This window comes from Ranitomeya imitator, chromosome 10 (genome assembly GCF_032444005.1).
Source record: "Ranitomeya imitator isolate aRanImi1 chromosome 10, aRanImi1.pri, whole genome shotgun sequence".
NCBI classification, from domain to species: Eukaryota; Metazoa; Chordata; class Amphibia; order Anura; family Dendrobatidae; genus Ranitomeya; species Ranitomeya imitator.
Window position 1 is genome coordinate 125,680,349 of NC_091291.1, and position 144,179 is coordinate 125,824,527.

The window sequence follows — 144,179 nt, forward strand, 5'->3', positions numbered from 1 at the left end:
TTATAAACAAGGATTGTCGTAGAGCAGAGGACGGGCGACGCTGGTGCTGCGCAACATTCAACAAGGACGCAATGCTCGTTATGTTATTTTATAACATTAAAAGTGTTGGCCTCAATTTTTTTTTATAAAAAGGCAAACATAAATCACCAGGAAGACCAGAATAATAACTTTTGAACCACGTAGCTCAGTGCATATATTTTTGTGTTATGGATTTGCCTTCAGTGGAGACAGCAAACCAGTTTATCTTGGTCTGACAAATCTAAAATGAAATTTAATGGAAGAGTACAGCTTTTAGCGCGCTCCTTCAGCAACGCCGGCTGTCCAGCACCTGAAATGACTTTGTGAGTGGAAGAAGAATTTGCATTGTGTTAGTACTCGCTGTTAGTGCATGCAGGGAAACTATATCAGAGAACTATAAATATGGATTAGATGAATCGTTTTGACATACTGCGTAAGCCATTGCAGCAGAAAGATATATTTTGCTCACATACCTTGAATTCTGTGTGAGATGGAATCCACATGCTTGTAATACATCACTTTTGACTAAATTAAATGCACACAAAATGAAAGGATCACGGTGGAAGATTTTTTTTCCCCTATTTTAATCCTATATTCTTTATTCAAGTTTACGTAACTTAATTTACTCCAAAATAATAATTAGAGAACAGTGAATCGATTGCGAGTACGTTGGAAATCAAATTTGTGTAGGATTTCTAGAAATACTATGAGTTAGGTGAACTCCAATAATTGGCAATTTGATTTGCGCAAACAACCAAAACATTGCAGAAAATTATACCATTTTTTGGACCATATTACGCACCTTTCAATAAGACGACTCCACTTTGTCATATTAAAAAAAATAGGAAAAACCTTTCATTTGAAACCCCGCCCTCTAGTATCCAATTCCCTTCACCACAACCCTGGGCTTGAAAGTCCCAAATCTATATAAGCTGTAGAGTATCAGCTCACTGAGAGATCAGATTACAGCTGACTATCAAAGTCTATGGAATGGATAGGAGCAGAGTGAGTGAATGAGTGAAAGAGACATTGGGTGCTTCTGTCTAGTAAGTGTTTTAATGTATGTCACCGCAGTGTTGGAATCACAGCTTCACTGCTCAGTACTGCTGTATGCTGCCTCCATGCATCTGCTACATACAGACAGGAGAGCCGGATTCCATCATTTACCTATGTGTTGTGTATGGAATATATCATAACCAGCTAGTCTATACCAATAAGCTCAACTGAACATTTGAGTTAAAGTCTGCAAAAAAGGGAACTAGTGGAAAAATGAAGGATAAAAGTCATGTAATGGCCAGTAATAGAGTTATTCCTTAAGATTTTTATCTGAACAGTCACTTTTCGTCTGCAATGCATTGCGAATAGGTGAAAAGTTGTAATTTAAAACTTAAACTCTCGATGCACTTTCCAAAATATGATATTTATCCCGTTTTGTGTTAGTCACATAGAGCAATAGCGAATAACTTTTCATATTTTCATTTTCATGCAGAGTTACATTTATACGCGTGAAAATTTCAATATATCGCGTTGATATTTGAGCCACTTTTCACAGGTTTTTTTTTCCCATAGAATTAAACATTTACTTACAAAAGCTTCTGCCTTCCAACATTTGCCATCTTATTATGGCCCAAATGTCATATACAGGGGAGTTATATAAATACATAGTAGAGCCTTGATTAGAAATGCTGCAGATTGAAGTTCCTATATTAGTCTCTCCGAGTCCTAAGTGTTGCTGGCTGAGTATTGATCCGCCAAGATTAGTTTGGTATTGGGTCAGTCTTAGAGGGAAGCAAATCATTGGTTTTATTTGTTCAGACACGCAGAAAGTCACTCGGAAATATTGGAATCGATCCATGATAATTTCATTTTATGGTCTAAAAAGGCGTAAATGTCACTTATTGGCCCGAAGCAGCTTCAAATAGTAAAAGCCGCCTGGGCTGGGTTATGAATATCCGTCAGGTCCCTTATAGTCGCCTTTTACTACATTGAAAATTAAAATAGTAAAAATTGAGAAATTATCTTCAAATGCAATTAGGGATAAGAGATACTTTTAAATAATACATGAATGAATGCCGAGAAGGACGAGAGAACTGGAACAATAAGTTCATCTGCATTCATTTTAGTCTGTAGGGCGCGCAGTAAATTATGCATTGGTTCATTAGAAATGGCTCTAATACCTTCGGAAACACAACAATTACGGATCTGGTGTTCATCGTACGCTAATGAACCCTCTAGATATTAGTGAAAAAGGAATAAAATGGATTCTATTAAATTTCCCCGTAATGTCTTTTTATGTTACAATTATTATATTTTATTAGAAATAAACACTTAACAGACAATGGCTTATTTTTTTTTATGCGAATTCTTGTTCATCATATAAAGCAAATAGAATCTAATTACTATAACTTAGAATTACTGGGACTTTTTTTTAAAACTTTTATGAATCTGCTGATGGGTCGTAATAATTCTTTGTTTAGAGCTTTAAAGATTAAAAAAATGGCAAAAAGGGCAAAAAATAGTCACAGGTTGTAAGTGAGATTGCAACTCGTCTCGATTAAAGCGAATGGGGATGGGTTTCAATTTCTAAAAACTGCAATGTGATTCGTTAGCTTGCAGAAAAAGTCATATTTTTACATGGGGGTACAAGAACGGTGGACTGAGTTTCATCAGTGATTTTCATCAAAATGTCACCAGATTTTCATCGGCGTCATCCAAATTTCAACAGAAATTTGTGCGGTTTTCATCAGTTTTCCTCGTATGGAAAAATCGAAGTTCTGTACTGCCTATAGACTTGAATTAAAAAGTTTGATCCAACACTCTGATCAAGATTGGACGTGTCTTCACGATTCTACGTGGACCACTTGGTCAGCAAAAAAATCACGGACATGTGAACAGTCCCATAGACTATCGTAGGTCCGAGTTCTATCCGTGAAAAATATCAATAGCACTCAAACGCAAAAAAACTGACATATGAATGAATCTTTATTGTGTGTAACATTCAATTACTGGGTAGCCAGGAAAATTTGTCTCTATGACGTGTAAAAGAAAAGTTAAAATTTAAGAAAATGCAGATTTCTTTGCAATTCACTTCCACGCGGATTCATCAAAATTACACAACTATTTAAAGAGTTATTCCCATCTCCAAAAACCTATCCTAATATTTAACAGTCAAATTAGCAAATACCCCCCAATTAAAAATGTAGTATAGTTTTTCTGATTTGTTATGTCGCTTACCAATGTACAGAGCATTATATAGTATAAGAATGCCACTTTAAATCAAATTAAAGTAGATCTTTGTAAGAAAACTGGACCAGAAGGTAAAATGAATCAAGACACCGTGACCAAGGAATGCCTTATGCTTTTCTTAATGCTGATTTCACTAGCAAGTCTTCGAGAGACTTCACTATATCCCAAAAATACAGGTCCAGTGTGAGAATAAACTCCGGTCTTGATGTACTAAATCACTCTCCACTGGCTGCTTATTCTTAAATGTGAAATGAAATGACAAGTATCTATTAATGTCATTTTGATCCATCTACCTGGACTATCCTCAATTTTATGGCACATTGCAACTAGTGTTGGACTGGGTGGTAAAGGCCCACCAAAGCATTGACTCTTCAATAGCACTACTTATTAGCAGTACTTCTTAGGGGCCTACCCGAGAATTCTGCTGTTCCCCTGTGGGCCAATCCAAGCTTGACGAATAACCAGACACTAAATACCATATTTTTTGAGTATAAGACACACTTTCTTCCCAAAAATTTTTTTGAGAAAATGGGGTTGCATCCCATTGAGTGAATGTTGCTACCGGGGGACGGTGGCAGCAATAGTCAGGTGATGCTGTGGGCCTTGGTCTGGTAGGAGGGGTTGTTTGGAAGTAAGATGCTACTGGGCTATGCTGCGAGTCCCATTCTGGTAGGAGAGAGTACTCAGCGGTCTTCAGCAGTACTCGCCAGTGTGGAAACTCTGTCAACATTTTGTTAAAGGCCAGAGCCACCACACTTGTATGGTTTCAATGCATTGGAACCTGGTAAAATGGCTGTCGGGGTGGCAGCTGTGCAGATTTTGATCTCGGGACACAGATCTCGGAAGACGAGATCTCGGTCCTGACATTAAAATCACCCTGCAGCGTTGCACCTTTGAACATCTCCTGTAATCCGGCTACACCACCGCTGCCGCCCCCCGCCGGTAAGCTGAATTCTGGCTGTAAGACAGACCCCCCATTTCATGCATTACATTTTTTTCCCCATTTTCCTCCTGAAAATTTGGGGTACATCTTATGGTCCGGTGCATCATATAGTCCAAAAAATACGGTATTCTGTGTTCACGTAGATGGATGTTGTGAATTCTAAACATACCAAAAGAACTGGCACAGAGCTATAAACTATACACATAAAAGGGGGGTGCAAGTAGCAGCATAGTGAATGACAAAAAGGGAGAAGAAAGACGCTGCTACAAAAATTGCACACCACCCGGTATACGAACATGCAAAAAACACTTTATTGGCATAGACAATAAAAACAATTAAAAACATAGAACCACTGTAAACCACCTGGACATAAATACATGTGTATATACATAGCAATAATTATACAGCCTATCAATATGTCCATAGGGAATATACACCCTATATGGACATGTATGCTGGTAAACACCTACCTAATGGCTCATGAGGACTCTGAATACAAGCCTATTATAAAAGGGATATATATCCCGCAGAACCCACAGGCAAGTGTGCCAAATAATGACCACCCACCTGCCCATATGAAGGGGAAAAAAAAAAAAAAAGAGCCTAAGCAGTGAGGGCAAGATATCCCCAACCCAAACCTGTACCAACCTATGTCCGATAAGCTGAGGTGTCCAGGGGGAGAGACAGTGGACCCTAACCCCACGCGTATCGCCTCTTTAATGAGGCTTCATCAGGGTGGTTGTAAGTGACACTTTTGTGAGTTCTGCTCTTGGGCTCCCTCTTGTAGTTTCAAGTGGTATGGCTGCTCCTTGGAGTTAGCTGTCAGCAGCTGCTTTCACTGACCGTCTCTTCTGCTCGGCTATTTAGGTCTGGCTCTTTCCTTCAGCCAGTGCCACTTGTAAATGGTTCCTGGTTGGATTCACATCTCTTTTGGTTTTCCCTGTTATCCTGACCAGTTCAGCAAAGCTAAGTTTTTGCTTGCTCTTTTCTGTTCACAGATTGTGGACTTATCCGTTCTGTGCTTTCTTTGTTTATCCAGCGTTATCAGTATGAATTAATTCTGTGTAGCTGGAAGCTCTGGGAAGCAGATTTGCCCTCCACACCTTTAGTCAGGTGTGGAGATTTTTAGTAAACTCTGCGTGGATTTTTTGTAGTGTGTTATACTGACCGCACAGTATTCCATCCTGTCCTATCTATCAAGCTAGACTGGCCTCCTGTGCTCATCCTGGTTTCATTCTGTGTATGTCTTTTCCCTCTCCACTCACAGTCATTATTTGTGGGGGGCTAATCTATCCTTTGGGGATTTTCTCTGAGGCAAGATAGTTTTCCTGCTTCTATCTTTAGGGGTAGTTAGCTCTAAGGCGGTGACGAGGTGCCTAGGGAGAGTTAGGAGCATCCCACGGCTACTTCTAGTGTTGTGTTGAGCTTAGGGACTGCGGTCAGTACAGTTACCACTTCCTTCAGAGCTCATTCCATGTTGCTACTAAACCACCGTGTCATAACAGATGGAGCAATGTAAACTTTGCAAAAGTGTCGTACAAGGTTCATATGGCTGTCTGGTGGAAGACCCCAATTTATCTAATATTGAAGATTAATCCTAATAACAGACTATCAATATTCTGACTCCATGAAACCCTTTTAACTTTTACTCTGTACACATTTCAAATATGAAAAAGGCTATTTCTTTAACCAAAGAGCAAGCTCAAATATGCTACTGCCTTTCCAATAATAATATGCATACACATTATAAAGATCTTCGGGATGGTAAATATAAAGATGTGAAAAGAACACAGGTTGTGATCAAAGTTTATAATTTATATCTTCATCAAATTCAGTCCAAAAAACAGATCTAAAAGACCAGAGGTTAATGCACCAAAGTCTTTTTCACAATGAAAATATCTCAGAATTATGAAATCCCGCAAATAATGCAGGAGACTATACAGCAATGGAAATCAACATTAAGAATGAGACTGAGAATTCAGCAGGGGTTGGATATTGTCATGATCCAGTCCGGGGTTTGTTTCTGATTATTCTCTCCCTGGGATGGTCATGCGGGGTTAATCTTCCTTGCCTCGTTTTGGGATCTGTCTGGCTATTTCAGTCAGCTATTACCTGCTAGCAGAGTCAGTTATAGTTCCTGTGTCTGACTTGAGCAGCTGACCCCGTTATACCCTGATTTGTCCTCTGCCCGTTTACTTAAGTCTCATTCCTGTGTTCCCCTGTGAATTCGCCCGTTGCAGTACTCGCTCCCCATGTTGTGACCCCTTGGTATTTGCCTCAGCTTGTCCTCTGACCTGTTTGACTGTCTTGCGTCTCTGGCTTTCCTGCTCCTGATCGGCTCTGACTTCTTTGGCCTGTTACTGACCACATGTATTGCTGTGACCTCTGGTACTTTGTTCCCTCTCTGTTGCTGACCTGGTTTTGTCTGACTATACTTTCGTCACCTAGTGGCTCCTTCCTGCTGCTCTGTGATTTCACTGTGAGTGTACCTATTTTCCTTCATACGCACCTCTCTGGTGGAGGTTGCATTCTACTGCGTCAGTCATTACAGATATATTATCTGCAACATTCAGAGATACAAAGTGAGTCAGACTTGTCTGGAAGAAATGGCTATAAAGTGATATTCATAGAATCATAGGATATTAGCATTGGAAGGGACCTCCAGGGTCATCGTGTCCAAGTCCCTGCTCAATGCAGGAGTCACTAAACCATCTCAGACAGAAGTCTGTCCAGTCTCTGATTGAAGACTTCCATTGAAGGAGAACTCACCATCTCTAATGGCTGCCTGTTCCACTCATTCAATAAAGTAACAAAATTCACCGCACTCTCTGTAGATCAATTATGCAAGGGTTCTATAAATTTATTGATATAAACTAGGAGCGTAACAGAATATTGCAGTATATGCGATTAACAACGTTTCGGCTCAACCAGAGCCTTTATCACGTATCGCTGTGGAAAAAGAAATACGCAAAGAAACAAAAAATAAAATAAATAACATAAATAAAAGAACATGATAAAATAAAATAACAAAACAATAACAGGTCGTCCTAGAGATCAAGAGACACATGTCCACCAACAGACATATAAGGACGTCTGAGGAAGTGACGAATCAGGGATCGAGTGTCAGGGTAGGGTGCAAAAGAGTCCTGCGTATCCTGCGGGTAGGGATAGTATAGTGAGTATAATTCGATATAGAAATTTGCCGGAGAGAGAGGAGATAATCCAGATAAATTGCAGATAACATATGTAAATCCCATAACAATAGTATTAACCAGATGGTTCCAAGCCCATGATCTGAGACCGTAGCATAGGTAGTTACCTTGTTCCAGTAATGGAATAGAGTGCAGAGAGGAAAAAATCCCAGCAGTAAAGTGTAAGCTCTGTAGAAGATAGTAGATAAGGATTAGCTTGGATAAGCTAGGAGAAACGTGCCCATAGAATCTGACAAAGTACCTTAAGCAATGCCCTGAGTACGCTTATAGAGGCTCCCTTCAGGAAATGTGGACCTGTTTAAGGTAAATGGTATGTTTGTAATGCCCCTGAAGAGTTTAGTGGTATAGTGCACAAGGGTTAATAGGATGGTAAAGAAAGACGTGCCCATAGGAACTGACTAAATACCTTAAAGCAATGTAATGGCTACGCTTGCAGAGGTTCACTTATGGAAGGTATGGACCTGTTTAGGGTAAACGGTATGCATGTATCACTATTAAATTAGTTCAGTATGTGCCAAGGGAGAAGCTAGTGACATACGCTGTTTACCTGTGATAGAGCGGCGCTCCCGCGCTTTGTTCTGGTGCCGCGTGTGTCTGGTCTGCAGCAGGGACGGCGTGTGTGTGTGACATGACCTCCAAATTCCGAGCACGACACTATCCTCCAAAACTCCTCACAGAAGAAAAAACACGTATCCTTTCACCCCCATCACCCCGACCTCCGAGAAATACACAAGAAAGGATTCCATTTGTACATGTATTCCACCCATTGGTACCAAAAGTTCATTCCATCATCAGGAGGCACTGGCCTCTTTTAGCCAAATCATATCCTTCCATCCCTCCTTTCAAAGAACCAGTCCTGGTGTGCAATAAAAGACCCCCCAACATTAGGGACAAGCTCGTGAGGGCGGATATTGGCAGCAAGCGGCCCACTACTACGCAGAGATTATTGGGCACCCGACGTAATGGCACTTTTCCTTGCCTAAACTGTGCAGCCTGCTCGAACGTCATTAAATCTGACACTATAACCCACCCAAGAACCAGAAAGTCCTATCCAGTACGTGGATTCCATACATGTGACTCTAATTTTGTTGTATACCTAATAAAATGCCCATGTGGCCTCCTATACATAGGAGAAACCACGCAACATATAAGGGACAGAATTGCCAGCCACAAGTCTACGTTCAGATGCGGTAAAAACTGGCTACCTCTACCGGATCATTTCACAAAATCCAGGCACACTGTGGCCCAGCTTAAATTTCAAGTCATCGAACATGTCCCTCGCCCTAGAAGAGGGGGCGACCACATTAAACTTCTTAGAGCACGTGAGACCTACTGGATCTATAAATTAGATACCCTGACCCCTAAAGGACTCAATAGAGAGATTGATTGGTCAGTATGAGCCTTGTTACTTTATTTCATTGTATAACTATATCCCCTTTCTTTCAGACCCGCTAATATATGACTACAAAAGATCTACTATTACTATACTGGGTGAGTTGCCCCCAGCCCCCTAACTTGTAACTCTTCCCCCTATTATTTTCATTATTTAACTTTTAGGTGTTTTGATTTCACGTTTCATCCCATTGACCTTACTATCCTGCAGCGGTAATTCACATTTACATCTGTTGCGGCCATTACATAGTCCCCATACCATACAGTATCCCTGCCAGAGCCTTTTAGTGCTTTATTCTCAGCCACAGACAGCGCATAGTTACAAGGTTGCCATAACGGAGGCTGCGCATGCGTATTGAGGCCCCACTGAGTAGCGGCATGTCATTTCCGGTCCGCACCTTCCATTTCCGGTGCGGCGGTCATTTAACGCACACACGCCGTCCCTGCTGCAGACCAGACACACGCGGCACCAGAGCAAAGCGCGGTAGCGCCGCTCTATCACAGGTAAACAGCGTATGTCACTAGCTTCTCCCTTGGCACATACTGAACTAATTTAATAGTGATACATGCATACCGTTTACCCTAAACAGGTCCATACCGTCCATAAGTGAGCCTCTGCAAGCGTAGCCATTACATTGCTTTAAGGTATTTAGTCAGTTCCTATGGGCACGTCTTTCTTTACCATCCTATTAACCCTTGTGCACTATTCCACTAAACTCTTCAGGGGCATTACAAACATACCATTTACCTTAAACAGGTCCACATTTCCTGAAGGGAGCCTCTATATGCGTACTCAGGGCATTGCTTAAGGTACTTTGTCAGATTCTATGGGCACGTTTCTCCTAGCTTATCCAAGCTAATCCTTATCTACTATCTTCTACAGAGCTTACTGCTGGGATTTTTTCCTCTCTGCACTCTATTCCATTACTGGAACAAGGTAACTACCTATGCTACGGTCTCAGATCATGGGCTTGGAACCATCTGGTTAATACTATTGTTATGGGATTTACATATGTTATCTGCAATTTATCTGGATTATCTCCTCTCTCTCCGGCAAATTTCTATATCGAATTATACTCACTATACTATCCCTACCCGCAGGATACGCAGGACTCTTTTGCACCCTACCCTGACACTCGATCCCTGATTCGTCACTTCCTCAGACGTCCTTATATGTCTGTTGGTGGACATGTGTCTCTTGATCTCTAGGACGACCTGTTATTGTTTTGTTATTTTATTTTATCATGTTCTTTTATTTATGTTATTTATTTTATTTTTTGTTTCTTTGCGTATTTCTTTTTCCACAGCGATACGTGATAAAGGCTCTGGTTGAGCCGAAACGTTGTTAATCGCATATACTGCAATATTCTGTTACGCTCCTAGTTTATATCAATAAATTTATAGAACCCTTGCATAATTGATCTACGGAGAGTGCGGTGAATTTTGTTACTTTATAGTATTTGGGCCATTGGTCCATTACACCAGCACCTTGCCTTTTACAGGCTGAGTGCACGCCAAATAACCCTTATATGTTCCACTCATTCATCACCCTCATCGTCAAAAAGTTTTTTTTAGAATTTGAAGACTTCCATTTGAAGACTTCAAACGTTAACAATTTGGGATTTAATGTTCTCCAGGTTTACCGCCTTCTCACTTTTTTGCTTGTCGGGTAGCTAATCCCATCTTCTAAAGTCACAATTGTTTTTTGACAATTTATAGTCCAGCAGAATGTGCCAGATTTAATGAAAGTTTGCTTTTAATGCCATACTAGATTCTGCCCATATACTTCTTTTTTTTTGCTTCTGCACTTTGCTAAATTATTATCTTAAAATCAGTGATGCTAGTATTCGGCTTTCCTCCTTCTTAAGGTTTATTCTGCCTATTAACTTCATTTTGTTTATTTGCCACATTACAGAAATGCTTAATACTTATAAGAAAGTATGATGTTTCTGAGAATCTCAGTTTATTATTCGAGTCAGAAACGCAGTTAATTCTTGAAGACTAGACAGGAGGGGTTAGCAGACTGCATTACCGAAGAAAAAAGAAAAATACAACAGCCGTGGAAAGTAGAGGAAGCTTGCACATTCAGAATTTTACAGTAAAGATTAGCTGGAATAAGAAAGAGAAGGAAGCGAATGCTTCTCATTCTTTCCTCTTTGGATTCTCTATCATGCAAATTGACACAAGTCAACCTGGAAAATAGATATCTATCATGGACCTCCAGCACTGATCCTATCACCTGGATCCAACAAGAATGCACATGGCACAGATCAAACCGATAAAACCTATCTGCACATTAGTGAATAACTCAATTTATATTTTTTTTTATCATTTTATACAGCATAGAAAATGATTAAACTTGCGAATCACTTCATTTTTCTTGAATGTATGTGCTATGTGAGCCATTTTTTTATTTAGTGTCAGTACTCATAAGTATGAGGACCCTTCATGTGGCTTGCGAGCTTGCATATTTTGACAAAATTTTGATCAATGCCCCATGTATTTTGTACATAATATTTCATCATTTTATTGCACATTTTTCCATTTTTCTGTAGGATGCAGCCAAGCCCTTCAGTGTTATTTGGTTGACTTGGGGTGCCTGTTCTTGTGGGGGGGGGGGGGGGGGGGGCGCTTATATGATATTAGGCAGCCCAAATGATCTAATAATATGGGCGTCATCAATAGGTTGACAGGTACGTGTGATCCAAAGTGTATGTGCAGTATATGTATCTGTGTGACTGACACCCTATGTAAGCCTCATCTGAGTGAATTTTTAATACTAGGCGGATGGTAGGTTTGTGTCCCATTGCTTCATCAGTATTTTGCACCTGTGCTGCCCACGCCTTCATCCTGGGGATCTGCTACATCATTCTAGTGCATTGATAATCTGGTCTTGGCAAGGCTGTTTATTTTTCTGTTAAATTTTTCTTGAAATTATGTCCTATTTATGCCATTTTTGAAGATCTTTATTAAAAGATTTGTCTGTATTCCTTTAAAAAATGTATGTAAGTGGCTTTGAAACCTCAGCTCTTACCCTATCTATTTGCCTGTCTTAAGGTACCATTACACTAAACGACTTACCAATGATCACGACCAGCGATATGACCTGGCCGTGATCGTTGGTAAGTCATTGTGTGGTCGCTGGGGAGCTGTCACACAGACAGCTCTCTCCAGCGATCAACGACTTCAGCATCATTGAAACTGTCTTCAACGATGCCGAAGTCCCTGGGTAACCAGGGTAAATATCGGGTTACTAAGCGCAAGGCTGCGCTTAGTGTTAGGACTGGCGGAACGCACCAAGAAAGGTGATATAGATGCGTTCGCAGTCCGGGGTCCACCGTGCAGGTGAAAACCTGCTGCTAGTAAATACAGACTATATGGCGGTACACTAAAGTATATACACGTGGGTTCAACCTCACCCAGCGTGAAGGGAGCAATCCTGTTGCGTCACAGGATCGCGGTACCGCACCTAAAGCGCGAGCGAGTAGTCAGCGTACTTAACCCCAACTGGGATTGAAGTCCGATTAGACCCTCGCTGGCACTACACCGCAACTGGGTGTGTAAGGAAACTAAGTATAAATATATAAATGCACAGGAGTGTGAGCAATGCCGCACTGACGGACGCCACCAACCACACTGGCTTGAGTATGGAAAGCGCAAGGCAAGCGCACGGCGCCGTACAGGCGGACACAGCAAGAGGACGCTGTAATGTGTGTATCGTGCAGATGATTAGTCGGGCGCTAGATAGCTACCAACATCCGCGAGCAGACAACAACTATAGGGAGGGATATTTAGGAGCTTTCATCCATCGACATACATTCATCTACACACACACATATAACATTATGAGACAATACTAGCGCATGGCCGTGCGGTCATGCGCAGTTTATATAGTTGCAGCACAGGAAGTGGCTACAGCACTTTTGCCCTTCCAAGACCTGCCAAGAGGACCAATGGGATGCGCTGCAGAGCCTGAGCACATGACCCTCGATCTCCAACGGGAGATCTTATCCTGGGCATGCTCAGTACGTGCAGACAAGGACTTAGTCCCAGAGAAGTCCGCTCGCTGCTGACCAGCACTGACTTTAATGGCAGAGACTGGAGAAGCAGCAGTAACTCTTCGCACAGAGTCAGACTGAGCGAGATGCTGGGATCGACGTCCCTGCTGAGCAGACTCCACTCTGGCTGGAGGAGAATGGGAGACCGCAGCGGAGATGGCTCGAGATTCCCCCTGTGCAGCAGAGGAAACTCGACTCCTAACACTTAGTAACCCGATATTTACCCTGGTTACCATTGTAAAAGTAAAAAAAAAAAAAAACAGTACATACTCACATTCCGATGTCTGTCACGTCCCCCGGCGTCAGCTTCCCTGCACTGACTGTCAGCGTCGGCCGTAAAGCAGAGCACAGCAGTGACGTCTCCGTTGTGCTCTGCTTTATGGCTGGCCGGCCCTGACACAGTCAGTGCGGGAAGCTGACGCCAGGGGGCGTGACAGACATCGGAATGTGAGTATGTACTGTTTTTTTTTTACTTTTACAATGGTAACCAGGGTAAATATCGGGTTACTAAGTGCGGCCCTGCGCTTAGTAACCCGATATTTACCCTGGTTACCAGTGAACACATCGCTGGATCGGCATCACACACGCCGATTCAGCGATGACAGCGGGTGATCAGCGACCAAAAAAAAGGTCCTGATCATTCCCCTGCGACCAACGATCTCCCAGCAGGGGCCTGATCGTTGGTCGCTGTCACGCATAACGTTTTCGTTAATGATATCGTTGCTACGTCACAAAAAGCAACGATATCGTTAACAAAATCGTTATGTGTGAAGGGACCTTTAGTTTCATTAGTATCAGAAAGTACTCATTTGGAGCATAGCTGATTGCAGTGAAATGGTCAGCAACTATGTATTGTCTTGTTCTAAATGTTGTGCCTATCAAAACAATCTCTTGCAACTAACTTTTGTTACTCTTTAACTTAGCCAAACTTCCCATTGTGTTATTGAGTCCAACATACAAGAAAAAAAATCCATATCAGCCACATATTTAGCTATTAGGCAATTTTGGGTGCAGGTACATAAAAAGGACACAGCTGAATTAGAGAAGGGTGATGATCATAGTTATTAACAAAGTGGGTGAATTGCCTTACGAAGACCTTGGTACGACAACCCAACCATTTCATAAATAACCATGATTACCCTTCTCTAATCGAGAAAACCCTTTGAATAACCCCAAAGTTTCATGACCTGTCTTGGTACGGCAATCCACCCAAGATTTATTAATTAAAATGTTGATCAAAATTAACTTTGTTTGTGGGAAAACCCCATCAAGTTTGGAAAAAAATACGTCTTAACAATTTAATTGCTATTTTCAAATATACAAAAGGACAATACAGGTTTTTTTTCTGTTACACCTAGACCTGCCAAAATGATAAGGGGACATCTTCTATGTCTAGAGGAAGGAAGGTTTCGCCATCGTCACAGAAGATAATCCTTTAGTGTAAGACCAGTAAGACTATTGAATTCTATGCTTCAACATGTTGTGATGGTAAAACTATCGGACAAATTCAAGGATGCCTTTCTTGTACAACACAATCTGATCTTGTCTTTGGAACTAGAAATGGGGATCTTGAGAAGAGTTATTATATAGCCATGTCCATGAGTTGTATATTAACTCAGAGTTATTTTGCTAAAGTAATATAACTTTTGGAAACAAATTAAGAAGAAGAATACCAAGCTTCCATGTTCAATCACCTTAGTGCATACAATGAAATCCTAATATAAAAACTATAACTAGTAAGGGTTTCTGTGTACAGAATTTGACATGAACACCAAAACCTTCATCTATGATAAAAAATAAACTTACTAAATTCACTCCTTTATTACATAAATATCAAAATTTGTAAAACAGCTTTTCATCGTGATACTCACTAGGAGGAATCCATTCTCCAGAAAATGTAATTATTCCACTGTGTAGACTGATGGCTCCTTGACTTTCAACAACTCTTTGGAAAGTTCAACTCCAGTGGTGCCTAACCAATCTGTAGTTGTCATGGCATGGTTGAAATTTTAAGTACACAGCAGCGTTAAGAGCCACAAATTTAAGATCTTGTCATAGATCATAATTTCTTTCTCCAACTTCACCAATGTATTAATTATCCAACAATGTACATTCCTTCACACTGGCTTATTGTTGACCTCACTTCATATGTGAACCATGTGTACATTTTGTATCTTGCCTCTTAATCTTAAGCAGGAATGAACTTTATTCGAGCATATTTTGCTAAATAATTTTTCATTCATTGTTATACTTTGATTTTGTTAATGCTAAATTATAGACGGCAGCAGATTTCTCCTGACTGAGACGGATTTGCAATGAATTCAACTCTTCCCTGGGGAGATTTCTGACATTTGTTTTAATTGTACCAATTATTCACTTACTGCATTATGGATATCTTGAGGGAAGCCAGCTTAGAAGTAATTATGAGACAGTCTGCAGAAGACTACAATGTTTTTGAATCAATTTAATATGTTTTCTTTTTACAAGGCATCTTTGGTCTGCCACACAAACGGATTAAATTGGAAACTAAGGTTGTAACGTCTGTGGAACAGAGATTTTACACAAACACAATCATTTACGCAGTTGTCTGCGTTCCTGTAGTGCTATAAAATAGGCAAGTGACAATTGTCCAAGAGACTGCATCACTTGTAGCTCCTCATCTCTTAAAACCATTCTGAACTTCTCAAGCAAAACATAAAAGTTTGAAATAGTTAAAGTTGATCTCCAGCTTTTCGGCCAGATATTCCAAGGTAGTTGTGTACATCGCCACTAGAATGCTTTGCGTAGCCACACGCTTTTCCAGACCAATAACTTTAAATATCTCTTTACCACCTGTTCCATAGCAGTAACCGTTTGAAAGTTCTACTCTTCAGGAGGAATTCTTGAGAGCCCAAGAGTTTTTCCTACTCTTTTGGATGCTCTGGGAGAGATGGTACATATAGTTTGGATATGTGCCCAAAGAGATATGTACTCAACTTTCAATTATGTATTTTGTTAGTAGTTGTGTTATACATCTGTCCCATCTCCAACACTAGGAACTCATCAAAACTCTCTGATGGCCATATTCCTCTGTTCCGGTGCACACTTTTGATGTCAAATTCCTAGAACTTTTTATGCCTAGTAGGCAGCGGCACACCACCACAAAATTCAATAGGTTTTTTGTAGTCACTTTCACACCATTGGAGTCAGATATATGTTTTGTCTCCTGACTTAGTCAACTATACTTTATCAATGGGCTCTTTTACATCTAACCTCGAGTGTATCTCTATTCTCGACTCTGCTGCTCCAAAGTTTGGAGTACATTTTTCCATCCTCTGTGCATGGCTGTGAAAAGCTAGAACTGAGTATGCAGGCTGGTACCTTGGAACAGCAGAGCCAACTATACAGTAGCTTTGAGCAGTAGATTCAAGTATGAAGACACACTTGAGGTTAGACGTAAAAGAGCCTAGTGGTGAGATGCAGTTGGGTTAGCCATCATGCCTCTTTTACATCTAACCTCAAGCGTATCTCCATACTCGGCTCCAAGGTATCTTTATGCATTCATATCTCTGCTGTTTCAAGGTGCCACTCTGCATACTCAGTTCTATCTTTTCATATCCATGGCACCATCCTGCATATTAAGTTCTGTCATTCCTCATCCGAGATGGCATCAATTCCCAATCTAAGCAGTGATGGCTAGTTGACTGGTTCAGAGCACCTCCAAAATGTGAGGATTGCTTTTGGGATGTTCCCATTATACTGTAGATAGCATATACCAGCATTTACCAAGGAAGGACAACAGTTGGGTAAGCAAAGAAGAGTCACGGGGGTTAAGGTTACCAAAAAGTCAATGTTGGCGGTGATAGAAAGTGTCAGACCGCACAGTACATCACAGCTTGCTATGTCTGGGTCTTTATAGTTGGTCACGTAATAGACAAAACTAAGCAGGCGGTTTCACTGGTATGGCCAGTTGTTGGGTTTGGTAACTTTGACCAACTGTATATTTCAGCTCTAATTTGGATGGCTTACAGAATTTAAAGCAACTTATTCATCATACTGTGATGAAAAGGGGACATTATACAATAAATACACAACACAAAAAACGGAAACCCATTAAAGACCAGATTTCATTATTCTATGCTTATATTTATCGGTTCCAGCAGAAGGATTTGTAAATTGTAACTCTGAAAAGGTGAAATTGGCTGAGCAGGTGAATGGACTAGATGAAACTACATAGCATTATTTGTGAAATATGCAAAACTATACAAAGTTATGTCCACACAGACCATGCCTATATATTGGATGACTAGTACCAATATATAGATTAAAAATAAATTGACTTTTCGCTGCTTCTACATTTTATCAACTTGCCTAAAAGTGACATAGACTAAAGTGGCAATTGTTAGTAGGACTAAAATATGTAATGAATCTGTCAAGTCTTGCCAGAATTAACAATCACCCTGTGTACACTTGGAGGGAATGTTTAACACTTGTCAAATTCCTTAAAGCAAATGATGACAAAGATCGGTATCCTCATAATCGGGTTTACAACGCCCTGAAATTTTTATCACTTTCTATGACTTGTGTGGCATTTAGTGTCACATATTTTGAAACTAAGAAGTAGATATTCAGCTAGAAATACCAAAGATAAACAATTGTAAATAACAAGTCAATTAAATTACCTAGGGTTTAAATTACTTCTTTATTTCTATGGAAATAAATCCAGGGAGCGTTACCAAATAGCACGATAACTTTCTACTGAAAGACACAACCTGTAATGTGACCATCTCCCCATATATGTAATCCCAGGAATCTTCATATTGCTCAGAAGACAATTCTAAAATATTCTCTTGCATGTTCCTATCAAGAGGAATAGTATTGTTACAGTAATTCAAGCTTACCCATTAGAGGTCAAGTAGAGATGAGCGAATATAATCCTGGTATTAAAATAGTAATTGAATTTTACCAATTTCGGCATTCACCAAAATGCAGAATTTTTTTGTAATTTTTGTCTGAGCAGATGCAGCGAAATGGTCCTTTTCATGGACCATTAATGTCCATTGAAAACTAAAATATCCCAAAAAAACCTTATTCTCATCCTGTCAGTCATCTTTCCAGCTCCTCATTATCACCCATTTGGTCCTCCTCCAGTCTTCTTATTCCTGCCATGAATGCTGAAATCTCCAGGCCTCTCACACTGAGCTGGGACTTTTGATGAGGCCTGGGATGGTTCTGCGTATGTGTTGTGATAGTGAGATCATAGACGTCCATGAAAGCATTGTGAGATGCACGTTGCACAAGTCTGAAAGGGTGGCTCGAAAAAAGGTGAAGAAGCCTTGAGTTCATAAGAAGCGTTGGCTCAAGTTTGCAAAGAAGTACAACAAAGTGGACAGTAGAGGGTTGGAGAAGGGTGATTTGGAGCGATGACATGAAAATAAATAGGTGGGTGCAAAAGCTTCTGGAAGTAACAAGAGAAAAAGGGACTAAAAGATCAAGAAATTGAAGGAACTGTCAAGTTTGGTTGAGGAAGGATGGTATGAGATTGTTTTACAGCCAAAGGCATTGAATAGTTGACTAGGATCGATGTTGGTCTCAAAGCTGAGTATCCTACAAGATGAGTTACTTCATACACTCCAGTACTATGGGTATGAAAAGGACGACATAGTGTTCCAGCAGGACATCGACCTGAAGAATACATCAAGATTGTAGAAGAAGTTGTTTAATGACAATGAAGCAGAGGTGCTGGATTGTCCCCCACTGTCCCGAGACCTCAACCCAATAAAACACTTGTTAGTAGAGTTGAAGAAAAAACTATATACAAGCCAAGTGAGTCAACTTGTATGTACCAACTTTGGGAACGTGTAGAAGAGACCTGGGATCAAATTTCGGTTGAGACATGTTTGAATCTGTTTTGCGAGAATGCCCAGAAAGATATAGGCAGTGTTGAAAGCCTAAGGTGTATTTTACAAAACACTAACAAAATAATAAAAATTAAAGATTAGGTTTTTAGGAGCAAAACAGTAATAAGGCCGTGACATGAGAAAAATTTGCATAACTAATCATATGCTAAATAGTTACAGGTCAATTTTACATGTGAGATATCCAAGATGATTGTCTATAAAATGATGGTAGTCACGTTCGAAGCAATAGTGGATGGTGAGATACGGAGCCTGAAAGTCAAAAGTTCAAAACATTGTTACCCTTTTGCTCATCACTAGTGTTGAGCAATACCTTCCGCTATTGGGAAATATCAGATCGGATTGGATCGGATCGATACCCAAAAAAATATCAGATATCGCCGATTCCGATACCGGAAAACAATGCAAGTCAATGGGATACAAATATCGGAATGAAAATAAACCCTTTCTTTCCTTGTAGGTTAATTCTACATGAAGGAAAACAACTAAGAATAATGTAGAATGTATTGGGGAGGTGGCGGAGACATTAAAGGCATAGAGGTTTAGCCCAATCAAATAGAATAGCAGGAATTAAATTTTTTTTTAAGACGTTCGGAGTTACAGAGATATTGGCTATGTTAAGCTTTTTTATATTTTGTCAGATATTTATGTTTTACTACTTCCATGCTCTGCACCTTCTTTTTTACTTCTCCCACACTTTCTCCTTCATCATCCTCTTCAGGGTCATCTTCTTGGTCTTCTTTGGGGTGGTCTTCAGGGTTGTCATCTTCGGGGTCGTCATCTTCTTCGCAGTGGTCTTCAGTGTCGTCGTCTTCAGGGTCATCATCAGGGAGATCCAGAGTGATTACCAAAAACCATTTCAAAAAGCTTGAACTTGGAAATGTAGCAGAAGGTACAAGAAGGCTGAGGAACTGCCGAGAACCAGCTAACGGTACTGGAACCCGGATGGGTAGCAGAAGGTATAAGAGCCAATGGAACCACCAAGGACCAGCTGATGGTACTGGAACCCGGTTACTAAGCAGGAGGTACCCAGGCCCGAAAGCACTACCAAGGACCAGCAGACATTGGTGGAACTCAGACACCGAGAAGGAGGCACCTAAGCCAAAGGCACTCCCTGGAATCAGCTGATGTTACTGGAACCCAGGGGGACATATTCAAGATTTATGGCTAGAAGGTTGGAGGAGTGTTTAAACTAGGGATTGGGGGGTGGGTATTCATTTTATAGGAGGGAAAGATAGTGCAGATAGAGACCTGGGCACAAATAAGGAAGATGGGGGTGGCGGTGGCATGGGGGGTGGAATTAGAACAGTTAATCATTTAAGAAAGAATAGAGGTACAGAGAGATACATAAAGTGCATGTATACTAATGCCAGAAGCCTTGCCAACAAAATGGACGAATTAGAATTAATGTTGTTGGAGCATAATTATGACATGGTGGGGATATCTGAAATGTGGCTGGATGAGAACCATGACTGGGCTGTTAACGTGCAGGGTTATAGTCTGTTCAGAAATAACCGAATGGATAGGCGAGGGGGAGGGGTGTGCCTATATGTAAAATCATCCTTAAAACGAATCTGGCGTGATAATATAGGTGAATCTAATGAAAATGTAGAGTCCCTGTGGGTGGAGATAAGGGGAGGGGGAAAAATAATAAATTACTGATAGGGGTTTGTTATAAATCTCCAAAAATAATGGGAGCAATGGAAAATATCCTAGTAAAGCAAATAGATGAAGCTGCGACTCAAGGGGAAGTCATTATTATGGGGGACTTCAACTACCCTGAAATAGATTGGGGAACAGAAACCTGCAGTTCCAGCAAGGGTAATCGGTTTTTGACAACTATGAGAGACAATTACCTTTCACAACTGGTTCAGGACCCAACAAGAAGGGGGGCACTGCTAGACCTAATATTAACCAACAGGCCAGACCGCATAGCAAATATAAGGGTTGGGGGTCACTTGGGGAATAGTGATCATCACAAAATAATAAGTTTTCATGTATCATTTAATAAGATGTGTAGTAGAGGGGTTACAAGGACACTAAACTTTAGGAGGGCAAATGTGCAACGGATGAGAAAGGATCTTGGTGCAATTAACTGGGACGATATCCTGAGACACAAAAATACACAGAGAAAATGGGAGATATTTATTAGCATCCTGGATAGGACCTGTGCACAGTATATACCGTATGGGAATAAACATACTAGAAATAGGAGGAAACCAATATGGCTAAATAGAGCTGTAAGGGGCGCAATAAGTGACAAAAAGAAAGCATTTAGAGAATTAAATGAAGTAGGTAGGGATGAGGCATTAAATAAATACAGAAAATTAAATAAATTCTGTAAAAAGCAAATCAAGGCAGCAAAGATTGAGACAGAGAGACTCATTGCCAGAGAGAGTAAAAGAAATCCCAAAAAATATTCTTTAACTATGTAAATAGTAAGAAACTAAAAAATTATAGTGTTGGCCCTCTTAAAAATAGTCTGGGTGAAATGGTGGATGAGGATGAGGAAAAAGCCATTATGCTAAATTACTTTTTTTCATCAGTATTTACACAAGAAAATCCCATGGTGGTCAAAATGACTAGTGATAAAAATTCCCAATTAAATGTCACCTGCTTAAAGGGACTCTGTCACCTGAATTTGGCGGGACTGGTTTTGGGTCATATGGGCGGAGTTTTCGGGTGTTTGATTCACCCTTTCCTTACCTGCTGGCTGCATGCTGCCTGCAATATTGGATTGAAGTTCATTCTCTGTCCTCCGTAGTACACGCCTGCGCAAGGCAAGATTGCTTTGCGCAGGCGTGTACTATGGAGGACAGAGAATGAACTTCAATCCAATATTGCAGCCAGCATGTAGCCAGCAGGTAAGGAAAGGGTGAATCAAACACCCGAAAACTCCGCCCATATGACTCAAAACCAGTCCCGCCAAATTCAGGTGACAGGTTCCCTTTAACCCAGCAGGAAGTGCGGTGGCGTCTAAAAATCACTAAAATTGACAAATCTCCACCCTCGAGTACTGCAGGAATTAAGTACAGTCATTGATAGACCATTATTTTTAATCTTTAAAGACGCCATAATAACAGGGTCTGTACCACAGGACTGGCGTATAGCAAATGTGGTGCCAATATTCAAAAGGGGGACAAAAACTGAACTCGGAAATTATAGGCCAGTAAGCTTAACCTCTACTGTGGGTAAAATCCTGGAGGGCATTCTAAGGGACGCTATACTGGAGTATCTGAAGAGGAATAACCTCATGACCCAGTATCAGCACGGGTTTACTAGGGACCGTTCATGTCAGACTAATTTGATCAGTTTCTATGAAGAGGTAAGTTCCGGACTGGACCAAGGGAACCCAGTGGACGTAGTGTATATGGACTTTTCAAAAGCTTTTGATACGGTGCCAAACAAAAGGTTGATACATAAAATGAGAATAATGGGGATAGGGGAAAATATGTGTAAGTGGGTTAAGAGCTGGCTCAGGGATAGGAAACAAAGGGTGGTTATTAATGGAGCACACTCGGACTGGGTCGCGGTTAGCAGTGGGGTACCACAGGGGTCAGTATTGGGCCCTCTTCTTTTTAACATATTTATTAATGACCTTGTAGGGGGCATTCAGAGCAGAATTTCAATATTTGCAGATGACACTAAACTCTGCAGGGTAATCAATACAGAGGAGGACCATTTTTGTATTACAGGATGATTTATGTAAAATAGAAGCTTGGGCTGATAAATGGCAAATGAGCTTTAATGGGGATAAATGTAAGGTCATGCACTTGGGTAGAAGTAATAAGATGTATAATTATGTGCTTAATTCTAAAACTCTGGGCAAAACCGTCAATGAAAAAGACCTGGGTGTATGGGTGGATGACAAACTCATATTCAGTGGCCAGTGTCAGGCAGCTGCTACAAAGGCAAATAAAATAATGGGATGCATTAAAAGAGGCATAGATGCTCATGAGGAGAACATAATTTTACCTCTATACAAGTCACTAGTTCGACCACACTTAGAATATTGTGCACAGTTCTGGTCTCCGGTGTTTAAAAAAGACATACCTGAACTACAGGTCCTTCTCAAAAAATTAGCATATAGTGTTAAATTTCATTATTTACCATAATATAATGATTACAATTAAACTTTCATATATTATAGATTCATTATCCACCAACTGAAATTTGTCAGGTCTTTTATTGTTTTAATACTGATGATTTTGGCATACAACTCCTGATAACCCAAAAAACCTGTCTCAATAAATTAGCATATCAAGAAAAGGTTCTCTAAACGACCTATTACCCTAATCTTCTGAATCAACTAATTAACTCTAAACACATGCAAAAGATACCTGAGGCTTTTATAAACTCCCTGCCTGGTTCATTACTCAAAACCCCCATCATGGGTAAGACTAGCGACCTGACAGATGTCAAGAAGGCCATCATTGACACCCTCAAGCAAGAGGGTAAGACCCAGAAAGAAATTTCTCAACAAATAGGCTGTTCCCAGAGTGCTGTATCAAGGCACCTCAATGGTAAGTCTGTTGGAAGGAAACAATGTGGCAGAAAACGCTGTACAACGAGAAGAGGAGACCGGACCCTGAGGAAGATTGTGGAGAAGGACCGATTCCAGACCTTGGGGAACCTGAGGAAGCAGTGGACTGAGTCTGGTGTGGAAACATCCAGAGCCACCGTGCACAGGCGTGTGCAGGAAATGGGCTACAGGTGCCGCATTCCCCAGGTAAAGCCACTTTTGAACCATAAACAGCGGCAGAGGCGCCTGACCTGGGCTACAGAGAAGCAGCACTGGACTGTTGCTAAGTGGTCCCAAGTACTTTTTTCTGATGAAAGCAAATATTGCATGTCATTCGGAAATCAAGGTGCCAGAGTCTGGAGGAAGACTGGGGAGAAGGAAATGCCAAAATGCCTGAAGTCCAGTGTCAAGTACCCACAGTCAGTGATGGTGTAGGGTGCCATGTCAGCTGCTGGTGTTGGTCCACTGTGTTTCATCAAGGGCAGGGTCAATGCAGCTAGCTATCAGGAGATTTTGGAGCACTTCATGCTTCCATCGGCTGAAATGCTTTATGGAGATGAAGATTTCATTTTTCAGCATGACCTGGCACCTGCTCACAGTGCCAAAACCACTGGTAAATGGTTTACTGACCATGGTATTACTGTGCTCAATTGGCCTGCCAACTCTCCTGACCTGAACCCCATAGAGAATCTGTGGGATATTGTGAAGAGAAAGTTGAGAGACGCAAGACCCAACACTCTGGATGAGCTTAAGGCCGCTATTGAAGCATCCTGGGCCTCCATAACATCTCAGCAGTGTCACAGGCTGATTGCCTCCATGCCACGCCGCATTGAAGCAGTCACTTCTGCCAAAGGATTCCCGACCAAGTATTGAGTGCATAACTGAACATTATTATTTGTTGGTTTTTTTGTTTGTTATTAAAAAACACTTTTATTTGATTGGATGGGTGAAATATGCTAATTTATTGAGTCAGGTTTTTTGGGTTATCAGGAGTTGTATGCCAAAATCATCAGTATTAAAACAATAAAAGACCTGACAAATTTCAGTTGGTGGATAATGAATCTATAATATATGAAAGTTTAATTGTAATCATTACATTATGGTAAATAATGAAATTTAACACTATATGCTAATTTTTTGAGAAGGACCTGTAGAGCGGGTGAAGAGAAGAGCGACCAAGGTTATTAGAGGACTGGGGAGTCTGCAATACCAAGATAGGTTATTACACTTGGGGCTATTTAGTTTGGAAAAATGAAGACTAAGGGGTAATCTTATGTTAATGTATAAATATATGAGGGGACAGTACAAAGACCTTTCTGATGATCTTTTTAATCATAGACCTAAGACAGGGACAAGGGGGCATCCTCTACGTCTGGAGGAAAGAAGGTTTAGGCATAATAACAGACGCGGGTTCTTTACTGTAAGAGCAGTGAGACTATGGAACTCTCTGCCGTATGATGTTGTAATGAGTGATTCATTACTCAAATTTCAGAGGGGATTGGATGCCTTTCTTGAAAAGTATAAGGTTGCAGGGTATATATACTAGATTCCTTGATAGGGCGTTGATCCAGGGAACTAGTCTGATTGCCGTATGTGGAGTCGGGAAGGAATTTTTTTCCCCAAAGTGGAGCTTACTATTTGCCACATGGGTTTTTTTGCCTTCCTCTGGATCAACATGTTAGGGCATGTTAGGTTAGGCTATAGGTTGAACTAGACGGACTTAAAATCTGCCTTCAACCTTAATAACTATGTTACTATGTTACCATCTGATGGAAACGTTGCCTCCTGCTGACTGGAGCTTTCTGTGATGGTGTAGACATTTGTGGTGGGGACACAAAACGTTGCCACATTTGGGCCATACTGGTCTTGCCTTGTGCTGAGGCACTACTTCTGCTCCCTCTTTGTGCAGAGCTTCGTCCACTGCCTCGACGCACTGAGCTGCTTTGTAAAGCACTAGCAGCACTGCTCTCGGGTGGAATGGAGAACATGATGGAATGCACCAGTGTGTCTTGGTACTCCCGCATTTTACTCTCCCAGTTCAACGATGTTATGAGGCTTTGTAAGTTGTCCCGGTAGCGAAAATCTAGGAGGGTAGACACCCTATAATCAGCCATGTTGAGAATGTGGGCGATGCAGCAGTCATTTCTCAGGCGCTGCTGCATGAAATCAACCATGTGCTGCAGACTGCCAACTAGCCAAGAAATGCTGTCTCCTGCTTGAGGCGTCATCTCTGCCTGCTCTGCATCACCCCCCCCTCGTTCTACATACGGACTACTAGAGCATTGTGTACCTCCCTCCTCTGGACAGATGTCTTCCTCCTCCATTGACTACTCCTCATCCTCCTCACAAAGTGTCACCTGCATAGGCCTTTCTGAGGAACCACGTTGCGCAGACTTGGTCCGCACATGTTTCCACATATTTGTGGTATTGAGGTTGCTGACTCTTTTCCATCTTTTCACTTTCTGATTACACAGCCTGCATTTGGCAAAGCAAATGTAATCTGCAACTGTGTCAAAAAGGACCAGGCACTGCAAGTCCTGGGAGCGTCCGTTTTGAGTTTTGGAAGATGCATGCTCCTAATGGGTGCCGAAGTGGAGGCTACAGGCAACCAAGTCTGCCCCCTCCCTTTCCCTCCTTTTTGGGCCGTTCGGGGAATCTCTTCCTCAGAGCTGCTCCTACCACCTTCCTGTACCTTACACCATGATGGGTCAAGGACCTCATCATCTACACTACCCTCTTCAAATAACTGCTTCTCCTGGGTAGTCTTGACAGCACAGTATGCACCAGAAAGTGGCACCTGAGTCTCATCATCAGATGCATACTGAGGTGTGCTGACCATAGGCACTGCCTGGGCAATTTGGCAGGTGGAGAAGACGCAGATGGGTGCTCTTCATTGCTCAGGACCTGAGAGGATCTGGAACTAATTGAAGTCGATGCGTTAGCTGCCATCCATCTGACAATGGCTTCAATTTGGTCCTCCCGCAGCAGTGGGGTACGGCGAGCTCCTACAAAGCTGCGCATAAAGGACTGTTCCCTGGTAAAACTGGGGGATGCTGAGTCACTGGTGCCCACATCAGGCAGAGAATCCCCACATCCTCTCCCTGCAGAAACTCCACGCCCATGACCACGTGCCTTACTCCCTGCCTTCTTCATCTTGGTAGACTGATAAAGATAGGCAGAAAAGTACTAAGGGCATTATGTGCTTATTCCTGAACAGCTGCTAACAGGTATAAAAAACACCAATTTTATAAAGTGTGGACTAGACTTTAATATGAGCTAATGTGGCCTACACAGCTGTAAAGTGGAGTGTTTGGTGAACTTTATTTATGTTTTTTTCACAAAAAGACATTGGATGTGCCCAAAGATGTAAAACCGATAGTATCACAAACTTTTTGTAGCTATTACAATGCAGGAAGGTAACCTACAATGCAATAGATGAGGCTCCAAAAAATAGGCTAATACTAATCTGGCTGGGGCTGCAGGGCACAAGGCTGCAGAACAGCTCCTTTATCTACTCCTCTATTGTGTTTGCAAGCAATCTAGCTGGATACGGATGGAACCACACTAATAGGAGAAATCAGGAAACATGAGCAGCACTAAAGCAAAAAAGGACAATGTATGAGGCAGCGACACACACTGACTGGACTACAACCAGAGGTGGCTGCAGAGCATTCTACAGCGTGAGCTGCACTCACACACAGAGACCTCGCAGACAGCCATGAACAGTGCAGAGAACTGTGCACTAGCGCTGCAAGGCTGCAGAAAGGCTCCTCTATCTACTCCTATATAGCGTTTGCAAGCAATCTAGCTGGATACGGATGGAACCACATTAATAGGAGAAATCTGGAAAAATGAGCAACACTAATGCAAAAAAGGACAATGTATGAGGTAGTGACACATGCTGAGCAGACTACAACTAGAGTTGGCTGCAGAGCACACTACAGCGTGAGCTGCACTCACACACAGAGACCTCGCAGACAGCCGTGAACAGTGCAGAGACCTATGCACTAGCGCTGCAAGGCTGTAGAAAGGTTCCTATATCTACTCCTCTATAGTGTTTGCAAGCAATCTATCTGGATACAGATGGAACCACACTAATAGTAGAAATCAGGAAAAATGAGCAGCATTAAGGCAAAAAAGGACAATATATGAGGCAGTGACGCACACTGACTTGACTACAACCAGAGGTGGCTGCAGAGCATACTACAGCTTGAGCTGCACTCACACACAGAGACCTTGCAGACAGCCATGAACAGTGTAGAGTACTGTGCACTAGCGCTGCAAGGCTGCAGAAAGGCTCCTCTATCTACTCCTATATAGTGTTTGCAAGCAATCTAGCTGGATACGGATGGAACCACACTAATAGGAGAAATCAGGAAAAATGAGCAGCACTAATGCACAAAAGGACAATGTCTGAGGCAGTGATGCACGCTGAGCGGACTACAACTAGAGGTGGCTGCAGAGCCCACTACAGCGTGAGCTGCACTCACACACACAGAGACCTCGCAGACAGCTGTAAACAGCGCTGCAAGGCAAATGAAAGCTTCTCACACAGGGGTTGATAAAGTAGCCTTTGTAAAGCAAAATAAAGCAAATCCCTAGCTCAAACTGTCCCTCACAATAAAAGTTATGCAATGACTAATAAACAATGTCAGATTAATAGGTATTCCAGATCTGACTCCAGCCAGAGAGACCTCTATGTTTTCAGGTTTAAACATTTGTTAACAGGTGCAGAATGATTGATATAATATTGCTTATTAGAAAGAAGGTGTAAGCAACCATCAGCCAGTCAACTCTTCAGAGCATCAAGTCAGCACAAACAAGGGCAAGTCGTTTATCAGCAACATTTTTAATGACTTTTGATGAGGCCAGGATGCTCTGTTCTGTGGAAGTTATTCTAACACAATCCTTATAAAAATGATTAATTGCTTTTATAATGCTATACTAAAACCCATCTGTTCAAGTCATTTATTCAAGTCAGAATGAAGTATTCATTGATTTGTGTTGTCTGGAAAATAAAAGGATTAATGCCACAGTGAAAAAAAAAAATACAGATCAGAATTAATGTCTGTCTAATTCCGCAGTCATTGTAGATGTCCTAAATTGACCTTGATTAATAAAGGGCTTCCAACTACAATGTCAGCAAACTCGATAGCTCTTATGATAAACTGAGTTAGACTGGGCTTTAATAATGCAACAACGCTCAAGTCTAATTTGCTGAAGATAGATCTGGAAAGCACCGTGGAATAAAAGGTCAACCAATTCAGAAAAATGTAAATTTTAAGGTATAAGGCTATTGCGAAAATTGTGTTGTTATAAATGTTTACTGCAGGGGAAAAGAAGAAAAAAAAATTAGGAAACAAAGTAACTTTAATTAACTTTTATATTCAAGTTTTTTACATTTGCAGATACTGTTGAAGGGTCATGTCCGCCTGTTCTGCTTCTAGTCCCAATCTGGCACTCTCTGATATAGTTTTTTTTTAAGCTTGATGACCTGTTCGCCATTTAGTCTGGGTCTTCTCCTACTCTGGTCTCCCAATCGACACTGTGGCCAACATGCCGGTGTAGGACAAGAACGCAATCACTGACTCTTGGCTTCCTAAAAGGCCAGAATACTCCTAGACACTTCGTTGCTTGCATATTTCCAGTTGGCATTAACTTTTAAGGACTCTTCCATCAGTCAAACTAGAGGTTTGATGTTATTTTGGTTCCTTTGCTTTGAGAAGGTGTTACTCTCTGTGTATACTCTTGCTTCCGATCATGTCCTATTGTCTACGGCCCGCCCTGACCTTTCTACTGCCTGACTATTGAGAAGGATCGGAATCTGTCTGGCTAGATCTGTGTCCACATCCCAACGATTTTTGTTTACTGCCTTGCCGTATTGGTACCTTCTCCTCTGCACACCAGCTATTGCTGATGAAGACCACTTTGCTTCGTAGCAAGCTAGGGATTCCATGTGGGATTGTCCAAAACTCCTTGGACAGGGGTATTTGTGAAAATATGTAATCCTTTAGACGCCACGCTCCACTTTGGTTGAGGTCAAATCCATTAGTCATTCAGTAGGTCCACTCAATTCCTGGTAGGTATAGTCGAGAGGATTGATTTGCTGAGAATCATCTCTGAACAGTAAGCCAGGAGATAATAATTCATAGGAATAAAAAACCTAATTTTTATTAGAAAACAGATATGCACCATAACACAAAGCAATGCATGAGTAATAGAGTGCCAAGAAAAAATAGTAACTTGTATGTAAGTAAGAGAGTGTCCAACTGTATCAGTGAGCATGTATAAAATGGTTGGATCTTACCCAATCTATGTAATGATAGCACACCATTCAATGAGATCAGTGGGAGACATGGGTGGAAAAAAATAAACTATATCTCCTGTCGTGCCCCGTGCAGTAGCTCCCACACTTGCAAGGGCAGTAACCAAGTGTGGTCCCTTCAACTATAATAGTAAGACCCCCATGTATTGCTTCTATACGGTACAGGACAACACTTTATAAAAAGTTGTTTTTTGGGGCATGGATTTTTTTTTGAGGCATGGATGATCTTTCCCAAATACACTTTTACACAGCCCTTCAATGTGGGTCAGGTTACTATCTTAATGCAAATTGTCAAAGAGGTTGTCCACCATTTGTTTACTAACGTAAAAATGGTCTCATGGTGGTCTTAGCCCAAGAAAAAAACACATACCTACCGGACCCAATCCACTCATCAATACCGCTGTCCAGTCTCCCAGCTTCCTGAGAGGTTGGTGATGTTAGGTGGTCTCTGATTTGCGTTTTTGTTTCCTGAAGAAGTGGGCTACACTTCGAAACGTGAAGGAAAATAAAACCCCCCTTTTTTTTCATTATCTCCGGCACTTGATGTTTTTTCATCACCCAGCAGCGTGGATACAGACCACAAACTTTCCATTTGTTACAGCTTCATGAAATACGGAACGTGGCTGATGAGGTGGGAATACCTTCAACAGCAAAGAGGGTGGAAGACATCTGCTAGTTATGTGGGGATTTTTTTTATGTTCTGAATAGAGTTAGATATTTTATAGTAGTGGACAACCTCTTTAAAGCTCACTGGGATCATCAACATTAACATCAATATTTTCAAAAGAGCCAAGATCTGACATCTGACAAACTGTTCCAGTAGTTATAAACTTGTATAGCACTGAAAAGGATATCCTCTTCAATGAACATAATGGACTTTCCGCCTTTGGTAGGCTGATCTATATATCAGAATATTGATTTCTAGCTGTGCTTCACTGTAAACACTTACCAAGTGCACTTCTCCATAATTGCTTTTTATCCGAGGAGGCTGCTGGACCATCGGTGAGGAAAATTGGGCAATAAACTTAAGGTGTCCTTTTTTCTTTGTGATTCTGAAGTATACTGGCCAGCCCTGTTCTATTTTAACAGTTTGAGACAACCATTTCAACAATGGAGCATTGTGGCCGGGTCAATAAGATGTCATTTTGTTCACAGTATGTAGTTAAGTGGCTACAGTGACAGTGCTTGATAACCTTTAGCACTTGGATCCCATTAAAGTATCCGTCACATTTCTTACGCGCAAGACATAAGGATGATGCTTGGAAAACAAGACGGAAGAAAGCAAAAGTCAATCAGTTCACCTGGTCGGTGCCCGGCATTTCTATTCTTCTGACAAATGTTTGGCGGAAGTGATTTCTTGCACTGCATTCTTTGATTAAAATCACGCAAGCTTTCTTAAATTCCCATTTTCAGTGGTTCCATTCAAAACAGCACATAAATCATGTAAACTTTAGCAGCAAGTAACACTTTCCAGGTAACTTATTTCTGACTTATATTGCCGGGTCAGAAAAGTATTGCCTGGAAAGTGTTACATTTACCAATGTTTATGTTTAACTTATGCTCTGTTATATATGAAGGCACTGAAAATTTAGATTTAGAGTAGATCAATTAAGCCTTTTGAGGCTGGTGTACTTACATTGAAAATCCATGTCAAATTGGCTGTGTAATCCCCTATGAAAGTTGACAGTTAATCTCCACCCATCTAGCTCCTCAGTGTTCCTCCTCCCTGCTGCTGCTGGTAAAGCATCCACCTAGCCTGATTCATAGCTCCTCAGTGTCCCTCCACCCTGCTGCTGCTGACGAAACATCACCTAACCTGATTGATAACACCTCAGTGTCCATCTTTCCTTTCGCTACTGAATAAATACCCACTTAGCCTGCTTGAGAACTCCTCAGTACCTCTACCCTGCTGCTGAATAAATGCCCACTTAGTCTGATTGATAGCTCCTCAGTGTCGTTACTCCTGGCTGTTGCTGAATAAACTCCCACTTAGCCTGATCCATAGCTCCTCAGTGTCCTTCCTCCCTGCTGAGTTCTAACTCTGTTAGTAAAAGCTGCAGCTGTAAATGAGGTTGAGTAGATGTGGATGAAATAGCCATTTTAATTTGGACTATTAACTTAAAGGGATTTTTCCATGAACAAAGTTAATTTTAATCAACATTTTATTGAATAGTTCTTCGAATAATGATAACTTCCACAATTGGATGAGTTTAAAGGGAACCTGTCACCCCTCAGGCGTTTGTAACTAAAAGAGCCACATTGTGCAGCAGTAATGCTGCATTTCTGACAAGGTGGCTCTTTTAGTTCTTGTTCCTGCCACTGCTGAAAGAATCATTTATCAAATTTGTCCCTCATACCTTGAAATCGCCACGGGGACAGGTCTTTCCCCCTAATCCAGAAGCACCACAGCCGTCACTCATGGCCTCTGCGTGCCGGGCGCTGCCTCCTCACATTATTCAATTGTCCCGGTGCCTGCACTGTCATACTAGGCCTTGGGCATGGGCAGTTAGCGCTGCCCGTCCACTGACATCACTTGATGTCCTGCTTACTGTGGCTGCGTGCACGCGCGGCCCGAGATCCCGCCCCGCAGTATCTTATGATTTCTTCACACTGCGGGGCTGTGATTCTTGGGCCGCGCGTGCACGCAGGTGCAGTAAGCAAGACATCAAGTGATGTCAGTGGACGGGCAGCGCTAACTGCGCATGCCCAAGGCCTAATATGACAGCGCAGGCACTGGGACAATTGGATAATGCTTAGGAGGTGGTGCCCGGCGCGCAAAGGCCATGAGTGATGGCTGTGGTGCGTCTGTATTAGGGGGGGAAAGACCTGACCCTGTGGCGATTTCAATGTATGAGGGACACATTTGATAAACGATTCTTTCAGCAGTGGCAGGAACAAGAACTAAAAGAGCCACCATGTCAGAATGCAGCATTAGTGCTGCACAAGATGGCTCTTTTAGTTACAAATGCCTGGGGGGTGACAGGTTCCCTTTAAAAAAACTGTTCCTGTGCCGAGATAATCTTATAAATGTGCCCCTCCTGTATACTGGTCGTGTCTGACCATACAGGAGCATGGTTTGATCATAACACAGCTCCTGGGCAAGGGGGAGCAAGAGAGTATACATCATTACAGCACGGGATCACAAATGATTCTTACATTGAGGTAAAGCATTAGTTAAAAACAGGCAATAAAATGTTTTGCCTCCCAAAAAGAAACATTTGTGATTCCATGCTGTTCTGTCTGTATAATCTTTTGCTTCTTCTCTTGCCCAGGAGATGTGATATGATCAGACCACGTTCCTGTATGGTCAGACACGGCCATTACACAATACACAGCAGGGGCACGTTTATAAGATTATCTCAGCACAGGAACATTTTTTTGACACATCCAATTGTAGAACTTATTTTTATTTCAAGATCTAATAAATAAAATGTACTTTGCTCATGGGAAACCCTTTTTAAGCACAGGTCTTAGAGATCTTTTTAATAATGTATGTGGCATAAATTATAAAATCTGGTGACAGAATCACTATAGGACTTGCATTGCGGAACAGAAATGAGAAATAATAAACGGTTAAGTAAGTTGGTAGCAATTTTCAAATTTCGGTATAAAATTACACATGCATCAAAAAGTCCAGCCACAGTGGATACATCCAATTTATTCCTTATTATCAAGCAGCCATTAAAATCTCAACACAGAAAACATCATGAAAAATGAGAACAACAATCCCATGCATTTCAAGCTGAAAACAAAAATATTCTACCCATCTATCGTGCTGCCACAGCTTCCCGGCCAATCCTATGCTCATTCCCTTCATCAGATTCCACAGTTGATCCTTTTTTTTTGCTTTGTTTTACAATATCATGTACTGGAAAATAGTAAAAAAATAATTTGAAGTACAGTTAAATGGTGACCCAAAAAATTCTACCATAGTTTTTTGTGTTTTGTTTTAATAGAGTCCATTTTACAGTACAAATTACATGGTAACTACAGTTGAGCGAATATGTTCGAAATCGGTAGCCAAATCTAAATTTGCCATATTTGTGCCATGTATGTACCTATTTTTGCCAAATTTATGCTTGACGATCGATTCCGAACATTTTCGGTCATTTCTACTCCCAGTGACTCCAATGACGTTCAGCTGTGTTGGGCGAATATTGCAAATACAATATTCGCTGCCGATCGGAATCGGAACCAAATTTTGAAAAGTTTGCTCAACTCTACTGGTAACACGATTCTCTGGGCCACTACTTATAAGGTTATTTTTTATATATTTTAATGGTTAATAAAATTCAGGCATTTGTAAACAAAAAATTTGGTTTATGTCCCCAATTTTGCCCATAGATTTAGTTTCCAGTTCGACATTCTTATTATGGGATTAATATTTGTATATATCCTTAGTTCGGGTGAATATGAGTGCAACAATACTAAACATGTTCATTTCTTCCATTTTTGTTTTACATTTTTTAAAATTTTACTGTTCATTAAAACTTTTATTTTTGTATATTTTTTAATATTATTTACACTTTTATTTAGTCACCCTTAGGTGACTTTCACCTGAGATTGTTGTTCGACCATACAATACACTGCAATACAATGGTATTGCAGTGAATTGTTATATCAATGGTCTTCAAAAATGACAAGTCACAGGCTTGGTAACCCTTATTTACTCCAGTAATTTTGGAGCAGGGTGCATCTTTGCAAAAACAGATAAAGACAGAAAAAAAAAACAATTTGGGGGTTTGCGCAAAATGAATCGCAGGCGCCATTTTGATGATTTGGGAGCAAAAAGCGTCAGGAAAAAAACACAAATCAAAAAAGAAAATTGACATAGAAAAGTCCACAAATGAGGAATATTTTTCTTTATCAGTATCATCCTGAACAGAAAAAAAGCCCCAAAACAGGTGACAACATAATTAATATTAAAATTCCACTAATTTGGAGGATACCGAGTAGTAGCGAGTATAGCAAAGGTCATTTTTAATGGATATAGAACTATATATGGATTTTTATGTGAACAGGAATGCAAAGAACATTTTTAGAGGCATAGCATAAAAAATAAAATTAAAAAAGTGAATAGCGCAGTGAAATGGAACGCTATAAAATACTGATACGGCAAATGAATATTTAATGTCCCATTCGAGTTTGCACATAAACAAGTTGAAGAAGCTTAGCGACAGTCGACAGAACAATGCTTTATTAATAAGGTAATAGACGCTTTTAAATAAGAGTATAAATATTAACAGCAATGCAAAGCAGCCTGTACCCATTTGCTCTTTACACAAATATAATGTACTCAGGGTCTGTTCAGCCCTGATCCATGTAGCTAAAATGCTCACTTGCTATGAGCACCGATGGCTGGGCGGTGCATATAGCTATCCAACTATGACAACCACAGGGGTCTCTTGCAGACCCGCGTTGTCATGCCAACCCATTAGCGACCCGCAGTCATATGACATGGGCGCTGATGGACAGGGGATTTGACGTGCTTCTGGCAGAGATTTAACATGTTAACAGCCGCGGGTGGATCGCGATTCCACCTATGGCTGTTAGGAGCACGTGTAATATGATGAAATCAACTGCCATGTGCCGGAAGAGATGTGGGCTCAGCACCTCGACAGAGCAGAGAGAAGTATGCCTGTGCAGTAGCATAATGCTGGGCACTGAGTGGGTGATCATCATCCACATGAGGCAGTGCAGGACGGCGGCATTGCAAGAAGAAAAGAGGCACCAGACCTAGATAAGAGACATCCGTTGAAACTGGACCAACTCGTAGGTGAGTATAATAAAAGGTCTTTTTTTTGTCTTGCAGGCTGAATTGGGGGAATATATACAGTATATTAGAATGCTGTACATGAGGACTTACCGATACTGGCCTTACTTCACATGGGGAAAAACCTGGTGACAGGTTGTGTCACGGGGCTACCGCGACAGAGAGGTTCCAGAGAACCGCGGTGCTCTGGGCCTCGTTCACACACAGTGAACAGAAGCTCTTCACCTGTATTCTGACCTGGCTGCTTTGTGCTAGCAGTGCAGGAGTTAACCTTATTGCTGAGTTGCTGAGAGCTGGGTGTCTCTCAGCTGAAGTGGATTTTGTAATCTGATCCTCTATATAGACCCAGTCCTGACTTCAGCTATTGTCAGTGAGCAGTTCTACTGCCTGGCTTGGAGGTTGAAGGAGCGTAGTGTTGGTGTTAGAGGTTTATTTACAGAGATTGGTGTCTGCTGTTTTGGTTGCATGTTAAACCTGTTTTCCTTCCTAGTTTTCTCCTTCTCTTCCCTTCTATGTGTACCCTCTGTGGTTGTGTGAGCATTTGGTGAGTTTGAGACTTTTAGTTACCTTGTCTGTATACCCTGTTATTTGTTGTATTATTACACTGGTGCAGTCCACCTCCTTTGGGGAGAGGGGGCCACTGATAGGGCCTGCACAGGAGACAGGGATACGCTGGCGGCTCAGGCCTCCTAACCATCATAGGTACCCCTGAGATAAGGGAAAGCCCTTTTATAGTGGTAGGGACAGGTGCGGCTCCCAGTACGCCTTCCTGCCCCTTTATCGCCGCTTACGGTGTGACAGGTTGCCTTTAAGATACGACCGCAAACTACAGGTATTAAGACATAAATATGGAATGTATGAATGATTTAGAAATGCATTACTGTTCTGTTTAGTAAACTTGTAAGAGTATGATTATTTGTCCACATTTTGATCAAACAGTGTAAGCCCATCTGCCAATAACGAGCCATCCACTTTGTATGTACATAATCTCTGCAGGGAAGTAAGCAAATGCAGGCAGGGAGCCTGAGAGTGGCAATGCTCATGTAGCAGTGAGTTTATAAGGTGACTACTTTTTGTTTAGATATTTTATTCTAACATTTTTCCTTAGGGCATTTTTTGTTATTTTATAAAACACCTTTAAAAGTTTGGATACATTAGAAAGCAATGAAATAGAAGAAGCCTCTAATTTTAGAAGTCCCCTGCCAAGCAAAACAATGGTTCCCTTGACTAATATCAGACATTGTAAAAATGACGGATAGAGATGCAGCAATTCAAGAAAGGGTATATAATAGTTTAAGACACCATAAGCTAATAATATCAAATTGATGTACCATGCATATAGTAACAAACAATACATTAGGAGTAATTTATTCATTTCTTTTCCATCCGGAATATATTGCTCAGATTTCCAGCATCCAGACAGACGAGACATGGTCACATTTCCCCGCTTACTTAGGTAAGGAAAACAATCCAGGTCATGTTGCTTAATGAATTTTGAGCTAAGAGCACAATGGTGGAGAATCGGCAAAGGCAAAATGGTCAATTTATTTTGACAACTGCTATCAATCGGAGTCAGTTTAATGAGCGTTTCATTAAACGAGAGAACTTTTTGGATTTCTATGGGTTCATTCAATTGCTGATAATCAAGCTTTAAGTAGTACAAATGTGTTGAGTACCCGCTATCGCTCTGTTGCTTTTTACTGCAGCTTTCTAGCAGTTTGCATTATGGAACTTCATGGCTTTTTAAACAATCCTCAGTTCTCATCGCTGGATTTATGGCTGGTGAAAAATGGCGATAGAAGCTTCAATTTACAAAATGTCACAGGCAGGATTTTTTTTTTGTTGCAGAGCCCAAAGGAAGACGAATGATAATATGTGGATCAAAATTTAGCAGGGGCTATTAAAAATCATTGAAGGATGCTTTAACCTTTAATGCAATGCATAACACTCGAACAAACACAAGTGTCCAAAGAGCAGTCAGGGTTATCCATTCATAGCAAAAACCACTCTCCATGACCGAGTCGTGTGGACTTGTCAAGTTAAATGGTCAAAGGGCGTAAAATGTCAAGGCAGATGATGTTTAGCATGGTGCAGATCTTCTTTCAACAATAAAAACGATTTACTACATCTATTTCCCGGATGAGTATCTTGGTATTTATCATTTTGTGGGTAACATACTATACAAAGAGGTGGTCGTGAATAAGAAAAACAGGGCTGTCTTCCTGAAAAAGTAGTGCCACTACCTATTTACAAGCTAAACCTGGAACTGCAACGTTCCAGTGCTACAAAAAATCAAAAACTTGTAGACAGGGGTGGCAAGGTTTTTTGAATAAGGCAGGAAAGTTAAATTTTTCTAATCATGAGCAACACTTGTAAAGTCAATCTGTCATGTTACGCAATGGATCTGTTGATGAGACTTGTGTACCCACTTTGAAAATAATTTTCAGAATTATCTGTTTTAAAGCCTAACAGAATCTGTACTTTTCTAGGCTCTTTTATTGTCCCTCCTCTGTTATGACCTGGTGGTCAGGACAATAATGGACCTGGTGGTTAAGAGCACACGGAATGACCTGATAGTTACTGATAAATAAGGACGAGCTCTGGGAAGTGGGAACTCTGCTGACCGCAATCCCTAAACCTATCAACCACACTAGAAATAGCCGTGGATTGCGCCTAACGCTCCCTATGCAACTCGGCACAGCCTAAGAAACTAGCTAGCCCTAGAGATAGAAAAATAAAGCCTACCTTGCCTCAGAGAAATTCCCCAAAGGAAAAGGCAGCCCCCCACATGTAATGACTGTGAGTAAAGATGAAAATACAAACACAGAGATGAAATAGATTAAGCAAAGTGAGGCCCGGCTTACTGAACAGACCGAGGATAGGAAAGGTTACTTTGCGGTCAGCACAAAAACCTACAAAAAGACCACGCAGAGGGCGCAAAAAGACCCTCCGCACCGACTCATGGTGCGGAGGCGCTCCCTCTGCGTCCCAGAGCTTCCAGCAAGCAAGACAACAAATTAAATAGCAAGCTGGACAGAAAAATAGCAAACCAAAGAAATACAAGCTGGAACTTAGCTTCTGATGGGAAGACAGGTCACAAGAACGATCCAGGAGTGAACTAGACCAATACTGGAACATTGACAGGTGGCCTGGAGCAAAGATCTAAGTGGAGTTAAATAGAGCAGCAGCTAACGAATTAACCTTGTCACCTGTGAAAGGAAACTCAGAAACACCCACCAGAGGAAGTCCATGGACAGAACCAGCCAAAGTACCATTCATGACCACAGGAGGGAGCCTGACAACAGAATTCACAACACTCCTCCCTGCTGAGATCTCACATTGTTCAGTACAAGCAGCAATTGTCAGTCTGGCTGAGTGGATGGAGACTGAATATTTTTGGACTCTCTAAAAGTACCTTCACACTGAACAACTTTCCAATGAGAACGACAGCGATCCGTGACGTTGCAGTGTCCTGGATAGCGATCTCGTTGTGTTTGACATGCAGCAGCGATCAGGATCCTGCTGTGACATCGCTGGTCATCGCTGAAAATCAGGCAACTTTATTTGGTCGTCAGGTCGGTGTGATTCGTGATGTTTGACAGCAAAAGCAACGATGCCTGCAATGGTTTTCAATGGAGCGAACAACCAGTGAGAACGATAAGTACGTCACTGGATTGCTCCTGCATCGCTCAGCTGTTGCCGGTGTTTGACGTCTCCTAGCGACCTAAACAGCGACGCTGCAGCGATCGGCTCGTTGTCTATATCGCTGCAGCGTCGCTAAATGTGAAGGTACCTTAACTCAATAGCTGGACTCATAGGGCATGATGAAATAGTTGTAATTTGCTGCAAACACTTTCCACAGCAAAGTAGCCATAGGGATGTCATAGACATAAAGCAAGATAGATCGATTCCCCACTGTTCCCCACTCGCTGCCCTGGATTGTCTCTGCATGTAGACAAATACCTGTCAATTCAATGGGCAATGGGCTAGGAGAAGCCACTGGGAACCCGTTTGTCTGACTAGTCTACAGCATGGCTCAATCCCTCGTGGCTTCTTACCTCACGCTGGCCTGGATTAGTGTAAGGGCTATTGTGAAGTCTGGTGGGTAGCAGCCCCCAAAGGAAAACTACCAAACCCAGGAAAAGCAACTGTGCAAGCCTGGGATTGGGTGGTGTTGGAGATCAAAGAGGCCAGTCAGTGCCTTTGCTGTGGTCACTGTTGGGACTCCAGCAAAATCTGTGCAGCCGCATGGGACTTAGTGTCCTTCACGGTTGAAGAAGAGCCCAACTGCCAGACAATGCCAGGGATCAGAAGAGAGATGTCTTGATACGATCCTTAGTTGCCAGCAGTGGGAAGAGAGCTGAGATACTGTCCTGTAAGCCTGAAGTGCCATGGATGTCAAGGTCCAGGCTGAGATGAGCGTTTTTAGTGCACGTATAGGGATATATGCAGCAAGAATGAGGAGAGAAACTACATGTTGCCGGACAAGAACTGGGTTCATCACACAACGAGGAGCTGTTGGCTCCGTGTAATGAATAACTGTGGAGAGCTGTAATCATCATCATCAACTGCTCCAGTATAAGAAAGTTTTTTTTATCTTGTTGCACCTGAGGTCTGGACATTTCTAATTGAGACAGGCTGACCACAACTTTCCTCTTTTTGTTCTGCTGAGGACGGCCCTCCGGCTGGTGAGCTCACCGTGACCATTGACCGCCATTACGCCCTGGCTAATGGAGGCTTGCCCAGACACACGTTTAGGCAGGAATCTGTCAGTCTATGGCAGCAGGCGGGGGAAAGCCTCCAGACACCACCATATCCTACTGGTCTACAATGCAGCTCAATTTGCAGTGGCTCTTAAAGAAAACCTGAAATGCAAAAAAAAATGCTAAGAACCCACAAATATGGGGTTAATCTGCAGGTTTATAGCATTCTGAAGCTGCCAAGTGCCCGCATCTAGAGTCCTGCTGATAGGAGGAATAAAATTAATTTCCTCCTGGCAGCCGGGCTGGTGTTGTGGGTACTAGGCAATTTCAGAATGCTATTCACTTGCAGATTGATCTCATATCTGCAGATTAATAGAATTTATTACTTCATAGGTTCGCGGTTCGAGCCGCGCTGTAGACTAGTTGGATAGGCGGGTCTCTGGCTGCTTCTCCCCGCCTGCTGCTATAGATTGACAGGTCCCTGCCTAAAAGTGTATCCAATGTTATACTATGGGAGACTGCAGATATGAGATTATTTTCTCATGTTGATTCTGCATGAGAAAACAATCACAGCATACTGCATGTGACTCCGATGATCGAATCATGCACACTCATGCAAGTTTATGGGTGCGTGTGATTTCATCCCAGTGCAGACCAATGTACGCTCACAGAGACAATGTAGAAGATCGAGCAATTAAAGGGACTCTGTCACCTGAATTTGGAGGGAACCATCTTCAGCCATAGGGGCGGGGTTTTTGAGTGTTTGATTCACCATTTCCTTACCCGCTGACTGCATGCTGGCTGCAATATTGGATTGAAGTTCATTTTCTGTCCACCGTAGTACACGCCTGAGCAAGGCAATCTTACCTTGCACAGGCGTGTACTACGGAGGACAGAGAATGAACTTCAATCCAATATTGCAGCCAGCATGCAGCCAGAGGGTAAGGAAAAGGGTGAATCAAACACCCGAAAACCCCGCCCCTATGGCTGAAGATGGTTCCCTCCAAATTCAGGTGACAGAGTCCCTTTAAGTTCTCGATCTTTTCCACACCTGTGATACAAGAAAATCATATTCAGATGACACTCAGCTCAAACACTGACAGAGTTTGAGCTGAGTGTCATTACTCATTAGCAAAATATTTAGAATTGAGAGTCCTCAGTGGTTGATACCTTTTAATGGCTAACTGAAAAGATGGTAACAAATTGCAAGCTTTCGAGACTACTCAGGTCTCTTCATCAGGCAAAGACTAAAACAAATTCTGAAGAATCACATACTTATGCACAACATCGTATAGAAAAAAAAAAAAAAACACCATGGATAAGCCAGGTGACATGAAGCAGAATTACCATGGGTGATAAACAGTTACGTCCATAAATATTGGGCCAATTCTTAGATAAGGATTGTTTTATTGTCCTGTGATTAGGGTCTCTGTTGTGGTGACCCCTCATGGTCTGAGGGGCAAGTTCCTTAGTTGATGTAAAAAGACATAAATCAGTGTGACACATTCATTCCTGCATTTAGAGTGTCAAAGGTCGTCATCAGTTTATACTCCCAGATTCTCCTTTCTCTCTGGGATGTGAATTTCCCCTTTAACACAAGTAATTTCATGTCCATAATGTTATGATTTGGGAGACAGAAATGTGTTGCCACAGGTATATCCATTCTTTTTTCTCTTATTGTATGGCGATGGGAGTTCATTCTTGTTCTAAGCTTCTGCCCTGTCTCCCCCACATAGAGACCCCCAGTTGGACATTTAGTACATATAATTAGATACACCACATTAGATGTGATGCAGCTGAAAGTACCTGGGATCTTGTAGTCCTGATGTGAGTTGGGGATCTTTATCTTGTCCGTGGTCATTATAAATGGATGGGTTTTACATTTTTTCTGGTTGCAAGGAAAGGTACCTGTGGCTGTGGGAGAGGACAGGGAGCTCTTGACAATGATGCTTCTTAGATTTGGGGGCTGCCTAAAACACAGTAGTGGGGGGTCTGGAAAAATGGATTGTAATCGGGCATCTTTTTACAGTAAAGGTTGTAATTTCCGTGCAGCTCCCCTTAGCACCTCCAGATTTGGATTGTAGGTAACTACTCAAGGTACCCGGTTATTTTCTTCTTTAGCTTTGTAATGTAGCAGGTGATTCCTTGATATTCTGGTGGCTCTTGTGATTTGGTTTTCAATTGTTCTTGGATGGTAGCCCTGATTCAAAAAGGTCTTTCTGAGGCGACCAAGGTGTTCATCCCTATTCATTGGGTTGGAACATATGCGATTGTATCTGATGGCTTGGCTGCAGCTTAATGATGGTGTCCAAAAAGTTAATTTCAGTGCAGGAGTAGTAGAGTGTCAAGTTGATGGTAGGATAAAACTGATTAAACTGTTCATGGAACGTCTTTATCTGTGGCTCAGACTCCGTCCAGATGATTAAAATGTCATCGATGTAGCGGTAGTAGGCCAGAGGCCTGATGGGACATAAGGACAAAAAGTCACTTTCAAGCTTGGCCATGAAAAGATTTGCATACTGTGGGGCCATTTTACTTCCCATTGCTGTGCCAGTCTCCTGTAGATAGATCTTCTTGTCAAACTCAAAGTAATTGTGGGTGAGGATGAATTTTATAAGTTTCACCACAGAATTTGCATCAGTCCCTGCGTTTTCCAGGAAGAATTTGCATGCATTTAATCCATCCTGGTCTGGGATATTGGAGTAAAAAGATTCCACATCCATGGTGGCCAGGATGGTTCCTTCTCGTAGAGGACTTATTGCTGATAGTTTATTCAATAAGTCAGTTGTGTCCTGAATGAAGCTGGGTGTATCCTTTACTCATTAACATAATTGTCCTGATTCTCTCGAATGAGAACATCGATGCCTGATAGTAAAAATACCGAATTTTCTCCCCCTCCTTTCTACAATTGTTGGATGTTTGTTTCTTTTTCTTGCATCTTAGAGTTTCAAAAGCAATTTTCGGCTCATACAAAGTATATCTTTTATATTTTAACTTCGTTTGAATAAGACATTGTCAAACTCTGCTCTAAATAAGTCTTCAATGCGGCATTCTCTAAAAAGCCTTTGAAGATTCAAATTAGGGTAAAATTAAAGGATGAAAACGTCCCTTTGAAATAGTTAAGTTTTATAATAGATAAAAAAGTCTAAGAAGAAATGTATTCTTCCTGAAAAATTGTAAAAAGAATTATATGCAGTACATTATCTTCCTACTTTATGGCATGGAGAAATTTTGAACATCGTTTTATACCGGATCTAAAGAACAGTATTGCAGGATTAATGTCTATACATAAAAAAGAAACGAGACGCACATGTAATATTCACGATTTTGAAATATAGCTGGGGAATTAAAGAAAGTGAATATGTACCGCCATGCCAATACTCTCTTATCTTTTGTAATTTTGTAACGCAGAGTCACTACCAGCATGAGCCAAGACTTCAATAGAAATGCACTGATTGAAAACAGCAGTTTTCCGTAAATAGAGACTTCTCTTCAAAGCACAACGTGCTCCATCATGTTCTTCTCGCTATTCGACAAATATAAAAATATCCTCGATGAAAACCTTTTTTTTACTCAAAAAGTAGGGTCTATGATACATGCTTGCACTATAGGGGTTATATATGTGTAACATACTCTCCATTAAAGGACATATGAATGTAGTGGATGAGGCTTCGCTACTGGAAATACTTCTCTATTAACCAGACTGTAGAGATTGATTGAAGAGGTCCCTTGAAGACACATCCTTGATCTCGGTGGAAGCCACATCCTGCTTGATTTCCCCTTCGGAGGCTTTCCATCGTTCAACATTTTCTGATTCACAGTAGTAATTTTCCAAAATTTTTGCAATTACATAGAAATTGTTCTCAGAAAAATACATCTCATGTGAAGGCGTAGAACGTGCTAGTTGTTTTAGACAGAGAGGATAATGAGGAAAATTCATTGAAAGAGAATACAATTAAGTATTACACATGGACTGAAAGGTGATCTTTGCTAACAATTGTGAAAAATATGGACATTTATCATTGTATTGAGTCTTACTTGGTTACCATTAGAGTTCGCGCAGATGTCTGTATTTTCAGTCTGAGTGCAATTCCACAAAACCTCAGATCGCACTCGGCCTAATGTTATTCCATAGGGCTGTGCACATGTCTGATGTTTTCCTCCGACAGAGCCTGCCCAAAGAAAATATCAAAGCATGCTCGATTTGCTTCCGATATCCGGTTCACAGTCGGCCATGTAAGTCAACGAGTCCGTGGAAAACATCCTATAATATTCAAATGTGGTACGATTTTCACTGACAGAATGGAGAAGGTGGATATTTTTTTCTTACATATTCTCCACAACCAGGAAAATCGGATCATACTGTGATCAAACTCTGATCAGAGTGTGATTAGCATAATCGGCCCGATTTTCTCGAATAAGAGAAAATATGGTGGTGTGACCCTAGCCTTAGTGCCCTTCTTTACTTTTTCTTTTAGCCCAACTTATGTGGAGATGAGTACTGCAAAATGATCAGTTTTGAAGAAAACAAGATTTACAGATACTTTACCTGGAGATGTTTATGTTAATTGTGTTCATATATGACCAGCCAGTGGTTGTGATGTAGATTGTAGCCTGTTGAGAGTTTTGCCAGCATATCACAATTTTCTTCAAGACAACAAACCTGATTTAAGGTAAGGGTGGACACATCTGTTAAATGGCATATTAATGAATCAATGGGCACATTAAACTTTGTGTGATGTGATCCGCAATATGGTGGAGGAAGCTTCTAGTGTGACTCTGAAACATGCATACAGCTTACATGACCTGGTAAGATCTCAGTTTTGCAGATCTAACAGTAACACATTGACTAGCTCTCTAATTTCCCTAAGATAATGTAAAAATATGGTCATTGTTAACAGTGTTAAAAAGTGTTCCACATTTCTGAAGATTAGACGTGGGCGAACCCGAAGAGTAAAGTTCGGCGTCCGTACCGAACACCTACTGTTCAGGCACGGACACCGAACACTTACTTCATCAGGAAGTCCGTATTACTGTTTGGGTTCTGCTGCCCAAACACTGTGCATGACAGCGCGGCAGATACCGCCTCTGATTGGCTGTGAAATCATCCCAGGTGGTCAGAGAGCCATGGTTCCCACGCTGTCAAAAGACAACATGAGCACTCAGCTGTGATCGGGGGTATAAAGTTTACCTCCGGTCACTGGTGTCAGTGGATGGGACTACAGCTCCCAACATCCGACACCTGCAGCCATGAATAAGAGCAAGAGAAGGAGTGGCTGGTGGGTGTATTCATTAGCCAGCTCCTGAGCTGTAAATAAATAATTTTAAAAAATCCCGGTGTGGGTTTCCCCATATTTTTGATAACCAGCCAGGCAAAACTCACAACTGGGGGCTGCAACCCTGATCTGTTAGCTTCAACAAGGATGGTTATCAAGAACTAGATGGTGGCCTGATTTTAACGCATCAGGTATTCTTGAATATGTATAGTAGTATATAGCACAGCCCACATAGTATATAACACAGCCCACATAGTATATAACACAGCCCACACAGTATATAACACAGCCCACGTAGTATATAACACAGCCCACGTAGTATATAACACAGCCACGTAGTACATAACACAGCCCACATAGCATATTGCACAGCCACATAGTATATAACACAGGCCACGCAGAATATAACACAGGCCATGCAGTATATAACACAGCCCATGCAGTATATAACACAGGCCACGCAGTATATAACACAGCCCAACATTATATAACACAGCCACGTACTATATTGCACAGCCACGTAGTATATAACAAACAGCCACGTAGTATATAGCACAGCCACGTAGTATATTGCCCAGCCATGTAGCATATTGCACAGTCGCATAGTATATAACACAGCCCGTGTAGTATATATCACAGAGATGTAGTATATAACACAGGCCACGCAGTTTATAAGACAGCCCATGCAGTATATAACACAGCCCACGTAGTAAATAGCAATGTGGGCATCATATCCCTGTTAAAAAAAAGAATTAAAATAAAAAATTGTTATATACTCACCTTCCGGCGGCCCCCGAATCCAGCCCAGGCGTTTAACGAGATGCTCCGGTCCCAAGAATGCATTGCGGCAATAACACGTGATGATGTAGCTGTCTCGCGAGACCGCTACGTCATCATCTCATGAGACCGCTACGTGATCTCGAGTCATTGCCGCAATTCATTCCTGGGACCGGAGCGTCGCAAGGAGCAGGAAAGGCGCTGGAAGGTGAGAATATAATGATTTTTTTATAATTATTATTTTCAACATTATATGTTTTTACTATTGATTCTGCATAGGCAGCATCAATAGTAAAAAGTTGGTCACACAGGGTTAATAGCAGCATTAACAGACTACGTTATACCGCGTTATGTTTAACAGACTGCTAAACCGCTATGGGGGCACTGACTGGGGAGTAAGGAGGGGGCCCTGACTGGAGGGGAGTTATTTAGGATTATTTCCTATTTAGGATTATGCGTTAGAACGCATCGGGTATTCTAGAATATGTATGTATGTATGTACGTCGCGCTTAGCACAGCCACGTAGTATATAACACAGCCACGTAGTATATAACACAGACAGCCATGTAGTATATAGCATAGCCACGTAGTATATAGCAGCCACATAGTATATAGCAGCCTCATAGTATATAACAGCCACATAGTATATAGCAGCCAAATAGTATATAGCAGCCACATACTATATAGCACAGCCCACGTAACACAGACAGCTGTGTAATATATAGCACAGCCACGTAGTATATAGCAGCCATATAGTATATAGCAGCCACGTAGTATATAGCACAGCCCACGTAATATATAGCACAGCCCATACAGTATATAACACAGGCCACGTAGTATATAGCACAGAGATGTAGTATATAACACTGTCCATGTAGTGTATAGCAGCCAGGCAGTATATAACACAGCCCACGTAATATATAGCACAGCTCATGCAGTATATAACACAGCCCACGCAGTATATAACACAGCCCACACGGTATATAACACAGCCCATGTAATATATAGCACAGCCCATGTAATATATAGCACAGCCCATGCAGTATATAACACAGGCCATGTAGTATATAACATAGTCCACGCAGTATATAACACAGCCCACGTAATATATAGCACAGGCCACGTAGTATATAACACAGCCACGTAGTATATAACACAGCCCACACAGTATATAACACTGGCCACGTAGTATATAGCAGTCAGGCAGTATATAATACAGCCCACGAAATATATAGCACAGCCCACGTAGTATATAACACAGCCCACATAGTATATAACACAGCCGACGTAGTATATAACAGCCAGGCAATCAACAACGTGGGATTTCCGTTACAGACAGACAGACAGAAAGACAGACAAAAAGACAGAAGTACCCCTTAGATGATTATATAGATTGATAAAACTAAACACAGTTTTACTTTTTTATTTAAAAATAACATACACAGTTATACTCACCAAACGCCTAATTCCACCAAAGCCCTCGTTTTCCTGTAATAAAACAAAAATTAAAAAACAACAACATCCCTCACCTCTCCGTCATTCTGTCATACCTCGTAATCCATGTCTGGGGGATAAATAGTTTTCAACCTGGACGGTGCCAAGATGCGACCATCCAGGCTGAGAACTACTGGTGATTGAACTGCTGTGAACGCAGCATCAGTGACCGGCGGTCATCGAGGTTACCTCTGGTGACTGAGGCTGCATTCCCATCCGGGCTGAACTGCAGTGACCTTGGTGAGATCCCCACTAGCACAGTGAGAAAAACTCACTGTTAAATTTAAAGGCTAAAAGAGCCCAAGAGGTGAGAGTAAAAATTGTTTATGACATGTTAAATAAAATTGGCAAAACTTTAAAAAAAATACATCTAACACAAAAAAACCTGAATTAAACAATTGGACATTTTATGATGACAAATTCCATTTAAGTGATATGGAGACATTCAGAACTACATTGAAATGTATGTATCACTGTATTTATGTAATACGCTTAATCAGCTGATCAATGTGATGGTGGAAAATTGACTATGCAGATAGAACAAATTACCTGCACTCAACAGCTACAGCATTGGTACTTACCTGCACGCAACCTCCGATCCTCACCAGATCTCCTCCTCTACTCCCCTCTTATCTCCTTTTCCCACAATCGCATACAAGATTTCTCGTGTGCATCCACCCTACTCTTTCTACCCCAACATATCAGCCTCTCTCCTACCATGGAAACCTTCAAAAGGAACCTGAAGACCCATCTCTTCCGACAAGCCTACAACCTGCATTAACCACCGATCCACCATATCGCTGAACAATGTGCTCTCCGATCACCTACTGTATCCTCACCCATCCCTTGTAGACTGTGAGCCCTCGCGGGCAGGGTCCTCTCTCCTCCAGGACCAGTCGGTGACTCATTTTGTTTATGATTATTGCACTTGTTTTTTATTATGTATACCCCTTTTCACATGTAAAGCGCCATGGCGCTATAATGAATAATAATAACTATTATTATTATATTTACTATTGTTATTATTGTATAATTAAATCCAAGGCAATGCAGGAAAACTTGAGCCTTTTATCAGAAAAAAAACAGGCATCTGATAAATCTAAAGGTATATTACAAAATAATCAGTACAAAATGGTGGACATAAAAAATGAGATAGTTTCAAGAGGTGAGCATTCGCATTAAGCTACATCGGGCTTAGAGAAGGCAACCGGAGATAAACAATCTTCCAGGTTAATCCGCCTCATATGGCTTTTGACTTATAATATGAGCTTTCCGAAATTCTTTAAAATTGTAATGATAAACACAGAAAATAGACTTTTTTTCCTCAATATACACATCCAAATAACTCGACCTCGCAACCATCATTGGAGACATTGAAATGTCATCATCTTCATAAAAACGTAGTGCATAGTTATACGCGATCCCATCTCACTGCGTTACCTTTTTTTTAGGTCAGAAAAGAGTTAATACTCAAGGGACAGGTAACATAAAATACCGGCAGTCAAAGAAATTACTTAGAAATGCATCATAACAAAAATGAATTGACGTAAGGGATTTATGAAGGTTTTTAATCCCTTAGCGGACATTTGTCAAGCTTCCTGCCATAAAACCCCATGGGAGCCGAGTGCTAACAAATGTAGGCTGTGCGCTTCCAATCTAGGTTGTTATATCCTGCCTCTTCATGATAACACCGAGCATTGTTTATTGTCAGGATATTCTCAGGGGATTTCAGCTAAAGAAATAATAATTTGTTTCATTGCATCTGCCGGTCAATAGCATTGTCAGATAATTATCCTGCTTTTGTCGAAGAAGATTGCACTGGATGGTGATCCTATTAAGAATAGGTATCAGAATTTGTAATCTTTTTTTATTATTGGCATACAAATAGCTCAATAAACAAATAAAACCAAGCCAATACCTTTACATATTGATACATAATTGCCAAAAACAAATAAGTCCGTCCTGTAACAATATTGGTGTAAGGCATAGTTGGAGATGAGCAAACCTTTCAAAATTCGATTGGGAGAGATTCACTTGTGTTTAGCTGTCAGATTTGGTCTGAATAAATTCAGATTAAATCAAAAGTGCTACAATCATTTTAGGGATAGTGAAGAAATTAAAAAAGAAAATGAAAACGTTTATATTCACCTTTCATAACTTACATGTCTTAATCCTCCTATGTTACCTCCCACCACCGATAAAGGTCTCCAGTCCTCCTTGCCAGTTGTTCAATACTGACATTGAGGCTTATGATTGATCTCATGCAGTCTCGTGAAGTTTGGAGAGGAAAGCAATGTAAGTGATATTGTATTTTGCCTCCCCATGTGAATGTATGAAGCCAATCACAGGTCTCAAATTGGTCCCAAAATTCAAAGAACAAAAGATCAGCAGGGATGACCAGGTGGCTGAAACAGAAGCAGTTGAGGGCCCTTTCCCACTGCATTCTTCCCCAGGTTCAGTGGCTCCATCAAGGCTTACGTCCAAACACTCCACAAAATGGGTTTCAGGTGTATGGGCAGACATGGCTATAATTTTGCCTGTGTGTTATGCCGTGCATAATTTTGGGCCATGTATGAATATTGGAGATGAACACCCAGATGTAGTAGACTACTACTATATTGATTGACTGATATGTTGTAAATCTCTTTTTAATAATGCCCTCATCATCTCCCGCCTTGACTACTGTAACCTCCTGCTCTGTGGTCTCCCCTCTAACACTCTCGCACCCCTCCAATCTATTCTAAACTCTTCTGCCCGACTAATCCACCTGTCCCCCGCGCTATTCCCCAGCCTCTCCCCTCTGTCAATCCCTTCACTGGCTCCCCATTGCCCAGAGTCTCCAGTACAAAAACCTAACCATGACATACAAAGCCATCCACAACCATACATCTGTGAGCTCGTCTCCCGGTACTTACCTGCACGCAACCTCCGATCCTCACAAGATCTCCTTCTCTACTCCCCTCTTATCTCCTCTTCCCACAATCGCATACAAGATTTCTCTCGTGCATCACTCCTACTCTCTACCACAACACATCAGACTCTCGCCTACCGTGGAAATCTTCAAAAAGAACCTGAAGACCCACCTCTTCCGACAAGCCTACAACCTGCAGTAACCACCGATCGACCAAACCGCTGCACGACCAGCTCTACCCTCATCTACTGCATCCTCACCCATCCCTTGTAGATTGTGAGCCTTCGCGGGCAGGGTCCTCTCTCCTCCTGTACCAGTTGTGACTTGTATGTTATGAAAGGCAATTCAGTACCACAATGGACATCCAGTGATCTGACAATAACCCCAAATCATAGAACGAGCTCTGAGACGTGGGAACTCTGCAGACCGCAATCCCTAATCCTCTCCAAACAACACTAGAGGCAGCCGTGGATTGCGCCTAACTCTGCCTATGCAACTCGGCACAGCCTGAGAAACTAACTAGCCTGAAGATAGAAAATAAGCCTACCTTGCCTCAGAGAAATACCCCAAAGGAAAAGGCAGCCCCCCACATATAATGACTGTGAGTAAGATGAAAAGACAAACGTAGGGATGAAATAGATTCAGCAAAGTGAGGCCCGACTTTCTTAACAGAGCGAGGATAGAAAAGATAACTTTGCGGTCTACACAAAACCCTAAAGGAAACCACGCAAAGGGGGCAAAAAGACCCTCCGTACTGAACTAACGGCACGGAGGTACACCCTTTGCGTCCCAGAGCTTCCAGCAAAACAATTAGACAAGCTGGACAGAAAAAATAGCAAACAAATAGCAAGAAGAACTTAGCTATGCAGAGCAGCAGGCCATAGGAATGATCCAGGGAAAAACAAGTCCAACACTGGAACATTGACAGGAAGCCAGGATCAAAGCATTAGGTGGAGTTAAGTAGAGCAGTACCTAACGACCTCACCACATAACCTGAGGTAGGAAACTCAGAAGCCGCAATACCACTTTCCTCCACCAACAGAAGCTCACAGAGAGAATCAGCCGAAGTACCACTTGTGACCACAGGAGGGAGCTCTGCCACAGAATTCACAACAGTACCCCCCCTTGAGGAGGGGTCACCGAACCCTCACCAGAGCCCCCAGGCCGACCAGGATGAGCCACATGAAAGGCACGAACAAGATCGGGAGCATGGACATCAGAGGCAAAGACCCAGGAATTATCTTCCTGAGCATAACCCTTCCACTTAACCAGATACTGGAGTTTCCGTCTTGAAACACGAGAATCCAAAATCTTCTCCACAATATACTCCAACTCCCCCTCCACCAAAACCGGGGCAGGAGGGTCAACAGATGGAACCATAGGTGCCACGTATCTCCGCAACAATGACCTATGGAATACATTATGTATGGAAAAGGAATCTGGAAGGGTCAGACGAAAAGACACAGGATTAAGAACCTCAGAAATCCTATACGGACCAATGAAACGAGGTTTAAACTTAGGAGAGGAAACCTTCATAGGAATATGACGAGAAGATGACCAAACCAGATCCCCAACACGAAGTCGGGGACCCACACAGCGTCTGCGATTAGCAAAACGTTGAGCCCTCTCCTGGGACAAGGTCAAATTGTCCACTACATGAGTCCAAATCTGCTGCAACCTGTCCACCACAGTATCCACACCAGGACAGTCCGAAGACTCAACCTGTCCTGAAGAGAAATGAGGATGGAACCCAGAGTTGCAGAAAAATGGCGAAACCAAGGTAGCCGAGCTGGCCCGGTTATTAAGGGCGAACTCAGCCAAAGGCAAAAAGGACACCCAGTCATCCTGATCAGCAGAAACAAAACATCTCAGATGTTTCCAAGGTCTGATTGGTTCGTTCGGTCTGGCCATTAGTCTGAGAATGGAAAGCCAAGGAAAAAGACAAGTCAATGCCCATCCTACCACAAAAGGCTCGCCAAAACCTCGAAACAAACTGGGAACCTCTGTCAGAAACGATATTCTCTGGAATACCATGTAAACGAACCACATGCTGGAAGAACAATGGCACCAAATCAGAGGAGGAAGGCAATTTAGACAAGGGTACCAGATGGACCATTTTAGAAAAGCGATCACAGACCACCCAAATGACTGACATCTTTTGAGAAACGGGAAGATCTGAAATAAAATCCATAGAGATATGTGTCCAAGGTCTCTTCGGGACCGGCAAGGGCAAAAGCAACCCACTGGCACGAGAACAGCAGGGCTTAGCCCGAGCACAAATCCCACAGGACTGCACAAAAGTACGCACATCCCGCGACAGAGATAGCCACCAAAAGGATCTAGCCACTAACTCTCTGGTACCAAAGATTCCAGGATGACCAGCCAACACCGAACAATGAACCTCAGAGATAACTCTATTCGTCCACCTATCAGGGACAAACAGTTTCTCCGCTGGACAATGATCAGGTTTATTAGCCTGAAATTTTTGCAGCACCCGCCGCAAATCAGGGGAGATGGCAGACACAATTACTCCCTCCTTGAGGATACCCGCCGGCTCAAACAAACCCGGAGAGTCAGGCACAAAACTCCTAGACAGAGCATCCGCCTTCACATTTTTAGAGCCCGGAAGGTACGAAATCACAAAGTCAAAACGGGCAAAAAACAGCGACCAACGAGCCTGTCTAGGAATCAACCGCTTGGCAGACTCGAGATAAGTCAAGTTCTTATGATCAGTCAATATCACCACGCGATGCTTAGCTCCTTCAAGCCAATGACGCCACTCCTCGAATGCCCACTTCATGGCCAGCAACTCTCGGTTTCCCACATCATAATTTCGCTATGCAGGCGAAAACTTCCTGGAAAAAAAAGCGCATGGTTTCATCACTGAGCAATCAGAACCTCTCTGCGACAAAACAGCCCCTGCTCCAATCTCAGAAGCATCAACCTCGACCTGGAACGGAAGAGAAACATCTGGTTGACACAACACAGGGGCAGAAGAAAAACGACGCTTCAACTCTTGAAAGGCTTCCACAGCAGCAGAAGACCAATTGACCACATCAGCACCCTTCTTGGTCAAATCGGTCAATGGTTTAGCAATACTAGAAAAATTGCAGATGAAGCGACGATAAAAATTAGCAAAGCCCAGGAACTTTTGCAGACTTTTCAGAGATGTCGGCTGAGTCCAATCATGGATGGCTTGGACCTTAACAGGATCCATCTCGATAGTAGAAGGGGAAAAGATGAACCCCAAAAATGAAACCTTCTGCACACCAAAGAGACACTTTGATCCCTTCACAAACAAAGAATTAGCACGCAGGACCTGAAAAACCGTTCTGACCTGCTTCACATGAGACTCCCAATCATCCGAGAAGATCAAAATGTCATCCAAGTACACAATCAGGAATTTATCCAGGTACTCTCGGAAGATGTCATGCATAAAGGACTGAAACACTGATGGAGCATTGGCAAGTCCGAATGGCATCACTAGATACTCAAAATGACCCTCGGGCGTATTAAATGCAGTTTTCCATTCATCGCCTTGCTTAATTCGCACCAGATTATACGCACCACGAAGATCTATCTTGGTGAACCAACTAGCCCCCTTAATCCGAGCAAACAGATCAGATAACAATGGCAAGGGGTACTGAAATTTAACTGTGATCTTATTAAGAAGGCGGTAATCTATACAAGGTCTCAGCGAACCATCCTTCTTGGCTACAAAAAAAAACCCTGCTCCTAATGGCGACGATGACGGGCGAATATGCCCCTTCTCCAGGGATTCCTTCACATAACTGCGCATAGCGGTGTGCTCAGGCACGGATAAATTAAACAGTCGACCTTTTGGGAATTTACTACCAGGAATCAAATTGATAGCACAATCACAATCCCTATGCGGAGGTAGGGTATCGGACTTGGGCTCATCAAATACATCCCGGTAATCAGACAAGAACTCTGGGACCTCAGAAGGGGTGGATGACGAAATTGACAGAAATGGAACATCACCATGTACCCCCTGACAACCCCAGCTGGACACAGACATGGATTTCCAATCTAATACTGGATTATGGGCTTGTAGCCATGGCAACCCCAACACGACCACATCATGCAGATTATGCAACACCAGAAAGCAAATATCCTCCTGATGTGCAGGAGCCATGCACATGGTCAGCTGGGTCCAGTACTGAGGCTTATTCTTGGCCAAAGGCGTAGCATCAATTCCTCTCAATGGAATAGGACACTGCAAGGGCTCCAAGAAAAACCCACAACGTTTAGCATACTCCAAGTCCATCAAATTCAGGGCAGCGCCTGAATCCACAAATGCCATGACAGAATACGATGACAAAGAGCAGATCAAGGTAACGGACAGAAGAAATTTTGACTGTACCGTACCAATGGTAGCAGACCTAGCGAACCGCTTAGAGCGCTTAGGACAATCAGAGATGGCATGAGTGGAATCACCACAGTAGAAACACAGACCATTCAGACGTCTGTGTTCTTGCCGTTCAACTCTGGTCAAAGTCCTATCGCACTGCATAGGCTTAGGTTTAATCTCAGGTAATACCGCCAAATGGTGCACAGATTTACGCTCACGCAAGCGTCGACCGATCTGAATGGCCAAAGACATAGATTCATTCAGACCAGCAGGCATAGGAAATCCCACCATGACATTCTTAAGGGCTTCAGAGAGACCCTTTCTGAAAATCGCTGCGAGCGCAGCTTCATTCCATTGAGTGAGTACGGACCACTTTCTAAATTTCTGACAATATACCTCTATCTCATCCTGACCCTGACACAAAGCCAGCAAATTTTTCTCTGCCTGATCCACTGAATTAGGCTCATTGTACAGCAATCCGAGCGCCAGGAAAAACGCATCAATATTACTTAATGCAGGATCTCCTGGCGCAAGGGAAAATGCCCAGTCTTGAGAGTCGCCACGCAAAAAAGAAATAATAATTTTCACTTGTTGAGCTGGGTCACCAGAGGAGTGAGGTTTCAAGGCCAGAAACAGTTTGCAATTATTTTTGAAATTCACAAACTTGACTCTATCACAATAAAACAAATCAGGAATAGGAATTCTTGGTTCAAACATAGGCTTCTGAACCACCAAATCTTGAATCTTTTGTACATTTACAACGAGATTATCCATTGAAGAGCACAGACCCTGAATGTCCATGTCCACACCTGTGTCCTGAACCACCCAAATGTCTAGGGGAAAAAAAGGCAAAACACAGTGCAAAGAAAAAAAAATGGTCTCAGAACTTCTTTTTTCCCTCTATTGAGCATCATTAGTACTTTTGGCTTCCTGTACTGTTGTGATAGGCAATTCAGGAACACAATGTACATAGCGATCAGAGCACATACAGTGATCTGACAATAACCCAAAATCATAGAATGAGCTCTGAGACGTGGGAACTCTGCAGACCGCAATCCCTAATCCTCTCCAAACAACACTAGAGGCAGCCGTGGATTGCGCCTAACTCTGCCTATGCAACTCGGCACAGCCTGAGAAACTAACTAGCCTGAAGATAGAAAATAAGCCTACCTTGCCTCAGAGAAATACCCCAAAGGAAAAGGCAGCCCCCCACATATAATGACTGTGAGTTAAGATGAAAAGACAAACGTAGGGATGAAATAGATTCAGCAAAGTGAGGCCCGACTTTCTTAACAGAGCGAGGATAGGAAAGATAACTTTGCGGTCTACACAAAACCCTAAAGGAAACCACGCAAAGGGGCAAAAAGACCCTCCGTACCGAACTAACGGCACGGAGGTACACCCTTTGCGTCCCAGAGCTTCCAGCAAAACAATTAGACAAGCTGGACAGAAAAAATAGCAAACAAATAGCAAGAAGAACTTAGCTATGCAGAGCAGCAGGCCACAGGAATGATCCAGGGAAAAAGAAGTCCAACACTGGAACATTGACAGGAAGCATGGATCAAAGCATTAGGTGGAGTTAAGTAGAGAAGCACCTAACGACCTCACCAGATCACCTGAGGGAGGAAACTCAGAAGCTGCAGTACCACTTTCCTCCACAAACGGAAGATCCCAGAGAGAATCAGCCGAAGTACCACTTGTGACCACAGGAGGGAGCTCTGCCACAGAATTCACAACACTTGTATTGATTAAGATTATTGTACCTGTTTTTATTTTGTATACCCCTCCTCACATGTAAAGCGCCATGGAATAAATGGATCTATAATAAATAATAATAAGAGATTCTTCAGCAGCTGCAATGTGGGCTAATACATAATTGTGGCTGAGCTTCTGCAAAACAACACTTACTTCTTAGAGTCCGTACATGTGCATTCTTAATGGGGTAAGGGAGGGCCACCTCAATCATTTAGTCTATGCTGTACAGAAATGTTTCATTCCTTTTACAAATCTGTCAGGTGATCTTATGTTTTTCTAGGAGGACCCAGCATGCAAATACTTCTAAACACACTCATACTGTTGGCCTGCAGCTGACACTCACCATATACTGAATTTTACAGCTAGCATTGAGTTTAAAAGTACATGAACTGATTGGTATACAGTGAGCTCCCCCTAGTGGTGGCTGTATGTAGTTAAAATTTTTTATAATGCATTTTACGAGACTGTAAAGATTTGTACTCCATAATCAGCATTTACAAATTGATTTACTCAAGTGTTAAAATAAAATGAACCCTTAAAATCCACAAATTATGGTGCTCTTTATTGTTGTATAAAAATGTGGGACTTTTATGAGCATTTCAGAAGGAAAAAGAAGGGAACGGATAGAGGATGGAGGAGACCAGACTATTCACAAAATTAGAAGTTTAATGGCACTATGCATTTCAGGGACGGTTCGTCCCCTTCATCGGGTGCATCTGATTAAGGGGACAGACCATCCCTCAAGTGAGTAGGTCTCATGGTGTGAATAGGCTGGTCTCCTCCATTGCAGCACTTTGAACATTTCCGCCCTCTTCTTTTTTCCTCCTGAATTGTATCCCCAGCTCTTGCCCAGGAGGGTATTGAGCCAGTGGTTGGTGTGGCAGCTGATTGGGGAAGCCATCCATCTTACTCCTCCTCCAAGAGGGTGCTTATTCAGTGCAGCAGTGCAGCTCCTGCCCAGTGATAGTGAGAAGCTGATGGTCAATGTGGCAGCTGATCAGAAGAATCCTCCATTTTGGGCCCTATAGCATTGTTGTGCCTGTCCAGCACAACAAGTGAAGAGGAGCTATACTTAATTTGGACCATGCCAATTGACACCCGAAACACTTTTTTCTCTTTTTTTTCTTCCTTTTCTCAGCACTTGTCAGTTTTGAAAAGTGGTATACAGATGAAACCTTTCTTAAGCTGAGCACAAACTGTCTAAGTTATACCATGATATATTCTAACACAGAAAACTGTGACTCTACATTTGTACACTTTGACAAACTTTAAGATTAGTTGTCAAGTTTTTGCATCAAGATACCTTGCGGCATTATGGTTTCTGTGTCATGTTAGGCTGCTTTCACACATCAGTTTTTTGCCGTAAAGCACAATCCGGTGAATTTTGAAAAAAAAACGGATCCGGCAAAAGTTGCCGTCGGATCCGTTTTTTTACTCATAGACTTGTATTAGCGCCAAAGTGCCTCCCGTTTCATCCGTTTTTTGCCGGATCCATCTAAAATCCGTTTTCCTGCAGCCGGAGAAAATGGTCAAAGGAACGTTTTTTCTGTCCATCGAAAAAACGGCCAGCGACGGATCTGGTGAAAACGGGTGAAACGTGAGGTCAAATGATGGAATCCGGCGACGGATTCATTTTTTTTTTAAACAAATCATGCATTTTCCATTCTGGAGTCTCTCTCTCTCTCTCTCTCTCTCTCTTCCACAGAATCCAAAATAGCCGGCAGATCCACATACTCGGATCCGGCGAAAAAACGAATCCGTTGCATCAGTTTTTCACAATTTGCAACGGATCTTTTTTTTTCAAAAATTCACCGGATTGTGCCTGACGGCAAAAAACTGATGTGTGAAAGCAGCCTAAGGCTAGGTTCAGATTGCGTTAGTGCAATCCGTTTAGCACCTAGCGCTAGCGGATTGCGCTAGCGCAATGTTTTGTAAAGGTGTCGCGTTAAACGTCCCCACTCTTGCAGATCTCTGATCTGCGAGAGCGGGGAACGGACCTCGGGAACGCTCGTACGCTGCAAGCAGCGTCCGCGGCACGCCACAAAACACCGGCACATCGCTAGCGCGTGCCGAAAATGGCACGCGCTAGTGATGCGCGTCCCCATTGCTGTGAATAGGCGCGCTAACTGACGCGTTTCACGGCGTTAATTTCGCCGTGCAATGCTGTCCGTTAACGCGGTCCCATTAACGCAATGGGAACCTAGCCTTAGGAAATGCTAAACCTGCAGCATTTAAGAGGTGCCCTTCTCTTTTTCTGTTTTTCTCTGCAGTTACTTTTTTTTATGTTGGTATGATATTTTTTGTTAAACACTTAAATCTGCAGCTTAGTAGACAAATGTATCAATATTAAAGCCAAAAAACTGTTGCAATATTTTTTTTTAGATTTTCTGACTTTAGGAAGGTCCATAATTACGATATGTGGGAGTATGAAGCTTTCATTAACTTTGGCACAATTGCGCCTAACAATTTTTACTTTTACACTGGTTTATGTAACAACAACTTTAATAAATGCATACTATTGTGGTAAAAACACACCTCCATCCACTATAAAGATGTATTTATGACTCCATAATGAACAATAAAGTTAATACAAATATTGAGACTCTATACAGAGAATGAAGTTAGAGATCATGAACTGATTTGATGCAAATAAAAGCTGAGTAGAATTTTTCAACATTTGCTTATTCTGGGAAATCAATCTGCGAAGCAATGCAATTCTCGCAAATCACCCCATAAATTCCTTTAGTTATTTTGCACATTGCAATGAGTCACAGAAGGCTGAAATAAACTCAGGCTTGATCTCATAATGCCTTGCAGATACCTCCTTAAATGGTATAGTGCAGTCAATCAGGAGGGACTCTCATAGCCTGAATAAAAGCCTAGTTAGGGAATGCAGCAGCCATTTTAAGATGATTTGGAATAGTACTTTAAATCTCCCATCTCTCGCTTTGCTATAGAGATAGAAAGTGTAATCCATAAAACATTGGACAGATACTACAGCCCTTAGTGTGTGCTGTACAACTGAGATGAGTGTAGTACTCTGAGAATAATATCATCACAAAAAAACCCTTTCAGGTAACCAAAGCACAAAAAACTGACACTAATCAGTAAACATGCATAAGAAAATCCAGTATACTGTGGTAATATTAAAAATTACACTTTTTATTGAATAAAAACTAAACAAAGTTTATATATCAATATAACAAAAAATCACAGAAATCCAAAGTCAATATATAACCGTTAAGGTCACTACTCTTAGACCCATGCAATGTCCTATCCAAGATGTCAATTACATACGCATGAGTTATATCAGAAATATATAACAATTAGCACTTACATGAGGAGTGGTCTGCCTGGTGTGGTGATCCTCAAAGCACCCCGACGCGCGTTTCGTCCCTTCGTATGTAGTCTTTACATTTGTCATAAAATCTATTTTTGCAAAGGAGGGGATTTTTTAAAATACAAATAAAAAGTCACCAAAATCCAGACACCTATGATGGATAAAGTGGAACTCAACAAGGATTAATGCAAGCACATATAAAGTGTCTTATTGCAGGTGTTGACCTTTTGGCCTTGTACTTATCTAGCATTGTTATCACTATATTTTTGGGACGTGGTTGAATTTTGTTGAAAAATTAGATTTTTTTAAGTAGGCATTTAACTGTGCATAACTAAAGTAAAAACAATAGCGCCCAAGGGGCGAGGTACTGCTGAAAGCTCCTGACAGAAAAATGGGTCCTGTGTGGCAAACCCGTAGAGAAAGGTGATCAAATACAAACTGAATACTGTTGGGCTAAACAGCTAGTGTATGGTATGAGGGGGGGATCTGCAATGGTAAATGATAAATATATCAATAAGAATTGCACGTATTAAGTAATGCTTAGATAATCCCTTCAAAAATCATGGTATTTCAAATTTGCACACAGGAATTTATGATCAATACCTCTCTATAAAGAGAAGAAACATCACTTTGTGGTGTTTCTGCTAACACCGCAAATCTAGTGTAGTGTTTGGGCTATAGATCTTACATATAGAGTATAAATAAATCACTAATGTCTTAGGCTGCTTTCACACATCAGTTTTTTGCCGTCAGTCACAATCTGGTGAATCTTTACAAAAACGGATCTGGCAAAAGTTGCCGCATGATCCGTTTTTTTTCTCATAGACTTGTATTAGCGATGGATTGTGACAGATGGCCTTACGTTTCATCCGTTTTTCACCGGATCCGTCGAAAATTGTTTTTCCGGCGGCCGGAGAAAATGGACATAGTAACGTTTTTTGTGTCCGTCGAAAAAGCAGACAGCGACGGATCCGTCACCGTCCATCGTTTGCTAGAATGGAAGTCTATGGCGCCAGATCCGTCAAATGATGGAATCCGGCGACGGATTCCATTTTTTTAACTGAGCATGCTCCGATTTGTTAGGATCCAATTAGCTGGATCAGCTAGTCGGATCCGTCGAAATAACAGATCTGTCGAATCAGTTTTTCACAATCTGCGACAGATCCGTTTTTTTTCAACATTCGACAGATTGTGTCTGATGGCAAAAAACTGATGTGTGAAAGCAGCCTTAGTGACACTATCAAGTAGAGTCGGTGTTTTGTACAGAGTGGACTAAATGGTAACAAATGAGTAACACTAAGACTGTCACTGTCACTATGCTATTAAATGGGTTGTTGGGTATTACAAGGTTGTTATTATTATTATTATTTATTATTATTATGGCGCCATTTATTCCATGGCACTTTACATGTGAAGAGGAGTATACATAATAAAAAACAAGTACAATAATCTTAATCAATACAAGTCATGACTGATACAGGAGGAGAGAGGACCCTGCCCACGAGAGCTCATGGTCTACAAGGGATGGGTGAGGACACAGTAGGTAACGATAGAGCTGGTCATGCAGCGGTTTGGTCGATCGGTGGTTACTGCAGGTTGTAGGCTTATCGGAAAAGGTAGGTCTTCAGGTTCTTCTTTTAGGTTACCACACATTTCTATGTCGAATTCCCTTCAACATTACTAAGGCTTTTAAGAGATTGAGAGGGTAAGGCTTCCTAAAGAACTTGCTACAACTCTGGCCGAGGTTTCCTCTTTACGCTTCACCGACTCTTCCAATGCTGTCTAGGCCTCGTCATCCTTTATAATGCCATGACAAAGGCCGCCACAAATGAAAACACATTATGATGTTATGACATTAGAAGAAGTGTTGAGGTCTATCTGGTTCTAGAAGCTCCAGCAAAGAGTGAAAAGGAGATGGTGCTAAAAAGGTTGAGTTAGGAAACCGGCAGATCAATGACTGAGAACATCTCTCAGCAAGGATAAGTAAAAGGCTAGGTCAGGGGCGGATGGGTGGACATACCATTGGTGGATGCAGCTACCAATGGACCTCCAGAGTTATTGTAATAGTGCATTATGATGAGCTATTTGACCCCAACAGGCCCACATATTGTTCTTGCATAGGCTCCTTCTCCTGTCTGGGTCATCTACTGGGCTAGGTAATTATGGAATTTTGTTATATTTTACTCGTTTCTGACACATATGAATCTCTACAGCATGTTGGTCAGCCGGACTCCATTTTGCTGGATTTGCGTAATCAGTTTCCTCAAAATTTGTATTTGCTAGAATCTGTGGGTTTTTCAAAATTCTAAGCAAATTTGATCAGTTTAGAGTTGATGCCCTCGTTCCTAGTATGGACTCTTGGAATAGGTAAATTGGGTTTGAAACATACCATAATAAATGTCTCAGATTTGCTAATGAGGCCAATTAACATGTTAATACAAAAGATAACATAAACACCAATAAACCCGGTATTGTAACTTTCCCTATTACTGCATATCTCATGTGTAGAGCTGTTACTGCAAGGACATTGTATAATTTTTCTACAACAATAGAATTAACATTGTACAATAGACATACTTAAGATGCGACTGGAGTAAGAGAAGAGTTCACCTCCATCTGAATTTCCAAGTGGACACAGGAGGAATTCACAATGTGCCGAATTCTTAGCAGTACACAAAGCAGGCACCTAATAAAAAGCCAGCGGGAAGGTAGGATATAACGAGCTCACACAGATCCTTTGAGGGTCTATCATGGAATAACATTACAGCCTCACATGCCACATGAATACTGAATATATTTTTTTTTGCACGTTGTAGGTGACCAGTGTCTCTCATTTCCTACTCTACCAATATCGGATTTTTACAGCGTTGCCACCCCCCTGTCAACAATTCTGAATTACAGACTGAATATAACCTGAATTGAAGGTAACATTGACGGCTGCACTGAAAGGAAGACAAGGCGGCTCTACTAGAAGAAGAGAATGCATCTTAAGAAACCGAATTATGTATTTGAAGCTCATTTTAGAGGGATGGAGTCAATAGCAAATTGCCTTAGACTTGTCATATTCCGGGATCCTTTCATACATGAAATTAATTTTTATGATGAGCACCTACCAAAATGTAGATTTCTATACTAATCGTCAAAAGTATATATGTACTAGAGATGAGTGTGCCAGTTGGTATTTTGACACGTGCATTGTCTGCAACATTTCTTATCCCACCTGAGGTCAGATCCCCTGCTTTGATGCGGGCTCCGGCGGTGAGCCCGCATCAAAGCCGGGACATTGTCAGCTGTTTTGTACAGTGGACATGTGCCCGCAAATAGCGGCAGGTGGAATCGCGATCCACCCACTGCTATTAACTAGTTAAATGCCGCTGTCAAACGCTGACAGCGGCATTTAACTAGCGCTTCCGGCCATTGGGCCGGAAATGAGCGCATCGCCGACCACGTCACGTGAACAGGGGTCAACGGTGCATCGGCATGACAATCAGAGGTCTCCTGGAGACCTCTATGGTTGTTGATACTGGATTGCTGTGAGCGCCACCCTGTGGTCAGCGCTCATAGCAATGCAGCAATTCTACTACATAGGAGCGATCTGATCATCGCCTCTATGTAACAGAACCAATCAGGATATGCCAGCTGCTAGCCTCCCATGGAGGTAAAAGGTAAAAAAGGCAAAGGTAAAAAAAATGTTTTAAAAAATATGAATAAAATAAAAAAATATATAAAAGTTTAAATCACCCCTCCTTTCGCCCCATTCAAAATAAAACAATAAAAAAAAATCAAACCTACACATATTTGGTATCGCCGGGTTCAGAATCGCCAAATCTATCAATAAAAAAAAGCATTAACCTGATGGCTAAACGGCATAGCAAGAAAAAAGTTTGAAACGCCAGAATTACGTATTTTGGTCGCCATGACGTTGCATTAAAATGCAATAATGGGCGATCAAAAAAACGTGTATGCACCAAAATCGTATCATTAAAAATGTCAGCTCGGAAAGCAAAAAATAAGCCCTCACCCGACCCCAGATCGCGAAAAATGGAGACGCTATGGGTAGGGTTGAGCGAAACGGGTCGAAATTGTTCAAAAGTCGCCGACTTTTGGCAAGGTCGGGTTTCATGAAACCCGACCCGACCCCAGTGGGGGGTCGGCCATGAAGTCGGCGATCTTTTGAATCTGGAATCGGAATTCCGATCCCGATTCCCGATATGTTTAAGATATCGGGAATTGGTATCGGAATTCAGATTAAAGTGTAAAATATAGAATTAAAATAAAAAATATTGCAATACTTACCCTCTGACGCGCCCTGGTACTAACCGGCAGCCTTCCTCCTTCGAATCCGCGCTTCTAGGACCTTGCCGTGACGTCGCGGTGACGTCGCGGCTTGTGATTGGCCGCGCGGCCGCCCATGTGACCGCTCGCGCGGCCAATCACAAGCCGCGACGTCACCCGCGACGTCACCGAAGGTCCTGGAAGGGCTGATTCTTAGGAAGGAAGGCTGTCGGAAGGAAGCAGGGCGCTTCCGAGGGTGAGTATATACCTAATAGGAATATACTCACCCTCGGAAGCGCCCTGCTTCCTTCCGACAGCCTTCCTTCCTAAGAATCAGCCCTTCCAGGACCTTCGGTGACGTCGCGGGTGACGTCGCGGCTTGTGATTGGCCGCGCGAGCGGTCACATGGGCGGCCGCGCGGCCAATCACAAGCCGCGACGTCACCCGCGACGTCACCGAAGGTCCTGGAAGGCTGATTCTAAGGAAGGAAGGTTCCCGGTTAGTACCAGGGCGCGTCAGAGGGTAAGTATTGCAATATTTTTTATTTTAATTCTATATTTTACACTTAAATATGGATCCCAGGGCCTGAAGGAGAGTTTCCGCTCCTTCAGACCCTGGGAACCATGGAAACCCAATGCACTGCATTGGGTTTCGAGTTTCGGCCGACCCCGACCCCGACTTTTTTATAGGATCGGCCGATTTCACTCGACCCGACTTTTCCAAAAGTCGGGTTTCGTGAAACCCGACCCGATCCTATAAAAGTGAAGGTCGCTCAACCCTAGCTACGGGTATCGGAAAATGGCACAATTTTTTTATTTTTTTTGCAAAGTCTGGAATTTTTTTTTACCACTTAGATAAAACATAACCTAGACATGTTTGGTGTCTATGAACTCATACTGATCTGGAGAATCATAATATCAGGTCAACTTTAGCATTTAGCGAACCTAGCAAAAAAGCCAAACAAAAGCAAAGTGTGGGATTGCACTTTTTTTGCAATTTCACCGCACTTGGAATTTTTTTTCCCATTTTCTTGTACATTACATGGTAAAAACCAATGATGCTATTCAAAAGTACAACTTGTACTGCAAAAAATAAACTCTCACATGGCCATATTGACGGAAAAATAAAAAAGTTATTGCTCTGGGAAGGAGGGGGCGAAAAACGAAGACGCAAACCCGAAAAAACCTGTGGTCACGAAGGGGTTAAAAGGGAACTATACTTTAATCAGACTTTGTATAGATTAAAGGAGTGGCCCAGCTTTGGGGTATAAGTCTGCAGTCACTCTATGTGACTTGTGAATCCTCACAGCTATGAGTAGGGTTGAGCGACCTTCACTTTTATAGGATCGGGTCGGGTTTCACGAAACCCGACTTTTGGAAAAGTCGGGTCGAGTGAAATCGGCCGATCCTATAAAAAAGTCGGGGTCGGGGTCGGCCGAAACTCGAAACCCAATGCAGTGCATTGGGTTTCCATGGTTCCCAGGGTCTGAAGGAGCGGAAACTCTCCTTCAGGCCCTGGGATCCATATTTAAGTGTAAAATATAGAATTAAAATAAAAAATATCCTTATACTTACCCTCTGACGCGCCCTGGTACTAACCGGGAACCTTCCTTCCTTAGAATCAGCCTTCCAGGACCTTCGGTGACGTCGCGGGTGACGTCGCGGCTTGTGATTGGCCGCGCGGCCGCCCATGTGACCGCTCGCGCGGCCAATCACAAGCCGCGACGTCAGCCGCGACGTCACCGAAGGTCCTGGAAGGGCTGATTCTTAGGAAGGAAGGCTGTCGGAAGGAAGCAGGGCGCTTCCGAGGGTGAGTATATTCCTATTAGGTATATACTCACCCTCGGAAGCGCCCTGCTTCCTTCCGACAGCCTTCCTTCCTAAGAATCAGCCCTTCCAGGACCTTCGGTGACGTCGCGGGTGACGTCGCGGCTTGTGATTGGCCGCGCGAGCGGTCACATGGGCGGCCGCGCGGCCAATCACAAGCCGCGACGTCACCGCGACGTCACGGCAAGGTCCTAGAAGCGCGGATTCGAAGGAGGAAGGCTGCCGGTTAGTACCAGGGCGCGTCAGAGGGTAAGTATTGCAATATTTTTTATTTTAATTCTATATTTTACACTTTAATCTGAATTCCGATACCAATTCCCGATATCTTAAACATATCGGGAATCGGGATCGGAATTCCGATTCCAGATTCAAAAGATCGCCGACTTCATGGCCGACCCCCCACTGGGGTCGGGTCGGGTTTCATGAAACCCGACCTTGCCAAAAGTCGGCGACTTTTGAACAATTTCGACCCGTTTCGCTCAACCCTAGCTATGAGGATTCTCTGGTGCCAGTGTCGGTAGACTTTAAGTTTGCGATTTGCATACGTATGGTCACATGCTGACTAGACTTGCATGGGCACACTCAATGTAAATGCATTGATGAAAGCTTGACAAGTCTATTTGAAATGTGGCCAGATGCATTCAAATTTCATTCTCGTGGTCACATTTCTGCCTGCTGCTGGTGCCGACACCGGATAATCCTCACAGTGCACAATACTAGCGCTACGAGGATTAATGTGACTGCAGACATACTCTAAGGATGATAACCCCTTTTACAGTACATGTGAATATTATACTTTGTCGGGGAAATCTGTTTTGTTTCTCCACTTAGCCACTTTTTTTTTCTCCCCCTGCCTCCTAAATTTGTTATGCATTCTGAAATAAAATATTTTTTTTCCATTGCCACTTATGGCCCGTGTGCCCACCTGGACCTTGGGCTTTGAGGATCCAGCTCACAAGGTGAGACTATAAGGCTACTTTCACACTAGCATCGTGCACTAGCGTCGTTTCGTAGAAAAAACGCATCCTGCAAAAGTGCTTGCAGGATGCGTTTTTTCTCCATTGACTTGCATTAGCATCGCATTGCGACGCTTTGCCACACGTCGTAACCGTCGTGCGACGGTTGCGCCGTGTTGTGGCAGCCCGTCGGCTGCAAAAAACGATACATGTAACGTTTTTTGCTGCCGACGGTCCGGCATTTCCGACCACGCATGCGCGGCCGGAACTCCGCCCCCACCTCCCCGCACCTCACAATGGGGCAGCAGATGCGCTGGAAAAATGCATGCGCTGCCCCCGTTGTGCGGCACATTCACTGCTAGCGTCGGTACGTCGGCCCGACGCACTGCGACGCGCCGAGTACGACGCTAGTGAGAAAGTAGCCTAAGAGAAACTTTAAAGTTTCAAGTTCTGCATGGCTGTAGTTAAAAATATATATATCACCATCCATAGAAATGGCATCAAAAGTCCACAACAACAAAAAACAATGTAAAATTAAATCTGTCTGAATGTTTTTCTGTGTTTGACACCAGAATCAAAGGAGAATGCAGCTTTTTAAAAACTTTATTTGCAATAGAAATCTTAAAAGCTTCCGATACCCTTTGAATAGCTGTCAACCCAAAGCTTCTTCTAACGAGCCCTGATCCAGGCACCCCAAGATGGAAGTCAAACCTATTTCTAATGAACACATGCATGTAGGGATTTGTATTATGGCCAACTTCCCTTTAAACTCAGTCTCCCTGGAATCTCATTAATGTTGAACAATTAAATCCCAGTTACAAATTGGAATAGCCGATACAACAAACATAACATTATATCTACAGATATAGCCTTTTATTTGCTTTTGTCTGTTTTATTTGCTTCTTCGCGATGCCTATTTTCTAATAACAATTTCCTGTTGCTTTCTTTTCATTATATTTCTGCTTTCTTTACGCTGTACACAACCTTAAAAAATTGAAACGTAGGGTGGTCTTTTATCTTCCAAGCGTGCGGATATCTTTCGACTTCCGAACTAACGACACTCTTTGTTCTCTTTGGCGCTGTAGTATTGTGCAAAAATGATTGAAGCTGTAAGCTTTCATTGCATTAAGACATACAGAAAGCTCCACTTTAATATAAATTAGAAAACTATGCTTAAAGGAGCGCTCCCGTCAAAGTTTTTATTCTCTTAATATGTTGCAATCATCATATTATATAGCACTGTGTACTTACAATTGCTCATTTTTCCTTTCTGCCCAGCTAATTGTTCTCTTTTACATTAGGTCTATTTAAAATTGACTACCTGAATCCTTCTAGGCTCTATGTAGGAACAAGAAGTCTATTTTCCCTGCATGGGTCATCATTAGAACTACAGTTTTACATCTGAAGTAAGGAAGGAGGGAGGGAATTTCCAGCACGTCCATCCCATGTAGGTAAAATTTCCAAGCTTCCTTACTTCAGTTGAGATCACCAGCAGGTACGGCACCCACCAGTTAAATTCATTTGCAACGGCTTATAAATGTATGTCTCAGCGTGTCAAGCTCCAACTTTTTCCTTTCCCCTCCTCTCTCCCTCAGACATACAATTTTACATCACTGCAAATAGATATACATGTATACTATATGTTCAAAAAAATCTTTCTATTCCTAATACCATTTAGTTATAAAAGTGTTCAATGTTATTCAAGGTATACGTACAAGGAGAGCAATACCCATATACTTAAAGAAAAAGCACAATAAATAATATTGTAAAGAGTCATATTTGTCTTATATAAACTCTAAGCCCTGTAGTATATGAAGTCATGTCCTGACGCGTTTCACCCCTGGTATTACGGGACCAGATGGAAGCGTACTGTCAGTACAGCATATGCTTCTATCGCCATAAGGATAATATGCTCACACGCCACAGGGCACCTAGTCTTCATTAACATTGAACACTTATATAACTTAATAGTTTCGGGGATACAGAGATTGTTTTAACATATGTGTATCTCTTTGCAGTGATCTACAGAGTAGGCCATTTTAATGGATACACCTAAATAAAATGGGAATGGTTGGTGATATCAACTTCCTGTTTGTGGCACATTAGTACATGGGAGGGGGAAACATTTTTAAAGATGGGTGGTGACCATGAAGTCCAATCCTTTCAAGGCTGCGGTTATTCCGGTTGCTTGTGAACATTTTTTACCACACTTTTTCCTTACACACCACTTTCCATAAATATGCTTGGATACAGCACTCTGTGAACAGATAGCTTCTTTAGCAATGACCTTTTGTGGCTCACCATCCTTGTGGAGTGTGTCAATGACTGCCTTCTGGACATCGGTCAAGTCAGCAGTCTTCCCCATGATTGTGGAGCCTACTGAAACAGACTAAGGGACCTTCTTAAATGCTTAGGAAGCCTTTGCAGGTGTTTTTTGTTACTGTATATACTTGAGTGTAAGCCGAGATTTTCAGCCCATTTTTTTAGGCTGAAAGTGCCCCTCTCGGCTTATACTCGAGTCATTGTCAGTGGGGGAGGTCGTGGGATGAGGGGAGTGGCGGTTGACACATACTCACCTACTCCTAGCGTGGTCTCTGCATCTCCGATGGTCTCTGGGCAGCTCTTCCTGTGTTCAGCGGTCACGTGGTACTGCTTATTAAATGGACGCATATTCATTACTTTAATGAGCGGTACATGACAGCTGAATATAGGAAGATGCTGCCTATTCCCGGAGACCAACTGACAGTGAGATGCTACATGGGATCGTGCCAGGAGCAGGTGCGTATAACGGGGGAGGGTGAGCATTCCAATATTCACCTGACCCTGTTCCACCAGGCGCCGCTCCATCTAACGCGTCCTCTGCCTGTTCAGGTCAGAGGGCGCGATGGTGTGTTTACTGTGCGCCCTCTGCCTGAACAGTCAGAGAGCCGGAAGACAGAGCGGCACGCAGCGGTGGAACAGGGAAGGTGAATATCGCAAGTGCCGGGGGTCTGAGTGACGAGAGGTGAGTATGTAATTTATGCAGCATATGGGGCATAATCTATGAAGCATCTTATGGGGCATAATCTATGGAGCATTCTATGGGGCATAATCTATGGAGCATCTTATGGGGCATAATCTATGGAGCACTTATGGGGCATAAGCTGTGGGACATAATCTATGGAACATCTTATGCGGCCATCAACCTTTATACAGCATTATATGGGGCATATTTTAATATGGAGCATCTTATGGGGCCCATCATGAATTGTATGGAGCATTATAAGGGGCTCCTGATTCAATATGGATATTCCAAAACACTTAACGTACTGATGTCTCAATTGATTTTTTCTTTTATTGGTATAAATTTTTATTTTTGAAATTTACCAGTAGCTGCTGCATTTCCCACCCTAGGCTTATACTCGAGTCATTAAGTTTTCCCAGTTTTTTGTGGTAACATTAGGGATCTTGGCTTATACTCGGGTCGGCTTATACTCGAGTATATACGGTAGTTATTCTAATTTATTGAGATAATGGCTGTTGGGTTTTCATTGGCTGTAAGCCATAATCATCAAGATAAACAGAAATAACACTGGAAATAGATCACTCTGTTTGTAATGACTCTATATAATATAGAAGTTTCACTTTTTGTATTGAAGAACTGAAATAAATTAACTTTTTGATGATATTCTAATTTTGTGAGAAGCCCCTGTATGGCTACAACCTCTACTATCCCTCTTTATTTTTTCCAATGAATGAATTTTGCTTCCTGATTTTAGGGAACTGAGAAAGTTCTGAACAATTGCAGAAAGTCTGTTGATCGGATGTGGAGGGTGCAGTAAGATCCCACTTTTTCTTACTACATATGTAAGAAAAGAAAACAAAAAAAACATGGTACACCATGTCGTGATGGGATTATTTATTTATTTATTATGTATTGCCTATATAGCGCCATGATATTCCCACAGCGCTTTACAGACATTATCATTACTTTCTCCATTAGGGCTCATAATCTACATTCCCTATCAGTATGTCTTTGGAATGTGGGAGGAAACCGAAGAACCCAGAGGAAACCCACACAAGCATGGGGAGAACATACAAACTCTTTGCAGATGTTGTCCTCGATGGGATTTGAGCCCAGGACCCCAGGCTGCAAAGCAACAGTGATAACCACTGAGCCATTGTGCTTTCCTTTATTTCATTTTTAATTAAAATAGCATCAACTAAGTACCCTATGTACATATACTATTTACTTGTTTACTTGCTATAGGGTATGTGCTAATTTTTCTTTTGTTTTCTTTATTTTTTTTTGTTTGTTTTTTTCTTGGGTTTTGTCTTTGAAATGACCAAAGTGTGAACGTATTCTTAAGGTACAGTTACACTAAACGATTTACCAACGATCACGACCAGCGATACGAGCTGGCCGTGATCGTTGGTAAGTCGTTGTGTGGTTGCTGGAGAGCTGTCCCACAGACAGCTCTCCAGTGAGCAACGATGCCGAAGTCCCCGGGTAACCAGGGTAAACATCGGGTTACTAAGCACAGGGCCGCGCTTAGTAACCCAATGTTTACCATGGTTATCATTGTAAATGTAAAAAAAAAAACACTACATACTTACATTCCGGTGTCTGTCGCGTCCCCCCGCGTCAGCTTCCCTGCACTGTGTAAGCGCCGGCCGTAAAGCAGAGCGGTGACGTCACCGCTGTGCTCTGCTTTACGGCCGGCCGGCGCTGACACAGTGCAGGGAAGCTGACGCTGGGGGACGCGACAGACACCGGAATGTAAGTATGTACTTTTTTTTTTTACATTTACAATGGTAACCAGGGTAAATATCGGGTTACTAAGTGCGGCCCTGCGCTTAGTAACCCGATATTTACCCTGGTTACCAGTGAACACATCGCTGGATCGGCGTCACACACGCCGATCCAGCGATGACAGCGGGTGATCAGCGACCAAATAAAGGTCCTGATCATTCCCAGCGACCAACGATCACCCAGCAAGGGCCTGATCGTTGGTCGCTGTCACGCGTAACGATTTTGTTAACGATATCGTTGCAACGTCACAAAAAGCAACAATATCGTTAACGAAATCGTTATGTGTGACGGTACCTTTATACTTCGGACATGCAGCAGCTTATAGTCCGGCTCATTTCTTTAGTTTTCTTGCTACCAATGGGTTTATATTTTTAAAAATGTAATGTATAGTCACATGAACTACTGTGAACGATGGTGACAATAAGCGCATTATTAATGTATTTATACCAAGGAATTATATAAATAAATGATGTCAAACAAATTTCAACGGTTCCATCATGAAATGAAATGTTTTTCATAAATGGTGCACTACTCTGTAATTTATAAAGAAGTTTTTTTGTCAAATGTTTAATAGAAAATAGCAGAAAATTTATGTTTTACCAACCTGAATTTTTGAATATTTCGATCTAATGTTACTTTTTTTGTTACTTTTTAGTTATAGACTTTTTTTTTCTATTTCCAGTTAATACTTTTTTTCTTTTTGGTTAAAGTTTAAGGAAATTTAAAAAAAAAATACTAACACATTGCAATTCTTAACAGGTTGATGATTGATTGTAAAAGCAGCAAGATTTTCTGTGAGTTCTTGTTAGTGTTCACTTTTGGAGGTACATTAAAACCTCCTATAGTCTTTGATTTATCTAAAATTCTTTATCGCCCTTTTTGATCTTTCTCCGCTGTTCAATTCATTATCAACTTCTCAGATACATGATTCCATTTGTCAGTCGCTTGTTCGAGCTAGTTGCGATCTTTGTCTCTGTCAATTATAGGGAACAGATGCTTAGTGTTGTCTGTAATAAATCTAAGGCTAGTCTGACATTTTACATCTCCCGCTGAATAAAGACACTAGATTTCATTTTTGAAGTCTGATGCTATATATATCAGCCTGTTGTTCTGACCCTTAGGGAATAGTTGGATTGTGGTTAACATGGACAGGTCTTATCTGCTTTATAGCATCAGAACTTTAAGAACTAAGCTACAAAGCGTGGAGATACTAAAACACTATTCCAAAGATCCAAAAATCGGGTGAAAGATTTTGAAATGGAAAAATCCTTGAACCAGTGGTGATTCATCCTTACTCGTGATACTACATCAGTAGAATTTGCATTTTTGGTCTAAATATTCAGATGTTGCTTAATTATCGTTAGTTCAAAGTCACTGCATCCCAATCAAGGGCATTCTATCTGTACATATCACTACATCAAATCCAGGGTTATGAGTCATGCTGATTAGTTGAGAGACGAAGAAGAAATCTATCATAAAAATTAAAAATTTTATTTACAAATTATTTAAAAACTTGTAATCATGTAAAAACGGGGATGCCTCCAATAAAAAAGCAACAAGACCCCTGGAAGAAGCCAGAGCGATGAAACGCGCGTCGGGGTAATGAAGTGACAGACCAGACCACATTAGCGTAGCTTCACACCTCGAACAATTTCTTAGACACCCAGGTAAAAAAATCTATATTTAGTTTTGACACTGTTCATAAAAATCAGTTTATTGTATCAATACTATATGAAATGATCTGAGTAATATCCCGTGAGGTGCAGAGATTATGATTATAATAGTTAATTATTTTATTAATGGTAGTCAAATGATAAACTGATATGAATAATTGATTGCCCTAGCATATATTAACTATATAATGTATTCACATTATATCAATTCTGTACTTTTTTGGAGGTATCCCTGTTTTTACAGGATTACAAGGTTTTAAATGATTTCTAAGTAAAATTTGAATTTTTATCTTAGATCTCTCCTTTGTCTGTGATCATAATGCCATAGACTAACTAAATTTCAGATCTTATGGAAGTGCTATGCATAATCTTTAGAACTCATAGAGATAAGTGATTAGTTGACAGGAAGAACTCGTTGAGGTAACTTAGCAAGCCCAAGTCATGTGTAGACAGGCCATCATCAAACAAAACTCATAGGTAGGCTTGGATTGGCCCACGGAAGAACAGGTATATCCCCAGGTAGGCCATTGTGCAGGAGTAAGCCACGTACCCCTGTGTCACAACTAGTACAACTAGATTTTTTGTTTTCTTTGATTTGCAAAACCGATTGATTTGGTTTCCTAATTTTTATTCTATGGGTTGACGTCTTACTATTGAGCACCATATTAATGCCGTAAGTGCAGAACATAAACCATTTAAAGAAAAGTTAAAGTACACAGCGGTAAATATTCCAGGTCCTCATTGTTAAATAGGATACAGGATGTGAAATCTTTTCTTTTTAAACTAATGAATGCATCAATATTTAATACATGTAGCTGCTTTATTGTTCACACTGAGACAAGTACTTTGAAGAGCTTTTAGCCGAATTTTTATAACTTGCATTAACACATTAAAAAAGTAAAACTTGTCTGCATAAATCCTTTGTGCTACTTTGCTTTAACTCTTGGCATATGATATATTCAGGAAAACAAGGTCAATATTCATTATAATGAAGTGGATGAACTGACAAGTCTCCATAGCCTCAGTAAAGACAATGGTCTGTGGCGGGAAAAGATACCTTGTAACAATAATACATTTAATGCAATGATTAAATCTATGGTTAAACCTGGTTTTTTTGCATGTTTAGTACTTGTTCACTTAAGGTACCGTCACACTGAACGATATCGCTAGCGATCCGTGACGTTGCAGCGTCCTGGATAGCGATATCGTTCAGTTTGACATGCAGCAGCGATCAGGATCCTGCTGTGATGTCGTTGGTCGCTGCAGAAAGTCCAGCACTTTATTTCGTCGCTGGATCTCCCACAGACATCGCTGAATTGGTGTGTGTGATGCTGATTCAGCGATGTCTTCACTGGTAACCACTGGTAAAAGTAAAAAAAACAAACACTACATACTTACCTTCCGCTGTCTGTCCTCGGCGCTCTGCTTTCCTGCACTGGCTGTGAGCGCCGGCCAGCTGGAAAGCAGAGCACAGCGGTGACGTCACCGCTCTGCTTTCCGGCCGCTGCGCTCACAGTCAGTGCAGGAAAGCAGAGCGCCGGAGGACAGACAGCTGAAGGTAACTATGTAGTGTTTGTTTTTTTTACTTTTACGATGGTAACCAAGGTAAACATCGGGTTACTAAGCGCGGCCCTGCGCTTAGTAACCCGATGTTTACCCTGGTTACCGGCATCGTTGGTCGCTGGAGAGCTGTCTGTGTGACAGCTCTCCAGCGACCAAACAGCGACGCTGCAGCGATCGACATCGTTGTCGGTATCGCTGCAGTGTCGCTGAGTGTGAAGGTACTTTTAAGGAGCTGGTGAGCTAAGAGGGTTAATGATAACATTTTTGGTAGTCTAGGGCGGTGAAGGGATTATTAATATGTCATTGGTGGGCTAGGACAGTCAGGAAATTAATGAAAAGAGAAATGATTAATATTATATTACAGCTGGTGGTCTAGGACAGTGAAGGGGGTTTCAACCTATTAAGAATTGACCTATTTGCGCTGGTAATACCCCTACTTCTTATTCATCTTATCTTGCAGTAGATTGTGCAGATAGATGATCCATCATCAGCTATCAGGCAATCACAGATCAGTTTGAACAGTTTTAAAGTGAGATTGTTTGGATGATTAAGATGAAGAAATGCAAGTCCAGTGAGTGTTATGTTCATTAGGTGAGGTGGATAAACCAATCAAGGTCCAGGTGGGTACAGCTAGTTTGGGCTTGCGGCACATGGACAGCTAAGGGACAAGAGAGAAATGACAGGTAGGTAGGATTTAGGAAACTGCAGGCACTCAGAGGATGTCAGGAAGCCGCAGGCAGGAAGGCGAAGTTCAGCAAACCAAAGGCAGGTTTGGGATACCAGGTAACTGCAGGCAGGCATGTGGAGTTAATCAAGGTCAAGTAACACAGAAGACTTAATGAAATACCAAAACACAAGTGTGTGTCTCACTAACCCTTATATAGGCCCCGGCTGATGCTCACATGGGATCAAGCTGGGCCATCTCCAAAGCCTGATGTTGAGCACATCAGAGTCTAGAGGAACCGGGAGAGGGAAGCAAGGCACGAAAGGTACATAACAGTGGTAAGGTTAAGCATAAGATCAGGGGGGCAAGAGAAGAAGGAAACTTGTTTCAAAACTTCCTGTGGTCAAACAGGACCCCTTACTTTCTCTGACTTCTTTGCAGAAGACCAGGCTACAAAGTAGAAAGTACTTATTGAATGTTTTGCATGCTAAAGAATAATCACACAATTTTTTTGCTTAGCTTGGACTGCAACAAACATTTATTTGATGCATTGGAAATTTGTTTGATGCTGATTACATCTGTAGGTATAGAAATAATTATTATTATTATGATTATTTATACAGCGCCATCATGTTTCACAGCACTTTACGGAAAACATGCAAAACTCTTTACAGATGGGATATGAACCCAGGACACCAGTACTGCAAAGCAACAGTACTAACCACTGAGCCACAAGGCACTGGGCGTCAAATGCTCCATGTTGCAAAGAGCACTTTATGTTCCACAATATAATGCCGTTGCATGGCACCTTACTTTAGGGAAAATTTAAGGCGTGCAATGGAATAATACATGTTTTTATTTTCGTCTTTAGCTCATATGGGAAAATATCTGCATGCCTCCATGTAAAGTTGGGGACTTTTTATTTCAGCTATTCACTTTTTTGCAACTTACGAAAAACCTTTGTATATTTTTGGTACATGAGACCTTAACCCAAATCTCCAACTTCGTCTAATTTCCCTTCATATTACATTGTTATTTGTGAAAATTACATAAATTGTCCCTTTGTAGACATTTCGATTTCCTTTTATCTGCAATGTAATAAATAGACAATCTCTAAAAGACCTTATTTATACTTTGTGTTTTCTTACTGTCAAAAAAATTGCTCCACAGTGCTGGAAGCTAGGTATTTCCCTTACATCTTGCTTGTTACCCCTGCCTGTTGCAAAGTGTAATCCTTCCCTAGCAGCAGAGGAGCCAAAAGAGATTACAGGAAGCGAGGGAGTGTCTGTCTCTGTCTCTATATCCTGGAAATAGGGACAGGTCTCTGTTCTTTTTCTTTAATGTACAATTATAGAATATATTCTGATATTTGATATTTTTATATTTTGATACATATATTTGAATTATATTATTACTTTTTCAGGATATTTGTCAATTTTATGTTTCTAGTGCGATCACTTTTCTTTCTTTTCTCTTTATTTTCCAGTATATATTACAAAAAACGTTTAGATCTTTAAGTGTATTGATTGTGCTACTCCAGCTCTACTGTGCATTATGAGAACGCGTTGTCTAGAATAATGTTTTGTGACCGTGCCATTCTATCTTTCACAGCAGTTTGCAAAGTAGTGTTGACAATTGGCATTCACATAAAAACCTGACTGAATCCCTGTTTAAATTTCCCATTTCTGCATAATCCTAGCAGTTCAGCTTGTCAGTTATTTAGGTATTTTCTGTCTCCAGTTTTATAAGCAGTAAAACATGAAAGAAATAGAATTGCTTTCTTTCATATATGAATTTTATGGAAAAAGTCCACAGCAAAATAATTTGCTCAAGAACACTCACAAGGGATTTTCATTTGAATCGTCGGTGGAATTTCAGACAACTTTTTCTTATTTGATTGATAATGTGATAGTCATTCTGCAAATCACTTTATTTTAAAAATTATTTTAGCTTACCCCCACAAAAAAATCACTCTAAATAGGTGTCTCCCTTATGTCTAATGTTCTGCCAGTTGTCAAGTGCAATCTGTCTCTGTAACAAGAAAGACAGATTGCAGGAAGTGGTGGGGAGGCAAATCTTTATCCCTCTACAGTAAGCAAGGGCTGATATTTATCTCTCTACAGTACATGGGGGCTGGTATTTATGTATCTACAGCATGTGGGGGCTGTTATCTGTCTTTCTATGGCATGCGGGGGCAGGTCTTTATCCTTGTACAGTACGCAGGGGCTGACATTTATCTCCCTACAGTATGTGGGGCATGTCTTTGTCGCTACCCAGTAAACAATGGCTAGTAACTAACTAACTATAGCATGTGCAGGCTATTATTTATCTTTTTACAGAATGGGGGGGCAGGTTTTAGTCCTTGTACATTAAGCAGGGGCTCACATTTATAACCCTACAGTATATGGGGCAGGTATTTGTTTGTCTTTACTGTAAAAAGGGGATAGTATTGACCTCTCTACAGTAAGTAGTGTTTGGTAGCTATCTCTGTACAGTATGTGGGGGATGACATTTGTTTCTCTCTACAGTAAACAGGGGCTGCTATTTATCCTTTTACAGTATGTAGGGACAGGCTTTGGTCCTTCTACAGTAAGCAGGGGCTGGTAATTATCTCTGTACAGTATGACGGAGCTGGCAATTGTTTCTCGCCACAGTATGTGGGGGCTAGTATTTATCTCTCTACAGTAGGCAGGGGCTAATATTTATCCTTATATGGTACGTGGGGGCAGGCTTTTGTCCTTCTACAGTAAGCAGGGGCTGGTATTTATCTCTCTACAGTAAGCAGGGGCTGGTAATTTTCTCTGTACAGTATGAGGGAGCTGGCAATTGTTTCTCTCTACAGTAAGCAGGGGCTGGTATTTATCTCTCTACAGTAAGCAGGGGCTGCTATTTATCCTTATATTGTACGTGGGTGCAGGCTTTGGACTTTCTACAGTAAGCAGGGGCTGGTATTTATCTCTCTACAGTAAGCAGGGGCTGCTATTTATCCTTTTACGGTATGTGGGGGCAGGCTTTGGTCCTTCTACAGTAAGCAGGGGCTGGTATTTACCTCTCTACAGTAAGCAGGGGCTGGTAATTATCTCTGTACAGTATGAGGGGGCTGGCAATTGTTTCTCTCTACAGTACGTGAGGGCTAGTATTTGTCTCTCTACAGTAAACAGGTGCTGTTAGTTATCTCTCTACAGTAAGCAGGGGCTGGTAGCTATCTTTCTACAGGATGTGTGGGCTGGCATTTATCTCTATAGTAAGCATGGGCTGGTATTTAGCTCTCTACAGTAATCACGGGCTGGTATTTATCTCTCTACAGTATGCGGGGGCTGGTATTTATCTCTCTACAGTATGTGGGGGCTGGCATTTGTTTATCTGTACAGTAAGCAGGGGCTGGTATTTTTCTCTCTACAGTATGTGGAGGCTAGTATTTCTTTCTTTCTTTCTGCTCTCCTGTCTGTCAAACTTCATATAGTTGTAGGGTGTTGACTAAGCACTACACCAACATGAGTGAAACATTACATTCTTACATGTATTTTGGAATTCTTAGTGCGTCTACTCTTTTCTTAAGACCAAAGAATGCTGGTGCTGCATCCCCTGACAGTAAGTATTCTCCCTAAAGAAATTAGGGGAGGATAAATATCAAATTTTACTCATATCAGGCACAGATCACAGTGATAACAGCCTCTATAACAAACAGATGCAATGGATCAGTGGTTCCAAGTGACAGGGTGACCTTAAATGGTTTGCCACTTTCATGAAAGTTGGCCACAAACAGTGTAAAATACCATACAATTAGGTTCTGTAGAAGGACGTAGATCTGGGGATTTATTATGATGGAATATAGGCTGAACTGGATGGACAAATGTCTTTTTTCGGCCTTACTAACTATATTACTATGTTACTATGTTACCTAAAATAGCACTTCTGAGGGTCTGGTTTTGGAGTTTTGGCTGCAGTGGGAACATCATATTAACAGAGTCCATCACTGCTCTAGCTAATCACTGACTTCAGCATCTGTGCCAAGGTTGACGCCACACACCACTAAGTTCGGTGTTCGATCACTAAGCTCAGTGACTGGCTGGAGCAGTGATGCCCACTTTCGACATTATGTCATTGATGCAGTCAAAACACCAGGACTGGAGCAGTGGCAATTCCTCGAGAATTAGTGCCTGCTGATTTTGGTATTTTAGGTATTTTACATATTTTGAGACCCTCTTTCCTGAAAGTGACAGCTGCAAAGAAATACTACACCATCAATGTGCCCCAATACACGTTGACCATGTATTTTTGCTACTCTGATATTAGTATATTATTTTTGCATTTATCACATTCTTGTAGCTCTTTGAGGATTATCGTATGGTTTTTGGTGTTGCTTTTGCAATATAGGGATTGGTTTCATTTCATTATTTTAACGCCCTATTGCCATTAAAATAAATGGCTAAAAATAACTTTCCTTAATTCATGTTCAGTGTGGTACACACCACGATACCAAACAGCACAATGACTACTTTTCACCCTTTAAATAGGCAGACTGATTCTTCACTATGATTGCTTTGGTGATTTCTTACCATCATTCTACTATGCCAAATTGTGAAGTAACACCCACTTTTAGGTGGGGTGTGCTTTTTATATGCTCTGGTTCTTGGGAAAGTTTAGTCAAAATTGGCACTGTTGGCAACTATGTTGGTGACTGAGCTGAACACACGATCTCCGCACACACAATCTCTGCACACACAATCTCTTCACACACATACACTTCTTGTAGTGGCCTTACCATCCTCCTAAGTCCTCATAACAAAGGATCTGACACCCTTTTGTCGTTGTAGTCAGATACATAGGAGATAGATATTGTGTATTAAAGGGGTTCTCCACTACCAGGACAACTGAAATGCTATGCTTGATAAAATAATAAAGCCTATATTCGTCTCCTATGCCATCTCTGTTCCGGCAGTGTCAGCACTTGTGGTCCCAGGGCTATGATATGGTTGAATGACACGTGATGCCCGGTGCCCAATCAATGCTGGCCTCACTGTCTCTTCCTTTGAGCAAACTGAACATGAAGAGGAAGTCCGGGAAGAGCCGCAGTCCTAGCTTCATCTTCATGTTCAGTTTGTCTGAAGGCGGAGACAGTGACATCAGCACTGATTGGGGCCGGCGTCATGTGTCACAACACCGCATCACTGCCTGGTGAGAGGTAGTGCCGACACCACGGGAATGGTGCCAGCACCGGAGGTGAGTATAGGCTTTATTATTTTATTGGGGCTGAGCATTTTGTTTAAAGGGAAACTGTCACCCCCAAAATCGAGCTTGAGGTAAGCTCACCGTCATCAGGGGCTTAGCTACAGCATTCTGTAATGCTGTAGATAAGCCGCCGATGTTACCTGAAAGAGGAGAAAAAGAGGTTAGATTATAGTCACCCAGGGGCAGTCCTGCTCCGATGGGTGTCTCAGGTCTGGAACAGCACCTCCCATCTTCATTCCAAGATGTCCTTTTCTGGTCTTCACGCCGTGGCTCCGGCACAGGCATACAGTGTCTGCCCTGTTGAGGGCAGAGCAAAGTACTGCAGTGCGCAGGCGCCGGAAAGGTCAGAGAGGCCCGGCGCCTGCGCACTGCAGTACTTTGCTCTGCAGACAAAGTACGCCTGTGCCTGAGCTGCAGCGTGAAGACCAGAAGAGGATGTCATGGAATGAAGATGAGAGGTGCCGGAGCGGACCTGAGACACCCATTTGACCGGACCGCAGCGGGACCGCCTCTGGGTGAGTATAATCTAACCTCTTTTTCTCCTCTTTCAGGATACATCGGGGGCTTATCTACAGCTTTACAGAATGGGGGTGACAGGTTCCCTTTAAGAAAGGGTTGTACTAGTAGTGGACAACCCGCTTAATTTTGTACACATCAACCACTGATCAAAGTTCACAAACATATGAGAGAAGCATGCACACATCTGCTTACATTTTTTTCCATTATAATCCCAATAGTCAGAGGAGCACCACACCTCCTTAAAACATTTGGTCGGGGTGGGACAAAACTCTGCAGTCTCTCTTTGTGACTCCCAACTACTAAGATTTGATAGCAAGGGGTGCAAATGTGATCACGATTCTTTGACATTGTTGGTGAGAATGGGTGGTCTCGTGATTTCATATTTAACATGTGCATACTTGTGGTCAACATGACATCTAGATTTTTCCAGTTTCTCTCAGAAGTGTGTTGAGAGAAGCTAGATAAGTCTAGCTGGCGTGTGACCACAAGTATACAAAATGCATCGTGAATACAGCAGAACTGTGTAGCATTTGCACTGCAAGGTGCCACAATTCATCAGTCTATAGTCATACACAGTGACTACATACTTTTTTCTCAAGCCTGGAAAAATCTTTTAACTGGTGTTATAGTTTTGGGGCAACATATCTGGCATCTGGGGTCTAACCTCTGTGTATCAGCGCCGTCAATGATGGAGTGTGCGAGACGTATTAACCCTTCTCTTACGGCCTACGGTACATGTAAGCTTACACTCTTCAGCGCAGTATTATTGTATTTTTGCATGGTTGACACATTGATAAATGTTCCGTTGTGCACTTTTATTATTTTATGGCTATAATGTGCGGTTACATTGAAGGCATTTACTTTTTTTTATGCCGTCCAATAATTATAATGATAATAAAACTGACATCTTCACTGCTGGGAAAGAAAAAAACAATCAATACTTTAATATAGTTGATTTGCCTTTGACAGCCTTAATAATTTAAGCCAGGAAAAAGTTCTATGTACCAAACTTAACCTGATAGTGATGGAATCAGAAAAGCACAAGTAATTTGCAAGATTTGACTCTAAAATACTAATGCCGGCATAAAATATTCTCATACATGTTGTCTGAAGAAGAAGCCACTTAGAGATAAACGCTGCCTCCAGGGACTTTAATGCCAATGTCAGATCCAAGGCTCAAAGAATTTATTCCCATGGCGTCTGTGAATAAAATCTATTTTATATTTGTTCCCACTTGTATTCTAGAGAGCGATCCATGATAGATGGTATGTTGTACAAAGCAATACAGATATCATATTAGTACGCGCTCTTATCTCCTCATAGGTGACGGTATAACTATATCGATTGCATGCCAAATAGCAACATTCACAAAGTATCACATGCAGCTTTATCTATAACTTGAGTAGTTATAATCAGTATGAATAAAAATTATTTATTGTGAAATATTATGTATCGACCATATATCCGCTGGTGGACGTATACCGAAAAGGACCCCTGTGCAAGAACAATATATCGGGCTCTTTGCAGTCCAATAGTTCATCATAGTGCACAATTCCACCTGCTTTGGAGGTCATAGTGACCCCCTTAGCTCTTGCACCCTTGTGTGCCTTCACACGTTGCACCAATGATATGCCCACGCCTGGATCCTTCATGAATTTCAAGCAGAGACGACTAATCGATTCTCAACTAATCTTGTGAATTTTCTAAAACATTTAGATTTGGCAGAATCTCTATTTTTCACTATTTGTTTCCCACAATTTCCAGCCTTCGGCCATTTTGCTAGATTCTGAGATCCGGCAAGGAACAAAATCATATACTGACCTCTCCTTGGACCTTTCCACATTCCATCCTAGCCAATGGCTCTCCAATAAACTCATTTGTCTTCCATATTGAATCTTCTTGCGTTGTCCTCTTTACGCACCTCCGACACTGCCATTCTGCGTTAGGTCCAATGCCATTGCATACGGCATGACTTTAATCTGCATGTCACTCCCCAAGTGACAGTGTGTGACGTGACACAGATTGTTAATGTTATTGACTTATGTTGCACCCCTTGTGATAGCGTGAGACCTAGTCAAAAACAGCAGCACCACAGGCCTAGAAAGAAGAAGATATGAGATGTAAAACAGAGGTCAAAGGCAGATGAGATATTGGGATTTCCAAGGAGAGGTGAGTATAAAACCTTTTATTAACCCCTTTCCAGCATATTAGTTTTCCAATAAATTCATTTGATACTAGTCAAATTTCTAGCTGATTTCAAGGGAATCTGTTGATTTCTAATTTTGGCCAAAATGGAAACTGTTAAATTTAGGCGGGCACCATTGTGGAAAGGAAGAGCCTTGGAATTCCAATTTGTTTTTTATTGATACCAACATGTTTCTGCTCCATATCGGCAGACACCCTTGGCTTTTATACCTTGAGAAAGGCACCAGTCTGGGGCAGAAATGCGTTGATATTAATAAAAATCAATTTGGAATCCCAAGGCTCTTCGCTCCCACAGTGCAGCCCGCCAAAACGTGATAGTTTCTATTTTTTCCCCTTATACCTCTGGAAGAACCATTTCCTCCAGCCACGAGGCGGTAGCACCAGCTTTCCACGCTTTTTTACCTGTTGTGCCTATATTGGCGGTATTGCCCTATTTCGTGTCTCTCTCCAGAGGTTTTGAATTTTAATTTTGACAGATTTTCTCATCTCTGCTTTCAAAACCTCTGCTTGGCTTCGTGTAATAGGAACCTTTAATGGTTCCTCCAGTACTTTTATTTCACCAAATGTCACAGCATGGCCAAAACCCTTCAAATTGCTCTCCGGATCCACATCTATGTCCAAGTCTTCCATTTTTCTTTTGGTGTGGACGCTACATGATTTCTGCAACCAATTTATGGCAGGCAGCAGTGAACAACACATTAGCACTGCAGTCAATGATTGGCTGCAGCTGTCACATTTCTGTATGTACGGAATCAGGTGTAAAGATAAATCCCTTAACAATAGATAACAATCTATCTTGGTCATGGAATGAACACAGAGGTACGGTGCTTGAATAATGTCACTGACTACTAATACTGTTATGGCTGGCAATCAGGCAACACAGCGTGCAGTAATCAGCGCACATACAGAGATCTGGCAAAAACCCAAAACAATAGGACGAGCTCTGAGACGTGGAATCTCTGTAGACTGCAGTACCTGAACTGTCCTCACACAACTGGAAGCAGCAGTGGATTGCGCCTATCACTACCTATGCAACTCGGCACTGCCTGAGGAGCTGACTAGCCTGAAGATAGAAATACAAGCCTGACTTACCTCAGAGAAATACCCCAAAGGAATAGGCAGCCCCCACATATAATGACTGTTAGCAAGATGAAAAGACAAACGTAGGAATGAAATAGATTCAGCAAAGTGAGGCCCGATATTCTAGACAGAGCGAGGATAGCAAGAGAACTATGCAGTCTACAAAAAACCCTAAAACGAAAACCACGCAAAGGGGCAAAAAAGACCCACCGTGCCGAACTAACAGCACGGCGGTGCACCCCTTTGCTTCTCAGAGCTTCCAGCAAAAGATAATAACAAGCTGGACAGAAAAAACAGAAAACAAACTAGAAGCACTTATCTAGCAGAGCAGCAGGCCCAAGGAAAGATGCAGTAGCTCAGATCCAACACTGGAACATTGACAAGGAGCAAGGAAGACAGACTCAGGTGGAGCTAAATAGCAAGGCAGCCAACGAGCTCACCAAAACACCTGAGGGAGGACGCCCAGAGACTGCAATACCACTTGTGACCACAGAATTCACAACAGTACCCCCCCTTGAGGAGGGGTCACCGAACCCTCACCAGAACCCCCAGGCCGACCAGGATGAGCCACATGAAAGGCACGAACAAGATCTGGGGCATGGACATCAGAGGCAAAAACCCAGGAATTATCTTCCTGAGCATAACCCTTCCATTTGACCAGATACTGGAGTTTCCGTCTAGAGACACGAGAATCCAAAATCTTCTCCACAACATACTCCAATTCCCCCTCCACCAAAACAGGGGCAGGAGGCTCCACAGATGGAACCATAGGTGCCACGTATCTCCTCAACAACGACCTATGGAATACATTATGTATGGAAAAGGAGTCTGGGAGGGTCAAACGAAAAGACACCGGATTGAGAATCTCAGAAATCCTATACGGACCAATAAAACGAGGTTTAAATTTAGGAGAGGAAACCTTCATAGGTATATGACGAGAAGATAACCAAACCAGATCCCCAACACGAAGTCGGGGTCCCACACGGCGTCTGCGATTAGCGAAAAGCTGAGCCTTCTCCTGGGACAAGGTCAAATTGTCCACTACCTGAGTCCAGATCTGCTGCAACCTGTCCACCACATAATCCACACCAGGACAGTCCGAAGACTCAACCTGTCCTGAAGAGAAACGAGGATGGAACCCAGAATTGCAGAAAAATGGAGAGACCAAGGTAGCCGAGCTGGCCCGATTATTAAGGGCGAACTCAGCCAACGGCAAAAATGACACCCAATCATCCTGGTCAGCGGAAACAAAACATCTCAGATATGTTTCCAAGGTCTGATTGGTTCGTTCGGTCTGGCCATTAGTCTGAGGATGGAAGGCCGAGGAAAAAGATAGGTCAATGCCCATCCTACCACAAAAGGCTCGCCAGAACCTTGAGACAAACTGGGAACCTCTGTCAGAAACAATATTCTCAGGAATGCCATGCAAACGAACCACATGCTGGAAGAACAAAGGCACCAAATCAGAGGAGGAAGGCAATTTAACCAAGGGCACCAGATGGACCATTTTAGAAAAGCGATCACAGACCACCCAAATGACAGACATCTTTTGAGAAACGGGAAGGTCAGAAATGAAATCCATCGAAATATGTGTCCAAGGCCTCTTCGGGACCGGCAAGGGCAAAAGCAACCCACTGGCACGTGAACAGCAGGGCTTAGCCCTAGCACAAATTCCACAGGACTGCACAAAAGCACGCACATCCCGCGACAGAGACGGCCACCAAAAGGATCTAGCAACCAACTCCCTGGTACCAAAGATTCCTGGATGACCGGCCAGCACCGAACAATGAAGTTCAGAGATAACTTTACTAGTCCACCTATCAGGGACGAACAGTTTCTCGGCCGGACAACGATCAGGTTTATTAGCCTGAAATTTCTGCAACACTCTCCGCAAATCAGGGGAGATGGCAGACACAATGACTCCTTCCTTGAGGATACTCGCCGGCTCAGATAACCCCGGAGAGTCGGGCACAAAACTCCTAGACAGAGCATCCGCCTTCACATTTTTAGAGCCCGGAAGGTATGAAATCACAAAATCAAAACGAGCAAAAAATAACGACCAACGGGCCTGTCTAGGATTCAAGCGCTTGGCAGACTCAAGATAAGTAAGGTTCTTATGATCAGTCAAAACCACCACGCGATGCTTAGCACCCTCAAGCCAATGACGCCACTCCTCGAATGCCCACTTCATGGCCAGCAACTCTCGGTTGCCCACATCATAATTACGCTCAGCAGCAGAAAATTTCCTGGAAAAGAAAGCACATGGTTTGAACACTGAGCAACCAGAACCTCTCTGTGACAAAACCGCCCCTGCACCAATCTCAGAAGCATCAACCTCGACCTGGAACGGAAGAGAAACATCAGGTTGACACAACACAGGGGCACAGCAAAAACGACGCTTCAACTCCTGAAAAGCTTCCACGGCAGCAGAAGACCAATTAACCAAATCAGCACCCTTCTTGGTCAAATCGGTCAATGGTCTGGCAATGCTAGAAAAATTACAGATGAAGCGACGATAAAAATTAGCAAAGCCCAGGAATTTCTGCAAACTTTTTAGAGATGTCGGCTGAGTCCAATCCTGGATGGCCTGAACCTTAACCGGATCCATCTCGATAGTAGAAGGGGAAAAGATGAACCCCAAAAATGAAACTTTCTGCACACCGAAGAGACACTTTGATCCCTTCACAAACAAGGAATTAGCACGCAGTACCTGGAAAACCATTCTGACTTGCTTTACATGAGACTCCCAATCATCTGAGAAGATCAAAATGTCATCCAAGTAAACAATCAAGAATTTATCCAGATACTCACGAAAAATGTCATGCATAAAAGACTGAAAAACAGATGGAGCATTGGCAAGTCCGAACGGCATCACCAGATACTCAAAATGACCCTCGGGCGTATTAAATGCCGTTTTCCATTCATCTCCCTGCCTGATTCTCACCAGATTATACGCACCACGAAGATCAATCTTAGTAAACCAACTAGCCCCCTTAATCCGAGCAAACAAGTCAGAAATCAATGGCAAGGGATACTGAAACTTAACAGTGATCTTATTAAGAAGGCGGTAATCAATACACGGTCTTAGCGAACCATCCTTCTTGGCTACAAAAAAGAACCCTGCTCCCAATGGTGACGACGATGGGCGAATATGTCCCTTCTCCAGGGACTCCTTCACATAACTGCGCATAGCGGTGTGTTCAGGTACGGACAAATTAAATAAACGACCCTTAGGGAATTTACTACCAGGAATCAAATCGATAGCACAATCACAATTCCTATGCGGAGGAAGGGCATCAGACTTGGACTCTTCAAATACATCCTGAAAGTCCGACAAGAACTCTGGGATGTCAGAAGGAATGGATGACGAAATAGACAAAAATGGAACATCACCATGTACTCCCTGACAACCCCAGCTGGTTACCGACATAGAGTTCCAATCCAATACTGGATTATGGGTTTGTAGCCATGGCAACCCCAACACGACCACATCATGCAAATTATGCAGTACCAAAAAGCGAATAACTTCCTGATGTGCAGGAGCCATGCACATGGTCAGCTGGGCCCAGTACTGAGGCTTATTCTTGGCCAGAGGTGTAGCATCAATTCCTCTCAACGGAATAGGACACCGCAAAGGCTCCAAGAAAAATCCACAACGTTTAGCATAATCCAAATCCATCAGATTCAGGGCAGCGCCTGAATCCACAAACGCCATGACAGAATATGATGACAAAGAGCACATTAAGGTAATGGACAAAAGGAATTTGGACTGTACAGTACCAATAACGGCAGAGCTATCGAACCGCCTAGTGCGTTTAGGACAATTAGAAATAGCATGAGTAGAATCACCACAATAGAAACACAGTCTGTTCAGACGTCTGTGTTCGTGCCGTTCTACTTTAGTCATAGTCCTGTTGCACTGCATAGGCTCAGGCTTACTCTCAGACAATACCGCCAGATGGTGCACAGATTTACGCTCGCGCAAGCGACGACCGATCTGAATGGCCAAGGACATAGACTCATTCAAACCAGCAGGCATAGGAAATCCCACCATTACATCCTTAAGAGCTTCAGAGAGACCCTTTCTGAACAAAGCCGCTAGTGCAGATTCATTCCACAGAGTGAGTACTGACCATTTTCTAAATTTCTGACAATATAGTTCTACATCATCCTGACCCTGGCATAAAGCCAGCAGATTTTTCTCAGCTTGATCCACTGAATTAGGCTCATCGTAAAGCAATCCCAGCGCCTGGAAAAATGCATCAATATTACTCAATGCAGAATCTCCTGGTGCAAGAGAAAACGCCCAGTCCTGTGGGTCGCCGCGCAAAAAAGAAATAATAATCAAAACCTGTTGAATAGGATTTCCAGAAGAATGAGGTTTCAAGGCCAAAAATAGCTTACAATTATTTCTGAAGCTCAGGAACTTAGTTCTGTCACCAAAAAACAAATCAGGAATCGGAATTCTTGGTTCTAGCATCGATTTCTGATCAATAGTATCTTGAATCTTTTGTACATTTACAACGAGATTATCCATTGAGGAGCACAGAGCCTGAATATCCATGTCCACAGCTGTGTCCTGAAGCACTCTAATGTCTAGGGGAAAAAAAAGACTGAAGACAGAGCTAAGAAAAAAAAATGATGTCAGGATTTCTTTTTTCCCTCTATTGGAAATCATTGAATTGGCTCCTTGTACTGTTATGGCTGGCAATCAGGCAACACAGCGTGCAGTAATCAGCGCACATACAGAGATCTGGCAAAAACCCAAAACAATAGGACGAGCTCTGAGACGTGGAATCTCTGTAGACTGCAGTACCTGAACTGTCCTCACACAACTGGAAGCAGCAGTGGATTGCGCCTATCACTACCTATGCAACTCGGCACTGCCTGAGGAGCTGACTAGCCTGAAGATAGAAATACAAGCCTGACTTACCTCAGAGAAATACCCCAAAGGAATAGGCAGCCCCCACATATAATGACTGTTAGCAAGATGAAAAGACAAACGTAGGAATGAAATAGATTCAGCAAAGTGAGGCCCGATATTCTAGACAGAGCGAGGATAGCAAGAGAACTATGCAGTCTACAAAAAACCCTAAAACGAAAACCACGCAAAGGGGCAAAAAAGACCCACCGTGCCGAACTAACAGCACGGCGGTGCACCCCTTTGCTTCTCAGAGCTTCCAGCAAAAGATAATAACAAGCTGGACAGAAAAAACAGAAAACAAACTAGAAGCACTTATCTAGCAGAGCAGCAGGCCCAAGGAAAGATGCAGTAGCTCAGATCCAACACTGGAACATTGACAAGGAGCAAGGAAGACAGACTCAGGTGGAGCTAAATAGCAAGGCAGCCAACGAGCTCACCAAAACACCTGAGGGAGGACGCCCAGAGACTGCAATACCACTTGTGACCACAGAATTCACAACATAATACATCGTTCATCAACACTCCATGGCGTTGATTTTTCTTCTGGACGCATTACGTATTTTTTTGGGCTCCACATATATATCTGATTATTCTATATGACTGCTGATTGGTGAATCCCATTAATTTTAAAATTCAGCCCATTAATTTTGACATTGTAAATTAGGTTTCCTGTCCCTTTAGGATGCAACTATCTAGAGTGGTGCAGCCCACGGCCACCCATGTAAAAGTATGGGCGTCACTAATAGGCTGTAAGCTAGATACTGTTCACTACACGTGTGTGACCATTGTCCTATACTAGACTTTGTTTGTGGGCAATATTAATACTAAGTGATCACCCCTCCATAAATTGGTAGGTTGCGAGTGGTTATTTAATCAGTATTTTGCACCTATGATACCTCCACCTTTAGGAAAGGGTGGCTGTTTCATCGTCTTAGTGCACTAGTTTCTATGACCTGGCTTGGTAAATATTGTTGCCTTTTTTGATAATTTTTAATATTTATTTATTTTTTTTTCTATGGCTTCGCTTTTCATTTTAGACTGGAAGATTCTAACAGAGTGCAACTTGCACACTGTCAGGGTTTCGCTCTTTTGTCACTTTAAATGGACGTTACATTATTGCAGACATGCTTATTTCATACTGGTGGTTACATGGCGACTAGCGCATTTTCCTGCTTCTCTAAATGTTCTATTGATAGACGAAAATGAGATACTAGTTGGCACGTGAGTGTTAATTTTCAAAGTTTATACCGCAATCACATGATGATTGCTCAAGTTGTCAAAACAGTGGAATCCTGACAGTAAGATAATTTCATATTGTCAAGTCTCATAGATGGACTGTAGAAATGTATTCCTCAGGAGACCCAAACATGTAGTCATAGGCTTGTGTCCAATATCTATAATCTTAAAGAAGCACTCCTCCTCTCATAAAAATTTGCATCTTCTTAATATATTGCAGTAATCATATTATATAGCATAGTGTACATACAATTGCTCTTTTTGCCTTTCAGCCCTGCTAATTCTTCTCTTTTCTCTGCTCTATTTAGAAACAGGAAGTCTATTTTTCCTGCATTAGTTATTCTCCTCTTCAGCTCCTGACCCAGCTATTCCGCTCCTCTCCTCTTTCCAGGGTCTTTGCAGTGATGTAGAATTGTAGATCTAATGATGACTCATGCATGGAAAAGAGACTTTCTGTTTGTACATAGACCTTAGAAGGATTCAGCTCGTCAGTTTTAATCATGTGATGACATAGACTGAATGGGAAAGAGAAAAATTAGCTGGGTAGAAAGGCAAAATGAGCAATTGTAAGTACACAGTGCTACATAATATGATGAGTGCATTAATTTGATGGGATTGCTTCTTTAATATGACTTAAGGAAAACATAGATAGATCTAATAACTCCTGTGCACTTTATATATGAGATCTTACAGCAAACTCAACACCTTGCCCGGAAAATCCAGGAAGCTTCTAGAAACAGGGCAGATTCACCAAAATCTCAGAGGAGTTGACAAATCTCCCAAGCACCACGTAAACCCTTTGGAAACCACCTTCAAGTATGTCTTGAAAATTTCTTGTGTTTGACACCCGGAAATAAAAAAATGCTGAATTGGAATGTGAAAAAAGTTTTGAAAAGCCAATTTTCAGGGTAGATTTGATTTTAGAAGGATTCTTCAAATATTTTGAAAGTCATGTAGGACAACAAGCAGCCTGGTAACATGATGAATACACCGGTGAATCCTCAGCTCAGCCTATGAAATGTATTCTTTTCACTTTCCTAATAATAACCCTTCACCGTTCCCATGTGGCCACTATAGGATGACACGAACAATTACACTGTAAACGAATGGAGAGCTCAACATGGTTTGGAAAAGTGCAAACATCTCAATCTTAATTAATGTTTCATAACTGTGACCCTAATGTGTCCTGAAGAAGCTTATGTGGGTATTGCAGTCTGGGCTCTCATCCAAGTATAACAAAGACGGAGAGACTTTAGATGACCATCTTTCACAACTCTAACCTCAAGACATTATTTTACTATTCATTTTGCAGGAGAAAACAACATATTGTTAGGGCTAGCGGAACGCACCAAATAATAAGAGAGATGGTATAAGATGCGTCCGCAGCCCAGGGTCCACCGTGCAGAGATGAAACCTGCTGCTGAGTCATGACAGACTATATGGAGGTACAATGAGGATACACACACGGGTTAGCTTCACCCTGTATGAAAGAAGCAAACCCTGTTGTGCCACAGGGCCGCGGTACTACACAAAGAGCGCAAGCAAGTAGTCACAGAACTCAATCCCAAGACTCAGGATTAGAGTTCGTCTAGACCACTTGCGCTCGACACCGCTAGTGGGTGTCAGAGTATAACTTAAATAATAATTTTTATGCACAAGAGTGCGAGCAGTGCCGCTCAGGCGGTCGCCACTAACCACCCAGACTTGGGTCAGGAAAGTGCTCTAATAGTACACGGCGCCGCACTGGCGGTCACAGCAATAGACGCTGTATCGTGTGTCAAGTACTGAGAGCAATCATCCTCCTTACACGAGCAGTCATACACAAGGGAGAGGATAATTAATGAGCGACTTTCACACATCAACACACACACGTTTTCAAGTATACACTAGCGCATGGCCGAGCGGCTATGCAAACCTTTTATAGCAGCAGTGCTACAAGACCTTCCAGATGGTCCAATAAGAGCCGCAACAGGACCTGAGCATGTGACCCCCCCGACCTCCAATGGGAGGTCGTCCCATGGCATGCTCAGTATGGAAAAAGCAGGACTTGGTCCCAGAATGACCTGCTCGCTGCTGATCAGTGCTGGCTACAAAGCCAGAGCCTGGAAGAGCAGCAGTAACCAGTCGCACAGTATCAGCCTGAGCCAGATGCTGGGACCGACATCTCCGCTGAGCAGGCTCCACTGCGGCTGGAGAAGAATGGGAGACTGCAGCAGAGATGGTTCGAAATTCCCCCTGTGCAGAGGTGGGAACTCGACACCTAACACATGTTGCCTGGAAATATAGTAGTATAGGAAAAAAAAGAAAAACCTTAATTTATTAGTGATTTGGGAACTCTAAGGGACGGTGTTACAAATGCAATGCAGATTCCTTTTAAATTAAAGTGCCTAAAATTTTTTTTGACCTACTAGACAGCCACATTGCATTTCTTAATTATCAAACGTAGTACAAACCACATGCAAATATCCAACTCTGACAATATAGAGTTATCTTGTCCTATAAAGTTATTAATGAGCTACATAGTTTGCAGTTTGTCTGGCAAATTTTACAAATTTTAGATTATTATAACCTTCTTTCTTCCAATTAAGCTGTCCTTCAGCTTCCATGTCTCAAATTAATTGTACAATATGAAGTTCTAAATTTGCTAATTTTAAAGGGAACCATTCATGTTGATTTCCACCATGAAAGTAAGAGGAGCGCTTTATCAACCTTCTAAAACTCTTTTTTTTAATGAGGCCTGTATTAGACCTTAAGTTTAATTGTCTCTGCTCCCCCGGTCTGTGGTCACCGGGCTAGCTCAGGACTGCTGTCAATCAATGCCACTCCATGGTTGGAGCCTGTCCACAGCAGTATAACTGGCATCCCGGCAGGTGAGAGAGAATAATAGGATGGAGAATAAGCCGTCCTTCTTCTGTTCTTCTCTACCCTCTTCACATTTACCGGGATGCCAGTTATGGCTCATTCAGATGCCTGATTTTCAGTTTTGAGTACTCTATGTGGTTTTCTCCAATAACACTCATACCTATAACAGTCTATGGGGCTGTTCACGTGTCCGATTTTTTCGTCAAAGTGATCCACAAATAATCACGGAGACTTGTCCAGTATTGATCAGTGTGTGTTAGGGGTCGAGTTCCCGCTTCTGCACAGGGGGAATCTCGAGCCACCTCCGCTGCGGTTTCCCATTCTTATCCAGCCGCAGTGGAGTCTGCTCAGCAAAGACGTCGGTCCCAGCGTCTTGCTCATTCTCACTCTGTTCTGAGAGTTACTGCTGTTTCTCCAGTCTCTGCCATTAAAGCCAGTACTGGTCAGCAGCGAGCGGACTTCTCTGGGACTAAGTCCTTGTCTGCGCATACTGAGCATGCCCAGGGTAAGATCTCCCGTTGGAGATCGAGGGTCATGTGCTCAGGCTCTGCGGCACATTCCATTGGTCCTCTTGACAGGTCTTGGAAGGCCAAAAGTCCTGTGGCCACTTCCTGTGCTGCAACTATATAAACTGCGCATGACCGCACGGCCATGCGCTAGTATTGTCTTGTAAATATGTGTGTGTGTTGTGAGTGAAAGTCGCTCTTTAAACAACCCTCCCTATTGAATGTCTGTTCGCGGAAGGTGTATGTTTGCTATCTAGCGCCCGACTTATCCAACAGCACGAAACACACATTGCAGCGTCCTCTTGCTGTGTCCGCCTGTACGGCGCCGTGCGCTTGCCTTGAGCTTTCCATACCCAAGCCAGTGTGGTTGGTGGCGTCCGTCAGTGCGGCATTGCTCGCACTCCTGTGCATTTATATATTTATTCTTAGTTTCCTTACACACCCAGTTGCGGTGTAGTGCCAGCGAGGGTCTAATCGGACTTCAATCCCAGTTGGGGTTAAGTACGCTGATTGCTCGCTCGCGCTTTAGGTGCGGTGCCGCGATCCTGTGACGCAGCAGGATTGCTCCCTTCACGCTGGGTGAGGTTGAACCCACGTGTATATACTTCAGTGTACCGCCATATAGTCTGCTATTTACTAGCAGCAGGGTTTCTCCTGCACGGTGGACCCCGGACTGCGAACGCATATATAACATCTTTCTTGGTGCGTTCCGCCAGTCCTAACAGTGTGATAGAGCAAAATTGTCAATTATTATTATTATTCATTTTTATAGCGCCATTTATTCCATGGCACTTTACATGTGAACGGGGCAAATATAGACAAGTGCAATAAACATGAGTAAAACAAGGCACTGACAAGTACAGGAGGAGGGAGGACCCTGCCCACGAGGGCTCACAGTCTACAGGGGATGGGTGAGGATACCCTAGGTGAGGGTAGAGCTGGTCATGTGGCGGTTCAGTATACTGGGGATCACTGCAGGTTGTAGGCTTGTCGGAAGAGGTGGGTCAATGCAAGTCTATCGTTCTGGAAAAAAAACTGACAGCACTCGGATGCCATGTTTGTGCTGTCTGTTTTTCAGAGACTAATAGAGGAAGCTGTAGAAATATTTATTTTCTAACACTAAAAAATACTAAACTTTGGTGACATTTGTATAAAACAGATGTCTGAATGAGCCCTTAGCCCTTCTTGCGATGTCGTCCTCCTTCTTGCGTCATGTAGATGACGCATCCCTGCGTCATCCACACAGTCTTGCCGGCATCGCACTCTTGTGCAGGCATACTTCTTTGTCCTGACTAGGGCAGAATAAAGTACTGCAGTGCACATGCGCCGGGGCTCTTTGACCTTTATTGGGGAGACTGTGTAGATGACATAGGGACGCGTCATCCACATGAAGCAAGAAGGAGAATGACACCTCAAGAAGAAGGGAAGCACCAGACTACGAAGAGCAACATCCCTTGGACTGGACCGCCCCGCAGGTGAGTATAATAAAGCTATTTTTCTTGTCTTGTAGGCTGGGCTGGGGGCTTATATACAGCAGTATAGAATACTGTATATCAGGCTTGAAAAGTGGTGGCCGTATCTCATAACTGTGAATCAAATGTGCTTATATTGCTGGTAAAGGATCTTTAAAAGAATAAAAAAACACAAACAAGAAAAATTATTCTCATCTCACCTGTTCCCCACCCAGTCCTCCTCTGATTTCTTACCCCAGTGGGGTCTTCCTCTACTCAGTCTTCACTCTTTATTGCCTCTAGAACTGACTAGGCCTCATGCTACATCATGACATCCATCGCCCCATGACGTCATGACGATGTCTGAGGCCTAGTCAACGTTAGAGGCAACGAAGAATGAAGGAAAACATGACTTGAACAAGAAGAGGGGAGCCAGTAGAAGACTAGGCAAGGAGATGGAGTTGAGGAATGAGGCAAGTATAATATTTTAATTTTGCATCCCTTCCTGGCCTTAAAAAGAATCCAACAAATGGAGGCCAGCAATCAATGGGATCACTGACAGATTCACTGTAAATTCATTCTCCAATCTGCTATGTACAATGATATCTAGAGGTTAGTCCATTTATAAAAAAATTTGTTAGCCAAAAATGCAAGCATTTATTAAAAAAATCCCAAAATATGTTCATATACGTTAAGAGAATTGAATGAAAGCACTAAAAAATTATCAGCTTCCTTTCCCTAGAAACAGCGCCACTCTAGTTCATAGGTTATGTATGGTATTGCAGCTCCTCTCCATTCTCTGCAATGCCACACACAACCTTTGGGCAATAGTAATGTTGTGTCAGGAAAAAAAGGTCCTTCCTTCTATTATATTACAACTCTTATACAGTCCTATGAAAACTCTTAGGGCTCATTCATACGTCGGTTTCTCTCATATCAGTGGTGTTTTTTTTACTTGTACTTATGATATTCTATGGGGTTGTTCACATATCTGACTTTTTTCTTTAAAGGGAACCTGCCACCCCCAAAATCGAAGGTGATCTAAACCCACCAGCATTAGGGGCTTATCTACAGCATTCTGTAATGCTGTAGATAAGCCCCTGATGTATCCTGAAAGATGAGAAAAAGAGGTTAGATTACACTCAACCAGGGGCGATCCCAGTACGATGGGCGTCGCAGTCCGGTCTGGCGCCTCCTATCTTCAATACGATGACGTCCTCTACTTGTCTTTCTGCCGCGGCTCCAGAGCAGGCGTTCTTTGCCTGCCCTGTTGAGGGCAGAGCAAAGTACTACAGTGCGCAGGCGCCGGGCCTCTCTGACCTTTCCCGGCGCCTGCACACTGCAGTACTTTGCTCTGCCCTCAACAGGGCAGACAAAGTACGCCTGCACCGGAGCCGCAGCATGAAGACAAGAAGAGGACGTCATCGTAAGAAGATGGGAGGCCCCGGAGCGGATAGCGACGCCTATCCGACCGGACCGCAGCAGGACCGCCCCTGGGTGAGTATGTTCTAACCTTTTTTTCTCATCTTTCAGGATACATCGGGGGCTTATCTACAGTATTCCAGAATGCTGTAGATAAGCCCTTGATGCTGGTGGGCTTAGCTCACCTTCAATTTTGGGGGTGACAGGTTACGGAAAATATCGAAGACATGTCTTATTTTGATCCGAGCATTGGTTCAAAATATGAAACGTAAGTCAATGAGTCAGTGAAAAAATTGGACTGCACTTGGATGTAATTTTTTTCTTAAATTCACATATAAGAAAAATGGATGACATTCGTAGCACAATCTAATCAAACTCTTATCACACTTGGCCCATCTTTCACATATGTGAAAAATTCTGACAGCTGAATGAGCCCTTGGATTGCACGACTTGATAGCTTTGATGCTTCGTGCCAAATGTCAATCTCGGTTCTGCAAAGTCCATATCGCTAGTGCATTTTGCAGAACAAATATTACTCAGTGTTTACATTTTGATTTTTTTGGAGCCAACCTCATTAATTGATCTCCTGCCTTGCAGATAATATTTTACTTCTTATTTTTTCCATTCTAATACTAGATAATGATCCATCATTATTCAGGGCAGTGTCGGCTTTCCTGCATCCTTTGACGGTAACTGAACGTTCTGTCAACAAGTGATGAGGCATCGGATTCTAGGTCAGAGTGGCCCAAACAAGATGCTGACTGATGCTGTCTGGTCAGTGGCTATTGATGTGCTCGAAAATTCAAGGACAAAATTGCAGCCTAGGCTTTTTGCCAACAGAACTGATACATTCATCCTCGGGGGATAGATAAAGTCAATCAGTCAATGCATTAGTGACCCACGCGGACTTAACCCAAAGTGCATTCTATTAAATGTCCTCAGTTCTGTGGAAAACAACAAGCAAAAGGCATTATCAGCTTCTGGCATTTTGTATTCATTTCAAATGTTAACTACAGGAAATCTACAGAGATGCAATTTGGTTATATCGACATCTGCTGTCTTTACTTCTTCAACAAATAAAACTCTTTAAAGTTTGGAATGTAACCATGACGACTAATCACTGTAACCAACAAGAGGACTTACTTATCAGAAAGTAAACTTATATGCTCCTATTCATCAAGGCAATATTGTCAGAAATTCCTTTGAAAAGTCGCTACATTTTTGAGCAACTCGAAGTTGCACAAACATTTTTGCAAATTTGGCAGTTTCCACAACAATTTCTCCCAGTTTTGTCAAAATAGTCATAGCTGAGGCAAGTCTGTGGAACATCAAGGGTGGGCACAGCAAGGCCTTGCACCACAGCTCATCCAATTCATGATGAGTTGTGGCATTCCTAATGCCAGACATTTAACTTCACTCCCCGACTGAAGTAAGATTTAGGCCAGCTTCATTGAAGGGAATCTAAATGGCATGAAAGGGTTAATACTGCGGTGCCGGTATGGAAGGATAAAGAGGAGAAAAATGTCCAGGAATATTGTTTTAATAGTCAATGTAATTTGAAGTTCCAAAGTTCTTCATCAGGACTAGAGATGAGGACGGGACATTTGCAAATTGTTCGCCAATCTCAGATTCGGCAAGAACGTGTCAAATTTGGATTAATGTTCGGATTCCTGCTCATTTTCCACAAAATATGGTAAACACTGCCGATCAGAGGCGGTGTTTGCTGCGTTGTCATGCACATCACAGTGCGGCAAACACTGTGTGTTCTGGCCCCCCCATTCAACCCAAACTAAACCTTTTTTGAACTGTTCGCCAAACCCGCCAAACCCGAACATTCAGGAGTTCACTCATCTCTAATCAGGTCAAGACTACTGTGGTTTATCCTGATGAAGAAGTTTGGATCTTCGAAACGCGTTGTCTATAAAAGCCGCATTCCCGGACATTTTTCTCCTCTTTATCCCTCCATACCGGAAGTGCAGAATTAACCCTTTCATTCTATTTAGTTTTTTATTTTCCAAACTGTGGGTCTCCAACAGTCTTGAGCCTTTTAGTGGTAATTGTTCTTCAGTCACCCCAGGTTGAGTACCATTGCCTTTGGTCTCCCCTTTGTTACTCAGGTAACTCCCTATTGCACTTATTGTTATTCCAGTTTCTTCATATTATTAAAATGAATCTGTCCCCATTTATTTGCCACTTAATCTGAGAGAAGCATAATTTAGAGTCAGAGATCCAGATTCCAGCAAAATTGCCTATATCTGGTCTGACACTCCAGAAGAAGAAGCAGTATCACTCTAAGGTACCAAGTCAAAGGTATCTCATCCAGAAAACCAGTATATTTCATAACATTGATCTTCCTATGGTAACTGGTATAGGAAACAATACCCTCCATACTCTTATTATTAATTTTATATACCAATGGGATACCCACAAAAACATATACTGTAAAGGCCTGTAAGGTATTATCTCATACCCTGGACTTCATTACTGGTTGGAACCGATGATAATAAACTGACAATCTAATTGTACAGAGTCCGATCAAAGAATTATAGAGCAACATGATGCATTGTTTGTATCAGCAAATTGTCTTATTGCAGGACATCGCAATTTACGGTTTGGGACTGGGGACTGGTGATTATTGTTTGGTCCTGTGTTAAATATACTGCTGAGCCGACTGTAACAGCTATTATAAGCTTCCTTCTGGGTTACCACTGGGTTGATAGATCAAATTGATCTTACTTTATTTTCTACTAACACTGGTCTACAATTTTGCCCTGTCCATAGGAAGTTACCAAATCCTTCGGAAAGAAATAATACACTATTATCCGACACAGCGGGTGCAGCGCAGAGTTTTCAGAAAGCAAAATTATTCTGTAAAGGGAGTTCTATTACTCTGTGGTTAATTGGATCAGAGGTGCGCAGCAGCTCGCACTTTCACCGGTAAAACATAAAATTCTCAATAAATGTCGTACATTTTTTGTTTTACATTTTAATTCAAACTTGATCACTATCCAATTAAACTTACATCACAATTTTTTTTATTAAACTGATTTTATTAAAATTATTATTTTTTGCTTATAAATGTTGCACCAACAGAACTCAAAGGTTTAGTTCCCACCATCAGTTTTTGACGTTGCGTCAAAAGCAGAATTTTAACGTTTCGGCAAAGAGGATTGGATTTATAGAAATCTCATGCCCATTATGTTATATTTCTCTCTGCGTAAACTCTCCCACAATGCGTTTTTGAAATCCATAACATGTTTACTTCTCTTACAGTTAAGATGAATTTTATGTAAAGATTTTCCTCCCAGAATTGCATTACATGCAGAAAATCCACAGGTAAAAAACTAATTTTTAGTGCCTTTGGGCTGTGGAAAAGCTCTAAAAATGCATATAATCTGCACATGACTGAATCAATTAAATTTTGTCAAAGTCAAGGAACATCAAAAGCAAAGCAGCTTAATTTAAAACATGACATATCAAAAAGAGACAAAAACAGCAGCATCAAAAACGCAATAAAAATGCATGTAAAAAAATGATTAAAGAAATGTAAGTAGCCTAATTTATCTAATAGGTGCAGAAATGGTGCAGAAAATCTGCAACATCAAAAACTCACCAAATTCTCAATATGGTATGGTAGTCTAAGGCTGGCTTCACATTTGCGGATGGAGGTGGTGCGGAGGGCTGAGTACATCCTCCGGTCAGCTCCACCTACGTTGGCATGCGGCGTGCGTATCCTATCTTTACTATTAGGTACACAGGCCATGTCCATGTATGTGGATGCTTTCTCATGCGTCGTTTTGATGGTGCGGTGACTGCACCAAAATGCAACTCGTTGCATACGGCGCAGGTCGCCGCACCGTCAAAACGATGCATGCGGAGGCATCCGCATACATTGGCATGGCCTGCATACCTAATGATAAATATAGGGTACGCACGCTGCATGCCGACGTAGGCGGAGCTGACCGGAGAAGGTGCGGCGGTAGGCCGAGCTGCCGGGAGGGCATACACAGACCTCCGCAGCACCTCCATCCGCACATGTGAAACCAGCCTAAATCATTCTCTTCACACAGTCATAAAGTGTTATGTTGGAGCCAGGCTTAAAACATAAAAGAGATGTCCACTTGGGCAAAGTGTCCCTTCTTATTAAGCAAATCATCTACTGTCCTCCACCAGTTGTGATTGGTAAAGAAACTTTCTTAGGCAGTGCCACCAAAGAAGAAATTAAGAATTATACAACCTCTAAATGTGCCAATAGTTGAGAATCCTGAAGAGGCAAAACCCTCTATTCAAGAGGTTGTCCACTACACAGATAGCCACTTCTCAATCCCTATGTTCCCACCAGTAAAATAATAGCACTCATAAGCACCTCCGGTGCCGGCCCACTGGTGTCAGCACTGACCTCGCATGACAATTTGTCAGCAAAATCAATCTGTCCAATCAGCACTGGCTTCACTCTCCTCTCCTACAAACAAATAAGACATCCGAAAGAAGTTCAAATTGGGGCTGCTTTTTCACTCCCTCCAGGTGTCAATTATGTCCATAAAAGAGGAGGGCAAAGTCAGTGATGATTGTCTGCGTTGCTATGTCATGCGAGCTCGGTCAAGCCAGTGCTGTCACCACTGAAATGGTGCCAAAACCGGTGGTGAGTATAAGTGCTATTATTTTACTGGGAGGAGCATAGGAATTCAGAAGTGGTTGTCCGAGTAGTGGACAACCCTTTTAATTCTGAATTTCCTAATATGGCATTTGATAGTTTTTTTCTTTTAACTACACAACCTCTCAGAATCTCTTAAAAAGGTTCATACCACAGCAAAGTGAAGGACAGCATCCAATCCAGGTGAAGCATAAAAAAATTTATTGTGCCAAATTCAACTGTTAAGTAGATAATATAATCAGTTGTTATATTCCTGATGATATGCTGACATCATGAGTGCTGCTATATGTGTCCATATAGCGCTAACTATGTCTCTCTATATGTTATGAACACAGATTCAGGACTATCAAATAAGAGTTGCCATGGATATGGCTAGATATCTCTAATCGTTAGGTTTAAATGATGGGCTGGTTAGTGGATACCCCCCTGTAGATTGATATGGTGCTTTTGACAAATGATGCCGTCTCCTATGTGAAGACTGGATGTCAGCGCGGGTGTCGGGGGCGTGGTGGTGGGCGTGTACGGTCTCCCTGCTCTGGTGACATCACCGCATGGTTGCCCATGTGGTGTTGTTTACTGTTGCGGTGGGTGAGATTGGTGCACCTGCGCACGTCTACCAGTGACGTAGCAGTGGGCGTGCACGGTCTTACACACTGAGGAGGCGGCGCTGTCTGGCTGACCACGTGGAATTCTTTACCTTTTGGAGTTGCATGTATGTAAACGTGCTGATTATCAGTGTACGAGATTTGTTGATAGCCCTTTGTTTAGTTAAACATCCATTAGTGGTGAGACATGTGGAATTTTGGCTCTTAGATTCAGCAACTTATACATTGGCTTGATATGAGTATTTACTATACACCCTATGAGAACTGTGAGGTGATTGGCCTTTGCATTTGATGACATGTTTGGGAGTTGGTGATTGGCCGTGATAGGCAGATGGTGTATTGGTGGGTTTTAGTCATGTGGGTAAATTGGGTGGAACATGGTATTTCATTGGTTACCGATTTGTGTGCACAAGAAACAGATACACGGATTGGTGAAGGAATACCATGGTAACCGACATTTGCTCTATTTTTGGGGTGGTCATACTTCAACATATGGGACAATGAGGTGTATTTCTATGTTCTTTTCTATATATATTAAATTTGTTATGTATGTGTATTGTGTATGTTTTATATTATGTATTCCGTGTTTATTAGTATGTTAATTATGTGGGCGGTCATGAGATATTGATTGGAGGTTATGAATCTACTTCCTATATAAGACCGCCATTTTGACTGTGTTGCATGCTTGAAAAAGACCTATGTAGTTGAAACGTTGCATTTGGCACAATAAAGGATTTTTTATGCTTCACCTGGATTGGATGCTGTCCTTCACTTTGCTGTGGTATGTACTTTTCCATTTGGGTCCAGTGGAACTAGGACGGGCATCCCCACATCAGTTGTGCTGTCGGCTATTTTCTAATGTTTGGGCATTTATTAAAAAGGTTGTCCACTACTTTAATACTTAAGAACTATTCTTAGAATTAGTCATCGATTTCAGATTGGTGGGGGTGCGACACATGGCACCCCCGAAGACCAGCTGTTCTCGGTGTCGGTGGTGGCCAAAAGTGCTCAGTTATGGAGCTGTTCTGTCGACAGATAGTGGCAAAGACCAGGTACTGCACATCCACCACCCATTGATTTGAATAGGGGGAGGATGTGCAGTACCCAGCCAAGGCCACTATCAGTAGACTGAGCGCCTCGGTAACTGACCCCTTCCGACTGCTGTTACCCTATGAACAGCTGATCAGCGGAAGTGATGGATATCACATCCTCCCCACCTATCAGGCATAGATGACCTATCCCAAGGATAGCCTATCAATGTTAAAGTAATGGTCTCCTCTTTAATTATATAACAAGAAATGAAAACTACAAAAGAAATACATGAATCCAGAGGAGCAAATACTTAAAAAGCGATCTTGAATAAAACCTACTCTTTTTTTTTTCTCCTCCATTTTTTAACATTTTTCATACATAAATGACATTTTCCCAACAGACATGCGCCTCTGAAGATAATTGCACGAAATTAAACATGTTTGCCCTTTCTACTCAGTCAGTCCTCACCAAATCCTTATCTTTTTATATATAGAAACACACACCTAGACTCTCTGACAGCCTGGTAGCTAGAAAGGTCAGCCGCTTGTCAATTTAGCGTTTAAACCTGATAAAGTGTTCGGAAATCCGGCGATGATATTTAATTAGAAGTGGATGACACTGTCTATAGGGAATTGTATTTTCCAAGGTTTAAGCCTGGTAACGACTCTGTTTTCTATTGCATAGTTCTATATCACCCACAGCTACCGAAAAAAATATGAAGGAAAATTCATCATTTCAATATTACTAAATACAGAAACTTGTTTTCCTAGAGAAAGTGCAATAAAAGTAATTGCTGGGTGCATGGAACTTAATGACATTCTACATAGAATTGCCGATTTATTGATAAAATGATTGTCTAGCAGACCATAATCCAATTTAATTTAAAGTGTTTGGGTTTTTAATATTTAAAAGTGTTTTTTTATGCAAAACCCCACATTTACTGCAAGCATAGAGTTAAAGGAGTTTTTCTAGGAAAAAAATAACTGATGGCAGGAAAATTAAAAAAAAGAAAAGAAAAACAATTAATTCTCACCTCCAGTCCAGAACTACCCTTTGATGTTTCCTGACAGTCATGGTGTCTTTACTGCAAGGAAAATGTGCCATATATATGTCTGGAGCCAATCACTAACCTGTGCATGTTCGGCACGAAATGTCACAGGTCAGTGATTGGCTTCAGCGGTCTTGTGCACCACTGCATGATAAGTTATTAAAATTGGAAGGGACCACTGGAACAGCAATACCGGAATAGTGAGGAAATTGGCAGTTGAGTAATTTGTTAAAATATTTGTTCACATTTTCTGCAGTCAATTTTTTTTTTGCTTCTTTTTGCTTTATTCCCCAAAAAAGTTTTAAGTTTTACAATTCTGTTTGTCTACATTTCCCGCAACGGGGAGTTTACTGAAGACTGATGTATTGTTAAGTTGAAAACTGTTAAGCTGAAGTTCATAATTTAACTAAGTTAAACCGGTTGCCTTCTCAACATCTTGAAAGGTTAAAACTGCAAAGTTCCAATAAAAACAAGTAACTTTAAAATGTATCACTAATTAAAAATCCTCCTTTATTTTCAAGAATGAAAGGTTTTATAATTCTATTGTGTTCTGTTCTTTACCTACATTACTGGGCACTGCTGTGATCTATACCAGTGACTGTTTTTGTAGGCAAGTATTAGGCTCACCAGGTGAGGTGAATCCACCAAGCCCAAGGTCCGGATGGGCACATGGGCCATGGGCATCAGTACAGCAAATGGGTGAGGCATGCTGGACATGGATGGCCGGGATACTGGAAACTGCATGTGGGCGAGAGACGTTGTGGAGACCACTGACAGGCAGCAGACATCCAGGAGACCACCGACAGGCAGCTGGGATGCTGTAAACTTGTTGTGAATTCTGTGGCAGAGCTCCCTCCTGTGGTCACAAGTGGTACTTTGGCTGATTCTCTCTGTGAGCTTCCGTTGGTGGAGGAAAGTGGTACTGCGGCTTCTGAGTTTCCTTCCTCAGGTGATGTGGTGAAGTCGTTAGGTGCTGCTCTATTTAACTCCACCTAGTGCTTTGATCCTGGCCTCCAGTCAATGTTCTAGTATTGGACCTGTTTCCTCCTGGATCGTTCCTGTGGCCTGCTGCTCTGCATAGCTAAGTTCTGCTTTGCTATTTTGTTTGCTGTTTTTTCTGTCCAGCTTGTCTATTGGTTTTTTCCTGCTTGCTGGTAGCTCTGGGACGCAGAGGGTGTACCTCCGTGCCGTTAGTTCGGTACGGAGGGTCTTTTTGCCCCCTTTGCGTGGTTTTTGTAGGGTTTTGTGTTGACCGCAAAGTTACCTTTCCTATCCTCGCTCTGTTCAGAAAGTCGGGCCTCACTTTGCTAAATCTATTTCATCTCTACGTTTGTCTTTTTATCTTAACTCACAGTCATTATATGTGGGGGCTGCCTTTTCCTTTGGGGTATTTCTCTGAGGCAAGGTAGACTTATTTTCTATCTTCAGGCTAGCTAGTTTCTCAGGCTGTGCCGAGTTGCATAGGGAGCATTAGGCGCAATCCACGGCTGCCTCTAGTGTTGTTGGAGAGGATTAGGGATTGCGGTCAGCAGAGTTCCCACGTCTCAGAGCTCGTTCTATGTTTTTGGGTTATTGTCAGGTCACTGTATGTGCTCTGACCTCTATGTCCATTGTGGTACTGAATTATCTTATCATAACAGTACTGGAGGCCAAAAGTACTAATGATTCTCAATAGAGGGAAAAAAGAAGTTCTGAGACCATTTTTTTTTCTCTGCACTGTGTTTTGCCTTTTTTTTCCCCTAGACATTTGGGTGGTTCAGGACACAGGTGTAGCGATGGACATTAAAGATCTGTCTTCATGTGTGGATCAGCTCACGGCAAGAGTACAAAATATTCAAGACTTTGTGGTTCAGAATTCTATGTTAGAACCGAGAATTCCTATTCCTGATTTGTTTTTTGGAGATAGAACTAAATTTCTGAGTTTCAAAAATAATTGTAAACTATTTCTGGCTTTGAAACCTCGCTCCTCTGGTGACCCAGTTCAACAAGTTAGGATTATTATTTCTTTTTTACGTGGCGACCCTCAGGACTGGGCATTTTCTCTTGCGTCAGGAGATCCTGCATTAAGTAATATCGATGCGTTTTTCCTGGCGCTCGGATTGCTGTACGATGAACCTAATTCAGTGGATCAGGCAGAGAAAAATTTGCTGGCTCTGTGTCAGGGTCAGGATGAGATAGAGGTATATTGTCAGAAATTTAGAAAGTGGTCCGTACTCACTCAATGGAATGAAGGTGCGCTTGCAGCTATTTTCAGAAAAGGTCTCTCTGAAGCCCTTAAGGATGTCATGGTGGGATTTCCTATGCCTGCTGGTCTGAATGAGTCTATGTCTTTGGCCATTCAGATCGGTCGACGCTTGCGTGAGCGTAAATCTGTGCACCATTTGGCGGTATTACCTGAGCTTAAACCTGAGCCTATGCAGTGCGATAGGACTTTGACCAGAGTTGAACGGCAAGAACACAGACGTCTGAGTGGGCTGTGTTTCTACTGTGGTGATTCCACTCATGCTATCTCTGATTGTCCTAAGCGCACTAAGCGGTTCGCTAGGTCTGCCACCATTGGTACGGTACAGTCAAAATTTCTTCTGTCCGTTACCTTGATCTGCTCTTTGTCATCATATTCTGTCATGGCATTTGTGGATTCAGGCGCTGCCCTGAATTTGATGGACTTGGAGTATGCTAGGCGTTGTGGGTTTTTCTTGGAGCCCTTACAGTGTCCTATTCCATTGAGAGGAATTGATGCTACGCCTTTGGCCAAGAATAAGCCTCAGTACTGGACCCAGCTGACCATGTGCATGGCTCCTGCACATCAGGAGGTTATTCGCTTTCTGGTGTTGCATAATCTGCATGATGTGGTCGTGTTGGGGTTGCCATGGCTACAAGTCCATAATCCAGTATTAGATTGGAAATCCATGTCTGTGTCCAGCTGGGGTTGTCAGGGGGTACATGGTGATGTCCCATTTCTGACTATTTCGTCATCCACCCCTTCTGAGGTTCCAGAGTTCTTGTCTGATTATCGGGATGTATTTGATGAGCCCAAGTCCGATACCCTACCTCCGCATAGGGATTGTGATTGTGCTATCGATTTGATTCCTGGTAGTAAATTCCCAAAAGGTCGACTGTTTAATTTATCTGTGCCTGAGCACGCCGCTATGCGGAGTTATGTGAAGGAGTCCTTGGAGAAGGGGCATATTCGCCCGTCATCGTCGCCATTAGGAGCAGGGTTCTTTTTTGTAGCCAAGAAGGATGGTTCACTGAGACCTTGTATAGATTACCGCCTTCTAAATAAGATCACGGTTAAATTTCAGTACCCCTTGCCGTTGTTATCTGATTTGTTTGCTCGGATTAAGGGGGCTAGTTGGTTCACCAAGATAGATCTTCGTGGTGCGTATAATCTTGTGCGTATTATGCGAGGCGATGAATGGAAAACTGCATTTAATACGCCCGAGGGCCATTTTGAGTATCTAGTAATGCCATTTGGACTTGCCAATGCTCCATCAGTGTTTCAGTCCTTTATGCATGACATCTTCCGAGAGTACCTGGATAAATTCCTGATTGTGTACTTGGATGACATTTTGATCTTCTCGGATGATTGGGAGTCTCATGTGAAGCAGGTCAGAACAGTGTTTCAGGTCCTGCGTGCTAATTCTTTGTTTGTGAAGGGATCAAAGTGTCTCTTTGGTGTTCAGAAGGTTTCATTTTTGGGGTTCATCTTTTCCCCTTCTACTATCGAGATGGACACTGTTAAGGTCCAAGCCATCCATGATTGGACTCAGCCGACATCTCTGAAAAGTCTGCAAAAGTTCCTGGGCTTTGCTAATTTTTATCGTCGCTTCATCTGCAATTTTTCTAGTATTGCTAAACCATTGACCGATTTGACCAAGAAGGGTGCTGATGTGGTCAATTGGTCTTCTGCTGCTGTGGAAGCTTTTCAAGAGTTGAAGCGTCGTTTTTCTTCTGCCCCTGTGTTGTGTCAACCAGATGTTTCGCTTCCGTTCCAGGTCGAGGTTGATGCTTCTGAGATTGGAGCAGGGGCTGTTTTGTCGCAGAGAAGTTCTGAATGCTCGGTGATGAAACCATGCGCCTTTTTTTCCAGGAAGTTTTCGCCTGCTGAGCGAAATTATGATGTGGGCAATCGAGAGTTGATGGCCATGAAGTGGGCATTCGAGGAGTGGCGTCATTGGCTTGAAGGAGCTAAGCATCGCGTGGTGGTCTTGACTGATCATAAGAACTTGACTTATCTCGAGTCTGCCAAGCGGTTGAATCCTAAACAGGCTCGTTGGTCGCTGTTTTTTGCCCGTTTTGACTTTGTGATTTCGTACCTTCCGGGCTCTAAAAATGTGAAGGCGGATGCTCTGTCTAGGAGTTTTGTGCCCGACTCTCCGGGTTTATCTGAGCCGGCGGGTATCCTCAAAGAGGGAGTAATTGTGTCTGCTATCTCTCCTGATTTGCGGCGGGTGCTGCAAAAATTTCAGGCTAATAAACCTGATCGTTGCCCAGCGGAGAAACTGTTTGTCCCTGATAGGTGGACGAATAAAGTTATCTCTGAGGTTCATTGTTCGGTGTTGGCTGGTCATCCTGGAATCTTTGGTACCAGAGAGTTAGTGGCTAGATCCTTTTGGTGGCCATCTCTGTCGCGGGATGTGCGTACTTTTGTGCAGTCCTGTGGGATTTCTGCTCGGGCTAAGCCCTGCTGTTCTCGTGCCAGTGGGTTGCTTTTGCCCTTGCCGGTCCCGAAGAGGCCTTGGACACATATCTCTATGGATTTTATTCCAGATCTTCCCGTCTCTCAACAGATGTCAGTCATTTGGGTGGTCTGTGATCGCTTCTCTAAGATGGTCCATTTGGTACCCTTGTCTAAATTACCTTCCTCCTCTGATTTGGTGCCATTGTTCTTCCAGCATGTGGTTCGTTTACATGGCATTCCAGAGAATATCGTGTCTGACAGAGGTTCCCAGTTTGTTTCGAGGTTTTGGCGAGCCTTTTGTGGTAGGATGGGCATTGACTTGTCTTTTTCCTCGGCTTTCCATCCTCAGACTAATGGCCAGACCGAACGAACCAATCAGACCTTGGAAACATATCTGAGATGCTTTGTTTCTGCTGATCAGGATGACTGGGTGTCCTTTTTGCCTTTGGCTGAGTTCGCCCTTAATAATCGGGCCAGCTCGGCTACCTTGGTTTCGCCGTTTTTCTGCAACTCTGGGTTCCATCCTCGTTTCTCTTCAGGGCAGGTTGAGTCTTCGGACTGTCCTGGTGTGGATACTGTTGTGGACAGGTTGCAGCAGATTTGGACTCATGTAGTGGACAATTTGACCTTGTCCCAGGAGAAGGCTCAACGTTTCGCTAATCGCAGACGCTGTGTGGGTCCCCGACTTCGTGTTGGGGATTTGGTTTGGTTATCTTCTCGTCATATTCCTATGAAGGTTTCCTCTCCTAAGTTTAAACCTCGTTTCATTGGTCCGTATAGGATTTCTGAGGTTCTTAATCCTGTGTCTTTTCATCTGACCTTTCCAGATTCTTTTTCCATACATAACGTATTCCATAGGTCATTGTTGCGGAGATACGTGGCACCTATGGTTCCATCTGTTGATCCCCCTGCCCCGGTTTTGGTGGAGGGGGAGTTGGAGTATATTGTGGAGAAGATTTTGGATTCTCGTGTTTCAAGACGGAAACTCCAGTATCTGGTTAAGTGGAAGGGTTATGCTCAGGAAGATAATTCCTGGGTCTTTGCCTCTGATGTCCATGCTCCCGATCTTGTTCGTGCCTTTCATATGGCTCATCCTGGTCGTCCTGGGGGCTCTGGTGAGGGTTCGGTGATCCCTCCTCAAGGGGGGGTACTGTTGTGAATTCTGTGGCAGAGCTCCCTCCTGTGGTCACAAGTGGTACTTCGGCTGATTCTCTCTGTGAGCTTCCGTTGGTGAAGGAAAGTGGTACTGCGGCTTCTGAGTTTCCTTCCTCAGGTGATGTGGTGAAGTCGTTAGGTGCTGCTCTATTTAACTCCACCTAGTGCTTTGATCCTGGCCTCCAGTCAATGTTCTAGTATTGGACCTGTTTCCTCCTGGATCGTTCCTGTGGCCTGCTGCTCTGCATAGCTAAGTTTTGCTTTGCTATTTTGTTTGCTGTTTTTTCTGTCCAGCTTGTCTATTGGTTTTTTCCTGCTTGCTGGTAGCTCTGGGACGCAGAGGGTGTACCTCCGTGCCATTAGTTCGGTACGGAGGGTCTTTTTGCCCCCTTTGCGTGGTTTTTGTAGGGTTTTGTGTTGACCGCAAAGTTACCTTTCCTATCCTCGCTCTGTTAAGAAAGTCGGGCCTCACTTTGCTAAATCTATTTCATCTCTACATTTGTCTTTTCATCTTAACTCACAGTCATTATATGTGGGGGCTGCCTTTTCATTTGGGGTATTTCTCTGAGGCAAGGTAGGCTTATTTTCTATCTTCAGGCTAGCTAGTTTCTCAGGCTGTGCCGAGTTGCATAGGGAGCGTTAGGCGCAATCCACGGCTGCCTCTAGTGTTGTTGGAGAGGATTAGGGATTGCGGTCAGCAGAGTTCCCACGTCTCAGAGCTCGTTCTATGTTTTTGGGTTATTGTCAGGTCACTGTATGTGCTCTGACCTCTATGTCCATTGTGGTACTGAATTATCTTATCATAACAAAACTGCAAGCAGGTAGGAGACATCCAGGAGACCACAGACAAGCAGGTGGGATGCTGGAAATCACAGGCTGGCAGGAGACATTTCAGACATGACATCACTGCTGTGCTCTGCTTTACGGCTGGCCGGTGCTGACAGTCAGTGCGGGAAGGTGACGGCGCTGGACGTGACAGACACCGGAATGTGAGTATGTTGTGTTTTTCTTTTTTTTTACATTTACAATGTAACAAGGGTAAACATCGGGTTACTAAGCGCGGCCCTGCGCTTAGTAACCCGATGTTTACCCTAGTTACCCGGGGACTTCGGCATCGTTGGTCAATGGAGAGCTGTCTGTGTGACAGCTCTCCAGCGACCACACAACGACTTACCAACGATCACGGCCAGGTCCTATCGCTGGTCGTGATCGTTGGTAAATCGTTTAGTGTAACGGTAACTTTAGGATCACTGAAATCTTAATTCAGGTGTGTGTTTTGGTGAGCCTTATATCGGCCTGGGCAGGTGCTCATAAGGGATAATCCTGGGCATCTGCAAAGCCTGATTTGGAGCACAAGAGAGTGTAGTGGACAGGGGTGAAGGAAGCAAGGCACGGATCCAGGAAAGGTGCAAAAGAACAAGGAGTGCAGTGCTTACAAGCTTCTTGTTATAGACCTTTTAGCTGTTGTCGAATCTGGATGAATTGATGTCTCTGTCGAGATTTGATGACCCTGCTTTCCTGCAATGCTTCAGAGACAAAACTGCCCTTGTTTGCAGCATTCGAGAATGCACAGTCCAGTCCAATGGCCCAACCATACTGTGCATACCAACCCTTAATCAGGAGTACACCACTGCTCGACAAGTAGAAAGCACCTATTTTGAGATAACCCATTTAAGACAATCCCTGTCCATGTGCCCTATTAGCACATATGGGCATCATAGAAGGTGGTGCCCACAGAAATCCCTCTTTGTGAGTCAAAATAGAGAGCCACTCTGACAGTTTAGGTTCCCACTTATGTGAATGACTGCTGTTTTCTAACAAATTTTCAGGCCTTTGCAGGTAAAAGGCTAATTAATTGGCCATTGCTTGCTCTTGCAAAATCAACTTTTTGTTGGGGGTGTCAGAAATTGTATATGGAACAATCAGCTGATTGCTGTAGCACCTGTATTTTAACAACAATTGTCACTTATGCAATGACCTATTCAAATGAAGAATTGAATTTAGATAATTATTGCATAAATAGCGGCAACATGGCATTTGCTTCAAGTTAGAAACTGCATCCAAAGTGCATCAGACACTGTTATAAAAACATTGATATTCTGCCTTATTGTCTTGGAACTGGTTGCTAAAATATCATTTTTTGCCATCATAGTAAAACAATTATCTATAACTTTTCTTATTGTATTGTTTTGCTATTGCACTTTTTATCTCTTTGACATCTAACACTTTTATTTCCTTCACAAGGGTTTTGAGTCGCGAAAATAAATTCTCAAAAATCTATACCAGCCTTGAAAGTCTTTAGCTGTAGAAGTTCTATAATAATGATAAACATGTACAGTAACTCAATAACACAGTGAACAAAAGAATGAATAGTGGAGTATAAACAGCAACCACTGAAAGTTAACCTTTGTGAAGCCTTAAACATCTATTTGTTATGATTCACCCAATCTAAAGCAATTTCTTGGAAAAAAAAAATTACAAAATTTCCCACATTTTTTAAAGTTCCATCCAGAAAATTTGCTCCTAAATTTAGATAATCAAGATCAATAATTTGGTGACGGCTAGGCTCCAAATCTCAAGTGTATGGAAGACTAAGAATTCCTTCCATATCTCACTTCTTAAAAATCTTGAAGGGATGTTGGGTCCTCAGGACAGTATGGAGGTGGACTTGGAAGAGGAGAAGAAGTATGAGGTGGAGTCTTGAAATCCCCCTCTAATTTTCTTCTTACCCAAAATCATGTTACGGCTAAGGTTGAGAATTTGTGTATTAGAGTGGGAGTCTTACATACAGAAGATATGTCTTTCATGGCCTTTCCTTCGTTATCAGCTAAAGTTGTGTTGGGTATGCCCTGGTTGGTCAAACACAATCCTTCCAACAATTAGTAGAATCGTGGAGTTAAGTCTTGGGGGAATTTTTGCTTTTCCAATTGTTTGTCTAAATCCCTGGCATCGATGAGATCTCATCTTCCAGATTTTATTCAGGATTTTGAGGATGATTTTTCTTAGACTGAATGTGAAGTTCTTCTCCACATATATGTCATATGATTGTGTTATCGAATTTACCTCAGGAGAAAATTTGATTAAATCCCGTCTGTTTGATATTTCTTTTCCAGAAAGAGATGCCTTGAATGAGTACATTCAAAAGATTCTCTCCAAGTGTCACATAAGCCCTTACACATCACCAGTTATGTGGGATTTTTAAATCCTCATTAAGAAAAAAGATGAATGTTTGCATCCTTGTTTGGACTTTACAGAGATTAATTAGCAAACTGTATATTACCCTTACCCATTATTTCTTATTCCTGTTCTGTTTAATCAACTAGCAGGAGCCAAGTGGTTGTTTAAACTGGATTTGAGAGGGTCATATACCCTTATACATATTCACCAAGGTGAATGACTACCTTCAATACTCATGAGGGTCTCTTTGAGAATTTGGTGATGATATTTGGTTTGACCAATGCTCCTGCTGTATTTCAGAACTTGATACATTATATATTTTCTTCTTTGGAGGGTAGGTTTATGGTGATATACTTGAATTCTATTTTGATCTACTTGCTACTCCCCTGTTTCTCCCCTCTGCAAATCCCTCCACTGGCTCCCAATTCCCCAACTAATCCAGTTCAAACTACTAACACTGATCTACAAAGCCATCCACAACCTGTCCCCTCCCTATATCTCTGAACTAATGTCCCTATATCTTCCCTCATGTAATCTCCTGTCCTCCCAAGACCTCCTACTCTCCTCCACACTTATTCGTTCCCCACACAACCGCCTCCAAGATTTCCCACGAATATCCCCCATCCTCTGGAATTCCATGCCTCAACACGTCCGATTATCCACCCCCCTCGGATCCTTCAGACGGAACCTGAAAACCCATCTCTTCAGGAAAGCCTACAGCCTGCACTAACCATTATGCCGCCTCACCACCACCCGAGCTGCTGCCTCACCACCACCTGAGATGCCACTTCACCAACACCAGAGCTACCACGTCACCACCACCATAGCTGCCGCCTCACCACCACCAGAGCTGTCTCCTCACTACCACCACAACTGCCACCTCACCACCACCAGAGCTGCCACCTCACCACCACCAGAGCTGCCGCACCCCCGTCCTTCTGTCTCTTCCCCCTTATCCCATAGAATGTAATTCCTCAAGGACAGGGTCCTCTCCCCTCTGTACCAGTCTGTCATTGTAAATTTGTTTACTGTAAACGATATCTATGACTTTGTATGTAACCCCTTTCTCATGTAAAGCACCATGGACTTAATGGTGCTAAATAAATAAATAATAATAATAATAATAATCTACTCAGGTTCTCATGAAGAGCATACAGAGCACTTTCGACAATTACTTCATGTTCTTTTTGACAATCATTTATTTGCCAAACTAGAGAAGTGTCAGTTTGAGGTGCACCAGATTCAGTTTTTTTGGTAATTTGGCTTCTGCAGAAAGTTTTTAAATGGATCCTGTTAAAGTACAGGCTATCCTTGATTGGGTGCAGCCTGCTAATCTTAAAGCCTTACGGTACCGTCACACTCAGCGATGCTGCAGCGATATAGACAATGAGCCGATCGCTGGAGTGTCGCTGTTTAGGTCGCTGTAGAGATGTCAAACACAGCAACTCCAGAACGATGCAGGAGCGATCCAGTGACGTAACGGCGACTCACTTCTCATTGTAACTGGTTGTTAGCTCCATGTAAAACATTGCTGGTATCGTTGCTTTTGATGTCAAACATGACGATACACGCCGACCTGACGACCAAATAAAGTTCTGGACTTCTAGCTCCGACCAGCGATGTCACAGCAGGATCCTGATCGCTACTCCGTGTCAAACACAACGATATCGCTATCCAGGACGCTGCAACGTCACCGATCGCTAGCGATATTGTTCTAAAGTTGCTCAGTGTGAAGGTACCTTTAGATTCTCAGTGAGATCTTTGTCCAGCCCATAGATCTTATCAGCTAATTGACATATTGTAACAATGTGGATTTCTCAGGAATAAGATATCAGATATCAAGGTATCATTTTATTCAACTTTATATGACTTGCATGCTCATGTTGATGGTTTAGGAGGGTTTATCTTAGTGACATATTAGCTTTAAGTAGGCTAGTTACTAGCAAAAGGCACTGCTAAAATTGTTCAGACAATGCTGACTCTGCTGATTATTGTGTTTTTGGGGTTTAAACACTTATTGTTTGAATAGCAGCTGTCGACCACTAATATTGCCAACATATTCAATTGTTCAAAAATATATCTCTCAATATGATGTATGGGCTGTTTTTGGTGACCTTTATGAAACACATTTCCCTAAATGCCTAGCACACAATATACATAATCTATACATTAATTTTGATTGATAAGATGGGTCCCTTGCATTGATAAGTCAGATCCACGAGTTCCCTTCATTCTGTGCAACACAAAATTTTGCAAGCATAGGGAATCTGCATGCAATACTTTGAAAGGTCATCTCTAATAGAATACTAAGCCAACTGATATTTAGAAAAATGTTGTCTAGGTTTGACTTCTCGCCCTCTTAAAATGAAGCTAATTCAATACAATAGTATTTCAACTAATAGTGGCATTCACGCAAAGGTGAAAAACGTTCCCTCTATACAGAATGGCTTAGGATGAATAAATATAGAATTCACATGAAGACTCGGATCGGTAAGCATAAAGGCCCCTGTCTTACCAAAACTAAGACTTTGATTCTTTCTTGGGCCAACCAGGGCAGAAATGCCACGGAGATGCTGCGGAAAGCAGAGACACCACCATATAAAAAAAATTCAGCAAGTCAGCATAGACCATAACTTTAAAGGAAACCTGTCACCTGAATTTGGCGGGACCGGTTTTGGGTCATATGGGCAGAGTTTTCGGGTGTTTGATTCACCCTTTCCTTAACCGCTGGCTGCATGCTGGCTGAAATATTGGATTGAAGTTCATTCTCTGTCCTCCGTAGTACACGCCTGCGCAAGGCAATTTTGCCTTGCGCAGGCGTGTACTACGGAGGACATAGAATGAACTTCAATCCAATATTGCGGCCAGCATGCTGCCAGCGGGTAAGGAAAGGGTGAATCAAACACCCGAAAGCTCCGCCCATATGACCCAAAACCAGTCCCACCAAATTCAGGTGACAGGTTCCCTTTAACATTTCGTAAGGGTTTCTTTTTCAGTTCAGGTCAGCTTGATATCTTGGGCCTATCAAGGAAAATGACCCTGAGGACCCACCTTACAGCTCTATAGAGCATGCGCTGTGAATATCTACTTATATTTACAATAAATTGCAATCTACAATGCTCTAATTTTATACATAGGACAGAGCCTAGTTTGATACTTAAAGGGTTATACCATCTTAAACAAGGTATTATCTATTCAGTGGATAGATGATGACTAGAGTTAAGTAAAAAGATTAGCGCAAACCTGGTCTAACATTGGTTTGGTCCTCCTTCGTACCTAGTGAAGGGCAATCATAAATCCTATGCTCCTCTTGCACTTAGTAGACCACACATGCCTTCATGATGTTGTGGGGCATAGGAAGTGCAAAAGGTGTCTAAATGCTAGGCAGATGATGGCTATTATAGGAGTGAAGGTGGTACTATTTGGCCTGCCATAGAAAACCAGATTGTATGGCGCATTGGTGCAATGCAAATATTTTTGGTGAACTCTAATGATAACTGATAGTCATTTGTCCACTTTTCGAATGCCTACTGTCCACCAAATGGGGACTTTAGGTGCCAATTCACCCCTGATTCTTTCCTGGTCCCAAAGCCATGACCAGAAGAGTTAAATAGTGAGTCATTTTGTTTGTTCCCTGCCTTCAAGTGTACAAGGCTGAAAAAAATAATGAAGCACAGCACTGAACTTGGCTATATTGAGGTATCTTCAGCATCATAACCTTGAATCAAATGGCAGGTCGCATTCTTGATTTGACACATTATTCAACTTTTCTGGCCAGGAGAGAACAGAGAATACCTACACATATCTGACAGTTTTCATCTAAAGTTCCCAGAGTGTACCCTTAACTGTTGTGACAGATTGAGGACTCATTCAGACATCAAGGTTTTTTTCACATATGAGAAAAATGGACATCGTTTCATCAGTGATTTTCATGAGAGTTTCAGTAGATTGTCATCAGAGCTTGGTCAAAGTTTCATCAGTTGTTTTCACTGATGAGAAAAAATAAAGTTTCTCCACCTTCTCCCACCTGTCAGTGAAAAATGGACATCCCATGGATGGCATTCAAATGCTGTCAGATTTCTTCACTGAACCTTAGATTTGTATTCCTGATCTTGAGTAAAAGCATAGATCAATATCGGACATGTCACCACGATTTTACATGGACCACTCGGTGTGAGGTCTGGTATGTGAAAAGTCCTCTAGGCCAGAGGTGTCAAACTGCATTCCTCGAGGGCCGCAAACAGGTCATGTTTCAGGATTTCCTTGTATTGCACAGGTGATAATTTAATCACCTGCACAGAATGATTCCAGCACCTTGTGAAATACAAGGAAATCCTGAAAACATGACCTGTTTGCGGCCCTCGAGGAATGCAGTTTGACACCTCTGCTCTAGGCTGTCATAGGTATAAGTGCTACATGTGAAAAAAATCAGCATTCGTATGTAAAAAACTGACTTGTGTATAATAAGTCCTTGGTATGGAAAATGTGCACACACTAAAAAATAAATGCAAATAAGTGTTTGCAAGATACCTCTAAATGGATTTATTCAAATTCCCCAAATTCCCCATATTGAAGCTTAGCCAGAAATCAAGTTAAAGCAAAGGTGTGTGCAGTCAAAAATGTGAAAAATTAAGTGTATTGTTTTGGTGCTTCCTACATCAAGCAAATTTACCAACACACCTAATAATAAACATTTTAGAACCAGGACTGCCAAGATGCGACCATCCAGGCTGAAAACCACAGGAGAATGAGCTGCTGTGAGCGCAGTGTCAGTGACTAGTGGTGCTGTCATTGAAGTAACCGCAGGTCACTGAGGCTGCGTTCCCAGCTTACTTCACTGTGAGATAGTCCGATGAACTGTGGTGACCTCAGTGAGATCACCACTAGCATGGTGAGAACAAGTCTCACGGTCCAGTGCTGATCTCAGTGAGTTTACCACAATTCACTGTAAGAAATTTTTCACTGTCCAGATTGAAAACTACTAATTGCAGAAATGGATTAGGGCATGGGACAGTATGTCAGACAGGTGAGGGATATGGTTGCTTTTTATTTCTACCGCCACTGGGTGAGTATTATCTAACCTTTTTCTCCTCTTTCAGGTTACATCGGGGGCTTATCTACAGCATTCCAGCATTCCAGAATGCTGTAGATAAGCCGCTGATGACGGTGAGCTTACCTCACCATCGATTTTGGGGATGACAGGTTCCCTTTAAGCTAGCCTACTTGTGCAAAACATACCGTATCTTCTCTTTTTCAATGACTTCCATCTAGAGTTGATCAAAAAGACTCACAGGATAATGGACCAGCAGTTAGTAATTTTCTGTTATCCGATTCCTATACAATTACTGTCTGAGAAGTCCCACTGACTACTCAATATTAGCCTTTCTGATAATTAGTCAGAGCGCAGTAAAGCAGAACTATTGAAAGGTGACTATTGGCGGTCCTTGTCTGACCTAACCAAGCTCATGAATTGTGACAAAAGGGAATTGACTTTTCATTCCATTTTCCTGATGAACAGTGACTACTTGGAAGAACATTTCCTAATCTGTCTGTTTAAGGGAGATTCATAGTGAATAATCAATAATGACAAATTCTGTTAGACCGAGAAAGGAAAATACATCAAGGTCATAAATTTGTGCCATACAGCTGTATAATTGTTTAGGATTAAATGGATTGCATATAACACGTTCTAGGCGTTCTAGGCAAATCATTAGAATAATGGTTCATGAGCATGGTATATTACTTTTTGTATACTGTAGCTGTTCAATTCACTTTGTAGCACTAAGGATAGATTGCAAGTGCTACTGACTATTGAAAGCATGCCTCCTATAAATAACTAGGTTATAGATTTTTTAGAGTGGAAATAAATAAAAACATAATGAAGAAAAGTTCTGTAAGCGCACAGTCATAATCACCATAGAAGGCATGGGAAAAGCAGATGACTAAATGTGTACACAGGAAGCTGTTAATCCAGGTGATATAGCCGACAAGGCTCAGGTTAAAACAAAAGTGAATATCGTCAAAATGTGAAATATTAAGTAAATGTTCTATGCACTTTCAGGCAAATTGTCTTAAAAAAATGGTACAAAAGTGCCAGCCACTAGGTGTCCCCCTTCTGTCTAAATTGCTGCTCACTGCCTGTTGTAAAGTGTTATCAATCTCTAGCAGCAGAGAAGCTGTGATGGATTACAGGAAGAGGAAGTGGATCTTTGCCTATACAGGAAGTAGGGAAGTGTCTCTGTCTCTCTATAGGAAGTGGAGGCAAGTTCTTTCTCACTCTACTGGAAGGAAGGACAGGTCTTCATCAATAAGAAGTAGGGACAGGTCTTTGCCTCTACAGAAAGTGAGTGAGGGTCTCTTTCTATCTAAAGGAGTGAGGGCAAGTCTTTCTTACCCTACAGGAAGTAATGACAAGTTTCTATCAACAAGAAATTGGGGCAGGTCTTTGACTCCACAAGAAGAAAGGGCAAGTCTTTGTTTCTCTACAAGAAGTGAGGGAAAGTCTATCTCACTCTACAAGAAGTGGGGACAGGTCTATGTCATTCAACAGGAAGTGGAGACAGGTCTTTTTCATTCTACAGGAAGTGGGGACAGGTCTATGTCATTCAACAGGAAGTGGGGACAGGTCTTTTTCATTCTACAGGAAGTGGGGACAGGTCTATGTCATTCAACAGGAAGTGGGAACAGGTCTTTTTCATACTACAGGAAGTGGGGACAGGTCTATGTCATTCAACAGGAAGTGGGGACAGGTCTTTTTCATTCAACAGGAAGTGGGGACAGGTCTTTTTCATTCTACAGGAAGTGGGGACAGGTCTTTGTTTACAAAAAGTAGGAGCTGGTCTTCGCCTCCACAGGAAATGGGCGCAGGTCTTTGCCTCTACAGAAAATGGAGACCTCCACAAGAAGTAGGGTCAAATCTTTGTCTCTCTACAAAAAGTGGGGCAAGTCTCTGCCTCTCTACATGAAGTGGAGACAAATCTTTAGCTCTCTTCAAAAAGTAGGATAAGTCTTTCTGTCTCAACAGAGAGGTGGAGAGGGGTATTTGGCTACAATAAATTGGGGCAGATCTTTACCTCTACAGCTAGAAGGGGCAATCCTTTGTTTCTCTACAGGAAATGGAGATAAATATTTGCCTCTATACAGGAAGTGGAGTCAAGTCTATGCCTCTCTACAGGAAGGTGGGGAAGATCTTAATTTCTCTACAAGAAGTGAAGATTGGTGTTTGGCATTCCGTTTTTATTTTCCTGTCTGTTAATATGCATAGAGACATAACAGAAAGGTCGGCTTCAAGTTCAGGGAAATCTGCAACTGGACAATGAAAAAAGCAATAAATGTAAACAATGTAAAGAAAGTCCCAGCACTTATGGTGCTGAGATAATGTTCACGAAGGAGGAATCAACTACTGAAGGAGTGAAAGTGAAAAAAACAGAGAATGTTCTTAGATACATTAGATAGATATGTGCACAAAAAGAATTTTGTTGTGTTTACCCGTGAGGGAAAATTCATACTGTTACACCCTTATAAAATAACACATCGCCAGAAGACACTTAAATGTCTTGCTTTACTTTATATATATATTGATATCTATATCAAATTATCTTGAGGAATAATTATCTCCTAGTGCTGGTTGATGGCATCTAAGGCCACCTTTACATGACAGTAATGTTCAGAACCTGTTTATCACCTTACCCTATTTTGTACAGGAACTAAATGATAATGTTATGTTAAGGTCTTGACCCATTTAAAAAAAATCTTTTGCTTGCTGCCTTGATTTGTTGCAGAAAGCAAAAAACAAAATGTACTTTACTTATTCTCTGGTGCTGCTCCAGTGATTGTGTATAAGTCTCAATTGTGCGCTCACATCGGCAGCGCTGCAGCCAGTCAATGAGCTCTGTGGCTCTGCCAACGTAGAAGATTCACCAGTGCAGAAAAACTGAGGCAGTGAACTAAAAGAACTGGACTCAGAGTAAGTAAACCGAGGATGGGGCTGTGTTATCATGTATTGTGAATGGTGGATCCTGTGTTATCTACTGTATATAGAGGTGTTATCAGTCATTGTACAGGAGGAGGAGGTGAGCTGTGACATCACCTATTGTAAATGGTGGATCCTGTGTTATCTACTGTATATAGAGGTGTTATCAGTCATTGTACAGGAGGAGGAGGTGAGCTGTGTTATCATGTATTGTGAATGGTGGATCCTGTGTTATCTACTGTATATAGAGGTGTTATCAGTCATTGTACAGGAGGAGGAGGTGAGCTGTGACATCACCTATTGTAAATGGTGGATCCTGTGTTATCTACTGTATATAGAGGTGTTATCAGTCATTGTACAGGAGGAGGAGGTGAGCTGTGTTATCACCTATTGTGAATGGTGGATCCTGTGTTATCTACTGTACATAGAGGTGTTATCAGTCATTGTACAGGAGGAGGAGGTGAGCTGTGACATAACCTATTGTGAATGGTGGATCCTGTGTTATCTACTGTATATAGAGGTGTTATCAGTCATTGTACAGGAGGAGGAGGTGAGCTGTGTTATCACCTGTTGTGAATGGTGGATCCTGTGTTATCTACTGTATATAGAGGTGTTATCAGTCATTGTACAGGAGGAGGAGGTGAGCTGTGACATCACCTATTGTGAATGGTGGATCCTGTGTTATCTACTGTATATAGAGGTGTTATCAGTCATTGTACAGGAGGAGGAGGGGAGCTGTGACATCACCTATTGTGAATGGTGGATCCTGTGTTATCTGCTGTATATAGAGGTGTTATCAGTCATTGTACAGGAGGAGGAGGTGAGCTGTGACATCACCTATTGTGAATGGTGGATCCTGTGTTATCTACTGTATATAGAGGTGTTATCAGTCATTGTACAGGAGGAGGAGGTGAGCTGTGACATCACCTATTGTGAATGGTGGATCCTGTGTTATCTACTGTATATAGAGGCGTTATCAGTCATTGTACAGGAGGAGGAGGTGAGCTGTGACATCACCTATTGTGAATGGTGGATCCTGTGTTATCTACTGTATATAGAGGTGTTATCAGTTATCATACAGGAGGAGGGGGTGAGCTGTGACATCACCTATTGTGAATGGTGGATCCTGTGTTATCTACTGTATATAAAGGTGTTATCAGTCATTGTACAGGAGGAGGAGGTGAGCTGTGACATCGCCTATTGTGAATGGTGGATCCTGTGTTATCTACTGTATATAGAGGTGTTATCAGTCATAGTACAAGAGGAGGAGGTGAGCTGTGACATCACCTATTGTGAATGGTGGACCCTGTGTTATCTACTGTATATAGAGGTGTTATCAGTCATTATACAGGAGGAGGGGGTGAGCTGTGACATCACCTATTGTGAATGGTGGGTCCTGTGTTATCTACTGTATATAGAGGTGTTATCAGTCATTGTACAGGAGGAGGAGGTGAGCTGTGACATCACCTATTGTGAATGGTGGATCCTGTGTTATCTACTGTATATAGAGGTGTTATCAGTCATTGTACAGGAGGAGAAGGTGAGCTGTGACATCACCTATTGTGAATGGTGGATCCTGAGTTATCTACTGTATATATAGGTGTTATCAGTCATTGTTCAGGAGGAGGTGAACTGTGACATCACCTATTGTGAATGGTGGATCCTGTGTTATCTACTGTATATAGAGGTGTTATCAGTCATTGTACAGGAGGAGGAGGGGAGCTGTGACATCACCTATTGTGAATGGTGGATCCTGTGTTATCTACTGTATATAGAGGTGTTATCAGTCATTGTACAGGAGGAGGAGGTGAGCTGTGACATCACCTATTGTGAATGGTGGATCCTGTGTTATCTACTGTATATAGAGGTGTTATCAGTCATTGTACAGGAGGAGGAGGTGAGCTGTGACATCACCTATTGTGAATGGTGGATCCTGTGTTATCTACTGTATATAGAGGTGTTATCAGTCATTGTACAGGAGGAGGAGGTGAGCTGTGACATCTTCTGTTGTGAATGGTGGATCCTGTGTTATCTACTGTATATAGAGGTGTTATCAGTCATTGTACAGGAGGAGGAGGTGAGCTGTGACATCTTCTGTTGTGAATGGTGGATCCTGTGTTATCTACTGTATATAGAGGTGTTATCAGTCATTGTACAGGAGGAGGAGGAGGTGAGCTGTGACATCACCTCCCCTATTGTGAATGGTGGATCCTGTGTTATCTACTGTATATAGAGGTGTTATTCGTCATTGTACAGGAGGAGGAGGTGAGCTGTGATATCACCTATTGAGAATGGTGGATCCTGTGTTATCTACTGTATATAGAGGTGCTATCAGTCATTGTACAGGAGGAGGAGGAGGTGAGCTGTGACATCACCTCCCCTATTGTGAATGGTGGATCCTGTATTATCTACTGTATATAGAGGTGTTATCATTGATTGTACAGGAGGAGGAGGTGAGCTGTGACATCACTTATCGTAAATTGTGCATCCGGTGTTATCTATTGTATATAGAAGTGTTATGTGGCACTGTAATCTTGTCTACGATGATAATAAAACTTCCTGAAAAGGACGAAATATTAGTTCAAAATAGCACCAGAGGCCAGTATGAAAATTGCAAGGTTTGTATTTACCAATTTTTTTTTCTATGTGATTGTGACACAAATGAATTACATCATAAAACTAAGTTTTGAATCCATGCACAAATGACCTTGGAAGCGCCTTGGCGGCATGTCAATTTGCTCAGATTGCATGGACACAACTCTAATGCATTTTTGGAGATGTACAGATGTCTCAGCAATGGCACATTGGATTTCTATGAAACATGTATTATTGTATTATTTTTATTGTTGCTCTATGATAGGGACATTGATATAATAAACACAGGTAGCAGGGAAATAACTACAGCGCTCAGATCCGTCAGTAAAGACCGCAGTTAGTTCTGCTGTATCTCTACTGTAGTCACGTATCAGTCTTCTCAACACATCCATGAGCAGATGGAACCTTATGCTTAATATGTACCTGTTCCAGACACATGGCTAAGCGCTGCAGGACACGCTGATGTATGTCATAATACTGGATTCATTTTAAAATCTCCTTTACAAACTACCAACTGGAAAAATAAATAAAATCAGTTTTCTAATTTTCATCAGCGATTTACTTTAATTAGATTTGGTTGTTTTTAATTAACTCAGTTAAAGTGCTGCAAAATCTGTAGTGTAGGGAACGCTCAATTCCACAGTTTCTGGTTTAATTGGTAATTGTAAAAGCCATTAAACCTTAATGTAAAATACTGATAATATTGTGCGTGTAGCGGCTGGAGCACACCTCACTGTAGAGAACACAAGGAAACCTCATATTAGGGGTCGTAATTTGGCCTCGAGATACAAGACATTGAGTGGAACATGTATTTTGGAGATACTGTAGATGTGAATAAACCCCATGTGTGCCTCCTGTGTGATAAAGGTTAGGTTTATAGAGTATCTACAGAATTTTAGCCTTGATCACTTAAAACTTTGGTTTTGTGATTTTAGGTGTCATGCATGGAGGTTCTAGAGAATGCCTAAGAATTTCACGATTTCCTCCATATATGGTGGGTTTGATTAATCAAGACCAACATAGTGCACAATTGCGCTACGCTAGTGTTGAAGGCGCCAAATTCATTAAGAGGCGTATGCCATTTCATTAATTCAACGACCCTTCTAAGTGGCCTACTAATTAGAAGAGATAAAGTATAAGGCTGTTTGCAGGGATCTAGGCTGGTGGTGACCATGGACTACTGTTATGACCATTGAACTAGAGTCCTGCAAATCTTTTTGACGATCTATATTAGATAACTAATAAAGCATCAGTTCCTAAAAAAAAAAAATCGAAAAGAAAATGTCTCTAAATATAGAACATTATTTCTGACAGCGCCTTAGATTGTTAAGCTCACAAGGTGTGGTGGATTTTCAAAACCCAAGGTCTGGTTGGGCACATGGGCCACAGGGTCAGTGCTAAAGGCATTTGGTGCACATGGAAAAACTGTTGCAGAGATCTTAGAGACCACAGACCGGTATCGAAGGTCCTATAGACCGTAGACAGGTAGTAGAGTTACTAAATGCTGTAGGAGACGTCCTGGAAACCACAGGCAGGTAGCAGAGGTCTTGGAAGACCAGGGGCAGGCAGCAGAGGTATTGAAGCCACAGACAGACGGGAGACATCCTGGAGACTGCAAAATAGTAAGAGGTCCTGTAACAGTAGGTACAGGTCGCAGAGTTACTGGATGCCACTGGCAGACAGGCGATGTCCTGGACACTGCAGACAGGTAGCAGAGATCCTAGCAGACTAAGAACAGTTAGTAGAGGTCCTAAAAGTAATAGGCATACATGAGATGTTATGGAGACCACAGGCAATAAGCAAAGGTATTGGAAGACCTTCTGGAAGGTACTGGAAGACAGGATGCAGAGGTACTGGAAGACTCAGGCAGACAAGAGACATCCTGGAGACCACAGACAGGTTGTTGTGTACAGACAAACTAAAAGTATTAATAGAAAGACACAAATGCATGCCTTGGTAGGCCTAGATGGAAGACCACATGGGAGCACTCCGGGATACTTGTGAAGAGTTTAGCGGACTGGGATGAAGAGAGCAGAGCCCAGTTCCAGGATACATCTGTAACATAGATATTTCTTTAAAAGGCAATCTGTCAGCAGATTTTTTTCTAGCCAGTCTGAGGATGGCATGAGGTTGGGGTTAAAACACTGGATTTTAATGTGTCATATTACTTTATCAAGCTGTGTGATATTGTTTACTTACAGTGAATGTTTTTATCACAAGGACATTATTATTCCTTAGACTACCTAGCATGCTGTTGCTCGTCCGATTCTGCCTCCTCCTGTGATAAGCAGCTAACTTTGAATAGACTATGTACCTACAGAGCCTGTTGTGGGCAGAGTTAGCTTTCTCAACACTGCTGAAGGCTGCTTATAATAATTGTGATTGTATGAGAACTGCTACACCCACTAAACTAAGTTATACATTGCTGGAATCAGGGTCTATTTGCCTACATTATGCTTTTCTCAGATAAGGTAGCAAAAACTTTATGACATATTCTCTTCAATGTTAATCCTAAAGAACAATATTGAAATGACTAAATATCTCTCAAGATTTTGTGATTAGTTATTTCTTCAAGACCAAAAGTGTTTATACAGTCACCACATGGGGAGAAATGTTGAGGGAAGTTGTATTTAGCTATGAAAAAGATGAAAAAGCCATAACACCCTAAACATATCTGTGGCTTTTGTTTGGATATCTTGTTTTAATTTTTGAAATAAAACTAAAGTTTTAATGGAGCTTTATCTCATTGGCAGATTTGCTTTTGCTCCATGTTAAGAAATAACATGTATAGATTGAAAGAAAGTTGTCTTAAGACAAAGCATTAAAAATCATCATCTACATCTACATCATCTAGAATCATTGTTCTAGTTAAGAAAATCACTTGTAGTATAAGGTCAAGAAAAGCAAACTGGGTAGTAAAGAAGGGCAGATATTCCGAGCTTTATCTTTCGAAGGTCCCTTGTTCTATACAAAGGCTCAGCTCTGAAGCCTCGGAGTTAAACAAAATACAGACTTTCATCCAAGCCTTTACCGTCTTTCTTTGTTACACCAAAGACACCTGTGGTTTTCAGAAAATGAACAGTCAAAATTCAACCTGCACAATTTTTTTAATTCAAGTGGCAATTTTTGAAATTCCTATTCATTTCGTTGTTCTGTACGTTCTTCGATTATTTTAATAAATTATTCTGCATGCAACAATAAACATCAAACCAAACCTCTAATATAAAGGTCTAAGACATTAATGATGTGCAGTAACTACGTGTCTTTGATTACCTTTTCGTTTTGGTCAACATATCCCAAGATGCGCTTCGCGAGATGTTCGGCTTTCAAAAAAGCGTGATTTTGGAATCCAAATTTTATATGAACGATTTGATAGTCATTCTACTGATCGTCTACTCATCATGGTGATAACAAGATAACAAGGACCTATAGGTATAAAAAGGCCAGTTTGTCACTACCTTACATTCCATGTATCCATGTACTATTCATCCATCACTCGTTCAGTCTCCAGTGGTGGCTCAGCCGCTTAATAGGTAAGGATGCGTGAATGTGCAGAAATTTGAATTAGGACAATTTACTCGACTTAGACCTAGACATTTGATTTTCATTGAGTTTATTTGTACCTTATTGTGCTTTTCTCCAGATTCAATAACAAAACAAATAAAGAAAATAAAATTAAAAATATTCTTTTGCCTAGCCTTCACTTGTCCCACCACGAAGTCCTGCTCCAGGTCTGGTGAGTTGCCTTCCTTCAGCTAATGACAAGGCCCTGCATCATGATGACCCCACAACTTGTCAGATTCCATGAGATTTAATCATTATGCTAGGGCTAGCCAGCTCTGAAAATGTGAGGAGCCTAAGAGACCATACAAGACAGAAGAATAAACTGCACCACACAGAAGAAGAAAAACACCAAAGCAGAACAAGGCTGTGGATTCGGGCAAATTAGATCTTTTTGTAAAATTTTAGAAAATTAAATTTTATTCAAACTGATTCACTTCTCTCCAATATCAAAACTAATTTCATGGGAAAACAAACTTCTAGAGATGAGCGGATGGATCCACAGAGGATCAAATTTGAGTCAAATTTACTGAAATTTCTCACACTTCCGAAGCATCAGAGAGTAATCTATTGTCTTTCTGCATTGTGGGCCTCCCCCATATTATCCTGTAACTGTGACATCTTGCCGATTATCAAACCTTTTACAGTGGTGGACAGTAACGGGGCCATCACAGATCAGTGGTTTTCAGTGGAGGTGAGTTTGTAGACTAGAGTCATTTTCAATCTTCAGGGTCACTGGGTAAGTCTCTCTCCTGTAGAGTGTAAGCTCTTATGGTAAGTGGGTCCTCTCTCTCCTGTAGAGTGTAAGCTCTTATGGTCAGCGGGGTCCTCTCTCCTGTAGATACGGTCAGTGGGGTCCTCGCTCTCTCCTGTTTAGTGTAAGTTCTTATGGTCAGTGGGGTCCTCTCTTTTTCCTGTAGAGTGTAAGCTCTTATGGTCAGTGGGGTCATAGTAACATAGTAACATAGTAACATAGTTAGTAAGGCCGAAAAAAGACATTTGTCCATCCAGTTCAGCCTTCAGCCTGTAGAATGTAAGCTCTTATAGTCAGTGAGGTCCTCTCTCTCCCGTAGAGTGTAACCTCTTATGGTCAGCGGGGTCCTCTCTCCTGTAGATACGGTCAGTGGGGTCGTCGCTCTCTCCTGTTTAGTGTAAGTTCTTATGGTCAGTGGTGTCCTCTCTTTTTCCTGTAGAGTGTAAGCTCTTATGGTCAGCGGGGTCCTCTCTCTCCTGTAGAGTGTAAGCTCTTATGGTCAGTGAGGTCCTCTCTCTCCTGTAGAGTGTAAGCTCTTATGGTCAGCAGGGTCCTCTCTCTCCTGTAGAGTGTAAGCTTTTATGGTCAGTGGGGTCCTCTCTCTCTCTCCTGTAGAGTGTAAGCTCTTATGGTCAGCGGGGTCCTCTCTCTCCTGTAGAGTGTAAGCTCTTATTGTCAGTGGGGTTCTCTTTCTCCTGTAGAGTGTAAGCTCTTATGGTCAGCGGGGTCCTCTCTCTCCTGTAGAGTGTAAGCTCTTATGGTCAGCGGGGTTCTCTCTCTCCTGTAGAGTGTAAGTTCTTATGGTCAGTGGGGTCCTCTCTTTTTACTGTAGAGTGTAAGCTCTTATGGTCAGCGGGGTCCTCTCTCTCCTGTAGAGTGTAAGCTCTTATGGTCAGCGGGGTCCTCTCTCTCCTGTAGAGAGTAAGCTTTTATGGTCAGCAGGATCCTCTCTCTCTCTCCTGTAGAGTGTAAGCTCTTATTGTCAGTGGGGTCCTCTCTCTCCTGTAGATTGTAAGCTCTTATGGTCAGTGGGGTCCTCTCTCTCCTGTAGAGTGTAAGCTCTTATGGTCAGTGGGGTCCTCTCTCTCTCTCCTGTAGAGTGTAAGCTTTTATGGTCAGTGGGGTCCTCTCTCTCTCTCTCCTCTAGAGTGTAAGCTCTTATGGTCAGCGGGGTCCTCTCTCTCCTGTAGAGTGTAAGCTCTTATGGTCAGCGGGGTTCTCTCTCTCCTGTAGAGTGTAAGTTCTTATGGTCAGTGGGGTCCTCTCTTTTTACTGTAGAGTGTAAACTCTTATGGTCAGCGGGGTCCTCTCTCTCCTGTAGAGTGTAAGCTCTTATGGTCAGCGGGGTCCTCTCTCTCCTGTAGAGAGTAAGCTTTTATGGTCAGCAGGATCCTCTCTCTCCTGTAGAGTGTAAGCTCTTATGGTCAGCGGGGTTCTCTCTCTCCTGTAGAGTGTAAGTTCTTATGGTCAGTGGGGTCCTCTCTTTTTACTGTAGAGTGTAAGCTCTTATGGTCAGCGGGGTCCTCTCTCTCCTGTAGAGTGTAAGCTCTTATGGTCAGCGGGGTCCTCTCTCTCCTGTAGAGTGTAAGCTCTTATGGTCAGCGGGGTCCTCTCTCTCCTGTAGAGTGTAAGCTCTTATGATCAGCAGGGTCCTCTCTCTCCTGTAGAGAGTAAGCTTTTATGGTCAGCAGGATCCTCTCTCTCCTGTAGAGTGTAAGCTCTTATGGTCAGCGGGGTTCTCTCTCTCCTGTAGAGTGTAAGTTCTTATGGTCAGTGGGGTCCTCTCTTTTTACTGTAGAGTGTAAGCTCTTATGGTCAGCGGGGTCCTCTCTCTCCTGTAGAGTGTAAGCTCTTATGGTCAGCGGGGTCCTCTCTCTCCTGTAGAGAGTAAGCTTTTATGGTCAGCAGGATCCTCTCTCTCCTGTAGAGTGTAAGCCCTTATTGTCAGTGGGGTCCTCTCTCTCCTGTAGATTGTAAGCTCTTATGGTCAGTGGGGTCCTCTCTCTCCTGTAGAGTGTAAGCTCTTATGGTCAGTGGGGTCCTCTCTCTCTCTCCTGTAGAGTGTAAGCTTTTATGGTCAGTGGGGTCCTCTCTCTCTCTCCTGTAGAGTGTAAGCTCTTATGGTCAGCGGGGTCCTCTCTCTCCTGTAGAGTGTAAGCTCTTATTGTCAGTGCGGTTCTCTCTCTCCTGTAGAGTGTAAGCTCTTATGGTCAGCGGGGTCCTCTCTCTCCTGTAGAGTGTAAGCTCTTATGGTCAGCGGGGTTCTCTCTCTCCTGTAGAGTGTAAGTTCTTATGGTCAGTGGGGTCCTCTCTTTTTACTGTAGAGTGTAAGCTCTTATGGTCAGCGGGGTCCTCTCTCTCCTGTAGAGTGTAAGCTCTTATGGTCAGCGGGGTCCTCTCTATCCTGTAGAGAGTAAGCTTTTATGGTCAGCAGGATCCTCTCTCTCCTGTAGAGTGTAAGCTCTTATGGTCAGCGGGGTTCTCTCTCTCCTGTAGAGTGTAAGTTCTTATGGTCAGTGGGGTCCTCTCTTTTTACTGTAGAGTGTAAGCTCTTATGGTCAGCAGGGTCCTCTCTCTCCTGTAGAGTGTAAGCTCTTATGGTCAGCGGGGTCCTCTCTCTCCTGTAGAGTGTAAGCTCTTATGGTCAGCGGGGTCCTCTCTCTCCTGTAGAGTGTAAGCTCTTATGGTCAGCAGGGTCCTCTCTCTCCTGTAGAGAGTAAGCTTTTATGGTCAGCAGGATCCTCTCTCTCCTGTAGAGTGTAAGCTCTTATGGTCAGCGGGGTTCTCTCTCTCCTGTAGAGTGTAAGTTCTTATGGTCAGTGGGGTCCTCTCTTTTTACTGTAGAGTGTAAGCTCTTATGGTCAGCGGGGTCCTCTCTCTCCTGTAGAGTGTAAGCTCTTATGGTCAGCGGGGTCCTCTCTCTCCTGTAGAGAGTAAGCTTTTATGGTCAGCAGGATCCTCTCTCTCTCTCCTGTAGAGTGTAAGCCCTTATTGTCAGTGGGGTCCTCTCTCTCCTGTAGATTGTAAGCTCTTATGGTCAGTGGGGTCCTCTCTCTCTCTCCTGTAGAGTGTAAGCTTTTATGGTCAGTGGGGTCCTCTCTCTCTCTCCTGTAGAGTGTAAGCTCTTATGGTCAGCGGGGTCCTCTCTCTCCTGTAGAGTGTAAGCTCTTATTGTCAGTGGGGTTCTCTCTCTCCTGTAGAGTGTAAGCTCTTATGGTCAGCGGGATCCTCTCTCTCCTGTAGAGTGTAAGCTCTTATGGTGAGCGGGGTTCTCTCTCTCCTGTAGAGTGTAAGTTCTTATGGTCAGTGGGGTCCTCTCTTTTTACTGTAGAGTGTAAGCTCTTATGGTCAGCGGGTCCTCTCTCTCCTGTAGAGTGTAAGCTCTTATGGTCAGCGGGGTCCTCTCTCTCCTGTAGAGAGTAAGCTTTTATGGTCAGCAGGATCCTCTCTCTCCTGTAGAGTGTAAGCTCTTATGGTCAGCGGGGTTCTCTCTCTCCTGTAGAGTGTAAGTTCTTATGGTCAGTGGGGTCCTCTCTTTTTACTGTAGAGTGTAAGCTCTTATGGTCAGCGGAATCCTCTCTCTCCTGTAGAGTGTAAGCTCTTATGGTCAGCGGGGTCCTCTCTGTCCTGTAGAGAGTAAGCTTTTATGGTCAGCAGGATCCTCTCTTTCTCTCCTGTAGAGTGTAAGCTCTTATTGTCAGTGGGGTCCTCTCTCTCCTGTAGATTGTAAGCTCTTATGGTCAGTGGGGTCCTCTCTCTCCTGTAGAGTGTAAGCTCTTATGGTCAGTGGGGTCCTCTCTCTCTCTCCTGTAGAGTGTAAGCTTTGATGGTCAGTGGGGTCCTCTCTCTCTCTCCTGTAGAGTGTAAGCTCTTATGGTCAGCGGGGTCCTCTCTCTCCTGTAGAGTGTAAGCTCTTATTGTCAGTGGGGTTCTCTCTCTCCTGTAGAGTGTAAGCTCTTATGGTCAGCGGGGTCCTCTCTCTCCTGTAGAGTGTAAGCTCTTATGGTCAGCGGGGTTCTCTCTCTCCTGTAGAGTGTAAGTTCTTATGGTCAGTGGGGTTCTCTCTTTTTACTGTAGAGTGTAAGCTCTTATGGTCAGCGGGGTCCTCTCTCTCCTGTAGAGTGTAAGCTCTTATGGTCAGCGGGGTCCTCTCTCTCCTGTAGAGAGTAAGCTCTTATGGTCAGCAGGATCCTCTCTCTCCTGTAGAGAGTAAGCTTTTATGGTCAGCAGGATCCTCTCTCTCCTGTAGAGTGTAAGTTCTTATGGTCAGTGGGGTCCTCTCTTTTTACTGTAGAGTGTAAGCTCTTATGGTCAGCGGGGTCCTCTCTCTCCTGTAGAGTGTAAGTTCTTATGGTCAGCGGGGTCCTCTCTCTCCTGTAGAGTGTAAGCTCTTATGGTCAGCGGGGTCCTCTCTCTCCTGTAGAGTGTAAGCTCTTATGGTCAGCGGGGTCCTCTCTCTCCTGTAGAGAGTAAGCTTTTATGGTCAGCAGGATCCTCTCTCTCCTGTAGAGTGTAAGCTCTTATGGTCAGCGGGGTTCTCTCTCTCCTGTAGAGTGTAAGTTCTTATGGTCAGTGGGGTCCTCTCTTTTTACTGTAGAGTGTAAGCTCTTATGGTCAGCGGGGTCCTCTCTCTCCTGTAGAGTGTAAGCTCTTATGGTCAGCGGAGTCCTCTCTCTCCTGTAGAGAGTAAGCTTTTATGGTCAGCAGGATCCTCTCTCTCTCTCCTGTAGAGTGTAAGCCCTTATTGTCAGTGGGGTCCTCTCTCTCCTGTAGATTGAAAGCTCTTATGGTCTGTGGGGTCCTCTCTCTCCTGTAGAGTGTAAGCTCTTATAGTCAGTGGGGTCCTCTCTCTCTCTCCTGTAGAGAGTAAGCTTTTATGGTCAGCAGGATCCTCTCTCTCCTGTAGAGTGTAAGCTCTTATGGTCAGCGGGGTTCTCTCTCTCCTGTAGAGTGTAAGTTCTTATGGTCAGTGGGGTCCTCTCTTTTTACTGTAGAGTGTAAGCTCTTATGGTCAGCGGGGTCCTCTCTCTCCTGTAGAGTGTAAGCTCTTATGGTCAGCGGGGTCCTCTCTCTCCTGTAGAGAGTAAGCTTTTATGGTCAGCAGGATCCTCTCTCTCTCTCCTGTAGAGTGTAAGCTCTTATTGTCAGTGGGGTCCTCTCTCTCCTGTAGATTGTAAGCTCTTATGGTCAGTGGGGTCCTCTCTCTCCTGTAGAGTGTAAGCTCTTATGGTCAGTGGGGTCCTCTCTCTCCTGTAGAGTGTAAGCTCTTATGGTCAGTGGGGTCCTCTCTCTCCTGTAGAGAGTAAGCTCTTATGGTCAGCAGGATCCTCTCTCTCTCTCCTGTAGAGTGTAAGCTCTTATTGTCAGTGGGGCCCTCTCTCTCCTGTAGAGAGTAAGCTCTTATGGTCAGCAGGATCCTCTCTCTCTCTCCTGTAAAGTGTAAGCTCTTATGGTCAGCGGGGTCCTCTTTCTCCTGTAGAGAGTAAGCTCTTATGGTCAGCAGGATCCTCTCTCTCTCTCCTGTAGAGTGTAAGCTCTTATTGTCAGTGGGGTCCTCTCTCTCCTGTAGATTGTAAGCTCTTATGGTCAGTGGGGTCTTCTCTCTCCTGTAAAGAGTAAGCCCTTATGGTCAGCTGGATCTCCCTCTCCTGTAGAATTTAAGCTTAAATGGTAAGTGGTCTTCTCTTTCTCTCTCTCTCTGTCCTCTTCCTTGTACTTTCTTTATTATCCAAATTACTTTCATGCCAAATATGTGTTTTGTATGTAATTTTTGTGGTATTTTAACAGCTGACTTTACCGATTATCTAAAGTTTATATCTACTGGAATATTGAGATATTTTCCTACCATACACATATAACATTTAAGATGTAAAATACCGCGCCATGCTTCTGGGAATAAAGTCTTTTGAACGGCGTTCGCTTTTCGAAATAGGAAGACATAAGGTAAGTAAAGCACTCAGAGTCAACTAAACATTTTATGTCTCCATATTTGATGCAGATGCAACTGAGGACTGATCTGAACGTTGCTTGAATATGCATGAATCCCACAGAACATTAGTTCTCAGATAGACCTACGCTGCAACCACTGAAGAAATCAAACTTTGGTATTTAATCTGTTTTGAACTCCTTAATACATGTGAGAGTATTCTGAAAAAGCTTTTCATGAGCAGCGGGATGCTAACAAAGTCTTATTTATGATGTCAGCCAGTTCTCAGGGGGGAATCATTTCAGAAAAAAATCCATTAAAACGGCGAAGCAAGTTGTTATCAAAGAGCAGATTATGATGTACTTTTTCCGAGGTCACTTTATCATGTAACAACCTTGCTACAGTAATGCACACAAGTCCATCAGATAGAAACCCAATTTTGTATGGTAACAATCAAACATACAACGAACAAAGGTTATTTATCATAAATTCCCAAAGCCATAATTCTATGCATAATTTATTCATGTCTTTTTGTAATAAATTGGTCTTTATTGTAGATTTTACTTAACAAACCAATTAAAAGGGTGTTAGAGTCTGCAAAATTATTCTATATCTACCTATAAGTAATAATTGTTAGATTGGTGTGATTTCCACTGCCAGGCCAATGACACACACATATTTTAATTACACGTGCATGTATATATATTGCGCACATAGATACACATATTATATAACAGAATAAGGGGCTCACTAGGTGAGGCGGCTCCTCTAAGTACAAGGTCCAGATGGGCACACGGGCCACGGCCATTGGTGCACCAGATGGGTAAGGCATGTAGGACACAGAAAGTTAATGGAAGCTGCTGGCAGCCATGAGATGTCTTTTTGAGCACAGGCAGGTTGCAGAGTTACTAAAGGCCACAGGCAGACAAGAAATTGAAGAACTGGAGGCCACAGGCAGACAGGAGGCGTCATGGAGACCACATAAAGGTAGCAGACACAACTCTGGAGTAATAAGAAAGTCCAAGTACCATGGAAGTGGAAGACAGCTAGAAGACGTCCAGGAAATCTTTGTTGGACACACTCCAGAGGTCCTAGATGACCGGGAACAGGTAGCAGACAGAACTCAAGAGCACAAGAAAGTCTGAATACCATAGGTACTGCAGGCAGATTAGAGACATATTACTTAAAGCCACAGACTGGCTACTTAGTGATTGGAAACAACAAGCAGGCAGGAGACTTTCTGGAGACTGCGGACAGGAACTGTACACAGACAAAATAAAAGTGTGCTAAAGTGTGTTAAAGTCTTAATACTAAGAAACAAGTGTCTGTCTTGAGAGGCCTTACATAGGCCTAAAAAGTTGAATGCACAGGAGCAAATTGGGCTACTTGCAAAGCCAGATGTGAAGAACAAGAAAGTTTAGCAGACTGGGGTGTAGGGAGCAGAGCTCAGACCTGAGACAGGTGTGTATCAGTATGTATAAATATCTCTCTCTATATATATATATCTAATATATAATTGTCTAAGGGTCACTTCCGTCTGTCTGTCTGTCCTTCTGTCATGGTTATTCATTCACTGATTGGCTTCGCCAGCTGCCTGTCATGGCTGCCGCGACCAATCAGCGACGGGCACAGTCTGGAAGAAAATGGCCGCTCCTTACTCCCTGCAGTCAGTGCCTGTCGCCCGCATACTCCCCTCCGGTCACCGCTAACACAGGGTTAATGCCGGCGGTAACGGACCTTGCTATGCCGCGGGTAACGCACTCCGTTACCGCCGCTATTAACACTATGTGTCCACAACTTTTTACTATTGACACTGCCTATGCGGCATCAATAGTAAAAAGTGTAATGTTAAAAATAATTAAAAAAAAAAACCTGTTATACTCACCCTGCGTTGCAGCTTGCGCCGGCCGCCATCTTCCGTTGCAGGTTCCGGTGGCAGAAGCACCTGCTATGATGTCATGGTCATGTGACCGCGACGTCATCACAGGTTCTGCGCTAATACCAACCCTGGGACCGGAACCTGCTGTGGACTACAAGGGCTCCCTCGGAAAGGTGAGTATATGTTTATTTTTTATTTTTTCACCTGTGACAAACCTGGCTGGGCAATATACTACGTAGCTGGGCAATATACTACGTGACTGGCCAATATACTACGTGGCTCTGTGCTGTATACTACTTCGCTGTGCAATATACTACGTGGCTGGGCAATATACTATGTGGCTCTGTGCTGTATACTATGTCACAGGGCAATATACTACATCACTGGGCAATATACTACGTGGCTGCGCAATATACTACGTAACTGGGCAATATACTATGTGGCTTGGCAATATACTACGTGGCTGCGCAATATACTATGTCACTGGGCAATATACTATGTAACTGGGCAATATACTATGTGGCTGGGCAATATACTACGTCCCTAGGCAATATACCACGTGGCTGGCCAATATATTATGTCACTGGGCAATATACTATGTGAGCTGTGCAATATACTACATAGCTGGGCAATATACTACGTAACTGGGCAATATACTACGTAACTGGGCAATACACTATGCGGCTGGGCAATATACTACGTGGCTGGCCAATATACTACGTCACTGGGCAATATACTACGTGGCTGGGTGTAACAACTCTGCTGGCATCACGTCATGGCCTCACATCTCTCACACAATCTTACCCACTGCTCCAGGCCATGATGTGGTTTCTGTTTCATGCCAGCTGCATGTTCTGTGTCTCTGCTCTCTGCATGCCTCATGGCTATGTGTATAGGGGTCGGCGCCTGAACTCTCTGGTTCTTATAGGAATCAGGTGCATCTGTCTAATCAGTTCCTGACCAATTATCAAGAGGCCTCCTGTATATAGTGCAGCTCCACCCTGTGGTCTGGGCCTGTGCAATGTGTTTGCTCAGTTAGTGTTTAGCTGCTGAGTTTGCCAGGTCCTGCTCTGAGTTACTCCCTCTCTGGAGGCTTTTCTCTGTGCTATTGCCTTGATCTTGTAGTCCGCCCTCCAGGAGGCAGAATATCCTGGCCCCTGTGTCTTTGTCCTTGTGTCTAGTTCCATTGCCTTGTCTGTACTTAGTCTTATCTCGGTCTTCTTGTCTGTAGCTTCCTTCCCTGCTGTGTCTTTCCTTGTGTTCTCAGTCTGCTTACACTCCGCACTCTTGCGGCTCTGCCTGCTCTGTATCTTGGTGGCTTTGCCGCTGCTCCGCAGTCCTGCGGTTCTGCTCTGTTCTACTCTGCTCAGCTCCCGTTGCTGCAGAAACCTTTTGCTGCAGTTCCTCTCTACAATCCTTGTGGTTCCACTCTGCTTAGCTTCTGCAGTATCTCTTGCTGCAGCTTCTCTCCACATTCTTTGTGGCTCTGCTCAGCTTTTGTTGCTACGCTATCTCTTGCTGCTTTTCCACTCCTATCTGCAGTCTTGCACTCCTCTCCTGTGTGAACAGGTCCCTACCTGTTTCTTCATATTTTATATCTGTTCCTGCACCTCCAGTGTGAACAGGCCCCTACCTGTTCCTTCATATACCACATCAACCAATCCTGTGTTCCTGCCGTTCCTGCCCTGCCTTCCAGTCCTGTGTTCTCTGCAGTGCCTCCCAATCCTGTGTTCCTGCCGTTCCTGCCCTGCCTTCCAGTCCTGTGTTCCTGCTGTCCTAGCCAGTCCTGTGTTCTCTGCCGTGTCTCTGCCAGCCCTGTCTCAGCCGTGCCAGCCTACTCGTCTGTGTTCCAGCCGTGCTCTTCTGCCAGTCCTGCCTAATGCCCGCACCAATCCAGGTGTTCCTGTCTCCCAAGTGGGATCAGCAGCCACAGCCAGACACCACCCTGGAGTAGCACCTGGCAGCTGCCTGCTGCACAAGCCTGACCTCACCATCAGAGGCTCCAGTGAAAACCCAGGCAGCTGTCATAGTCACGCCCCTTCCAGGGTAGTCTGGTTTGTGGCACAGTGGGGCCACAAACCCCCCGAGCTCACGCCCACCAGTCAGGGCGTGAGCGTGACACTGGGCAATATACTACGTCACTTGGCAATATACTACGTGGCTGGGCAATATACTACGTGGCTGGGCAATATACTACGTGGCTGGGCAATATATTACGTGGCTGGGCAATATATTATGTCACTGGGCAATATACTACGTGGCTGGGCAATATACTACATCGCTGGGCAATGTACTATGTGGCTGGGCAATATACTTCGTGGGCTGTGCAATATACTACGTGGACATGCATATTCTAGAATACCCGATGCGTTAGAATCGGGCCACCATCTAGTATCTATATATATATATATATATATATACTAGGGGTTCCACTCACTCAATATATATATATATTGTAGGGGTTCCACTCACTCAGCTGCGACGGCTGACACACAGGAGACGTGTTCCTTTAAAGTTCACTGGGTTTATTGCTTCATAAACCGTGTGGCAAAACAACAGAAAACAAAATAGCCTTTGGTTCAGGCAAAGAAAACAAGTGTCCAGTTCATCCGGCTCAGTCCTGAAGCCGTAACACACTCAGGAGGGTTTCACCTCCACACATATCTACCTGTGTTAAGCATTAGGCTTTCTTTTATATGTCTAACCACACCCAGAACCCATCACATGACCAGACATGTGGTTGTGACATCACCACAGGTCCTGAAACACATATAGGTAGCTATGGTTACATCACAGCAGCAAGCCATCTATAAGACACATATCTCCCATCGATTAGACATCCTTTAGCCACGCTACATACCTCCCCCCTCTGCCTAAAGCCGTGGGGCTTGGCACTTTCTCCCACTAGACAAGGGATTCTTGACAGGGCATCAGCATTACCGTGCAGCTTTCCGGCCCTATGTTCCACATGGAAACAGAAGTCCTGCAGGGCTAAGAACCAACGGGTGACCCTAGCATTTCTACCCTTCGTTTCCCTCATCCACCTAAGTGGGGCATGGTCGGATATCAGTCTAAATTTACGTCCCAGCAAATAGTACCGTAATGTGTCGACTGCCCATTTTATGGCCAAGCACTCCTTTTCAACGACTGAGTAGTTCTTTTCAGACGAGGACAGCTTCCTACTCAGATAGAGAACAGGATGCTCCTCTCCATGTAGTTCTTGGTAAAGGACTGCTCCCACCCCAACATCTGAGGCATCTGTCTGAAGAATAAACTCTTTCTTGAAGTTTGGGGCCATCAGAACGGGTTGCTTACATAAAGCCTCTTTCATTTCTTGGAAGGCTGAATCTGTTTCTTCGGACCACTTAACCATTACTGATTTTGTCCCTTTTAACAGGTCAGTCAGAGGCGCCGCCATTGTGGCGAAGTTTGGAATGAACCTCCTGTAATATCCCACGATTCCCAGGAAGGCTTTAACTTGCTTCTTGGAAACTGGTTTTGGCCATGTTTGAATTGCCTCCACTTTACTGATTTGAGGTTTTATTTCTCCATGACCCACTATGTATCCAAGGTACTTAGCTTCTTCTTTACCCAATGCACACTTCTTCGGGTTTATTGTAAATCCGGCCTCTCTTATAGCATCAAACACCGCTTGGACTTTCTCCAGATGACTCTCCCAGTCCGGGCTAAATATGACAATATCATCTAGGTACGCAGCAGCGTATGCCTTGTGGGGTGCAAGGACTCTATCCATAGCCCTTTGGAAGGTGGCCGGAGCTCCCTGTAGGCCAAATGGCATCCGGACATACTGGAAGCATCCATCTGGTGTAGAAAACGCCGTCTTCTCCTTGGCTTCCTGTGCCATGGGGATCTGCCAATACCCCTTCGTCAAATCCAAGGTGGTTATGTACCTGGCGGGCCCAAGCCTTTCGATGAGCTCATCAACGCGAGGCATGGGTTATGCGTCGAACTTGGAGACCTCATTCAACTTCCTATAGTCGTTGCAAAATCTCCACTCCCCATCAGGTTTTGGGACCAGGACAATTGGGCTCGACCAACCGCTCTTGGATTCCTCAATGACTCCAAGCTTCAACATACGCTCCACTTCCTTGGAGACTATTTCTCGACGGGCCTCAGGAATTCTATAGGGCTTCACGTTCACGCGCACATGGGGCTCTGTCAGGACCTCATGCTCTATGACCTTCGTGTACCCAGGCAACTCGGAAAACAGGTCCCTGTTTTTCTGGAGTAACTCCCGACATTGCTGTTTCTGGGACTCCGATAGCGTCTCCGCTATAGTAACCGCTCCAATCTCATCTTCTGGGTTGCTTAACAACGATGGAGTTACTGTCGGCTCTCTATCTTGCCACGGCTTGATAAGGTTGGCATGGTATGCTTGGAATGGTTTCCGTCTTCCTGGTTGGTGAATTTTATAGTTTACTTCACCAAGTTTCTCGACAACCTCATATGGCCCTTGCCATTTGGCCAAGAACTTGCTTTCCACTGTTGGAACTAACACAAGAACTCGGTCTCCCGGATTGAATTGCCTCACTCTTGCAGACCGGTTGTAGACCCTGGCCTGAGCTTCTTGTGCTTGGAGAAGGTGTTCTTTCACGATAGGCATCACCTTTGCAATCCTCTGCTGCATCAGGGCCACATGCTCAATGACGCTTCTGTGGGGCGTGACTTCGGCTTCCCAGGTTTCCTTGGCTATATCCAGGAGTCCTCGTGGATGTCGGCCATACAGAAGCTCAAACGGTGAGAAACCTGTGGAGGCCTGTGGAACTTCACGAATGGAAAACATCAAATAGGGTAAGAGACAATCCCAGTCTCTACCGTCTTTCTCTATAGCTTTTCTCAGCATGCTCTTCAGTGTCTTGTTAAATCTCTCAACAAGGCCATCTGACTGGGGATGGTACACCGAGGTCCTCAACTGGGAGATTTTCAGGGCTTTGCATAGTTCCCTCATCACCTTGCTCATGAAAGGTGTCCCCTGGTCAGTCAGGATCTCCTTCGGCAGACCTGTCCGGGAAAAGACATGGACCAACTCGCGAGCTATACTCTTTGAAGAAGAATTTCTCAAGGGAATTGCCTCAGGATAGCGTGTGGCATAGTCCAGGATGACTAATATATACTGATGGCCCCGGGCTGATTTAACTAAGGGACCGACCAAGTCCATGGCAATTCTCTCGAATGGCACCTCAATAATGGGCAGTGACACAAGGGGGTTTCGGAAATGAGGAGTGGGAGCAGTTAGCTGACATGTAGGGCAGGACCTGCAATAGTTCACTATTTCCCGGTGGCACCCAGGCCAATAAAACCTCTGCACAACCCGTTCCTGCGTTTTTTCCACCCCTAGGTGTCCACCCAAGATGTGTGAATGGGCCATGTCCAACACCTTCCGTCTATATGGACCCGGCACTACCAACTGCTCTAGCAACTCCTCCCTTATTTTCGTGACCCGGTACAACAACTCCCTGCTCATTAGAAAATGGGGAAATCTTGTGTCTGCCCCCGGCTCCTGTACCACCCCGTCAATAACTGTGACATTATTAAAGGCTTCCCTCAGAGTGGGGTCCCTATGTTGGGCAGTCCCAAAATTTAAACCGGATACCTCTAACTCCAGAATGTCAGATGCAGGGGACACTTCCTCCTCATCTCCAGCCAGGACACAAAAAGGAAACCTGTCTGACTCTGGGTGTGGCACCACCCTTCCAGGGTTCACTGGTTCCCTACTCTTGCTAGGGAGCTCAGAACCTTTCCCCCACAAATCCCAAAACAAACAGAAATCCCGGCCAATAATTATAGGGTGCAACAAGTCCTGAACGACGCCGACTATGTGGGACTCCGTGCCACATGTCGTTTCAATGTTCACACTGGCCACAGGGTAGTCCTTTGCATCACCATGTATGCACCGCACTCCGACCTTCTTTCCCGGGAGCAGGTGGAGAGGAAAAGTGGCCCTCACCAGGGTCACTAGGCTCCCCGAGTCTAACAGTGCCGTTACTGCTCGACCGTTCACCTTTACGGGACACGCTTGAGGTCCCTCGTTGGGAGGAGAGTTCACACTGCAGGCTGGATACGCATAGTATGAACAACGGCGTCCCATGCTGCAGTCCATCTGCTCAGTGGTCTGGGAACAACGGGCAGCTATATGTCCTGGCCCGTGGCACCTCCAACCAATAATATCACCCGTAGGGACCTTGTGCACCACCTCCCCCGCCCTTGGTGACCTTGGACGCGCCACCCCTTTTTGGGGCTCAGCTCCCTTCTGGGACCCCCAGTATGGCATGGGCTGCCTCCTGAAGGAGCCTTCCAACCCTTGGTATCTCTCAACCAGTCCGATCAGCTCGTCGGCATTCTGGGGATCACCCTGGGCAACCCAAGTCTGTATAGGCCTCGGGAGGGAATGGACAAACCGATCCATCATCACCCGTTCTACCATTTGAGCAGGCGTAGATGACTCTGGCTGCAGCCATTTCTGGACCAGGTGCAACAGATCAAACATTTGGGAACGAGGTGGTTTGTCCCGGTGATAGGCCCAGCAGTGAATTCGCTGTGCCCTGACAGTCAGTGTCACCCCCAAACGTGCGAGAATCTCGGCTTTCAACTTGTGATACTCCTTGGCATCCTGCAAGGTCAAGTCATAGTACGCCTTCTGGGGTTCTCCCGTCAGGTATGGCGCCAATACCTCTGCCCACTGCTCTGGCGGAAGTTTTTCCCTCTCAGCGACCCTCTCAAACACTGTCAGGAAGGCCTCAACATCATCCCCGGGAGTCATTTTCTGCAATGCGCGTCTTACCGTCTTCCGGACGTGGGTGTCATCAGCCAAACCTGGGGTTGGGGCACTCGCCTTGCCCTGGATGGCGGTTGCCAGAAGCTGCATCTGCTGCTGATGCTCCTGTTGGCTCTGCTGCATCTGCTGCCGTTGCTCCTGCTGGCTTTGTTGCATCTGCTGCCGTTGCTCCTGCTGGCTCTGTTGTATCTGCTGCATCAACAGCCTGTTGGTCTCTTGCTGCCTTTGCTCCTGCTGGGCCAAGTGTTTCAGCAAGTCCTCCATTTTCTCCGGAAATGCTTGCTGGCTTGCAACAGCCTTGACCCAGGACATTCAAAAATAAACTCACGTCTCCGCTGGGAACGCTGCCCGCATTCTCCACCAATTGTAGGGGTTCCACTCACTCAGCTGCGACAGCTGACACACAGGAGACGTGTTCCTTTAAAGTTCACTGGGTTTATTGCTTCATAAACCGTGTGGCAAAACAACAGAAAACAAAATAGCCTTTGGTTCAGGCAAAGAAAACAAGTGTCCAGTTCATCCGGCTCAGTCCTGAAGCCGTAACACACTCAGGAGGGTTTCACCTCCACACATATCTACCTGTGTTAAGCATTAGGCTTTCTTTTATATGTCTAACCACACCCAGAACCCATCACATGACCAGACATGTGGTTGTGACATCACCACAGGTCCTGAAACACATATAGGTAGCCATGGTTACATCACAGCAGCAAGCCATCTATAAGACACATATCTCCCATCGATAAGACATCCTTTAGCCACGCTACAATATATATACAGTATATGCATTACACACAAATATACATGCATTTATTGTACACATTATGAACATATATACACCATATACACATGCATATCACTCAAATATAGAAATTCGATTCAGTTCTCATCTGTTTTAGGGACTCCTTTCTCACAGTTCCAGTGAATGCTGCCCAATTTGGTAAAATGCCAGATATCATAAAGGAATCCAGATAGACACCATTATAGTCAATGGTGCTTGTAACGAAGTGGGTCAGGCACTCCACTACATTAGGCGCATATTTACATCATACAGCTCTGCCAAAAATTAAGAGACCACTGCAAAATGTTCAGTTTGTCTGATTTTTCTCTTTAGGCCAGCGTCACACTAGCGAGTTTTACG